The 137,648-nt window shown below is 59.9% G+C and overlaps 1 protein-coding gene across 3 annotated transcripts; it reads right to left on the minus strand.

Moving 5' to 3' along the window:
• Window positions 1-9,254: 9,254 nt before the first annotated feature.
• Window positions 9,255-100,568, minus strand: SLC25A22 (solute carrier family 25 member 22). 3 transcript variants are annotated; one of them, XM_068166688.1, is made up of 10 exons: window positions 100,404-100,568; window positions 64,517-64,629; window positions 56,170-56,295; window positions 49,314-49,369; window positions 41,323-41,413; window positions 22,294-22,412; window positions 16,174-16,357; window positions 15,396-15,550; window positions 13,157-13,232; window positions 9,255-9,842 (listed from the first exon to the last, which is right to left on the minus strand). In XM_068166688.1, exons 2-10 carry the CDS (start codon window positions 64,534-64,536, stop codon window positions 9,689-9,691), a joined length of 981 nt encoding a protein of 326 aa, XP_068022789.1. In that variant the 5' UTR covers window positions 64,537-64,629; window positions 100,404-100,568; the 3' UTR covers window positions 9,255-9,688. The 3 variants fall into 3 exon arrangements, with proteins under 3 accessions (XP_068022789.1, XP_068022790.1, XP_068022791.1); XM_068166689.1 differs by lacking the exon at window positions 100,404-100,568 and adding an exon at window positions 74,327-74,428; XM_068166690.1 differs by lacking the exon at window positions 100,404-100,568 and adding an exon at window positions 68,306-68,431.
• Between the last annotated feature and the right edge of the window lie 37,080 nt (window positions 100,569-137,648).

A 137,648-nucleotide genomic window follows, 5' to 3' on the forward strand; every position in this document is an offset into this window, starting at 1 on the left:
GGGCACAGCTGAGCTGGGACAGGGCACCTAGGGCAGAGCTGAGCTGGGACAGGGCACCTAGGGCAGAGCTGAGCTGGGACAGGGAACCTAGGGCAGAGCTGAGCTGGGGCAGGGCACCTAGGGCACAACTGAGCTGGGACAGGGCACCTAGGGCAGAGCTGAGCTGGGACAGGGCACCTAGGGCACAGCTGAGCTGGGGCAGGGCACCTAGGGCACAACTGAGCTGGGACAGGGCACCTAGGGCAGAGCTGAGCTGGGACAGGGCACCTAGGGCAGCACTGAGCTGGGACAGGGCACCTAGGGCACAGCTGAGCTGGGACAGGGCACCTAGGGCAGCACTGAGCTGGGACAGGGCACCTAGGGCAGAGCTGAGCTGGGACAGGGCACCTAGGGCAGCACTGAGCTGGGGCAGGGCACCTAGGGCAGCACTGAGCTGGGACAGGGCACCTAGGGCAGCACTGAGCTGGGACAGGGCACCTAGGGCAGCACTGAGCAGGGACAGGGCACCTAGGGCAGCACTGAGCTGGGACAGGGCACCTAGGGCAGCACTGAGCTGGGGCAGGGCACCTAGGGCAGCACTGAGCTGGGGCAGGGCACCTAGGGCACAGCTGAGCTGGGGCAGGGCACCTAGGGCACAGCTGAGCTGGGACAGGGCACCTAGGGCAGCACTGAGCTGGGACAGGGCACCTAGGGCACAGCTGAGCTGGGACAGGGCACCCTTGGCATTCACTGCTCTGCTGAGAGCCCAGCTGAGCTCTGTGGGGAGCAGGAAACCATCCCCAAGCCCCCTGGGAGCAGCAGGAGGTTCTCAGATGTGTTACCCAAGGACTCTGGTGCTGGCCATCGTGGCTGGCACACAGGACTGTGCCCTCCTTCCCCCTCCACTTCCTCCTTCCCAGGAAACTTCCCCTTTGAGTGGAAATGGCCTCAAGTTGCCCCAGTGGGGGTTCAGGTTGGACATGGGTAGAAACTTCCTCCCTGGAAGGTTCTCCAAGCCTGGCCCAGGCTGCCCCCGGAGCTGGCTGAGTGCCCACCCCTGGAGGTGTGTCAGGGAGGCAGAGCTGTGGTGCTGAGGGCCAGGGTTTGGCCCCAGCCCTGGCAGAGCTGGAGACTGGCTGTGCTGGGTGAGCTGAGAGGGCTTTGCCAGCTGTGAGTCTTGCAGGAGCTTCTCCCTCCTGCTGATCAGCAACACCTCTGCTGCCCAGGAGCTTGGCTTCCCAGGACATTGGCCTTGCTTTTCCAGGAAGCTTCCTCCTCCTTTCCTAAGGACTCCCCTCCAGCACTGCAGGCTGCTTCATAGTATCATAGCACCATAGAATCAGTCAGGGTTGGAAGGGAGCACAAGGATCAGCCAGTTCCAACCCCCCTGCCATGGGCAGGGACACCCCACACTAGATCAGCCTGGCCACAGCCTCAGCCAGCCTGGCCTTAAACACCTCCAGGGACAGGGCCCCAACCACCTCCCTGCACAACCCATGCCAGGGCTTCACCACTCTCCTGGGCAAGAACTTCCTCCTCCCCTCCAGCCTCAATCTCTACACCTCCAGCTTCATTCCATTCCCCCTAGTCCTAGCACTGCCTGAGATCCTGAGCAGTCCCTCCCCAGCCTTCCTGGAGCCCCCTTCAGATCCTGGAAGGCCACAATGAGGTCACCTGGGAGCCTTCTCTTCTCCAGACTGAACAGCCCCAACTCCTTCAGTCTGTCCTCACAGGAGAGGTGCTCCAGCCCTCTGCTCATCCTCCTGGCCCTGCTCTGGACACCTTCCAGCCCCTCCACATCCCTCTTGCCATAGGGGCTCCAGAACTGGAGGCAGTACTGCAGGTGGGGTCTCCCCAGAGCTGAGCAGAGGGGGAGAATCACCTCCCTTGCCCTGCTGGCCACACTTCTCCTGCTGCAGCCCAGGCTCTGCTTGGCTTTCTGGGCTGCAAGTGCACACTGAGAGCTCCTGCTGAGCTTCTCCTCCCCCAGCACCCCCAAGGCTCTCTCCTCAGGGCTGCTTTCCAGCCAGTCCCTGCCCAGCCTGCATTTGTGCCTGGGATTGCCTCCACCCAGCTGCAGGACCCTGCCCTTGGTCTGGTTGAACCTCCTGAGGTTGGCTTGTGCCCACCTCTCCAGCCTGTCCAGCTCCCTCTGGATGGATCCCTTCCCTCCAGCTGTCTGCTGCACCACACAGCTTGGTGTCATCAGCAAACCTGCTGAGGGTGCACTCAGTGCCACTGTCCCTGGCACCCACAGAGATGTTGAACAAGCCTGGGCCCAGGACTGATCCCTGAGGGACTCTGCTTGTCCCTGGCCTCCCCTGGGCCATGGAGCCATGGACAGCCACTCTCTGGGTGCAGCCATCAAGCCAGTTCCTTATCCATCCAGTGGTCACCCATCACACCCAGGTGTCACCAGCCTGGAGACCAGGATGTGGTGTGGGACAGTGTGGAAGGCTGTGCTCAGGGCCAGGCAAACGACATCAGCTGCTCTCCCCTCAGCTATTGATGTTGTCACCTGCTCAGGGAAGGCCACCAGGTTGGTCAGGCAGGATTTGCCCTTGGGGAAGCCATGCTGACTGTTCCCAATCACCTCTTCACTATTCTTCTGAGCCAGCAGTGCCTCCAGGAGGATCTGCTCCATGATCTTTCCAGGCACAGAGGTGAGACTGCCTGGCCTGGAGTTCCCTGGTTCCTCCTTCTTACCCTGTTTGCAAATGGGGCAATGTTTCCCCTGTTCCTCCTCTGCCAGTTCTCTCAGCACCCGTGGGTGTATCCTGTAGGGTCCCATGGACTTGAACACTTTCAGGTTCCTCAGGTGATCACCAACCTGATCTTCACTTACCATGGGCAGTTCTTCCTCCCCGTCCCTGGCATTGTCTTCCTCTCACTGCCTCCCAGGAAGCTCCTCCCGTGCTTCCTGGGAAATGCCTTTGTTGCTTTCTAGAGGCCTCTGCTGCTCTCTAGCAATCTCCTCTCTGCTTGGAGAACCTCAGCTGAGAGATACTTTTATTAGAGGATCTCAGCTGAGAGGATCTGGTTTTGGAGAACCTCACCTTAGAGCACCTCAGAGCACCTCATCTTTGTGGGCCTCATCTTAGAGGACCTCAAGAGAGCCTCAACTTAGAGGGTCTTAGAGAGCCTCACCTTAGAGAGCCTCAATTTAGAGAGGCTCATCTTAGAGAGCCTCACCTTAAAGAGTCTCAACTTAGCCTCAGCTTAGAGAACCTCAATTTAGAGACCCTCAACTTAGAGACCCTCAACTTAGAGAGCCTCAACTTAGAGTCTTAACTTAGAGAGCCTCACCTTAGAGAGCCTGAACTTAGAGAGCCTCAATTTAGAGAGCCTCAGCTTAGAGAGCCTCAACTTAGAGAGCCTCATCTTAGAGAGCCTCAGCTTAGAGAGCCTGAACTTAGAGAGCCTCAATTTAGAGAGCCTCAACTTAGAGAGCCTCAACTTAGAGAGCCTCATCTTAGAGAGCCTCACCTTAGAGTGCCTCAACTTAGAGAGCCTCAACTTAGAGAGCCTCACCTTAGAGAGCCTGAACTTAGAGAGCCTCAATTTAGAGAGCCTCAACTTAGAGAGCCTGAACTTAGAGAGCCTCAATTTAGAGAGCCTCAACTTAGAGAGCCTCAACTTAGAGAGCCTCACCTTAGAGTGCCTCAACTTAGAGAGCCTCACCTTAGAGAGCCTCAACTTAGAGAGCCTGACCCTAGAGAGCCTGACCTTAGAGAGCCTCACCTTAGAGAGCCTCATCTTAGAGAGCCTCACCTTAGAGTGCCTCAACTTAGAGAGCCTCACCTTAGAGAGCCTCACCTTAGAGTGCCTCAACTTAGAGAGCCTCACCTTAGAGAGCCTCACCTTAGAGAGCCTGAACTTAGAGAGCCTCAATTTAGAGAGCCTCAACTTAGAGAGCCTCAACTTAGAGAGCCTCATCTTAGAGAGCCTCACCTTAGAGTGCCTCAACTTAGAGAGCCTCACCTTAGAGAGCCTCAACTTAGAGAGCCTGACCCTAGAGAGCCTGAACTTAGAGAGCCTCACCTTAGAGAGCCTGAACTTAAAGAGCCTGAACTTAGAGAGCCTCACCTTAGAGAGCCTCAATTTAGAGAGCCTTAACTGAGAGAGCCTCAACTTAGAGTCTCAACTTAGAGTCTTAACTTAGAGAGTCTCAACTTAGAGAGCCTTAACTTAGACAGCCTCAACTTAGAGAGCCTCAACTTAGAGAGTCTCAACTTAGAGAGCCTTAACTTAGAGAGCCTGAACTTAGAGAGCCTCAGCTTAGAGAGCCTCATCTTAGAGAGCCTCAGCTTAGAGAGCCTCAACTTAGAGAGCCTGACCTTAGAGAGCCTGAAGTTAGAGAGCCTGAACTTAGAGAGCCTCACCTCAGAGAGCCTGAACTTAGAGAGCCTCACTTTAGAGAGTCTCAACTTAGAGAGCCTCACCTTAGAGAGCCTGAACTTAGAGAGCTTCAACTTAGAGAGCCTCACCTTAGAGAGCCTCACTTTAGAGAGTCTCAACTTAGAGAGCCTGACCTTAGAGAGCCTCACCATAGAGAGCCTCAACTTGGAGAGCCTGACCTTAGAGAGCCTCACCTTAGAGAGCCTGAACTTAGAGAGCCTCACCTTAGAGAGCCTGAACTTAGAGAGCTTCAGCTTAGAGAGCCTCAATTTAGAGAGCCTTAACTTAGAGAGCCTCAGAGAGCCTTAACTTAGAGAGCATCAACTTAGAGAGCCTCACCTTAGAGAGCCTCAACTTAGAGAGCCTCAGCTTAGAGAGCCTCATCTTAGAGAGCCTCAGCTTAGAAAGCCTGAACTTAGAGAGTCTCAGCTTAGAGAGCCTCACCTTAGAGAGCCTCACCTTAGAGAGCCTCAACTTAGAGAGCCTCAGCTTAGAGAGCCTCATCTTAGAGAGCCTCAGCTTAGAGAGCCTGAACTTAGAGAGCCTCAGCTTAGAGAGCCTGACCTTAGAGAGCCTCACCTTAGAGAGCCTGAACTTAGAGAGCCTCAGCTTAGAGAGCCTCAATTTAGAGAGCCTTAACTTAGAGAGTCTCAACTTAGAGAGCCTCAACTTAGAGAGCCTGAACTTAGAGAGCCTGACCTTAGAGAGACTGAACTTAGAGAGCCTGAACTTAGAGAGCCTCACCTTAGAGAGCCTCAACTTAGAGAGCCTCACCTTAGAGAGCCTGAACTTAGAGAGCCTGAACTTAGAGAGCCTCACCTTAGAGAGCCTCACCTTAGAGAGCCTGAACTTAGAGAGCCTGAACTTAGAGAGCCTCACCTTAGAGAGCCTCAATTTAGAGAGCCTGAACTTAAAGAGCCTGAACTTAGAGAGCCTCACCTTAGAGAGCCTCAATTTAGAGAGCCTTAACTGAGAGAGCCTCAACTTAGAGAGTCTCAACTTAGAGTCTTAACTTAGAGAGTCTCAACTTAGAGAGCCTTAACTTAGACAGCCTCAACTTAGAGAGCCTCAACTTAGAGAGTCTCAACTTAGAGAGCCTCACCTTAGAGAGCCTGAACTTAGAGAGCCTGAACTTAGAGAGCCTCACCTTAGAGAGCCTGAACTTAGAGAGCCTCACCTTAGAGAGCCTCAATTTAGAGAGCCTTAACTTAGAGAGCCTCAACTTAGAGAGTCTCAACTTAGAGTCTTAACTTAGAGAGTCTCAACTTAGAGAGCCTTAACTTAGAGAGCCTCAACTTAGAGAGTCTCAACTTAGAGAGCCTCACCTTAGAGAGCCTCACCTTAGAGAGCCTCAACTTAGAGAGCCTCACCTTAGAGAGCCTGAACTTAAAGAGCCTGAACTTAGAGAGCCTCACCTTAGAGAGCCTCAATTTAGAGAGCCTTAACTGAGAGAGCCTCAACTTAGAGAGTCTCAACTTAGAGTCTTAACTTAGAGAGTCTCAACTTAGAGAGCCTTAACTTAGACAGCCTCAACTTAGAGAGCCTCAACTTAGAGAGTCTCAACTTAGAGAGCCTCACCTTAGAGAGCCTGAACTTAGAGAGCCTGAACTTAGAGAGCCTCACCTTAGAGAGCCTGAACTTAGAGAGCCTCACCTTAGAGAGCCTCAATTTAGAGAGCCTTAACTTAGAGAGCCTCAACTTAGAGAGTCTCAACTTAGAGTCTTAACTTAGAGAGTCTCAACTTAGAGAGCCTTAACTTAGAGAGCCTCAACTTAGAGAGTCTCAACTTAGAGAGCCTCACCTTAGAGAGCCTCACCTTAGAGAGCCTCAACTTAGAGAGCCTCACCTTAGAGAGCCTGAACTTAGAGAGCCTCACCTTAGATAGCCTCACCTTAGAGAGCCTGAACTTAGAGAGCCTGAACTTAGAGAGCCTCACCTTAGAGAGCCTCAGCTTAGAGAGCCTCATCTTAGAGAGCCTCAGCTTAGAGAGCCTGAACTTAGAGAGCCTCAGCTTAGAGAGCCTCATCTTAGAGAGCCTCAGCTTAGAGAGCCTGAACTTAGAGAGCCTCAGCTTAGAGTCTTAACTTAGAGAGTCTCAACTTAGAGAGCCTTAACTTAGAGAGCCTCAACTTAGAGAGCCTCACCTTAGAGAGCCTCAACTTAGAGAGCCTCAGCTTAGAGAGCCTCATCTTAGAGAGCCTCAGCTTAGAGAGCCTGAACTTAGAGAGCCTCAGCTTAGAGAGCCTGACCTTAGAGAGCCTCACCTTAGAGAGCCTGAACTTAGAGAGCCTCAGCTTAGAGAGCCTCATCTTAGCCTCACCTTAGAGGCCCTCACCTTATAGGACCTTATTTTCGAGCCCCTCCCCTTGGAGAGGCAGAGCTTAGATGGCCTCTTTCCCAGCCAAGGCTTCTTCTGGCTGCCCTGTGTGCAGATGAGAGAGCAGGAAGGCAAGGAGCACCCCGGAGGAAGCAGAGGACCCCAGAGAATCTCTCTCCTTTAATCGGGGGGGGGGCGTGGGGAGCGGGAGCACAGCACTACACACGGCACAGACAGCAGCCCCCAGCCCCTCCCCTCCCTCCTGGAGAAGTCCTTGGGGACAGACACCACAGAAAGAGGCAAACCAAGGGGGTTACTGACAAGGAACAAACCATCCACACACAAACAGCTCTGATCCAGAGAGGACACCGCGAGGGAGGAGGCCTTCAGCAGAGAGCCCTCAGCCCCGGGGGGGCTGCCCCAGAAGCACCTTTGCTGCAGCCCAAGGAAGGTTCTGCTTGAGCTTGACTGAAAGCCACACTGGGGACACAAACACCGAGCCAGGGCCTGGGGGACGAAGTGAGGAGGAGGAGGAATGAAAGATCTGAGCTCAACCAGTTTAATGTCAACACCAGAGTGGGGGTGGGTCTGCACCCAACGGAATAAATAGTGGGGGGTGGAGGGGGGGAAGGTCAGGCCGGGCTGGTGGATCTCACACTGCAGATCTTGGCAGCTGGGATGAATCACAGAGCCCAGGAGGGCACTGAAGGAGGAAGTCCTCCGAGACCTCCTGCTGCTGCTGCTGCTGGTGGTGGGGGCTGGGGCAGCCTCCCTTAGCAGGCTGTGGGGGGTGGGTTTGTCTCCTGCCACCCAACGACCCCCAGCAGGAGGAGGGTTTGTGAGGCAGAGGGCTCGACCCCACACCCACGTTCTCCTGGCTGGGGGTGTGGGCAGCCCTCCTCCTCCTCCTCCTCTTTCCCTGCCCCCAGCTGGCTCCCAACCCGTCCAAGTCAAACACCCCAGGGCAGGCAGACCTTGTGTGCCCCCAGGTGCACCACAGGGAGGGAGCCAGAGCCTCCTTCGTGCACCTGAGGCAAGGCTGGGCTGGGGAAGCACACAGAAGGTCAATCAAAGCTCCTCCTCAGCTGGGGTGACCCTGCAGCCACCTCCTCCCCACCCGGGGCTGTGCAGCCTGAAGGAATGTTCAGCGGTTTCTTCTCGTTTGCTTTTCCCCCTCCTCAAAACCTCTGCATTAAAAAACAACAAACAACCTCAACCCCCCCCCAAAAAAAAAACACCCAACGACACCAAAGCAAATCCAACCCCCCCACAACAACCCCCCTTTTGATCCCAAGGTTCTCTCCCTCCCCTGCCTGCAGCCCAGCGGAGCGGCAGCCTCGGCCCCGCCGTGCCCCCGGCGCTGCTGCAGCGGCAGCGCAGCGCTCAGCCCGGCAGCTCCGCTGGCTCTGCCCGGGACCCCGGCCGGGAGGGGACAGCCCTGCGCTGCCAAGCCGGCAGCAGCCAGCAGCCGGCCCCAGGCCCTTCCCCTGGCCGCCAAACAGTTCACCTCAGCCCAGCTCGTTTGCAAGGCAGAGGGAAAGGAGGAGCGGGGTGGGAAGGTTTCCAGGCCAAGGACCGTGCTGGATCCAGCATCCTGCCTTGCTGTGCCTCCATGACCTCTGCTGAGGAGATGACTCCCCCTGAGATGCCTCCCTTTGAGAAGATGCCCCCTTGAGATGATGCCCTTGAGGAGATGTCCCCTTGAGGAGATGACTCCCTTGAGGAGATGACTCCCTTGAGGAGATGTCCCCCTTGAGGAGATGTCCCCTTGAGGAGATGACTCCTTGAGGAGATGACTCCCTTGAGGAGATGTCCCCCTTGAGGAGATGTCCCCTTGGGGAGATGTCCCCCTTGAGGAGATGTCCCCCTGAGGAGATGTCCCCTTGAGGAGATGTCCCCTGGAGGAGATGACTCCCTTGAGGAGATGTCCCCTTGAGGAGATGACTCCTTGAGGAGATGACTCCCTTGAGGAGATGTCCCCCTGAGGAGATGTCCCCCTGAGGAGATGTCCCCTTGAGGAGATGACTCCCTTGAGGAGATGTCCCCCTTGAGGAGATGTCCCCCTGAGGAGATGTCCCCTTGAGGAGATGACTCCCTTGAGGAGATGTCCCCCTTGAGGAGATGTCCCCCTGGAGGAGATGTCCCCCTTGAGATGTCCCCTGGAGGAGATGTCCCCCCTTGGGGAGATGCCCCCCTTGAGGATATGTCCCCTTGAGGAGATGTTCCCCGGAGGAGATGTCCCCCTTGGGGAGATGACTCCTTGAGGAGATGTCCCCCTTGAGGAGATGTCCCCCTTGAGGAGATGTCCCCCTTTGAGGAGATGACTCCCTTGAGGAGATGTCCCCCTTGAGGAGATGTCCCCCCCTTGAGGAGATGACTTCTTGAGGAGATGTCCCCTTGAGGAGATGACTCCCTTTGAGATGACCTCCTCTGAGCTCTTGGCCCAGAGGCAGCAGCAGGGAGGAGGAGCAGGGAGGAGGAGCAGGGAGGCCCTGGCTGCTCCCTCCAGCTCCCCCTTGGGCACCTGCAACTCCAGGAAGGAAGAGGAGGAGGAGTGGGGTGGAGGAGGCTTCAGGTTCTTTCTTTCCCATCCCCTCTCCCTGCCCAAGGCTGGGAGGAGTGCTGGCCCTGCAGGCCCAGGATGTGCTCAGCAGAGTCCTCAAGAAGGACAACTCAAACACAGCCAGAAAGGGAAGGAAAGGGAAAAAAACCCCACAACCCAGCCCAAGAGAAGCCCCAACCCAGAGCTATGCAGGATTAGAATTGTCCATGGGAGGAGGGGAGAGGGCAGGCTCCAGGGGCAGGCAGGGAAGGGCCTCTCCCCCTCCCCTCCTTTGCTGCTCCGGAGGTGGCATCCCCTCGGCCCCCCGGCCGGACCCTTCGGTGCTGCCGCTCTGAGGGGCGGGGAGGAGGCAGCCGGGGCGGGGGCAGGGCGAGAGCAGCGCTGCAGGGGCAGGAGGGCAGGGGCAGGAGGGCAGGGGCAGGCTGCCAGGGCTAGCCCCGCCGCTGGGGCAGCAGGTCCAGCAGGAACTCGGCGATGCCCAGGAAGTAGACGACCTGCGCGATGCCGAAGAGCGGAGCGATCACCAGCGCCCGGCAGTAGGCTCCCTTCAGGAAGGCCATGGGGCCCTCCCGCTGCCAGATCTTCCTGGGGACAAAGGCACAGCTGCACCAGGGCCCACCACGGCCCTGCCCTGCCTGGCGGCCTCCCTACACTGATGGAACCCCAGGAAGTCATGATGGAACCCCAGCTGCTGATGGACCCACAGCAAGTGGTGATGGTACCCAGTAGGTGTTGATGGAACCCCAGGAAGTGCTGATGGAACCCCAGCTGCCGATGGACCTACAGCAAGTGTTGATAGAACCCCCTAAGTCTTGATGGAACCCCAGTAGCTGCTGATGGAACCCCAGTAGGTGTTGATGGAACCCCACTAAGTCATGATGGAACCCCAGGAAGTGCTGATGGAACCCCAGTAGGTGTTGATGGAACCCCAGCTGCTGATGGACCTACAGCAACTGTTGATGGAATCCCCTAAGTCTTGATGGAACCCTACTAAGTCTTGATGGAACCCCACTAAGTCATGATGGAACCCCAGGAAGTGCTGATGGAACCCCAGTAGGTGCTGATGGAACCCCACTAAGTCACGATGGAACCCCAGGAAGTGATGATGGAGCCCCAGCTGCTGATGGACCTACAGCAAGTGGTGATGGAACCCAGTAGGTGTTGATGGACCCCAGTAGGTGTTGATGGAACCCCAGCTGCTGATGGACCTACAGTAACTGTTGATGGAACCCCACTAAGTCTTGATGGAACCCCAGTAGGTGCTGATGGAACCCCAGTAGGTGTTGATGGAACCCCAGGAAGTCATGATGGAACCCCAGCTGCTGATGGACCTACAGCAAGTGTTGATAGAACCCCCTAAGTCTTGATGGAACCCCAGGAAGTGCTGATGGAACCCCAGTAGGTGCTGATGGAACCCTGGTGGGTGTTGATGGAACCCCAGCAGATGTAGATGGAACCCCAGTAAGTGTTGGTGGAAGCCCAGGGAGTGTTGCTGGAACCCTAGGAAGTGCAGAGGGACCCCCAGGAAGTGGTGATGGCCCCCCAGGAAGTGCTGTTCAACAGGGTGTGCTCCACAGCAGCTCACAGAATGACAGAATGGGAGGGCTTGGAAGGGACCTCCAGAGAACATCCAGTCCCAGCCCCCTGCCAGAGCAGGGCACCCAGGGCAGGGCACCCAGGAACACAGCCAGGGGGGGTTGGAAGCTCTCCACACCAGGAGACTCCACAACCTCTCTGGGCAGCCTGCTCCAGGCCTCCAGCAGCCTCACACCAAACAACTTTCTCCTCCTGCTCAGCTCCAACCTCCTGGCTGCCACTCTGTGCCCATGTCCCATCCCTGAGTCTGGCCAGGAGCAGAGGCCTGGGGCTGAAGCTACAGTTAGGACAAGCCTGTGATGGCATCAAGAGGTCTCCCTCTTCACAAGCTGGGACCAACTCCACCCTTGGCATGGGACAGAGCCAGCTGGGGAGCAAGTGGCTACAGGAGTGATGCAGAAAGCAGGTGCTGGGGTTCTGAGGCTCCCTTCATGCTCTAAGGCAGGCAGAGCACAGCCTGGGGTCAGAGGGGAGCGTGGCTGGGGACAGCTCAGACAGAGCCCCTGCAGGTGCTGCTCAGAGTGGGCCCAGGAGGCTCATACCACCTAATGCTGTAGCAACAGGGCCTGGGGAGAGACAACCAAAGCATCCTCTAGAAGCTGCTGGTTGCCTCTAGAAGCTGCTGGGTGGCTCTAGAAGCTGTTGAGTTGATCTAGAACCTGTTGAGTGGTTCTAGAAGCCACTGGTTTGGTCTAGAAGCTGCTGGGTGGCTCTAGAAGCTGTTGAGTGGTTCTAGAAGCCACTGGTTTAGTCTAGAAGCTGCTGGATGGCTCTAGAAGCTGTTGAGTGGTTCTAGAAGCCACTGGTTTGGTCTACAAAGCTGCTGGATGGCTCTAGAAGCTGTTGAGTGGTTCTAGAAGACACTGGTTTGGTCTAGAAGCTGCTGGATGGCTCTAGAAGCTGTTGAGTGGTTCTAGAAGACACTGGTTTGGTCTAGAAGCTGCTGGGTGGCTCTAGAAGCTGTTGAGTGGTTCTACAATGTGCTGGTTTGGTCTAGAAGCTGCTGAATGTCTCTAGAAGCTGTTGAGTTGATCTAGAACCTGTTGAGTGGTTCTAGAAGCCACTGGTTTGGTCTACAAAGCTGCTGGATGGCTCTAGAAGCTGTTGAGTGGTTCTAGAAGCCACTGGTTTGGTCTAGAAGCTGCTGGGTGGCTCTAGAAGCTGTTGAGTGGTTCTAGAAGCCACTGGTTTAGTCTAGAAGCTGCTGGATGGCTCTAGAAGCTGTTGAGTGGTTCTAGAAGCCACTGGTTTAGTCTAGAAGCTGCTGGATGGCTCTAGAAGCTGTTGAGTGGTTCTACAAGGTGCTGGTTTGGTCTAGAAGCTGCTGGATGGCTCTAGAAGCTGTTGAGTGGTTCTACAAGGTGCTGGTTTGGTCTAGAAGCTGCTGGATAGCTCTAGAAGCTGTTGAGGTACTCTAGAAAGTGCTGGTTGGCTCTAGAGGCTGAGCTGCTCTAGAAATGCTGGAGTGGTTCTAGAAGCTGATGCTTGGCTCTGGAGGCTGATAATTGGGTCTAGAAGATGCTGGTTGGGTCTAGAAGCTGTTGAGTTGCTCTAGAAACTGTTGAGTGGTTCTACAAACTGCTGGTTGGCTCTAGAAGCTACCCTGAACACCAGCAGGGGCCAGCAGCAAGGGACCTGCAGGCAGGCTGGGGAGGGACTGTTCAGAAGGGGCTGTAGGGATAGGCTGAGTGGCAAGGGTTTGGCCAGAGATGGAGAGGGGATTGTGCCCCTCTGCTCTGCTCTGCTCTGCTGAGAGCCCACCTGCAGCACTGCCTCCAGACCTGCTGCACAAGAAGGAGCTGCAGCTGCTGGAGAGGCTCCAGAGGAGGCCATAAAGATCATCAGAGGCTGCAGAACCTCTGCTGTGGGCACAGGCTGGGAGGGTTGGGGCTGTGCAGCCTGGAGAGGAGAAGGCTGCAGGGAGACCTCAGCTGCAGTTCAGTATCTGCAGGGGAGCTGCAGGCAGGCTGGGGAGGGACTGTTCAGGAGGGGCTGTGGGGATAGGCCAAGGGGCAAGGGTTTGGAACTGGAGCAGGGCAGAGTCAGGTTGGAGCTCAGGAGGGAGTTGTGCCCAGGGAGGCTGGGGAGACTCTGTCCCAGGCTGCCCAGGGAGGTGGTTGAGGCTCCATCCCTGGAGCCATTCAGGCTCAGCCTGGCTGTGTCCCTGGGCAGCCTGCTCTGGCTGGAGCTGTCCCTGCTGCCTGCAGGGGGTTGGATGAAATTCCCTTGGAGGCCCTCTCCCAGCCCAGTGCAGTCTGTGGAGCTGTGGACCTGAAGTGGTTGCTGCTTCACAAGGAACTTACTTGGTGCAGTCCAGGATCCCCGAGTAGGTGTCCTCGTTCACTCCTCTCTGCAGGGACTGCAGCCGTGTTTTGATCACTGCAGAGAGAGCAGAGAGCTGGTGCTGAGCACTGCCAGGGCTGCAGGCTCCTCAGCAGGCAAGAGCCACCCTGAGAGCAGCATCTTTGAAACACCAGAGTCATACAATCACAGAAGGGGTTGGGTTGGGTTGGGAGAGACCCTCAAAGCTCAGCCAGCTCCAACCCCCTGCCATGGGCAGGGACACCTCACAATGACTGCACCCCTGAAGGATGGCCAAGGGCTCAGGCCCAGCCAGCATGGATTTAGAAGGGGCAGGTCCTGCCTGACCAACCTGAGCTCCTTCCATGCCCAGGTGACTGCCTGGGGGCTGTGGGGCAGGCTGTGGATGTGGTCTGCCTGGACTGCAGCAAGACCTTTGACACCATCCCCCACAGCAAACTCCTGGCCAAGCTGTCAGCCCCTGGCTGGGACAGCAGCTCTCTGAGCTGGGTTAGGAACTGGCTGGAGGCTGAGCCCAGAGAGTGGTGGTGAATGGTGCCACAGCCAGCTGGCAGCCAGGCACCAGTGGTGTGCCCCAGGAAGAAGTGCTGGGCCCTGTGCTCTTTAACATCTTCACTGATGATCTGGATGAGGGGATTGAGTCAGTCATCAGCAAATGTGCAGATGACAGCAAGCTGGGGGCAGGAGTTGGTCAGTGAGAGGGCTGAAGAGCTCTGCATAGGGACCTTGCCAGGCTGGACAGATGGGCAGAGGCCAACAGGATGGCATTCAACAAGTCCAAGTGCCAGGGGCTGCACTTTGGCCACAACAACCCCAGGCAGAGCTACAGGCTGGGGGCAGAGTGGCTGAGAGCAGCCAGGCAGAGAGGGACCTGGGGGTGCTGATTGACAGCTGCCTGAACATGAGCCAGCAGTGTGCCCAGGTGGCCAAGAAGGCCAATGGCATCCTGGCCTGCATCAGGAGCAGTGTGGCCAGCAGGAGCAGGGAGCTCATCCTGCCCTGTGCTCAGCACTGGTCAGGCCACACCTTGAGTCCTGTGTTCAGTTCTGGGCCCCTCAGTTTAAGAAGGACATTGAGAGACTTGAAGGTGTCCAGAGAAGGGCAAGAAAGCTGGGGAGGGGTCTGGAGCACAGCCCTGTGAGGAGAGGCTGAGGGAGCTGGGGTTGCTTAGCCTGGAGAAGAGGAGGCTCAGGGGAGACCTCATTGCCCTCTCCAACTCCCTGCAGGGAGGTTGGAGCCAGGTGGGGGTTGGGCTCTTCTCCCAGGCACCCAGCAGCAGAACAAGAGGACACAGTCTCAGGCTGTGCCAGGGGAGGTTCAGGCTGGAGGTGAGGAGAAAGTTCTTCCCAGAGAGAGTTGTTAGCCATGGGAATGTGCTGCCCAGGGAGGTGGTGGAGTGTGAGGCTGCTGGAGGCCTGGAGCAGGCTGCCCAGAGAGGTTGTGGAGTCTCCTGGTGTGGAGAGCTTCCAACCCCCCCTGGATGTGTTCTGTGTGCCCTACCCTGGGTGACCCTCCTCTGGCAGGGGCTTGGACTCAATGACCTTCAGAGGTCCCTTCCAAGCCCTCCCACTCTGTGAGTCTATGAGCCAAGCCTTGTGAGATGTCCAGCTGCAGAGGCCTGCACCCTGAAGCAGCAGGTTCTAAGCCCAGCAGGGGCTGCAGGGCTGAGCTGACCTCTGGAGCAGAGCTGCTCTCCAGCTATCTGCCCTCAGCTCTCCACCACAGGCAGGGAGCTGCCTGCAGGCTGCAGCTGGTGGGCTCAGACACTTCCTCTCTCACATCCTGCCCTGCTCCAGGGGCACTGCAGTGCCCCATGGAGATGCTCCTGGCCCTGAGGCCTGGGGACAGCAGAGTCCCTGCAGGATGAGGAGCATGAGGAGGGACTCTGTGATGGCCAAGAGCATCCCCAGCAGGAGGGTGCTGAGGGCAGAGAGGTTTGCCTGTGAGAAGAGCATGAGGGGGCTGCTGGCTGGGGATGCCACCACACTGGGACACAAGGTGGTCAGCTGTGCTTTCCTCTGCCATGTTTCCTGGGTGCCCTGCCCTGGCTGCCCTGCTCTGGCAGGGGGGTCGGACTGGATGTTCCCTGGAGGTCCCTTCCAACCCCAACCATTCTGTGCTTCTGTGCCACTGGCACAGTCACCTTCCTGCCCACCTAGCCCACTGCTGGGCCTCCAAGTGCTGTCCCCTGGCCAGCAGCAGAGGCTGCTGCGGACTCACCGTCGCAGGGGTTGACGGCCACGGCCGCGGTGCTGCCCGCCACGCAGCCCGACAGGAAGGAGACGTAGAAGGGAGCCTTGACGTTGGGGTCCTTCTGGCCCAGCTTGTTCAGGTTTGCAAAGAGGGGGAAGTAAACAATGGAGAATGGAACATCCCTGTGGTGGGAAGGCAAGGGAGGAGGGAGGAGAAGAAGGAGGAAGGAAGTCAGAGCGGGATGACAAGAGAGCGTCGAAGGAGGGCTGCAGGCATCACAGCCCAGCCTGCGGTGTGGGGCAGACAGGAGCTGAAAGCTCAGCAGGGGCAACACTGATGGCACCAAGGACATCCAGGGGCACCCACAGGGGAGCAGGGAGCCCTGCACTCAACAGTCTCCCCCTGATCTTTCAGCCCAGCCCGTTCAGAGGTGGTGACTGACAAGAGGCTCAGCCCCTGCCCTCACCCCGCTGTCACAGAGAGAGGAGAGCTGCTCTGGAAGCCAGGCTGAGTGCCAGAGCAGCCACCAGCCCTTGCATCCACCACGGGCCAAGCCTTGCTTCACAGCCTGCAGGCTCAGGCTGGCAGCTTGGCTTTGCTAGCCCAGGAGGATTCCCCTGCAGCATGGGGGAAGCAAACCTCTTCCACAGAGAGCAGCAGGAGCAGAGCCCCCGGGCCGATGGCAGCAGCCTCCCTGCTTGCCTGACCTTCCCTGCTGGCAGGTGCAGAGCCTGCCCCTGGGAACCACCCAAGCCCACAGGCTGCCCTCCCAGCTGCAGCCAGCAGTGCCCTGTGCCCAGCCTACCTCAGCAGCGTGGCCCCCAGGCCCTTGTAGAGGCCGGCGATGCCCTTGCTGCGCAGCAGCTCCCTGGTGATCTGCGTGGCCGTGGGGCGGCGCTCTGCCACCGGCTCCGCTGCGGCTGCGGCCCCCGGCGAGGAGGGGGAGGGGGAGAGCTGGGCCTGAGCTGCCATCAGCTTCTTCTGGGCCGCTGGGGAGGAGCAGAGAACTCTGGTCTGATGATGTCCAACAGCAGCCCTCTTGCTCCCCATTGCCAGGGGAGAAGGAGGAGGCAGATGTCCAGGGGCACCAAAACGAGCAGATGGACCCCTGCAAGCTTTTGATGCCAGCCTGATCATCACCCCCAGCCTGAGACAACCCAGCCCTGCTCATCACCCCCAGCCTGAGACAACCCAGCTCTGCTCATCATCCCCAGCCTGAGACAACCCAGCCCTGCTCATCACCCCCAGCCTGAGACAACCCAGCTCTGCTCACCAACCCCAGCCTGAGACATCCCAGCCCTGCTCATCACCCCCAGCCTGAGACAACCCAGCCCTGCTCATCACCCCCAGCCTGAGACAACCCAGCTCTGCTCATCATCCCCAGCCTGAGACAACCCAGCCCTGCTCATCACCCCCAGCCTGAGACAACCCAGCTCTGCTCACCAACCCCAGCCTGAGACAACCCAGCTCTGCTCACCAACCCCAGCCTGAGACAACCCAGCCCTGCTCATCACCCCCAGCCTGAGACAACCCAGCCCTGCTCATCAACCCCAGCCTGAGACAACCCAGCCCTGCTCATCAACCCCAGTATGAGACAACCCAGCCCTGCTCACCAACCCCAACCTGAGACAACCCAGCCCTGCTCACCAACCCCAGCCTGAGACAACCCAGCCCTGCTCATCACCCCCAGCCTGAGACAACCCAGCCCTGCTCATCACCCCCAGCCTGAGACAACCCAGCCCTGCTCACCAACCCCAGCCTGAGACAACCCAGCCCTGCTCATCACCCCCAGCCTGAGACATCCCAGCCCTGCTCACCAACCCCAACCTGAGACATCCCAGCCCTGCTCACCAACCCCAACCTGAGACATCCCAGCCCTGCTCATCACCCCCAGCCTGAGACAACCCAGCCCTGCTCATCACCCCCAGCCTGAGACAACCCAGGCCTGCTCATCAACCCCAGTATGAGACAACCCAGCCCGAGACAACCCAGCCCTGCTCACCAACCCAGCCTGAGACAACCCAGCCCTGCTCATCAACCCAGCCTGAGACAACCCAGCCCTGCTCATCACCCCCAGCCTGAGACAACCCAGCTCTGCTCATCACCCCCAGCCTGAGACAACCCAGCCCTGCTCACCAACCCCAGCCTGAGACAACCCAGCCCTGCTCACCAACCCCAGCCTGAGACAACCCAGCCCTGCTCATCACCCCCAGCCTGAGACAACCCAGCTCTGCTCATCACCCCCAGCCTGAGACATCCCAGCCCTGCTCATCAACCCAGCCTGAGACAACCCAGCCCTGCTCATCACCCCCAGCCTGAGACAACCCAGCCCTGCTCACCAACCCCAGCCTGAGACATCCCAGCCCTGCTCATCACCCCCAGCCTGAGACAACCCAGCCCTGCTCACCAACCCAGCCTGAGACAACCCAGCTCTGCTCACCAACCCCAGCCTGAGACAACCCAGCCCTGCTCATCACCCCCAGCCTGAGACAACCCAGCCCTGCTCACCAACCCCAACCTGAGACAACCCAGCTCTGCTCATCAACCCCAGCCTGAGACAACCCAGCCCTGCTCATCACCCCCAGCCTGAGACAACCCAGCCCTGCTCACCAACCCCAACCTGAGACAACCCAGCTCTGCTCATCAACCCCAGCCTGAGACAACCCAGCCCTGCTCATCACCCCCAGCCTGAGACAACCCAGCCCTGCTCACCAACCGCAGCCTGAGACAACCCAGCCCTGCTCATCACCCCCAGCCTGAGACATCCCAGCCCTGCTCACCAACCCCAACCTGAGACATCCCAGCCCTGCTCACCAACCCCAACCTGAGACAACCCAGCCCTGCTCACCAACCCCAGCCTGAGACAACCCAGCCCTGCTCACCAACCCCAACCTGAGACAACCCAGCCCTGCTCACCAACCCCAGTATGAGACAACCCAGCCCTGCTCATCAACCCCAGCCTGAGACAACCCAGCCCTGCTCATCACCCCCAGCCTGAGACAACCCAGCCCTGCTCATCAACCCCAACCTGAGACAACCCAGCCCTGCTCATCATCCCCAGCCTGAGACAACCCAGCCCTGCTCACCAACCCAGCCTGAGACAACCCAGCCCTGCTCACCAACCCCAGCCTGAGACATCCCAGCCCTGCTCACCAACCCCAGCCTGAGACAACCCAGCTCTGCTCATCAACCCAGCCTGAGACAACCCAGCCCTGCTCATCACCCCCAGCCTGAGACAACCCAGCCCTGCTCATCACCCCCAGCCTGAGACAACCCAGCTCTGCTCACCAACCCAGCCTGAGACATCCCAGCTCTGCTCATCACCCCCAGCCTGAGACAACCCAGCCCTGCTCACCAACCCAGCCTGAGACATCCCAGCTCTGCTCATCAACCCAGCCTGAGACAACCCAGCCCTGCTCATCACCCCCAGCCTGAGACAACCCAGCTCTGCTCACCAACCCCAGCCTGAGACAACCCAGCTCTGCTCACCAACCCAGCCTGAGACAACCCAGCCCTGCTCATCAACCCAGCCTGAGACAACCCAGCCCTGCTCATCACCCCCAGCCTGAGATAACCCAGCTCTGCTCATCACCCCCAGCCTGAGACAACCCAGCCCTGCTCATCAACCCAGCCTGAGACAACCCAGCCCTGCTCATCAACCCAGCCTGAGACAACCCAGCTCTGCTCACCAACCCAGCCTGAGACATCCCAGCCCTGCTCATCACCCCCAGCCGGAGACAACCCAGCTCTGCTCATCACCCCCAGCCTGAGACAACCCAGCCCTGCTCATCAACCCCAGCCTGAGACAACCCAGCCCTGCTCATCACCCCCAGCCTGAGACAACCCAGCCCTGCTCACCAACCCAGCCTGAGACAACCCAGCTCTGCTCATCATCCCCAGCCTGAGACAACCCAGCCCTGCTCACCAACCCAGCCTGAGACAACCCAGGCCTGCTCATCACCCCCAGCATGAGACAACCCAGCCCGAGACAACCCAGCCCTGCTCATCAACCCAGCCTGAGACAACCCAGCCCTGCTCACCAACCCAGCCTGAGACAACCCAGCCCTGCTCACCAACCCAGCCTGAGACAACCCAGCCCTGCTCACCAACCCAGCCTGAGACAACCCAGCCCTGCTCACCAACCCCAGCCTGAGACAACCCACCTCTGCTCACCAACCCCAGCCTGAGACAACCCAGCCCTGCTCACCAACCCCAGCCTGAGACAACCCAGCTCTGCTCATCATCCCCAGCCTGAGACATCCCAGCCCTGCTCATCACCCCCAGCCTGAGACATCCCAGCCCTGCTCATCAACCCAGCCTGAGACAACCCAGCCCTGCTCATAACCCCCAGCCTGAGACAACCCAGCCCTGCTCATCACCCCCAGCCTGAGACATCCCAGCCCTGCTCATCACCCCCAGCCTGAGACAACCCAGCTCTGCTCATCAACCCAGCCTGAGACAACCCCATGAAGGGTCCAAGCTTGGGGCAGAGTGGCTGGAAACTGCCCAGTGGAAAAAGGACCTGGGGGTACTGGTTGGCAGACAGCAGAAGATGAGCCAGGGGGTGCCCAGGTGGGCAAGAAGGCCACCAGCAGCCTGGCCTGGAGCTGCAATAGTGTGGCCATCAGGGTCAGGGCAGTGGTGGTGCCCCTGGACTGGGCATTGGGGAGGTCACATCTGAAGTGTTAGGTTCAGTTTTAAGGTCCTCAGTTCAAAAAGATATTGAGAGGCTGGAAAGTGTCCAGAGAAGGGTCTGGAGAGCAGGGCTGGGGAGGAGCAGCTGAGGGAGCTGGGGGTGTTCAGCCTGGAGCAGAGGAGGCTGAGGGAGACCTCGTTGCTCTCTGCAGCTCCCTGAGAGGAGGCTGGAGGCAGCTGGGGCTTGGGCTCTGCTCCCATGTAGCAGTGGAAACAGCCCCAAGCTGCACCAGAGAAGGTTTAGGTTGGACACTAGGAGCCATTTCTTGCCCAGAAGGGTTGTCCAGGCCCAGGCTGCCCAGGGCAGTGGTGGAGTCCCCACCTCTGGAGGACTTCCAGAGCTGTGGTGTTGAGGGACATGGTTCAGAGGAGGCCTGGCCTGGCTGGGTTAACCACAGCTGGACTTGACCTTAAAGCTCTCTCCCAAGCAGAATGATGCTGTGAGCTCCTCAGGCACATGTCTGAGAGCAGCCTGGTTTCTCCCAACCCTGCCAGCCTGCTGCTGCATTTCTCCTCTTTGCCCAGAAGATGGAGAGCACATCAGCCTGTCCCTGAGAACAGGCTGCTGGCAGCAGTCAGAACCTCTTCTGAACCCTCACAGCAGGGCTTAATTCCTTCCAACACCTCCAAATAATACACACAAAGAGGATAAGGCCTGAGCTAAAAACAGCAGAGAGGGGGGAAAGCAGAGCCCTGCCGTGAGCCCATATCAAAGCAGAGCCCAGGCTGGCCCTTTCCCAGGGAGGGCACACACCTGGCACCTAAAGGTGTCAGCCAAGGCTCCTGGGGAAGCAGGCCATACCCCAGGCTCACCTCTGGAAGGCATTAAGGTGACAGCAAAGAGGTCAGGGATTTGCTTGGGTTGGAAAACAGCTCCCAGCTCATCCAGTCCAACCCCCAGCCCAGCCCCACTGTGGCCACCAGACCCTGGCCCCAGCTGCCATGGCACCTCCAGCCATGGGGACTCCACCACCTCCCTGGGCAGCCTCTGCCAGGCCCTGACCACTCTGACACCAAAGACATTTTCCCTCCTCTCCAACCCAAGCCTCCCCTGGCACAATTCCAGGCCAGTTCCTCTCCTTCTATCCCCTGAGACTGGGGAGCAGAGCCCAGCCCCCAGCTCCCTGCAGCCTCCTCTCAGGGAGCTGCAGAGAGCAATGAGGTCTCCCTCAGCCTCCTCTGCTCCAGACTAATCAATCCCAGATCTTTCCTCCAGTCTCCATGCCAGACTCTGTTCCCACCTGGAACACCCCCCAGGCTCACAGCCCCCCCTGCCCACAGCCCCCAGAGCCCAGCCCCAGCTTCTCCCATTCCCAGCGGTCTGGGAACATTTCCTATCCCAGCCAACACCACTGCTGCTTTTTTTGGGGAGGAAAAAGGGAGTGAGGGCAGAGAACTCCCTTGGGAAGGACAGATCCCTTTGGGAAGGTGTGAGGAAGTTGCTGCTGTGGTTAGAAGAGAGATGGAGGAAGCACCACAGGAAGAGCACTGGAGGATGCTAATCCCTCCCTGGGTGCACAGGAAGCAACAAGCTTTCAGCTCTTGCCAGCTGACCATGCAGTCACCTCTCCTGTCTCTATCCAGCCACCAGCAGCATTTCTGTTCCACCTGCCCAGCCTGTGGCTCTGAGCAAAAAACCAAATCATCTTCTGGAAGCAGAAGGAGCTCTGCAAAGCTGGGCAAGCAAAGCAGTGCCCTGGGGCCAAGAAGGTCACTGGGGTCCTAGGGTGCAGGAAGAAGTGTGTGGCCAGCAGGATGGAGGAGGTCCTCCTGCCCCTCTACTAGGCCACATCTGGAGGCCAGGGTCCAGTTCTGTGCTCCCCAGTTCAAGAGAGACAGAGAACTGCAGGAGAGAGCCCAGGGGAGGCTGCAAAGCTGCTGAGGGGCCTGGAGCAGCTCTGGGAGCAGCAAAGGCTGAGAGCCCTGGGGCTGAGAGCCTGCAGCAGAGCAGCCCCAGAGGGCAGCTGAGCAATGCTCAGCAAGAGCTAAAGGAGCTGTGGGGGGCAAGAGGCTGAGGCCAGACTCTGCTGAGTGGTGCCCAGGGCCAGCACAAGGGCCAGCAAGGGGCACAGAGTGGCAGCCAGGAGGTTGGAGCTGAGCAGGAGCAGAGACCTCTTTCCTGCCAGGTGTGCCTTGGGGCAGGCAAGGGGATGGAGACCATTTTTCTCCACTCATTCCCTCCCTCTGTGCCTTGGCAGGCCAGCCCCAGCCCCTCCCCCTGCCCACCTACCAATCCTGCCTGCGTCCTGGAGCTGGATTTTGAGCATCTCCATGGGGGTGGTGACGATGACCTGGCAGGTGCCTGCCCCGCAGCCCGCCAGCATCTCCCGCAGCAGCGTCAGCTTCTTCCTGCCCGGGGGAGGACACAGACTCAGGCAGGGCAGGGGGCCTGCAGGGACAGCCCCCAGGCACAGCCCTGACCCTGGGGCTCAGGGAACCTGCCACAGCTCAGCTTGGCCCAGGCTTGGTGCCTGTCATCTGCCGTGGAGGAAGAGAGCCATCCTGGCCCCACAAACAGAAGGCCCAGAGAAAGCCTCAAGCCCAGCCAGGAGAGCCCCAAGGAGAGCACCCAGGGGCAGCTCTCCTCCAGCTCAGCCTCACCCCTGCTCAGGGCAGAGCTTTCAGACCTGTTCTCACTTCAGAGGGCAGCAGAGGGCCTGGGCATTAAGGGGGGTAAGCAGCTTCCCTTCTGCCAGCCTGGTCCTGAGAACACTGCCCAGCATCCCCACAACCAACCAACCATGGACCACAGGGTGGGGAGCAAGGCAGGGGAGAGGCTTGAGGTGCTGCTGGGGAGCTCTCTGACAAAACAGGTTGGACTTGATGATCTTTGAGGTCTCTTCCAACCTTATTGATTCTGTGATTGGAATGTGCTGGCCAGGGAGGTGGTGGAGTCCCCATCCCTGGAGGTGTTCCAGAGGGGACTGGATGTGGCACTTGGAGCCATGGTTTAGTAGTCAGGAGGTGTTGGGTGACAGCTTGGACTTGATGATCTCTGAGGTCTTTTCCAACCTTATTGATTCTATGATGATTCTATGATGAAAAGCAACATATAGGAACAGGGGAGATGAGAGTCAGGGAAGCAGCTCCCCTGTGCTGAGAAGCTGCTTCTCCTCAGCAGCATTCCCAAACCTGAACACAGAATCAGCACAGACTCACAGCAGGGCTTGGGCTGGAAGGGAGCTCAAAGCTCAGCCAGCTCCAGCCCCCTGCCATGGGCAGGGACACCTCCCACCAGCACAGGCTGCTCAAGGCAGCCTGTTGCTGTTGAGAGTGAGGCTGGGGAGACTCTGGCACAGGCTGCCCAGGGAGGCTGTGGCTGCTTCCTGCCTGGAGGTGCTCAGGACCAGGCTGGATGAGGCCCCTGCTCATGGCTTGGAGCTGGCTGAGCTTTGAGCTCCCTTCCAAGCCAACCCCTGCTGTGTCTCTGTGATCTCCCAGGCCAAGCCAGACTCCCTTCCCAAAGGTTTCATGTGGAGCTTTGCTGTGTGCATACAGCAAGGAAGGGGAGGGCTGATGCTCTGTAACCCTGCTGGCCCACCACAGCAGCTGGACTGCTTTCTCCTCCTCTCCTCTGGGCAGCACATGGGAGCAGGGGATTAGAGGGACAGAGCTGCAGCAGAGATTACCAGGGACTAAATATAGAGCTGTGCTGGAGGCTGAGGGGAGGGACACTCCATGGGCTCCCCTGGCCAAACTCCTCCATGCCCATGGCAGGGGGATTGGAACTGGATGATCCTTGAGGTCCCTTCCAACCCTGAGAATTCCATGATTCTCTGATCAGAAGCTGCAGAGAGCTGCCATGGCTCCCAGGGACACACACAGATGGGCACAGCAAGCTGCCCTGCAGGCAGGCAGGGATGGGGGTGTGCAGACCCAGAGGCAGCCCTGGCACTGCCACCTGGAGGTGGCCAACTGGAGCCTCTCAGGTGGCCTGAAGCACAGTGCCAGCCTCTGCATGGCTCAGTACAAGGCAGCAGCAAAGCTGCACACAGCTCCTCACCCAGCTGAGAGAGGAAGCAGAGCATCTCCCACTGCAGCCAGAGCCCTGCTGCACACATCTCCTGCCCTCCACCCAGGGGCAGATCTGCTCCAGAGCTTCCAGAACTCCGTGGAGCTGTGCCAGTGTGAGCAGAGAAGGGTGGCCCTGGTTTAGAGATGTCAGACAGGTACATGAGAAGCATCCAGAACAAGGGCTGCCAGCTCTTGTGCTTTGCATATCCTGGCAACGGGGGGAGGGAGGCCAAGGGGGGAGGAAATCAGCCTAAAATAAGCCAAGCTTTTGTCAGGAGCTTCAAAGCTTGTTGGAGAGAGGGCAAACTGCCCTGGCAGAACCTCAGCAGGCTGCACAGGCAAGGAGCTGGAGAAATGGATCTCTACCTGAGGGGCTCTAAATAGGGTAAGGCCCAGCAGGGCTTGTCCTCAGAGCTGCACCAAACAACACAGCTCAGCTAACAGCTACAGCTGCAGCACCACCCAGGAGCTGCCCTACAGAGGCAGAAAATGCTCTTAAAGATGCAGAAACTGCTCCTAGAGGTGCAGAGATTGCTCCTAGAGATGCAGAGTCTGCTCCCAGAGATGCAGAGACTGCTCCCAGAGATACAGAAACTGCTCCTAGAGATGCAGAAACTGCTCCCAGAGATGCAGAGACTGCTCCCAGAGATGCAGAAACTGCTCCCAGAGATGCAGAAACTGCTCCCAGAGATGCAGAGACTGATCCCAGAGATGCAGAAACTGCTCCCAGAGATACAGAAACTGCTCCTAGAGATGCAGAGACTGCTCCCAGAGATGCAGAGACTGCTCCCAGAGATGCAGAAACTGCTCCTAGAGATGCAGAGACTGCTCCCAGAGATACAGAAACTGCTCCCAGAGATGCAGAAACTGCTCCCAGAGATGCAGAAACTGCTCCTAGAGATGCAGAGACTGCTCCCAGAGATACAGAAACTGCTCCTAGAGATGCAGAGACTGCTCCCAGAGATGCAGAGACTGCTCCTAGAGATGCAGAAACTGCTCCCAGAGATGCAGAGACTGCTCCCAGAGATGCAGAAACTGCTCCCAGAGATGCAGAAACTGCTCCTAGAGATGCAGAGACTGCTCCCAGAGATACAGAAACTGCTCCCAGAGATGCAGAAACTGCTCCCAGAGATGCAGAAACTGCTCCTAGAGATGCAGAGACTGCTCCCAGAGATACAGAAACTGCTCCTAGAGATGCAGAGACTGCTCCCAGAGATGCAGAGACTGCTCCTAGAGATGCAGAGACTGCTCCCAGAGATGCAGAAACTGCTCCCAGAGATGCAGAGACTGCTCCCAGAGATACAGAAACTGCTCCCAGAGATGCAGAGACTGCTCCCAGAGATGCAGAGACTGCTCCCAGAGATGCAGAGACTGCTCCCAGAGATGCAGAGACTGCTCCTAGAGATGCAGAAACTGCTCCCAGAGATGCAGAGACTGCTCCTAGAGATGCAGAGACTGCTCCCAGAGATGCAGAGTCTGCTCCCAGAGATGCAGAGACTGCTCCCAGAGATGCAGAGTCTGCTCCCAGAGATGCAGAGACTGATCCCAGAGATGCAGAGTCTGCTCCCAGAGATGCAGAGACTGATCCCAGAGATGCAGAGACTGCTCCTACAGATGCAGAAACTGCTCCCAGAGATGCAGAGACTGCTCCTAGAGATGCAGAGACTGCTCCCAGAGATGCAGAGACTGCTCCCAGAGATGCAGAGACTGATCCCAGAGATGCAGAGACTGCTCCTAGAGATGCAGAGACTGCTCCCAGAGATACAGAAACTGCTCCCAGAGATGCAGAGACTGCTCCCAGAGATGCAGAGACTGCTCCCAGAGATACAGAAACTGCTCCCAGAGATGCAGAGACTGCTCCCAGAGATGCAGAGACTGCTCCTAGAGATGCAGAGACTGCTCCCAGAGATGCAGAGTCTGCTCCCAGAGATGCAGAGACTGATCCCAGAGATGCAGAGACTGCTCCTACAGATGCAGAGACTGCTCCCAGAGATGCAGAGACTGATCCCAGAGATGCAGAGACTGCTCCTACAGATGCAGAAACTACTCCCAGAGATGCAGAGTCTGCTCCCAGAGATGCAGAGACTGATCCCAGAGATGCAGAGACTGCTCCTAGAGATGCAGAGACTGCTCCCAGAGATGCAGTCTGCTCCCAGAGATGCAGAGACTTTTCCCAGAGATGCAGAGACTGATCCCAGAGATGCAGAGACTGCTCCTAGAGATGCAGAGACTGCTCCCAGAGATGCAGTCTGCTCCCAGAGATGCAGAGACTGCTCCCAGAGATGCAGAGACTGCTCCTAGAGATGCAGAGACTGCTCCCAGAGATGCAGAGTCTGCTCCCAGAGATGCAGAGACTGATCCCAGAGATGCAGAGACTGCTCCTACAGATGCAGAAACTGCTCCCAGAGATGCAGAGACTTTTCCCAGAGATGCAGAGACTGCTCCCAGAGATGCAGAGACTGCTCCCAGAGATGCAGAGACTGATCCCAGAGATGCAGAGACTGCTCCTAGAGATGCAGAGACTGCTCCCAGAGATACAGAAACTGCTCCCAGAGATGCAGAGACTGCTCCCAGAGATACAGAAACTGCTCCCAGAGATGCAGAGACTGCTCCCAGAGATGCAGAGACTGCTCCTAGAGATGCAGAGACTGCTCCCAGAGATGCAGAGACTGCTCCCAGAGATGCAGAAACTGCTCCCAGAGATGCAGAGACTGCTCCTAGAGATGCAGAGATTGCTCCCAGAGATGCAGAGTCTGCTCCCAGAGATGCAGAGACTGCTCCCAGAGATGCAGAGTCTGCTCCCAGAGATGCAGAGACTGCTCCCAGAGATGCAGAGACTGATCCCAGAGATGCAGAGACTGCTCCTACAGATGCAGAAACTGCTCCCAGAGATGCAGAGTCTGCTCCCAGAGATGCAGAGACTGATCCCAGAGATGCAGAGACTGCTCCCAGAGATGCAGAGACTGCTCCTAGAGATGCAGAGACTGCTCCCAGAGATGCAGAGACTGCTCCCAGAGATATAGAAACTGCTCCCAGAGATGCAGAGACTGATCCCAGAGATGCAGAGACTGCTCCTAGAGATGCAGAGACTGCTCCCAGAGATGCAGTCTGCTCCCAGAGATGCAGAGACTGCTCCCAGAGATGCAGAGACTGATCCCAGAGATGCAGAGACTGCTCCTACAGATGCAGAAACTGCTCCCAGAGATGCAGAGACTGCTCCCAGAGATACAGAAACTGATCCTAGAGATGCAGAGACTGCTCCCAGAGATGCAGAGACTGCTCCCAGAGATGCAGAGACTGCTCCCAGAGATGCAGAGACTGATCCCAGAGATGCAGAGACTGATCCCAGAGATGCAGAGACTGCTCCTACAGATGCAGAAACTGCTCCCAGAGATGCAGAGTCTGCTCCCAGAGATGCAGAGACTGATCCCAGAGATGCAGAGACTGCTCCCAGAGATGCAGAGACTGCTCCTACAGATGCAGAGACTGCTCCCAGAGATGCAGAGACTGCTCCCAGAGATATAGAAACTGCTCCCAGAGATGCAGAGACTGATCCCAGAGATGCAGAGACTGCTCCTAGAGATGCAGAGACTGCTCCCAGAGATGCAGTCTGCTCCCAGAGATGCAGAAACTGCTCCCAGAGATGCAGAGTCTGCTCCCAGAGATGCAGAGACTGCTCCCAGAGATACAGAAACTGATCCTAGAGATGCAGAGACTGCTCCCAGAGATGCAGAGACTGCTCCCAGAGATGCAGAGACTGCTCCCAGAGATGCAGAGACTGATCCCAGAGATGCAGAGACTGCTCCTACAGATGCAGAAACTGCTCCCAGAGATGCAGAGTCTGCTCCCAGAGATGCAGAGACTGATCCCAGAGATGCAGAGACTGCTCCTACAGATGCAGAAACTGCTCCCAGAGATGCAGAGACTTTTCCCAGAGATGCAGAGACTGATCCCAGAGATGCAGAGACTGCTCCTAGAGATGCAGAGACTGCTCCCAGAGATGCAGTCTGCTCCCAGAGATGCAGAGACTGCTCCCAGAGATGCAGAGACTGCTCCTAGAGATGCAGAGACTGCTCCCAGAGATGCAGTCTGCTCCCAGAGATGCAGAGACTGCTCCCAGAGATGCAGAGACTGATCCCAGAGATGCAGAGACTGCTCCTACAGATGCAGAAACTGCTCCCAGAGATGCAGAGACTGCTCCCAGAGATACAGAAACTGATCCTAGAGATGCAGAGACTGCTCCCAGAGATGCAGAGACTGCTCCCAGAGATGCAGAGACTGCTCCCAGAGATACAGAAACTGCTCCCAGAGATGCAGAGACTGCTCCCAGAGATGCAGAAACTGCTCCCAGAGATGCAGAGACTGCTCCCAGAGATATAGAAACTGCTCCCAGAGATGCAGAGACTGCTCCCAGAGATGCAGAGACTGCTCCCAGAGATACAGAAACTGCTCCCAGAGATGCAGAGACTGCTCCCAGAGATACAGAAACTGATCCTAGAGATGCAGAAACTGCTCCCAGAGATGCAGAGACTGCTCCCAGAGATGCAGAGACTGCTCCCAGAGATGCAGAGACTGCTCCTAGAGATGCAGAGACTGCTCCTAGAGATGCAGAGACTGCTCCCAGAGATACAGAAACTGATCCTAGAGATGCAGAGACTGCTCCTACAGATGCAGAAACTGCTCCCAGAGATGCAGAGACTGCTCCCAGAGATACAGAAACTGCTCCCAGAGATGCAGAGACTGCTCCCAGAGATACAGAAACTGATCCTAGAGATGCAGAAACTGCTCCCAGAGATGCAGAGACTGCTCCTAGAGATGCAGAGACTGCTCCCAGAGATACAGAAACTGCTCCCAGAGATGCAGAGACTGCTCCCAGAGATACAGAAACTGCTCCCAGAGATGCAGAGACTGCTCCCAGAGATGCAGAGACTGCTCCTAGAGATGCAGAGACTGCTCCCAGAGATGCAGAGACTGCTCCCAGAGATGCAGAAACTGCTCCCAGAGATGCAGAGACTGCTCCTAGAGATGCAGAGATTGCTCCCAGAGATGCAGAGTCTGCTCCCAGAGATGCAGAGACTGCTCCCAGAGATGCAGAGTCTGCTCCCAGAGATGCAGAGACTGCTCCCAGAGATGCAGAGACTGATCCCAGAGATGCAGAGACTGCTCCTACAGATGCAGAAACTGCTCCCAGAGATGCAGAGTCTGCTCCCAGAGATGCAGAGACTGATCCCAGAGATGCAGAGACTGCTCCCAGAGATGCAGAGACTGCTCCTACAGATGCAGAGACTGCTCCCAGAGATGCAGAGACTGCTCCCAGAGATATAGAAACTGCTCCCAGAGATGCAGAGACTGATCCCAGAGATGCAGAGACTGCTCCTAGAGATGCAGAGACTGCTCCCAGAGATGCAGTCTGCTCCCAGAGATGCAGAGACTGCTCCCAGAGATGCAGAGACTGATCCCAGAGATGCAGAGACTGCTCCTACAGATGCAGAAACTGCTCCCAGAGATGCAGAGACTGCTCCCAGAGATACAGAAACTGATCCTAGAGATGCAGAGACTGCTCCCAGAGATGCAGAGACTGCTCCCAGAGATGCAGAGACTGATCCCAGAGATGCAGAGACTGCTCCTACAGATGCAGAAACTGCTCCCAGAGATGCAGAGTCTGCTCCCAGAGATGCAGAGACTGATCCCAGAGATGCAGAGACTGCTCCCAGAGATGCAGAGACTGCTCCTACAGATGCAGAGACTGCTCCCAGAGATGCAGAGACTGCTCCCAGAGATATAGAAACTGCTCCCAGAGATGCAGAGACTGATCCCAGAGATGCAGAGACTGCTCCTAGAGATGCAGAGACTGCTCCCAGAGATGCAGTCTGCTCCCAGAGATGCAGAAACTGCTCCCAGAGATGCAGAGTCTGCTCCCAGAGATGCAGAGACTGCTCCCAGAGATACAGAAACTGATCCTAGAGATGCAGAGACTGCTCCCAGAGATGCAGAGACTGCTCCCAGAGATGCAGAGACTGCTCCCAGAGATGCAGAGACTGATCCCAGAGATGCAGAGACTGCTCCTACAGATGCAGAAACTGCTCCCAGAGATGCAGAGTCTGCTCCCAGAGATGCAGAGACTGATCCCAGAGATGCAGAGACTGCTCCTACAGATGCAGAAACTGCTCCCAGAGATGCAGAGACTTTTCCCAGAGATGCAGAGACTGATCCCAGAGATGCAGAGACTGCTCCTAGAGATGCAGAGACTGCTCCCAGAGATGCAGTCTGCTCCCAGAGATGCAGAGACTGCTCCCAGAGATGCAGAGACTGCTCCTAGAGATGCAGAGACTGCTCCCAGAGATGCAGTCTGCTCCCAGAGATGCAGAGACTGCTCCCAGAGATGCAGAGACTGATCCCAGAGATGCAGAGACTGCTCCTACAGATGCAGAAACTGCTCCCAGAGATGCAGAGACTGCTCCCAGAGATACAGAAACTGATCCTAGAGATGCAGAGACTGCTCCCAGAGATGCAGAGACTGCTCCCAGAGATGCAGAGACTGCTCCCAGAGATACAGAAACTGCTCCCAGAGATGCAGAGACTGCTCCCAGAGATGCAGAAACTGCTCCCAGAGATGCAGAGACTGCTCCCAGAGATATAGAAACTGCTCCCAGAGATGCAGAGACTGCTCCCAGAGATGCAGAGACTGCTCCCAGAGATACAGAAACTGCTCCCAGAGATGCAGAGACTGCTCCCAGAGATACAGAAACTGATCCTAGAGATGCAGAAACTGCTCCCAGAGATGCAGAGACTGCTCCCAGAGATGCAGAGACTGCTCCCAGAGATGCAGAGACTGCTCCTAGAGATGCAGAGACTGCTCCTAGAGATGCAGAGACTGCTCCCAGAGATACAGAAACTGATCCTAGAGATGCAGAGACTGCTCCTACAGATGCAGAAACTGCTCCCAGAGATGCAGAGACTGCTCCCAGAGATACAGAAACTGCTCCCAGAGATGCAGAGACTGCTCCCAGAGATACAGAAACTGATCCTAGAGATGCAGAAACTGCTCCCAGAGATGCAGAGACTGCTCCCAGAGATGCAGAGACTGCTCCCAGAGATGCAGAGACTGCTCCCAGAGATACAGAAACTGCTCCCAGAGATGCAGAGACTGCTCCCAGAGATACAGAAACTGATCCTAGAGATGCAGAAACTGCTCCCAGAGATGCAGAGACTGCTCCCAGAGATACAGAAACTGATCCTAGAGATGCAGAAACTTGGGATATTGACAAGCATAGAGAACATCCTCAAGCCCTGACAAGATCCTCACACACTGAGAAGATCCTCAAGCACTGAGATCCTCAAGCCCTGACAAGATCCTCAAGCACTGAGAAGCTCCTCAAGCACTGAGAAGATCCCCAAGCCCTGACAAGATCCTCAAGCCCTGACAAGATCCTCCGGCCCTGAGAAGCTCCTCAAGCACCTAGAAGATCCTCAAGGCCTGAGAGGATGCCACAGAAGAGATGATCTGAGGATATCAGGAAAGCCTGAAAGAGGAGCAGATGAAGGAAGGGACCCTGGGAAGATCTACCATCCTGACAGGCAAAGGAGAACAAGCTCCAGAGTCCCCATCTGCATGGCAGAGAAGGAAAGCAGCCTTCCTTGTCTCAAGATGAGTTGACTGTTCCTCTTCTCTGAGCAAAACAGGGGGAAGCAGAAAGGAAGAAGAGATGCTGGCCTCAGCAAAGACCCAAGCAAGGCAATCATCTTCCCAGAATCTCAGCTGCTAGGTCAGCAGACGCCAGCCTGGGCTGCAGAACAGCAAACAAAGTGAAGGTCAGGACTGAAGGGGACAGGAGGCCCAAGGGAGTAACACACCTTGGAGAGAAGCAGCAGAGACACTGAATAGTCTTGAGAAGTGAGAAACCACAGAATCACAGAGTGGTAGGGCTGGGAAGGGGCCTCCAGAGACCATCCAACGCAACCCCCTGCCAGAGCAGGGCACCCAGAGCAGGGCACACAGCAACACAGCCAGAGGGGGCTGGAAAGTCTCCAGGGAAGGAGACTCCACAGCCTCTCTGGGCAGCCTGCTGAAGGCCTCCAGCAGCCTCACACCAAAGTTTCTCCTCATGTTGAGGTGGAACCTCCTGGGTGCCAGTTTGTGTCCATTGCCTCCTGTCCTGTCCCTGGGTATCACTGACAGGAGCCTGGCTCCATCCTCCAGACCCTCACCCCTCAGATGTTTACAGACATTGCTCAGATCCCTCTCAGCCTTCTTCTCTCCAGGCTCTCAGCCCCAGGTCTCAGCCTTCCCTCCTCATACAGCTGCTCCAGGCCCTTTAGCATCCTCACAGCCTGCCCTGGCCTCTCTCCAGCAGTTCCCTGTCCCTTTTGAACTGGGGAGCCCAGAACTGGTCACCGTACTCCAGGTGTGGTCCAGCTATGGCTGAGTAGAGGGAGAGGAGAACCTCCCTAGCCCTGCTGGCCACTCTCTTCTTGATCCTCCTGAGTATACCATTGGCTTTCTTGGCCACAGGGGGACATTGTTGTCCCATTGATAACTTACACCAGGACCCCAAGGTCATTCTCTTTGGAGCTACTCCCCAGGAGGACAAGGAGGACCTGGAGCTGCTGGAGAGGCTCCAGAGGAGGCCACCAAGGTGAGCAGAGGGCTGCAGAACCTCCCCTGTGGGGCCAGGCTGGGAGAGCTGGGGCTGTGCAGCCTGGAGAAGAGAAGGCTACAGGGAGACCTCAGAGCAGCCTTGCAGTGCCTGAAGGGCTCCAGGAGAGCTGGGGAGGGACTCTGGCCAAGAGCTGGGAGTGCCAGGCTGAGGGACAATGGCTTTGAGCTGGGAGAGAGGAGACTGAGAGTGGAGAGGAGGAAGAAATTGTTGAGAGTGAGGCTGGGGAGACTCTGGCAGAGGATGTCCCTGCCCATGGCAGGGGGTTGGGGCTGGCTGAGCTTTGAGCTCCCTTCCGAGCCAAGCCCTGCTGTGAATCTGGGAGTCTTGCAGGCTGCTGTGAAGCAGATCCCAAGGATTTCACTTTTCCTGCTCTGCTGCTGTGCTGTTGCAGCCAACTGTGTGTCCCTTGGAGCTGCCTGGTGTGCTGCTGGGGAGGGAAAAGGGGAGGAGAGGGGAAAATGAAGTGCCAGCACTTAGCCAGCTGCTTGGCTGTCTTTTGTCCCATCAGGTAGGAGGAAGAAAGGAGGGAAGAGAAGAACTCAGCCCAAGCCTGCTGGGAAGAAGAGTTCAGGGCCACAGCTGAAGAGAAGAAAGTGTCTGGTGAAGAAGAGAAGGGGGAAGATGAGAGTGAGATCATCTGTGAGTTCTGCCAGGGGCCCTGCCTGCCAACCTACAGCAGCTCTGAAAGCTCCAGAACCTGCTCTCTACCAACCCAAGGGACCTCCAGCAAAACCCTTCCTGGGATTGTATGAACAAGAGTGGAACACCCAGAGCAGGCAGCACTTAAGACTCTGGGAATCTGGGAATTTAAGATTATGGGACTCTGTGACTCTGTGGCTCTGTGACTTTGATTCTATGACTCTGAGGCTCTGTGACTCTGATTCTGACTGTGACTCTGTGACATGGTGATTCTATGATTCTGATTGTGTGACTCTGTGACTGTGCCTGTGTGACTCTGTGATTCTGTGACTCTGTGACACTGTGATTCTATGATTCTGTGACTCTGTGACTGTGCCTGTGTGACTCTGATTGTGACTGTCACTCTGTGACACTGTGATTGTGATTCTGTGACAGTGTGACTCTGAGACTCTGACTCTGTGCCTCTGTGACTGTGCCTCTATGACTCTGTGAGTCCATGATTCTGTGACTGTTACTGTGACTCGATGACTCTGTGTTTCTGTGACTCTGACTCCATGATTCTGTGACTCTGTGAGTCCATGATTCTGTGATGGTGACCCTGTGATTCTGTGACCCTGACCCTGTGATCCTGTGACTCTGATTCTTTGACTCTGTGATTCTGTGACAGTGACTCTGTGACTGTGATTCTATGAGTCTCTGACTCTGATTCTGTGATTCTGTGACTGACTCTGTGATTCTGTGACTCTAATTCTGTGACTGTGACTCTGTGACTCTGTGAGTCTCTGACTGAGACTCTGTGACTCTATGAATCTGTGATTCTATGATTCTGTGACTCTAAGACTGACTCTGTGACTCTCTGATTCTATGATTCTGTGACTGTGTGACTCTGAGACTCTGACTCTGTGCCTCTGTGACTGTGACTCTATGACTCTGTGAGTCCATGATTCTGTGACTCCAGGATTCTGTGACTCTGTTACGGTGACTCTATGACTATGTGACTCTGTGAGTCCATGATTCTGTGACTGTGACTCTGTGACTCAGATTCTGATACTCTGTGACTCTGTGACTCTGTGACTCTGTGACTGTGATTCTGTGACTATGTGACTGTGACTCTGTGAGTCTGAGACTGTGACTCTGTGAGTCTGAGACTGTGACTCTGTGGCTGTGACTCTGTGACTCTGTGACTCTGTGGCTCTGTGGCTCTGTGATTCGGTGACTCTGTGACTCTGTGACTCTGTGACTGTGATTCTGTGACTCTGTGACTGTGATTCTGTGACTGTGATTCTGTGACTCTGTGACTCTGTGACTCTGTGACTCTGTGACTGTGATTCTGTGACTCTGTGACTGTGATTCTGTGACTGTGATTCTGTGACTCTGTGACTGTGACTCTGTGACTCTGTGTGATTCTGTGACTGTGATTCTGTGACTCTGTGACTCTGTGACTGTGATTCTTTGACTCTGAGACTGTGACTCTGTGGCTCTGTGATTCTGTGACTCTGTGATTCTGTGACTGTGATTCTGTGACTCTGACTGTGACTCTGTGACTGTGACTCTGTGACTGTGACTCTGTGACTGTGATTCTGTGACTGTGACTCTGTGGCTCTGTGACTCTGTGGCTCTGTGACTCTGTGATTCTGTGACTCTGTGACTCTGTGGCTGTGATTCTGTGACTCTGAGACTGTGACTCTGTGACTGTGATTCTGTGACTCCGAGACTGTGACTCTGTGACTGTGACTCTGTGACTGTGACTCTGTGACTCTGTGACTGTGACTCTGTGGCTGTGACTGTGACTCTGTGACTGTGACTCTGTGACTGTGACTCTGTGACTCTGTGACTGTGACTCTGTGGCTGTGACTGTGACTCTGTGACTGTGACTCTGTGACTGTGACTCTGTGACTCTGTGATTCTGTGACTCTGTGACTGTGACTCTGTGATTCTGTGACTCTGTGACTCTGTGACTGTGATTCTGTGACTCTGAGACTGTGACTCTGTGACTGTGATTCTGTGACTGTGACTCTGTGACTCTGTGACTGTGACTCTGTGGCTGTGACTGTGACTCTGTGACTGTGACTCTGTGACTCTGTGACTGTGACTCTGTGACTCTGTGATTCTGTGACTCTGTGACTCTGTGACTCTGTGATTCTGTGACTCTGTGACTGTGACTCCATGATGCTGTGATTCTGTGACTCTGTGATTCTGTGACTGTGATTCTGTGACTCTCTGATTGTATTCTACCAGCAGCTCTGAGGGTCTCTCTGCCCCAGAGGCAGCAAAAACCTAAATCCCATCTGTTGGCAGCAGGCTGAAGGTCAGAAGTTTCCCCTGTCTCACATCCTGCCTTCCCTAGCCAAGTGTGCCAGCCAGCCAGCCGAGCACCACAGGCCCAAGGCCCTGCCTGAAGTCAGCCCTGAGTCAGCCCTTCTATTTCTTCCCCTGGGAACTGCAGAGGCCCTCAGGTCCAAGTCATCACAAGACAATGTTGGACCCTGACTGCCTTTATTCCAAGCAGGGTCATGGAGTGCCCTGCAGAGCTGGCAGTGTCTTGCTGTTCCTTCCTTCCTTCCTTCCTTCCTGGGGCTTTCCAGCACTCACACAGCTGACCCAGGCCACTTGTCTCCCTAAATGGACATCTAGGAAGGACCTGCACAGTTTTGTTTCCTCATGAAACAGGAAGGTGGAGCAGCAGGCTCTCATCATCCTGGTCTTGAAATCAAAACAGGCACAGGCAAAGAAGCAGAAACGATGTGCCCTGGGCTGGGAGAACACAGCCTTGCTGCCCCAGAGAACCACAGACTGCCTTGGGCTGGCAGGGACCTCTCAGGCTCCCCCAGCCCAGCCCCCTGCAGCCCCCAGGGACATCCCCAGTCAGAGCAGGCTGCTCCCAGCCCCACACAACCTGCCCTGCACTGCTGCCAGCCATGGGGCAGCTCCACCTCTCTGGGCAGCCTGGGCCAGGCTCTCCCCACCCTCAGCACCAAACATTTCTCCTTCTCTCCACTCTCCAGCTCCCTCTTGCAGTTCCAACCATCCCCCCTTGGCCTGGCCCAACAGGCCCTGCTCCAACCTCTGTCCCCAGCTCTCTGCTCAGCCCTTGCAGCACTGCAAGGCCACCAGGAGGTCTCCTGCAGCCTTCTCCTCTGCAGGCTGCCCAAGGCCAACTCTCTCAGCCTGGCCTCCCAGCAGAGGGCTTCCAGCCCTGCCAGCACTGCTGTGGCCTCCTCTGGCCCTGTCCAGCAGCTCCCTGCCTGTGCTGAGGGCTCCAGAGCTGCCCCAGCACTGCAGGGGGGGTCTGAGCAGAGCACAGCAGAGGGGCAGAATCCCCTCCCTGCCCCTGCTGCCCACACTGCTGGGGCTCAGCCCAGCACAGGCAGGGGCTGGGCTGGCAGCGTTCAGCTTTGCACCCCCTGGAGGGGAAAAGGAGAGGAAAGCTCTGCCCATGCAGGAGTGTCCCTTGAGCTAGTCCCAGAGTGGAGAGAGCTGCAGGAACAGAGATCTTGCCAGTGAGGCTGGGAAGACTCTGGCACAGGCTGCCCAGGGAGGCTGTGGCTGCCTCCTGCCTGGAGGTGTTCAGGACCAGGCTGGATGAGGCCTTGAGCAGCCTGTGCTGGTGGGAGGTGTCCCTGCCCATGGCAGGGGCTGGAGCTGGCTGAGCTTTGAGCTCCCTTCCAGCCTGTGCCATTCTGTGCCCCTGTGAATCCCCAGTCCCAGGCAGCAGGGTACACCAAAAGGGCAGAAGGTGCCACGTGAGGCCTGGCTGCAGCACCACTCTGCCTCCAGAAGCATCCCTGAGCACAGGCAGGGCAAAGGGAAGTCTGGCAGCAGCCTGCAGTGAGGCAGCCCCAAAATACTCTTCCAGCAATTAGCAGCCAGCAGCTTCCCACGCCCCAGGTGGTGTCTGCAGGCTGCCCCCCCTTTCCAAAGCAGCCTGGGTGCAACATTCTCTTCTGACTTTGTTCTTTCCCCAGCAGCTCAAACTCAGCTGCATCTGAGCATGAGGATGTCCAAGGGCTTAGAAACCAAACCAGTGCACTCTGGAAGCTGCTGCTCTTACTTGGAGCTATTTTCATGGGATCAAGAAATCATTTTTGGTGGCAAACCCCTTTCAGATCAGCCCTTCAGACCATTCTCTGGTTCTGGCCCTCAGCACCACAGCTCTGCCTCTCTGAAACACCTCCAGGGATGGGCACTCAGCCACCTCCCTGGGCAGCCTGGGCCAGGCTTGGAGAACCCTTTCAGGAAAGAAGTTTCTTCTCATGTCCAACCTAAACCTCCCCTGGGGCAACCTGAGGCCATTTCCTCTCCTCTTATCACTACAGGAAGGCTGCAGAGAGACTTTTCCTGAGGGTGTGAGAGACAGGGCAAGGGGGAATGGTTTGAAGCTGAGGCAGAGCAGGGTCAGGATAAGGCTCTCTAAGATGAGGCTCTCTACACTGAGGTCCTCAGTTTGGGAAGGGACTTTTGACAAGGGAGTGCCAGGCTGAGAGACCTTGAAGTACCTGAAGGGCTCCAGGAGAGCTGGGGAGGGACTTTGGACAAGGGCTGAGGGACAATGGCTTTGAGCTGGGAGAGAGGAGACTGAGAGTGGAGAGGAGGAAGAAATTGTTGAGAGTGAGGCTGGGGAGACTCTGGCACAGGCTGCCCAGGGAGGCTGTGGCTGCCTCCTGCCTGGAGGTGTTCAGGGCCAGGCTGGATGAGGCCTTGAGCAGCCTGTGCTGGTGGGAGGTGTCCCTGCCCATGGCAGGGGCTTGGAGTGGATGACCTCTGAGCTCCCTTCCAGCCTGAGCCCTTCTGTGACTCTCTGCACACAGCCTCCCAAGCCCTCATTTCACAGGGGGTGGCACAGAGCTGGCTGTGCCCCTGGGTCCCAGCCCAGGGCTTGCTGTGCTGCCTGCCTCAGGGCTCAGAGCCAGCTCCTGGCAGCAGGGAGGAGCAAGGAGGACTTGGTGGCTCCTTCCCACTGCCTGAGCAAGCACAGGAGACACTGTTTGAAGAGGCAGCAAAGCAGAGTGCTGTGGGCTGGTGACTCACAGACAGATGGCAGCTGGGGAGGGGAAACGAGTCCAGCAGGGAGAGAACAGGCACAGGAGAAAAGCCCAAATCAGCTGCCTGGGGCAGGCCAGGAGCCCCACTGAAATCTGTCTGTCTGGCCAGGAGCCCCACTGAAATCTGTCTGTCTGGCCAGCAGCTCCACTGAAATCTGTCTGTCTGTCCATGAGCTCCTCTGAACCTCTGTCTGTCTGCCCAGGAGCTCCACTCAACCTCTGTCTGTCTGGCCAGCAGCTCCACTGAGCCTCTGTCTGTCTGGCCAGGAGCTCCACTGAGCCTCTGTCTGTCTGTCCAGCAGCTCCACTGAGCCTCTGTCTGTCTGTCCATGCTCTGCACTGGAGCTGTGTCTGTCTGTCTGCCCATGCTCTGCACTGGAGCCGTGTCTGTCTGCCCATGCTCTGCACTGGAGCTGTGTCTGTCTGTCCATGAGCTGCACTGGAGCTCTGTCTGTCTGTCTGTCTATGCTCTGCACTGGAGCTGTGTCTGTCTGTCCATGCTCTGCACTGCAGCTGTGTCTGTCTGTCCATGAGCTGCACTGGAGCTCTGTCTGTCTGTCCATGCTCTGCACTGGAGCTCTGTCTGTCTGTCTGTCTATGCTCTGCCCTGCAGCTGTGTCTGTCTGTCCATGCTCTGCACTGGAGCTCTGTCTGTCTGTCTATGCTCTGCACTGGAGCTGTGTCTGTCTGTCTATGCTCTGCACTGGAGCTCTGTCTGTCCATGCTCTGCACTGGAGCTCTGTCTGTCCATGCTCTGCACTGGAGCTCTGTCTGTCTGTCTGTCTATGCTCTGCACTGGAGCTGTGTCTGTCTGTCCCTGCTCTGCCCTGCAGCTCTGTCTGTCTGTCTGTCCCTGCTCTGCCCTGCAGCTGTGTCTGTCTGTCCCTGCTCTGCCCTGCAGCTCTGTCTGTCTGTCTGTCCCTGCTCTGCCCTGCAGCTCTGTCTGTCTGTCTGTCCCTGCTCTGCCCTGCAGCTGTGTCTGTCTGTCTGTCCCTGCTCTGCCCTGCAGCTCTGTCTGTCTGTCTGTCCCTGCTCTGCCCTGCAGCTGTGTCTGTCTGTCTGTCCCTGCTCTGCCCTGCAGCTGCTGACCTGTGCCGCGCCGCAGCCAGGCGCAAGGCTGCTGGCAGCTGCTAGGCCAAGCCGCTCTGGCCGAGCCCTGGCCCAGGCTGCCCCGGGCAGGGGCGGAGGGGCTCAGGAGCTGTGTGGCTGTGGTGCTGAGGGCCATGGCTCAGCAGAGCAGTGCAGTGCAGGCTGGTGGTTGGACTGGATGGTCCTGGAGGTCTTTTCCAGCCTCACTGCTTCCCTGACCTGCAGCAAGGCTCCTGCCCACCCCCGGGCTCCTGAGCCAGGATCACATCCCAGGCTTTGCTTCCTGCCGTCCCTGGGGGCTGGAGGCAGTGCCCCCCACTGCCTGTCTCTGTCTCAGGGCTGGCTGTGAAGGTTCTCCAAACTGCAAGGGAAGTATCTTGGTGACAACAACATCCTCAGGGGCCAGCCCCTCTCAGCTGCCCCTGTTTGACTCACATGAGCCAGCCCCACTTGCAAGGCAGCCAGGACTGTGCTGCTTCAGGATGGGTGCAGCGAGAGCAGTGTGGCCAGCAGGGCTGGGGAGGCTCTGCTGCCCCTCTGCTCTGCCCTGCTGAGACCACAGCTGGAGCATGGTGACCAGCTCTGGGCTGCCCAGCTCCAGAGGGGCAGGGAACTGCTGGAGAGAGGCCAGGGCAGGCTGTGAGGATGCTGAAGGGCCTGGAGCAGCTGTGTGAGGAGGGAAGGCTGAGCCCTGGGGCTGAGAGCCTGCAGAGGAGAAGGCTGAGAGGGATCTGAGCAATGTCTGTAAATACCTGAGGGGTGGGGGGCAGGAAGGGGCCAGGCTCTGCTCAGTGGTGCCCAGGGACAGGACAGGAGGCAATGGACACAAAGTGGAACCCAGGAGGTTCCACCTCAGCATCAGGAGAAACTTCTCTGGTGTGAGGCTGCTGGAGCCTGGAGCAGGCTGCCCAGAGAGGTTGTGGAGTCTCCTGGTGTGGAGAGCTTCCAACCCTCTCTGGCTGTGTTCCTGTGTGCCCTGCCCTGGCATCTGAGCAATGTCTACAAACACCTGAGGGGTGAGGGCAAGGTGAAGGTGCCAGGCTCTGTTTGGTGGTGCCCAGTAATAGGACATGGAACAAAGGGTATGAGCTGGAACCCAGGAGCTTCCACCTCAGCATGAGGAATACCTCACCCTGGGAGGTTGCTGGAGGCCTGGAGCAGGCTGCCCAGAGAGGTTGTGGAGTCTCCTGGTGTGGAGAGCTTCCAGCCCCCCATGGCTGTGTTCTGGGTGCCCTGCCCTGGGTGCCCTGCTTGGGCAGGGGTCTGGGACTGGATGGTCTCTGGAGGTCCCTTCCAACCCCTCCCATGCTGTGCTTCTGTGATTTACTTGCAGGTCAGCTGCTGGGCAAGGCTGCCACTGCCCTTTGTCAGTTCAGCTTGCCCAGGAGGCTTCCCCAGCTCCCACAGGGCAGGGGGGTGCCCGGTTTGGGCTCTGCAGAAGAGGGTTTGCCAGCTGCTGAGGAGCAGGACAGCATCCGACGGGATGCCGGGGCGCAGGCTCCTCCTGGCAGCTGGCTGAGCAGCGCCACTGGGCTCCTCTCAAAGGCTGTGCCTACAAATCCTGGCCCTGCTCCCCTTGGCTTCACAGATGGGACTATTTTTAGGAGCCTGGGTAAGGAGCAGCCAGCCAGGGGAGGACTTTCCACTGCCCATTTTAGCCGTGACACCCTCGGCCCGGCCGCAGAGTCAAGGTCAGCTCCTGTTTCCCTCAGCTCCTTGCCCCAGTCCACCTCTGCCCTGAGGCCTCTCCAGGCTCCTTCCAGCAGCTTGGTGCCTTGTCAGCAGCGTGGAGAAGGTCTGCAGCCCTTAACTCACCCATCCTTGGAGAGGTGATGCCGGAAGAAGTCGTTGGCTGCCAGCTTGATGGCCTTCTCTGGCGTCACCAGGGTCAGGTTCACCGCAGCCCCTGGGCAAGGGAAGGCAGAAAAGGCCTTTGGAGAATGGCAGTGAAGGAACCTTTAACTGCACCACAGAACCACAGAGTGGGCTGGGTTAGGAGAGACCTCAAAGCTCAGCCAGTTCCAACCCCCCTGCCATGGGCAGGGACAGCTCCCACCAGCCCAGGCTGCTCAAGGCCTCATCCAGCCTGGCTCTGAACGCTGCCAGGCTTGGAGCCTCCACAGCTGTTCCAGTACCTCACCACCCTCACAGAGTGCACTGGGTCAGAAGGGACCTCCAGAGGTCACCTAGGGTCCCTCAGGAACCTACTGTAACTGCTGCTCAGAGCCAGGGGCTGGTGAAGGAGGGCTCCCAACACCCCAGAGTGCTTCAGAAACATGAACCACCCCTGGAAAGGATCAGGATTTCTGCCTCCTGCCAGCTCAGGCTTCTGGCAAACATCCCCTGATGTGCTCCTGCTGCCCTGCCAATCTGGGGCTTACCAGCTCCTTGGCCACCTCCCCTCACACAGCCCAGGAGGCACTCCTGGGAAGCCAGCAGGGTGCAGGTCACTCCTCCCAAGAGAGGGGTGCAGGCTGGAATGAATAACCAGCCCCAGCTCCTTTGGTGATGCTGAGAAGGGAAAGCCTCCTGCTCCAACTTCACCTAGTCCAGAGCCTGCTCCACCACCACCAAAGGCAGAGCAGCCCAGGAAAGGCAGAGCCCCTGGGAGACCTGGTTGGAGGCCACTGGTTCATCTCCTCAGAGGCCAGCCAGCCCTAGGCTTGCCCTGGGGCTAAGTGGCATCCCTCGGATGTCTCCACTGGGTGTCACCCTCAGAACAGTCACTGCTGCCCTGGCCTCTTGCCCACCACCAGCCCCAGGTGCAGAAATGCCCCTCTGAGCACCATGGATGGAGGTCCTGGGGGGTAAACAAGCCTTGGGTCCCCCCCTCCCCACTGCCTGGAGAGCCCTTTGGGCAGGAGCAACAAGCAGCAGCTGGCTGCATTGTGCCTGCCCCAGGGGAAGGGCCTGGCTGCTGCTCTGGGCCATGCACAGCAGCATTTAGGGCTGGGGGAGGCCTTTTGGAGCACACTGGGCTCTGCACCATCAGACTGCTGCTCCAGAATATTCTCTCCTCTTTAAACCTTCAGGCTCAGTAAGTCCTCAGGTGGAGCACCACAAGCTTTCCTTGCCTGCACTGAAGCCAAGTGAGCTTCAAGCCCTTTGGAGGAGCTTCCCTTCACTCTGGCTGCTGGCCCATGGCCACCTCTGCAAGCACTCAGCCCTACCTTGTGCATTTAATGCTTGCTGTGGACACTTAAACAGCTTGTCCCAAGCTCTGCTTCCCAAAGGAAGCCTGCACTCCCCACAGGCTCTGAAGGCTTGGCAGGGTTCCCTTCCAGGAGGTCTGAACACCATTTGAGAGGAGCTGCAGAGGGCTCAACACAGCTAAAGAAAGGCATCTGAGTCCTCTCTCCCTCAGGATGGACTCCCCTCCCTCCAAACATCAAGGAAGGACTCCCAGGTTAGACATGGAAATGCAGAGCTCGAGGGGAACTGTCCTCAGAGCAGGAAGCAAAGTCACAGCTGGCACTGCTGGGATGGGTACAGCTTGGACCAGGATGCAGGAGGCCTTGGCTCCACATCCCCTGCTCAGAGGACACAGCATCATCAGGGAGAGCACAGTAAGAATCAAAGAGGCTCTGTGGGCAGGCTTGGGCAGCCCAAGGCATTTCCCCCTTCCCTCTGCCATCAGCAGCCTGGGCAGAAAGTACAGAGGAATGCTGCCCTGGGGCAAGCTGAGCCCAAGCCATGGCACCCAGCAAAGGCCTTCAGCTTCTACACTCACAGCAGGGTTGGGTTGGGAGAGAGTCTCAAAGCTCAGCCAGCTCCAGCCCCTGCCATGGGCAGGGACACCTCCCACCAGCACAGGCTGCTCAGGGCCTCATCCAGCCTGGTCCTGAACCCCTCCAGGCAGGAGGCAGCCACAGCCTCCCTGGGCAGCCTGTGCCAGAGTCTCCCCAGCCTCACTCTCAACAATTTCTTCCTCCTCTCCACTCTCAATCTCCTCTCTCCCAGCTCAAAGCCATTGTCCCTCAGTCCTTGGCCAGAGTCCCTCCCCAGCTCTCCTGGAGCCCTTCAGGCACTGCAAGGCTGCTCTGAGGTCTCCCTGCAGCCTTCTCTTCTCCAGGCTGCACAGCCCCAGCTCTCCCAGCCTGGCCCCACAGGGGAGGTTCTGCAGCCTCTGCTCACCTTGGTGGCCTCCTCTGGAGCCTCTCCAGCAGCTCCAGGTCCTTCTTGTGCTGGGGGCCCCAGAGCTGGAGGCAGTGCTGCAGGTGGGGGCTGAGCAGAGCAGAGCAGAGGGGCAGAATCCCCTCCCTGTGCTGCTGCTCTCCCTGCTCTGGCTGCAGCTCAGCACTCAGCTGGCTCTGGGCTGCCAGGGACCACTGCTGGCTCCTGGGGAGTTTGTCACCAGCTGACACCCCCAAGGCCTTCTCCTGCAGGCTGCTCTCAGCCACTCCTCCCCCAGCCTGGATCTGGGCTGGGGATTGCCCTGCCCCAGCTGCAGGACCTTGCATTTGATCTTGTTGAACTTCAGGAGGGTGGCTTGGTCCCAGCTCTGGAGCCTGCCCAGCTCCCTCTGGATGGATCCCTTCCCCTCCCAGTGTGTCAGCCAGGGAGCTTGGTGTCAGCCTAACCTCTAAAACCAGTCCAAAGGGCTCAATGAGTGAAAGAAAACAAACTCCAAGCCCCCAAGGAAGCAAGGGAGAGGCTTCCAGGTGCTGACCTCCTCCAGGTCAGCAGGAGGCTTCCCCAGCAACCTCTCCCTCCCCTGCAAGCCAAGCAGAGGGGAAAAAGCACAGGGGATCTGGAGACAAGTTAATGAACCTGGGGCTTCCTCCTGCATCTTTGATATTTTCAGTAAAGCTGCTTAGCAGGGAATGGATAATCCCTGACCTCAATAATCCATAACAGCCTCAATTCTCTGGAGCAGGAGGAGAAATGAGATCTTTCAGCTGCTGGCTGGATGCTCTTCCCCACACTCCCTACTTGTTCTGTGGCTCTTCCCTGCCAGCCATGCCAGCCACTCTGCTTTCCCCCCACTGAAGCTGACCTTGGCCTGCAGGCCAGAAGCACCAGGAGCAGGAACAGGCCAACAGCAAGCACAGAGACATGGCAGCCACTGCAGATGGGATGTTGGACAGCAGGCTGGAAGGAAGAATGAACCCAAGGAGAAGCAAAAGCAGTTTGCTGCCCTCTTCTCCCCCACAGGAATCCTTCTGAAGAGAAGCCTTTGCTCTGCTCTGCTCTGCTGGGACCCCTGCCTCCAGCAGCAGAAGGACTCAGAGCTGCTGGAGAGAGGCCAGAGGAGGCCACAAAGATGCTGCCAGGGCTGGAGCAGCTCTGCTGGGAGCACAGGCTGAGGGAGCTGGGGCTGTGCAGCCTGCAGAGGAGAAGGCTCCAGGGGCACCTCAGAGCTGCTGCCAGGAGCTGAAGGGATCCTGCAGGAAGGCTGCAGAGAGACTTCTGCTGAGGGGGTCTGGAGCCAGGCCAAGGGGGAATGGTTTGGAGCTGAGGCAGAGCAGGGTTAGAGTGGAGCTGAGGAAGAAGCTCTGCAGTGTGAGGCTGGGGAGACTCTGGCACAGGCTGCCCAGGGAGGCTGTGGCTGCCTCCTGCCTGGAGGGGTTCAGGACCAGGCTGGATGAGGCCTTGAGCAGCCTGTGCTGGTGGGAGGTGTCCCTGCCCATGGCAGGGGCTTGGAGCAGATGACCTCTGAGCTCCCTTCCAAGCTGAGGCAGCAGCAACCCACAAAGAGAGGACTGAGTCATCCCCAGCATGGCACTGGTGCCATGGGGGAGGTGCTGCTGGCAGGGGCCAGGGCAGGCTGACACACTGCTGCACCTCCACAGGAGTTACCCACCCAATGTCATCAGCAAAGGGCAGCTTCCCAGCGTGATCCAGGCCTCCTGCTGCTCTGCAGGCAGCACTGGGGCTTGCCAGGATGTGTGCTGGGATCTGTAGGTGGCTTTTGGATGGACTGCAGAAGGCAGCACAGAGAACATCTCCCCTGTGGGGCCAGGCTGGGAGAGTTGGGGCTGTTTAGGCTGGAGGAGAGAAGGCTCCAGGGAGACCTCAGAGCAGCCTTGCAGTACCTGAAGAGGCTCCAGGAGAGCTGGGGAGGGGAGACTGAGGCTGGAGATGAGGAAGAAATTCACATAAGGAAGGTCTCAGAGCCAAGGAGCTCAACGAAAGAGCCTAATATGGACCCAGGAGGAGGAGTAGGGGCTCCAGGAGAGCTGGGGAGGGACTCTGGACAAGGGCTGGGAGTGCCAGGCTGAGGAACAATGGCTTTGAGCTGGGAGAAGCTGGGCTTAGGTTAGACCTCAGGAGGACCTCCTTCCCCATGAGGGTGGTGCCTCATTGGCACAGGCTGCCCAGAGAAGTTGTGGAGGCTCCAAGCCTGGCAGTGTTCAGATCCAGGTCAGATGAGGCCTTGAGCAAGTTGGTCTAGCAGGAGGTGTCCCTGTCTGTGGCAGGGGGTTGGAAGTGGATGACCTTTAAGGTCCTTTCCAACCCAGCCCAACGCCTGATTCAGTGCCATTCCCTTGGCATCATGTCTGGAGGCAGCACAACATCAGCTGCTGAGCACAGACAGGGCTAGACAGCACCCCCAGCTCTGCTGGCAGAAACCTGAGGGAAACAGACCTCCTCCTCCTCTTCCTCCCCCTCCAGAACCCCTCTGAATTCTGGGGAAGAGCCAAGAGAAGAGTTGGGATTGCCCTGAACCCTCCCAGAGCTCTGCTGAGACAGAGCAGTGCCTGCCCACACACCTCTCCTGAGGAGCTGGCTCGCAGCAGTGCAGCCTGCAAGCTCCAGCCCCACTGCTCTCCACGCTGAGGAGCTTTGACTCACAGCTGAAGGAGAGCTGAAGTCACAGAGTGGGGATGGCTGTGCCCAAGGGGACCCTTTCTGTCCTCCAGCAGAGGCCAAGTGATGCCTGACAGGCCTGTGACTCCTGCAGGGGGCACAGCAGCTGCCACTCCAGCACATTAACTTCCAATCCTCCCCATTTCAGCTTAAAGGCTGAAAAGAAGAGCTTGTGAGTCAGCCAGCAGCTTCTGCTGGGGAACTGGGACAGATGGAGGGAGCAGGAGCCAAGCCCACCACCTGATTTCAATCTTCCCCTGGCTGCAAGGCTGAGCTGGCTCTTTACCTTCTGCCCAGAAAAGACTGTTCCCAAATCCTGCCTGGATTTTACCTACTCATCCTCTGCCCAAGAGGGGGGGAAGGGCTGCTGACCTCAGCTCACACAGCTGAGGTGCTGGGAGCAGGATGCTGTGCTGGGAGGACTCACTTCTGCACCATGGCCAGGCTGAAAGCTCTGGAGGGAGTTGGAGCTATTCACAAAGGGCTTCTCCAAACTCAGCTCCCCACTGGCCATGAGGAAGAGCAGAGGGCTGGAGCTGCTCTGCTCTGCAGACAGCCTGAGAGAGTTGGGGTTGTGCAGGCTGGAGAGGAGAAGGCTCCCAGGAGACCTTCTGGTGGCCTTCCAGGAGCTGCAGGGGGCTGCAAGCAAGCTGGGGAGGGACTTTGGAGGGGGTCAGGGAGGGATAGGACTGGGGGGGATGGAGCAGAACTAGAAGTGGGGAGCTTGAGATTGGCTGTGAGGAAGAAGTTGTTGCCCAGGTGGGTGGTGAGAGCCTGGCCCAGGTTGCCCAGGGAGGTGGTGGAAGCCTCCTGCCTGGAGGTGTTTGCAGCCAGGCTGGAGGTGGCTGTGAGCAAGCTGCTGTGGTGTGAGGTGTCCCTGCCCATGGCAGGGGGTTGGAGCTGGCTGAGCCTTGAGCTCCCTTCCAGCCCTGCCAGTTCTATGATTTACCAGGCAGAGGTGAGAAGGGAGTCCTTGCCTGCCAGCTGCCTAGGTGGAGGGGGTACACAGTTGGTGGCACAGGGACCAAGCTGAGCAGACTGAGCCTGGCTGGGAAGAGCAAGAGCTGTGCACAACCCTCCGCCCCCTTGGAACGAGGAGTGGCCTGCAGATGCACATCCCCTCTGCCTTCCAGGGCTCAGCTGTCTCTCCCCAAAGCTCTGCTGTGTCCCCCAGTCTCCCTTAGAAGCTTCCAGGAAGATCTTCTCCCTCCTGCTCCCCAGCCAGCTGCCTGCCACTGCCTACTTCCAGCCCAAGCTCCCTTCCCGGCCGGCAGCAGCGAAGCAGCCGGTCTCTGGGAAAGCTGAAGAGGGAACATGTCCCAGCTGGCACTGAAGATGGAGCCTGCCAAGCTTCCTCAGGGTTATTTGTCTTGCTGCCCCGGAAAAAAGCTGGAACCAGGCAGCCAATCCACCCCCAGCATCCAGCCCACTCCCCCAGCACGCCCACAGGCGAGCTGGGCAAGGAGAGGCTGCTCCCAGGGGCACTGCCCTCCAGCCAGGAGCTCTGAAAGGGGTGGCAAGAGAGGTTACTGCTGCCAACAGCCTCTCCAGAGTCCTGCTGGCAGAAACAGAAGAGCAAGGACTGGCTCCCTCCTGGCAGTGAGTGGCATGAAGAATGCTCTCTGAGGCCTGGGAGGTAAAGCCTGCAGGTCCGGGCAGCCGAGCAGCAGCAGGGCAGAGGAGGCAGAGCTCAGTGCCAGCTGAGCCACTGCACAGGCCAGGAAGGTATCCCACATCTTCCTCTGCCTGCAGCAAAGTCAGGAGTGGTTCACACTGCCCTCATGACCTTGCAAGGAAAGAATGGCAAGGGTTCTGTGTTTGCAGCAGGAAAGGCTTCAGGGCAGCTGAGGGACTCACAGCTGCAAGAGCCACAGCCAAGGAGCCAGGACAGGGCTGCAGAGGTGCTGAGGCCATCTCCCTGGGGAGGAGAGGCTGAGAGCCCTGGGGCTGTCTGGGCTGGGGAGGAGCAGCCTGAGGGGGATCTCACCAGTGCTGAGCAATGCTTCAGGGGTGGGGGTCAGATGTTGGTCAGTGAGAGGGCAGGAAGGGCTCTGCAGAGGGACCTTGCCAGGCTGGACAGATGGGCAGAGGCCAAGAGGATGGCATTCAACAAGTCCAAGTGCCAGGGGCTGCACTTTGGCCACAGCAACCCCAGGCAGTGCTACAGGCTGGGGGCAGAGTGGCTGAGAGCAGCCAGGCAGAGAGGGACCTGGGGGTGCTGGTTGATGGTAGGCTGAACATGAGCCAGCAGTGTGCCCACGGGGCCAAGAAGGCCAAGGGCATCCTGGCCTGCATCAGGAACAGTGTGGCCAGCAGGAGCACAGAAGTCCTTGTGCCCCTGTACTCTGCACTGGTTAGGCCACACCTTGAGTCCTGTGTCCAGCTCTGGGCTCCTCAGGTTAGGAAGGAGGTTGAGCTGCTGGAAGGTGTCCAGAGAAGGGCAAGAAAGCTGGGGAGGGGTCTGGGGCACAGCCCTGTGAGGAGAGGCTGAGGGAGCTGGGGTTGCTTAGCCTGGAGAAGAGGAGGCTCAGGGGAGACCTTCTTGCTCTCTCCAACTCCCTGAAGGGAGGTTGGAGCCAGGTGGGGGTTGGGCTCTTCTCCCAGGCAATCAGCACCAGAACAAGAGGACACAGTCTCAGGCTGTGCCAGGGGAGGTTTAGGCTGGAGGTGAGGAGAAAGTTCTTCCCAGAGAGAGTTGTTAGCCATTGGGATGTGCTGCCCAGGGAGGTGGTGGAGTCCCCATCCCTGGAGGTGTTCAAGAGAGGATTGGATGTGGCACTTGGTGCCATGGTTTAGTCATGAGGTCTGTGATGACAGGGTGGACTCGGTGATCTTTGAGGTCTCTTCCAACCTTGGTGATACTGTGAGACTGTGAGACTGTCAGGAGGATGGGACCAGGCTTTGTGCAGTGGTGCCCAGAGACAGGGCAGAGCTGAAGGCTTTGCCTGCCTCCTCCCCACTCCCCCAGCAGCGCTGCCAGCAGGACCATCACTTACCCCGGTACATGCCGAAGTAGCCCTCGGAGCGGATGGTTTTGAGGAGGCAGTCAGACCTGCAGGCAGAGAAAGACATCAGCCACCAGGGGAGACACAGGCACATCAAGCACCCAGGGGAGACACAGGCACATCAGCACCCAGGGGACACAGAGGCACATCAGCCACCCGGGAAGACAGAGACACATCAAGCACCCAGGGGAGGCAGAGACACATCAGCACCCAGGGGAGACAGAGACACATCAAGCACCCAGGGGAGACAGAGACACATCAGCACCCAGGGGAGACAGAGGCACATCAGCCCCAGGGCACAGTTCAGGCTGTTCAGTCTGGAGAGGAGAAGGCTCCCAGGAGACCTTCTGGTGGCCTTCCAGGAGCTGCAGGGGGCTCCAAGCAAGCTGGGGAGGGACTTTGGAGGGGGTCAGGGAGGGATAGGACTGGGGGGGATGGAGCAGAACTAGAAGTGGGGAGCTTGAGATTGGCTGTGAGGAAGAAGTTGTTGGCCAGGAGGGTGGTGAGAGCCTGGCACAGGCTGCCCAGGGAGGTGGTGGAAGCCTCCTGCCTGGAGGTGTTTGCAGCCAGGCTGGAGGTGGCTGTGAGCAAGCTGCTGTGGTGTGAGGTGTCCCTGCCCATGGCAGGGGGTTGGAGCTGGCTGAGCCTTGAGCTCCCTCCCAGCCCTGCCAGCTCTGTGATTCTATGAGCACAAACCCAGTTCCTTAGGGGGTGGCTGTTTGTGGTTTGTCAGCAAAGCCCTGAGCTGGATGAGGGTTGGCTCAGGCCTGAGCCCAGCTCCAGCCCCTCAGTCACAGGGGCTCTGGAATCCCCAGCTGGTGGCAACAGCTACTTGGACATGAGGAGGAACTTCCTTGCTGTGAGGGTGCTGGAGGCCTGGAGCAGGCTGCCCAGAGAGGCTGTGGAGTCTCCTGGTGTGGAGACTTCCAAGCCCTCCCAGGCTGTGTTGCTGTGTGCCCTGCCCTGGGTGCCCAGCTCTGGCAGGCGGTTGGGCTGGGTGATCTCTGGAGGCCCCTTCCACCCCCCAGCACTCTGTGATTCCATGAAACACAGAGGGAAAGGAGTGACTGTGAGGCTGTTTACCCAGGGTCCCCTGTGGCACACACACTTGAGCAGCTTGAGCAGATCTCCAGGCACATGTTCAGCCTGGAGAGGAGGAGGCTGAGGGAGACCTCATTGCTCTCTGCAGCTCCCTGAGAGGAGGCTGCAGGGAGCTGGGGGTTGGGCTCTGCCCCCCAGTCTCAGGGGAGAGAAGGAGAGGAACTGGCCTGGAATTGTGCCAGGGGAGGCTTGGGTTGGAGAGGAGGAGAAATGTCTTTGGTGTCAGAGTGGTCAGGGCCTGGCAGAGGCTGCCCAGGGAGGTGGTGGAGTCCCCATGGCTGGAGGGGTTCCTGTGGCCATGGCAGCTGGGGGCAGGGCTTGGTGGCCATGGTGGGGCTGGGCTGGGGGTTGGACTGGGTGAGCTCAGAGACCTTTTCCAGCCCCAAACCATTCTATGATTCTGTTTGTAACTCCAGCTGTGGAAGGGGAAATAAGGGAGGTAACCCTGGCCCAAAGCTGACTTGCTTGGCTCACTGGTGTGCAGCTCAACAGGAGGCACATAGAGGAGATGGCCTCAGCTGCTCAGCCCTCTGCCCCCTCCCACACAGACTACAGCAGGCCCTTGGAACACTCCAGCTGCCACAGCAGGCAGCCAGCACTCAGAGCTCTGGCCCTGGGGCAGAGCACAGGCAGGACTCTGCTCCCAGGGGAAATCTGCCACCTCCTCTCTTTCACCCACAGGGGTGGGAATGGAGAGCTGTGCAGAGCTGGGAAGGGCTCCAAGCCTGGGCAAGGCCCAGGCACACACCTGACAAATCCAGAGGGGCACCTGGGGAAGGCAGCTCAGAGCCCAGGGCAGAGCTTCCCTCTCTGGAGCACAGCTCCACGAAGCCCAGGTGCTGGCTGGAGGCTGCTGTGGGCTCCTTGGGAAGGAGCTGTGGTGGCCAGAGGGGAAGGCAGAGGTGCCCATGCATGCATGTGTGGGTGACTGAGGGAGCAAGGGCTCTCTGGAGCAGCAGGAGGGGAAGTGTGGCTGAGGGACACAGAACACACCTCCAAAAGCTGTGGCAACACAGGGAGGTAACTTCATCTCCACTCGCAGCCTGGGGAGGTGGGGCAGAAGGAAACACTGAGTCCCCTCAAGGGCTTTGTGGCCCCACTTAGGTCAAGGCTGCTCAGGGCAGCCCTGTTTGGGGTGGTTTGTGAGGAGCCCATCCTGCACTGCAATCAGTTGCCCCTCTCTGCTGTGTCTCCCTCTATCTTCCAGGACCCAGTTTTTCACTCCCCTCCCCAGCTCCTGCAGCTGCCAGGCACTCACCTCACTGGGGAGCAGCCCCATAGATCCCAGGGCACCTTCTACTGTCATGGAATCATAGAACCATAGAACCAGTCAGGGTTGGAAGGGAGCACAAGGATCATCCAGTTCCAACCCCCCTGCCATGGGCAGGGACACCCCACACTAGATCAGCCTGGCCACAGCCTCAGCCAGCCTGGCCTTAAACACCTCCAGGGACAGGGCCCCAACCACCTCCCTGCACAACCCAGTCCAGGGCTTCACCACTCTCATGGGGAAGAACTTCCTCCTCCCCTCCAGCCTCAATCTCCCCACCTCCAGCTTCATTCCATTCCCCCTAGTCCTAGCACTCCCTGAGATCCTGAGCAGTCCCTCCCCAGCCTTCCTGGAGCCCCCTTCAGATCCTGGAAGGCCACAATGAGGTCAACTGGGAGCCTTCTCTTCTCCAGACTGAACAGCCCCAACCCCTTCAGTCTGTCCTCACAGGAGAGGTGCTCCAGCCCTCTGATCATCCTCCTGGCCCTGCTCTGGACACCTTCCAGCACCTCCAGATCCCTCTTGTCATAGGGGCTCCAGAACTGGAGGCAGTACTGCAGGTGGGGTCTCCCCAGAGCTGAGCAGAGGGGGAGAATCACCTCCCTTGCCCTGCTGGCCACACTTCTCCTGCTGCAGCCCAGGCTCTGCTTGGCTTTCTGGGCTGCAAGTGCACACTGAGAGCTCCTGCTGAGCTTCTCCTCCCCCAGCACCCCCAAGGCTCTCTCCTCAGGGCTGCTTTCCAGCCAGTCCCTGCCCAGCCTGCATTTGTGCCTGGGATTGCCTCCCCCCAGCTGCAGGACCCTGCCCTTGGTCTGGTTGAACCTCCTGAGGTTGGCTTGTGCCCACCTCTGCAGCCTGCCCAGCTCCCTCTGGATGGATCCCTTCCCTCCAGCTGTCTGCTGCCCCACACAGCTTGGTGTCATCAGCAACCCTGCTGAGGGTGCACTCAGTGCCACTGTCCCTGGCACCCACAGAGATGTTGAACAAGCCTGGGCCCAGGACTGATCCCTGAGGGACTCTGCTTGTCCCTGGCCTCCCCTGGGCCATGGACCCATGGACAGCCACTCTCTGGGTGCAGCCCTCAAGCCAGTTCTGTATCCATCCAGTGGTCACCCATCACACCCATGTGTCACCAGCCTGGAGACCAGGCTGTGGTGTGGGACAGTGTGGAAGGCTGTGCTCAGCTCCAGGCAAACGACATCAGCTGCTCTCCCCTCAGCTATTGATGTTGTCACCTGCTCAGGGAAGGCCACCAGGTTGGTCAGGCAGGATTTGCCCTTGCTGAAGCCATGCTGAATCCCAGCAAGGGGAGGGTTGGAAAGGGAGCTCTGGAGCTCACCCAGTCCAAAGCAGGGCACCTGCCCCAGCAGGGCACCCCCAGCAGCTTGCCCAGCAGCACAATGCCCAGGGCGGGTTGGAAGCTCTCCACACCAGGAGACTCCACAGCCTCTCTGGGCAGCCTGCTCCAGGCTGGTGCCCCCCACCAAGCCCTTCCACCACCCTGCTGGAGCTTGCCCTGAGCCAGCAGTGCTGCTTGGCACACCCTGTGGCAGAGCAGGGAGCAGGACCAGGATCTCACAGCCCTGCAGCCTCACCAGAAGGCTTCCACCTCACTCCCAGCCCCTCAGGTTGCAGCAGGGCCAGGTGGAGCCAAGGCCATGCCCAGTTCTTTCCTCTTCATGGAGAAAAGGAGACCCAAAGGCAGGTACCCAAGGCCTGGCTCCCTCCAGCCCTCAGGCCTGTCCCAGTGTCTGCCTCTTTCAAGGTAAGAATCACAGGATCCCAGACTGGGTTGGGCTGGAAGGGATCTTTAAAGGTCACCTGGTCCAACCCCTGCACAAACAACCTGCCCTGAAATGCTTCCTGGATTGGGTCTCCCTGGGCAGCCTGGGCCAGGCTCTCCCCACCCTCAGCACCAAGCATTTCTCCTTCTCTCCACTCTCCATCTCCCTCTTGCAGTTCCAACCATCCCCCCTGGGCCTGGCCCAACAGGCCCTGCTCCAACCTCTGTCCCCAGCTCTCTGCTCAGCCCTTGGAGCACTGCAAGGCCACCAGAAGGTCTCCTGCAGCCTTCTCCTCTGCAGGCTGCCCAAGGCCAACTCTCTCAGCCTGGCCTCCCAGCAGAGGGCTTCCAGCCCTGCCAGCACTACTGTGGCCTCCTCTGGCCCTGCTCCAGCAGCTCCCTGGCTGTGCTGAGGGCTCCAGAGCTTCCCCAGCACTGCAGGGGGGGTCTGAGCAGAGCAGAGGGGCAGAATCCCCTCCCTGCCCCTGCTGCCCACACTGCTGGGGATCAGCCCAGGACATGCTGGGGCTGGGCTGGCAGCGTTCAGCTTTGCACCCCCTGGAGGGGAAAAGGAGAGGAAAGCTCTGCCCATGCAGGAGTGTCCCTTGAGCTAGTCCCAGAGTGAAGAGAGCTGCAGGAACTGAGATCTTGCCAGTGAGGCTGGCCCTTTGGACAAGGGCTGAGGAACAATGGCTTTGAGCTGGGAGAGAGGAGATTGAGAGTGGAAAGGAGGAAGAAATTGTTGAGAGTGAGGCTGGGGAGGCTCTGGCACAGGCAGCCCAGGGAGGCTGTGGCTGCCTCCTGCCTGGAGGGGTTCAGGACCAGGCAGAGCAGAGCAGAGGGGCAGTCCCTGCTGGCTCCTTGGCCCCCAAAGGACCTTTCCAGCACTTGGAGCCATGGTTGAGCTGTCAGGAGGTGCTGGGTGAGAGGTTGAACTTGATGCTCTCTGAGGTCTTTTCCAACCTTATTGATTCTATGATCTGTCCCCACCAGCCCAAGCTTGCTCTGCCAGCACCAGAGGAGCTCTCCAGCATTACTCACTCCCAGGCTCTGCCTCAGGCTGAGGAGGAGCCAGCCCAGGTGGCCAGGACACATCCTGGGTGTTCCTCAGTCATCTCTCATCCCACAGCTCCTGGCTATGGATCAGATCTGCACTCCACTTAAAAGCCTCCCTGCTGCTGAGTGGCCCTCCAGAGAGGAGCCCTCCTGGCATGCACTGCCCAGGGCAGCCACAAACCCTCCCTCCTCCTGCTGCCATCTACCAGGCCAGGGGCAGAAGTGATCCTCAGTCCACAGCAATCCACAGGAGCAGGACACAACCCAAAGGAGGGAGCAGGGAGCACTGGCAGGGGAGGCTGCTGTGGCACCTCAGGGTCTCCAAGCCAAGCTCATGCAGAATCAAACATCCTCAGCTACAGCAAGGAGGCCCAGAAACTCCACCCATGAGGAAGGGGAGGCTGGAGAGGGCTCTGGGCAACCTGCTCCAGGGGAGGATGTCCCTGCTGAGTGCAGAGGGTTGGGCTGGAGGAGCTCTGCAGCTCCCTTCCAGCCCAGAGCACCCTGTGACTCTGTGGCATTTAGCATCTCCTTCCCAGCCCCACTCTGCCTCCCATTCCCCTGGGCAGGCAAAGGGCAAACAGAGCTGTGGAGGAGCAAGGGGGGGGCAGGAGACTCAACTGCACAACCCCCCAGCAAATGCTGAGTATGGGGCACAGCCCCCCAGCGAAACCCAGCATGGCTCAGGCTGGAAGGGAGCTCAAAGCTCAGCCAGCTCCAGCCCCCTGCCATGGGCAGGGACACCTCCCACCAGCACAGGCTGCTCAGGGCCTCATCCAGCCTGGTCCTCAACACCTCCAGGCAGGAGGCAGCCACAGCCTCCCTGGGCAGCCTGTGCCAGAGTCTCCCCAGCCTCACTCTCAACCATTTCTTCCTCCTCTCCACTCTCAGTCTTCTCTCTTCCAGCTCACAGTCTCACAGTATCACCAAGGTTGGAAGAGACCTCAAAGACCATCAAGTCCAAGCTCTCACCACAGACCTCATGACTAAACCATGGCACCAAGTGCCACATCCAATCCCCTCTTGAACACCTCCAGGGATGGGGACTCCACCACCTCCCTGGGCAGCACATTCCCATGGCCAATCTTTCTTGCTGGGAAGAATTTCTTCCTCACCTCCAGTCTAAACCTCCCCTGGCACAGCTGGAGACTGTGTCCTCTTGTTCTGGTGCTGGGTGCCTGGGAGAAGAGCCCAACCCCCACCTGGCTCCAACCTCCCTTCAGGAAGTTGGAGAGAGCAATGAGGTCTCCCCTGAGCCTCCTCTTCTCCAGGCTAAGCAACCCCAGCTCCCTCAGCCTCTCCTCACAGGGCTGTGCTCCAGACCCCTCCCCAGCTTTCTTGCCCTTCTCTGGACACCTTCAAGTCTCTCAGTGTCCTTCTTGAACTGAGTGGCCCAGAGCTGGACACAGGACTCAAGCTGTGGCCTGAGCAGTGCAGAGCACAGGGCAGGATGAGCTCCCTGCTCCCTGCCCCTGGCACAGCTCCGCAGAGCCCCTGGGGCTGGCTCTCCCAAGCTGCCTTCTGGACTCTCCCTGCTCCAGCCCAGCTTGGTGCAGGCTTTCCCCTGGCTTTGGCAGGGCTGCAGGGGTGGCTGGCAGGGGGTGAGGGGGTGGGAGGCCTCCCCCGGGGGTACTCACAGGCTGGTGTACATCCGCTGCCCATTCTGCTGGTTCTGCAGGCGAGTCTTGGCCAGGTCGATGGGGAAGACACAGGTGACCCCGATGAGGCCGGCTATCCCTCCATTGATCAGCTTGGCAGGCAGACTGCGGGCACAAGACACACACAGGGAGCTGCCTGAGTGCTGGCAGGACAGCAGGGGGGGGAAGGAGGGCAGAGCAGAGCTCGGGCAGCACCGAAGCCAACCCAGCCAGAGGCTGTCCCACCCCGACCCCCAGCAGCCAGCCAGGGAGGGCTGCCTCGGGGCCAGGCTGCACAAAGGCTCACAGCTTCCCTGGGGGGGTCTCAAAGCCAGGCTGGTTGTGGCTTTGGGCAACCCTGGGAGGTGTCCCTGCCCACGGCAGGGGGGTTGGAAACGGCTGAGCCTTGAGGCCCCTTCCAGCCCTGACAGCTCTGTGAGTGAACCTGGCACTGTCAGCTGAGAGGAGCAAGGGGAACAGAGAGAAAGCATCAACTGCTCCATGAAACAGGAGTTTGAGGCTCACAAAGCATCACAGGCTCACAGGATCACAGGCTCATAAAGGATCACAGGCTCACAGGATCACAGGCTCATAAAGGATCACAGGCTCACAAAGCATCACAGGATCACAGGCTCACAGGTCTGAGGGGCTGGAAGGGACCCAAAGAGATCATCCAGTCCAACCCCCCTGCCAGAGCAGAACCACAGAATCCAGCTCAGGTCACCCAGAACACATCCAGACAGGGCTGGGAAGGCTCCAGAGGAGACTCCACAACCTCTCTGGGCAGCCTGCTCCAGCAGCCTCACACCCAAGAATCATAGAATCAATAAGGTTGGAAAAGACCTCAGAGATCACCAAGTCCAAGCTGTCACCCAGCACCTCCTGACAACTCAACCATGGCACCAAGTGCCACATCCAATCCCCTCTTGAACACCTCCAGGGATGGGGACTCCACCACCTCCCTGGGCAGCACATTCCCATGGCTAACAACTCTCTCTGGGAAGAACTTCCTCTTCACCTCCAGCCTAAACCTCCCCTGGCACAGCCTGAGACTGTGTCCTCTTGTTCTGGTGCTGGGTGCCTGGGAGAAGAGCCCAACCCCCTCAGCCCTGCTGGTGGCACTCCCTCAGGGACAGCATGGAGTGCACAGGATGGATGTGACACAGTTCAAGGCTTCCAGGCCCCTGATGATGGCCACAAGCCCTGGAACCATAGAATGTCTCCAGAACCAGAGTGCTCCAGGCCAGGAGAGAGCTCCAGAGCTCCTCCAGCCCAAGCCCTGCACCCAGCAGGGACATCCTCCCCTGGAGCAGGCTGCCCAGAGCCCTCTCCAGCCTCCCCTGGAACAGCTCCAGGGATGGGAGTTCCTCCTCACACTGGGGTGGAACCTCCTGGGTTGCAGTTTGTGTCCACTGCCCCTTGTCCTGTGCCAGGACAGCACTGAGCAGAGCCTGGCCCCTTCCTGCCATCCACCCCTCAGGGATTTACAGACATTCATCAGATGTCCTCTCAGGCTGCTCCTCTCCAGGCTCCACAGCCCCAGGGCAGGAGGGGAAGCAGCACCTGGCACCAGGACAAACCCCTGCTGGAGCCAAACCCCTAAGCCAGACAGGGCCCAAGGACCTGAGGGTCTCCCTGAAGGACAAGGGGCAGGGTGCTGGCCTGACCCCAGGCAGCCAGGCTGCAGGGAGGCCTGAGGGCATCCCAGGCAGCAGCTTTGCTGGCAGATGCTGCTCAGCACTGCAGTCAGATCCTCAGCCAAGCAGGGGCTGTGGGAAGGAGCCCAGCACAGAGCCCAGCTGGCAGCCCAGGAGCAGCTCCAGGAAACCACTTCCAGCCCCAGCCCGGGGCCAGGGGAACACACAGGAAGCAGGAGGCCAGAGAAAGCCCAGCCCAGGCACAGAGAGCTCAGAGCTCCTGCTCAAACCCCAGCCTGGCTGCCTGCCTCTGCCTCCAAGCCAGGGCCCTTTCCTGCTCCCACTGGGAAGTGCTGAGTGACACCCAGAGCAGCCAGGGGCAGGCTCCCAGCACCTCTGGGCTCCAGGCACCACCACACACAGAGGGAAGTTTACATCTAGGGGAGGCTCAGGTTGGAGAGGAGGCAAAATGTCTTTGGTGTCAGAGTGGTCAGGGCCTGGCAGAGGCTGCCCAGGGAGGTGGTGGAGTCCCCATGGCTGGAGGGGTTCCTGTGGCCATGGCCCCTGGGGGCAGGGCTTGGTGCCCATGGTGGGGCTGGGCTGAAGGTTGGACTGCATGAGCTTGGAGGTCTCTTCCAACCCAAACAATTCTACAGTTCTATGATTCAAGAGCAAGTCAGAGAGCAGTGCCAAGGTGGAGGCAGCCCTGGAAGGAAGGTGTTTCAAGACAGGCTCACATCAGCCTCCCCTGCTTCAGCTCTGAAGGGCCTGCTGGCAGGTCACAGAGTGCAAGGCACAACAAGTGCCCCCCTTCCAGCCTCAGCACTGTCATCCCCTCTCTAAGTGTCCCTGAGACACTCAGGGCAGGCAGACACTTGCCTGCCTCAACCCCTGCCACCAGTGAAGTCAGCAGAGGGCTTGTTAGCCCGGGTGGGAGTGAGCCACAGCCACGTGGCACACGGCTTGCCTGCTGGCACTGCCAGGGCCAGAGACTCCCCAGCCTCAGCACAGACCCCCAGCAGCCAAGGGAACAGCCTGATGTGCCTGGGCAAGCCAAGAATGCAGACAGCCTCTCACACTCCTTGTGGGTGAGCAACCCTTGCTCAACACCCTCAGCCCTGGACCCACCCAGCTTGCCCTCTGTGCGCTGGGGAGGGACAGCAGGAGAGCTGCAGCCCCTGGCCCTGTGTGAGGAGCCAGGAGGTGAAAGCCCTGCTGCAGGAAGGCAAAGCCCTCCATCTGCCCTGGCCCTGTGTGAGGAGCCAGGAGGTGAAAGCCCTGCTGCAGGAAGGCAAAGCCCTCCATCTGCCCTGGCCCTGTGTGAGGAGCCAGGAGATGCAAGCACTGCTGCAGAAAGGCAAAGCCCTCCATCTGCCCTGGCCCTGTGTGAGGAGCCAGGAGATGCAAGCACTGCTGCAGAAAGGCAAAGCCCTCCATCTGCCCTGGCCCTGTGTGAGGAGCCAGGAGGTGAAAGCCCTGCTGCAGGAAGGCAAAGCCCTCCATCTGCCCTGGCAGCAAACCACTGACTGCTGGGGGCTGGAGTCCTGTGGTGTCAGTCCTGGTTTGCTAAGGGATGGCAGGAGCATGAAGAGGAGTTTGATCCAACCACAGAATCACTGAGGCTGGAAGAGACCTCCAAGATCCTTGGGTCCAACCTTCAACCCAACCCCCATGGCCACCAAGCCATGCCCTGAAGGGCCACATCTGCAGCTTCCTGAACCCCTCCAGCCATGGGGACTCCACCACCTCCCTGGGCAGCCTCTGCCAGGCCCTGACCACTCTGACACCAAAGACATTTTTCCTTCTCTCCAACCTGACCCTCCCCTGGCACAATTCCAGGCCAGTTCCTCTCCTTCTGTCCCCTGGGACTGGGGAGCAGAGCCCAACCCCCAGCTCCCTGCAGCCTCCTCTCAGGGAGCTGCAGAGAGCAATGAGGTCTCCCTCAGCCTCTTCTCCACACTCAGGTTTGGGAGATCCTCCAAGCTTCAGCACACCTCCTTGGCTCAGCTGCCTGTAACTGCTGCAGTTAGAACCCCAGACTGGTTTTAGCTGGGGGACCTTTAAAGGAAGGGACACTTCAACCTCATCCAGCCCAGCCCCCTGCAGCCCCCAAGGACAGCCCCAGCCAGAGCAGGCTGCTCCCAGCCCCACACAACCTGCCCTGCACTGCTGCCAGCCATGGGGCAGCTCCACCTCTCTGGGCAGCCTGGGCCAGGGCCTTGCTACTTGTGGCCACCCAGGTGGGAGAGATGACCTAAAGTGAGAGAGGTGAGGGATGGATGTGGGGCACAGAGCAGAGCCTGAGGCAGATGGCACTGCCCCAGCACCAAAAGCTTTATCCTTGTGACTGAAGCCATCCTCCCAGTGCTCCCCACTCTCTGGGGGGGGTGTGAGAATCCATGGTGCTTGGTCCCCTCTGCACAGCTGCTGCCTGTCACTGCTGAGGTGCACAGGGCTTGGGGAAACAGGGGCAACCCAGGCAGCACAGAACACAGCATGGCTTGGGCTGCAAAGGACCTCAGAGAACAGCCAGATCCAACCTCCCCCCCACGGGCACAGGCTCCTTCCACCACACCAGGTTGCTCAAGACCATGCTCAGTTTAACAGGAAAAGGGCTACAAAGACATCCCAGTTCTGCCAGGCCTTTTAACTAGTCCCTGTGGACAGCAGGCTGCTGCTCACACTGCCAAGAGCACACCAGACAAGCTGGGGGAGATCCTGGAGGGCACACCTCCTCCTAGAGCCTGGATGAGGCACTTGGTGCCAAGGTTTGGTTGATCAGGTGGTGCTGGGGGATAGGTTGGACTTGAGGATCTCAGAGGTCTTTTCCAGCCTGGTTAATTCCCTCCCCCCTCCCCTCCCCTCCCCCTCCCCTCCCCCTCCCCTCTCCTCTCCTCTCCTCTCCTCTCCTCTCCTCTCCTCTCCTCTCCTCTCCTCTCCTCTCCTCTCCTCTCTCTCTCCTCTCCTCTCCTCTCCTCTCCCTCTCCTCTCCCTCTCCTCTCCCCTCTCCTCTCCCTCTCCTCTCCCTCTCCTCTCCCTCTCCTCTCCCTCTCCTCTCCCCTCTCCCTCTCCCTCTCCTCTGTTTGAGAGCAGCCCTGAAGGGAAGGCCTTGGGGGTGCTGGGGGAGGAGAAGCTCAGCAGGAGCCAGCAGGGAGCACTTGCAGCCCAGAGAGCCAAGCAGAGCCTGGGCTGCAGCAGCAGAAGTGTGGCCAGCAGGGCCAGGGAGGGGATTCTGCCCCTCTGCTCCACTCTGCTGAGACCACAGCTGCAGCTCTGGGGCCAGCTCTGGAGCCTCTGTGCCAGGAAGGCTCTGGAGGGGCTGGAAGGTGTCCAGAGCAGGGCCAGGAGGAGGAGCAGAGGGCTGGAGCTGCTCTGCTCTGCAGACAGCCTGAGAGAGTTGGGGTTGTGCAGGCTGGAGAGGAGAAGGCTCCCAGGAGACCTTCTGGTGGCCTTCCAGGAGCTGCAGGGGGCTCCAAGCAAGCTGGGGAGGGACTTTGGAGGGTGTCAGGGAGGGATAGGACTGGGGGGGATGGAGCAGAACTAGAAGTGGGGAGCTTGAGATTGGCTGTGAGGAAGAAGTTGTTGCCCAGGAGGGTGGTGAGAGCCTGGCCCAGGCTGCCCAGGGAGGTGGTGGAAGCCTCCTGCCTGGAGGTGTTTGCAGCCAGGCTGGAGGTGGCTGTGAGCAACCTGCTGTGGTGTGAGGTGTCCCTGCCCATGGCAGGGGGTTGGAGCTGGCTGAGCCTTGAGCTCCCTCCCAGCCCTGACAGCTCTGTGTTTCATCCCAAGTGTCAGGCTGCAGATGGCCACAGCCTCCCTGCTGGGGCTGTCCCAGAATCAGACTGTTAGGGGGTGGAAGGGACCTGGGCTGAGCAGTGAGCCCAACCCCTCCACTAGGACTCCAAAGTCTTTCTCCATGGAGCTGCTTTCCAGCTGATGACTCCTACCCAGAAGTGGGGGTACCAGGGCCACACACCCCTCAGGCTGTGTGGAGGTAAACCTCAGGGTGCAAGAGAAGAGTGCCAAGGGCTCTGCAGAGTGGGGTAACTGATGGCAAATCAAAGCCAGGCCCCTCAGCCACCACACTCTCTGCTTATCAGCCCAGCCCAGGCCTCCTTTCACTAGCAGGAGGCAGGGGGAGATAGCCTCAGCAGATGCTCAGGGGGGGCAGACCCTGCCTGCAGCAGCCAGGCACTGCCAAGGGTTGGCTCTCTCTCACCAGGTTGCACTCACCCACTGAGCTCTCCTGTCCTGACCTGGTCACCTGGACAGGTAGATGTGAGGAGAGGACCACACAAAGCCCCCACAGCAATCTCCCAGCATGGAGGATGCAAGGTCCTACTCCTGGGTCAGGCCAGTCCCAGGCACAAACATAAACTGGGTGCAGAGTGGGTTGGGAGGAGGCCTGAAGGAAAGGCCTTGGGTGCTGAGCAGCTCCCCAGGAGCCAGCAGTGCCTCCTGCAGCCCTCAGGCAGCTGTGTGCTGGGCTGCAGCCAGAGCAGGGTGGGCAGCAGGGCAGCAGAGGGGATTCTGCCCCTGGGCTCTGCTCTGCTCAGACCTCACCTCCAGTCCTGCCTCCAGCTCTGCTGTCCCCAGCAGCAGAAGGACTCAGAGCTGCTGGAGGGAGGCCACAGGAGGCCACAGAGATGCTGCCAGGGCTGGAGCAGCTCTGCTGGGAGCACAGGCTGAGGGAGCTGGGGCTGTGCAGCCTGCAGAGGAGAAGGCTCCAAGGGCACCTCAGAGCTGCTGCCAGGAGCTGAAGGGATCCTGCAGGAAGGCTGCAGAGAGACTTCTGCTGAGGGGGTCTGGAGCCAGGCCCAGGGGGAATGGTTTGGAGCTGAGGCAGAGCAGGGTTAGAGTGGAGCTGAGGAAGAAGTTCTGCAGTGTGAGGCTGAGGAGACTCTGGCACAGGCTGCCCAGGGAGGCTGTGGCTGCCTCCTGCCTGGAGGGGTTCAGGACCAGGCTGGATGAGGCCTTGAGCAGCCTGTGCTGGTGGGAGGTGTCCCTGCCCAGGGCAGGGGCTTGGATTAGATGACCTCCAAGGCCTCTTGCAGCCTAAGATGCTCTTTGGTTTCCTCAGCAGCAGACAGTCAAACCCAACCTGCAGCACTGTGCAGATCCATCTGCCACAGGTGCTAGGCAGCTGAGGGTACAACTGCCTCTGTCCAGGGGACACATCCTGGGTTAGGGCTGGAGGCTGAGCCCAGAGAGTGGTGGTGAATGGTGCCACAGCCAGCTGGCAGCCAGGCACCAGTGGTGTGCCCCAGGGATCAGTGCTGGGCCCTGTGCTCTTTAACATCTTCATTGATGACCTGGATGAGGGCATTGAGTCCATCAGCAAAATTGCAGGTGACACCAAGCTGGGGGCTGGAGTTGATCTGCTGGAGGGTAGAGAGGCTCTGCAGAGGGACCTTGCCAGGCTGGGCAGATGGGCAGAGGCCAACAGGATGGCATTCAACAAGTCCAAGTGCCAGGGGCTGCACATTGGCCACAACAACCCCAGGCAGAGCTACAGGCTGGGGGCAGAGTGGCTGAGAGCTGCCAAACAGAGAGGGACCTGGGGGTGCTGGTTGACAGCAGCTGAACATGAGCCTGCAGTGTGCCCAGGGGCCAAGAAGGCCAAGGGCATCCTGGCCTGCATCAGGAAGAGTGTGGCCAGCAGGAGCAGGGAGGTCATTGTGCCCTGTGCTCAGCACTGCTGAGGCCACACCTTGAGTCCTGTGTCCAGTTCTGGGCTCCTCAGTTTCAGAAGGACATTGAGAGACTTGAAGGTGTCCAGAGAAGGGCAACAAAGCTGGGGAGGGGTCTGGAGCACAGCCCTGTGAGGAGAGGCTGAGGGAGCTGGGGTTGCTTAGCCTGGAGAAGAGGAGGCTCAGGGGAGACCTTCTTGCTCTCTCCAACTCCCTGAAGGGAGGTTGGAGCCAGGTGGGGGTTGGGCTCTTCTCCCAGGCAGCCAGCACCAGAACAAGAGGACACAGTCTCAGGCTGTGCCAGGGGAGGTTTAGGCTGGAGGGGAGGAGAAAGTTCTTCCCAGAGAGAGTTGTTAGCCATTGGGATGTGCTGCCCAGGGAGGTGGTGGAGTCCCCATCCCTGGAGGTGTTCCAGAGGGGATTGGATGTGGCACTTGGTGCCATGGTCTAGTCATGAGGTCTGTGGTGACAGCTTGGACTCGATGCTCTCTGAGGTCTCTTCCAAAGTTGGTGATACTGTGAGACTGTGACTCAAATCCATGCCAGGGCCAACACCCTCTGGAGTCCCTGCTGTGCTCTTAAGTGCCACCAATGGCTGCTGCTGCTTCCTGCTCCTGCAGAGCCTGGAGCACCGACTGGCTCTGGCAGCAGGGCAGAAGGCTGCATCTGTGTGGACTTTGCAAGCACAGTGCCTGCATTCCCAGCTGGTCAGGGAGCTGCCTTTGCTCCTGCAGCCTCAGCCAGCTGAAGGCAGCAGGTCAGGCTGACCTTTGAAAGAGGAAGCACAAAGGAACAGAGCTGTGCTGGGCAGAGTGCAAAAGGCAGTGAGCAAAGGGAAGCAAAGGCAGCAGTGCTGTGCCAGCACAGCAGAGACAAAGCCAGGTGCAAAGAGAAGCAGGTAAGAAAGGAGCAGAGAAGGAGTGAGAACTGCTGAGGGCCCTCAGGTCACCTCCCCCCACCTCCTCCTGTCCCAAAGGGGCCTGAGTTTGAAAGGGGAAATGCAAGGCACAGGCCACAGCTCACCTGATCTGTTTATCAGCCATTTAATTCCAACTGCCTCTGGTTAGGAAGTGAAGCTGCTCCTGCAAATCCTTCCTGCAGTGCCTCTTCAGTCACCTCCTCACTTCACTTCCTTCCTGCAGAAGGACAGAAAGACACCAAGGAGACACAGCTGAGACACTTGGACTCTTCCTGAAGCTCAGGTCCTGCTGGGCAGGCCACAGGGTGAGGCCACCTGAGGACCAATGGAAGTGAAGGGAGCTCCTGGTTGGAGAGAGGAGGGAGCGCTGCAGAGGGAGCTGCAGCAGTGTGGATACACACAGCAGAGAGCAGCCAGGGCTGGCAGCCCCCAGCACCATGTGAGGAACAGCAGCAGCCAGGCAGGGCAGAGCTCTGCCCAGCACCAGGGAGGAGGACTCCACACAGCAGAAGTCCCACAGGGCACTCTGGACTTCCAAACCCTCTGCAGGTCCACCTCAAGACAGCCAAGCACCCCCCCTTGGGCACAGGCTGGGAGAGCTGGGGCTGCTCAGCCTGGAGAAGAGAAGGCTGCAGGGAGACCTCAGAGCAGCCTTGCAGTGCCTGAAGGGCTCCAGGAGAGCTGGGGAGGGACTCTGGACAAGGGCTGGGAGTGCCAGGATGAGGAACAATGGCTTTGAGCTGGGAGAGAGGAGACTGAGAGTGGAGAGGAGGAAGAAATTGTTGAGAGTGAGGCTGGGGAGACTCTGGCACAGGCTGCCCAGGGAGGCTGTGGCTGCCTCCTGCCTGGAGGGGTTCAGGACCAGGCTGGATGAGGCCTTGAGCAGCCTGTGCTGGTGGGAGGTGTCCCTGCCCATGGCAGGGGCTGGAGCTGGCTGAGCTTTGAGCTCCCTTCCAGCCTAACCCACTCTGTGCATCTCTGTCATCACAGGACCTGCTCAGCACCTCCCTCCACAGCCTCACAGACTACAGCTGGTGGGAAGGGAGCCCCCAAGGGCATCCTGTGCCACCCCCTGCCATGGGCAGCAGGGACAGCTCCAGCCAGAGCCCAGAGCAGGCTGCCCAGGGACACAGCCAGGCTGAGCTTGAATGGCTCCAGGGATGGAGCCTCAGCCACCTCCCTGGGCAGCCTGTGCCAGAGTCTCCCCAGCCTCCCTGGGCACAACTTCCTCCTGAGCTCCAACCTAACTCTGCCCTGCTCCAGTTCCAAACCCTTGCCCCTTGGCCTATCCCCACAGCCCCTCCTGAGCAGTCCCTCCCCAGCTGCCTGCAGCTCCCCTGCAGGTATTGAGCTGCAGCTCTGAGCTCTCCCTGCAGCCTTCTCCTCTCCAGGCTGCACAGCCCCAACCCTCCCAGCCTGTGCCCATAGCAGAGGCTCTGCAGCCTCTGATGATCTTTATGGCCTCCTCTGGACCCTCTCCAGCAGCTCCAGCTCCTTCTTGTGCAGCAGGTCTGGAGGCAGTGCTGCAGGTGGGCTCTCAGCAGAGCAGAGCAGAGCAGAGCAGAGCAGAGGGGCACCATCCCCTCTCTCTCCATCTCTGGCCACACTGCAAGAGGTCACCAAGTCCAAGCTGTCACCCAGCACCTCCTGACAGCTCAACCATGGAGCTCCCTGGGGAAAGAGACTCCAAACCACTGCACAAGAACCTCCCCCCCACACCACACCATCACACCTTCACCCCTTCCCTGACCCCTCCTCAGTTTACCTGATCACAACTAATGCATGGAAGCAGACCTTAAAGAGCTCAGGATCAGCTAAATCTCCACTTTCTGAGTGCAAATCACAGACCCACAGAGTGGCTCAGCTTGGAAGGGAGCTCAGAGGTCATCTCCTCCACCCCTCTGCCCTGGGCAGGGACACCTCCCACCAGCACAGGCTGCTCAAGGCCTCATCCAGCCTGGTCCTGAACACCTCCAGGCAGGAGGCAGCCACAGCCTCCCTGGGCAGCCTGTGCCAGAGTCTCCCCAGCCTCACACTGCAGAACTTCTTCCTCAGCTCCACTCTAACCCTGCTCTGCCTCAGCTCCAAACCCTTCCCCCTTGGCCTGGCTCCAGACCCCCTCAGCAGAAGTCTCTCTGCAGCCTTCCTGCAGGATCCCTTCAGCTCCTGGCAGCAGCTCTGAGGTGCCCCTGGAGCCTTCTCCTCTGCAGGCTGCACAGCCCCAGCTCCCTCAGCCTGTGCTCCCAGCAGAGCTGCTCCAGCCCTGGCAGCATCTTTGTGGCCTCCTCTGGCCTCTCTCCAGCAGCTCTGAGTCCTTCTGCTGCTGGGGACAGCAGAGCTGGAGGCAGGACTGGAGGTGAGGTCTGAGCAGAGCCCAGGGGCAGAATCCCCTCCCTTGATGTGCAGATCCATGACAGCAGCTGGGTTCTTGGTTCAGCTGAATCTGTCCTCTACCAGTTCCACCACAGTGAATCCCAGACACAAACCTGCAGGGAGCCCAACTGCTGCCAGCCTGTGAAGCTGGCACAACCTAGCCCTGAGCCTTGGAAGCTGCATGGATAACCTCTGCACCCTCAGGAGGGTGTCTGGGCTGTGTGAAGCAGCAGCTCTGCCAGGGCACAAGCACCAGGTGGGGCTGGCACCATGCTCCAAGCTCTGGCAAACCCCTCCCCTGCTGCCCCCGCTGCAGCCTTCCCCAGGGCAGGCCATCCTGGCTGCCAGGCACCCCCACAAAGGGCAAGGCAGCAGGGGACACCAAGGCTGCTGCTGCTCACCATGGCTGGTGAGACACAGAGAAGGACACACAAATGTATGCTGGAGTCTGAGGTGTGTTGGGGCCGGAGCAGGCAGGCTCCCAGCTGGCACTGGGTTGGAAGGGACCCTCAGAAGTGACCATGTCCAACCCCCCTGCAGGCAGCAGGGACACCTCCAGCCAGAGCAGACCTCCAAGCTCACCCAGTCCAACCTTCAACCCAGCCCCACCATAGCCACCAAGCCCTGGACCCAGCTGCCATGGCCACAGGAACCCCTCCAGCCATGGGGACTCCACCACCTCCCTGGGCAGCCTCTGCCAGGCCCTGACCACTCTGACACCAAAGACATTTCTCCTCCTCTCCAACCTAACCCTCCCCTGGCACAATTCCAGGCCAGTTCCTCTCCTTCTCTCCCCTGGGACTGGGGAGCAGAGCCCAACCCCCAGCTCCCTGCAGCCTCCTCTCAGGGAGCTGCAGAGAGCAATGAGGTCTCCCTCAGCCTCCTCTGCTCCAGGCTGAACACCCCCAGCTCCCTCAGCTGCTCCTCCCCAGCCCTGCTCTCCAGACCCTTCCCCAGCTTCCTTGACCTTCTCTGGCCCTGCTCTGGCCCTCAATGTCCTCCTTGGAGTGAGGAGCCCAAACTGAACCCAGCACTCAAGGTGTGGCCTCAGCAGTGCCCAGCAGAGAGGCACAATCCCTGCCCTGCTCCTGCTGCCCACATTGCTCCTGAGGCAGGCCAGGAGTGACCTCTGATTGCTCTCTGTGCTTGTAGCATGAACCAGCACAGCCTCAGGGCCAAGCTGCAAGCCCAGGAACTGGTTCTCACCTCTTCTCTTCTTCTCTCCTCACAGCTGGAGCTGTCCCTGCTGCCTGCAGGGGGTTGGGTGAGATGCCCTTGGAGGCTCCCTTCCAACCCACTCCGATCTGTGAAGCTGTGAGGAGACACCAGCCCCCAGCTCCCTGCAGCCTCCTCTCAGGGAGCTGCAGAGAGCAATGAGGTCTCCCTCAGCCTCCTCTGCTCCAGGCTGAACACCCCCAGCTCCCTCAGCTGCTCCTCCCCAGCCCTGCTCTCCAGACCCTTCCCCAGCTTGGTTGCCCTTCTCTGGCCCCTCCATGCCTTAAAGCAGGGCTGCTCCTTACCTGCTGTCACAGGCAGAGTGATGGGGCAGAAGATGCCACTGCACAAGAGGGCTTTGGATCAGCTGAGTTCAGCTCAGTCCTCCCTGGTTTAGACTTGACTGCTGGCCTCAGCCCTCCACCTGCCCAGGAAGTGCAGAGCCTTCCCCAACTGGAAAACCTCTGCTGCTCCCCACCAGGGAAGTGATGCTCCTGCTGCAGCTGCACAGCAGGGAGGGCTCAGAACAACCCTGCTGGGTTCCAAAGCAGGCAAGGTCACAGGTTCCAGGGGTGCTGGCCAGCAAATGCCAGGCTGAGGATCATCTCCCCTGACAAAAGCTGCTCAGCTCCTGGGTGAGCAAGGGGCAGAGGACAAAGGGATGGGTTTAGAGCAGACAGCAGCACTCCAGAACTGTTGATACAGCACCTGGCATGGCAGGGGCCTGGGGATTGGAGTGCATTAAGGGATTTGAATGCACTGAGCTGGAAGGGTTCTCTCAGCTCTGTTTGTTTAAGCAGAGCTCCAGGAAGGGCCATTTGCAAAACAAACCCAAAGGCTCTGCCAGCTCCAGCTGAGCACTTTGCTGTCACCTGCTGAGCTCTGCCCCAGTGCACAGAGAGACAGAGAGCCAGCCTGGAGGGGACCCCAAGCATCCACCTGTGTGGGTGGTGGAGCAGCTGCAAGGAGCTGGCCCAGCCCCCTGCCAGGCTGAGCCTCCACCCTGCCCAGTGCAGGGCATCCACTGCTGCCCCTGGGAGATGATTCCAGTGCCCAGCTGTGCCCATGGGGAACATTTCCTCTGCAGCCCAAGGGGAATGTGCCCAGCAGGGACTTGTCCCCAGCAGCCCTTGGCTGCCCCAGGGGACTCTGTCCCAAGGCAGTCTCCATCCTCCTGCAGCCACCCTTGGTGTCCTGCTCCATGCTGCTGAGGTCTGCCCAGAGCCTTCTCTGCTCCAGGCTAATCAAAGCCAGCTCTCAGCCTCTCCTCACCTGCCAGAGAGCTTCCAGGCCTCTGATAACTCCCTGGCTCTCCTCTGGACATTTTCCAGCCTGCCCACACCTTTAAAGAGCAGGGACCAAAGGTGCAGGCAGTGCTCCAGCTGAGGCCTGACTCTGCTGAGCAGAGTGGGACAAAGACTTCTTTATCTGTGCTGGTGAAGCCCTTGGTGCTGCAACCCAGCACTATGGAAACTTCCTTGCAGCTGCAACCCAGCACCCTGGTGGCTTCCTTGCTGCTGCAACCCAGCACCCTGGTGGCTTCCCTGACTGCTGCAACCCAGCACCCTGGTGGCTTCCTTGCTGCTGCAACCCAGCACCCTGGTGGCTTCCTTGCTGCTGCAACCCAGCACCCTGGTGGCTTCCCTGGCTTCTGCATCCCAGCATCCTGGTGGCTTCCTTGCTGCTGCAACCCAGCACCCTGGTGGCTTCCTTGCTGCTGCAACCCAGCACCCTGGTGGCTTCCTTGCTGCTGCAACCCAGCACCCTGGTGGCTTCCTTGCTGCTGCAACCCAGCACCCTGGTGGCTTCCTTGCAGCTGCAACCCAGCACCCTGGTGGCTTCCTTGCTGCTGCAACCCAGCACCCTGATGGCTTCCTTGCAGCTGCAACCCAGCACCCTGATGGCTTCCTTGCTGCTGCAACCCAGCACCCTGGTGTCTATCTTAGGTGCTGCAGCCCAGCATTCTCGTGGCTTCCTTGGCTTCTGCAGCCCAACATCCTTGGCTGCTGCAGCACACCCAATAAGGTTGGACCTGATGATCCTTGGGGTCCTTTCCACCTGGCACTCTGTCATCCTATGATTCTGTGCCACTGTTCACCCCTGAGCTTGTTGTCCACCATGACCCCCAGGTCCCTTTAAAGGCACAGGGCTCCTCTCCAGCCAGGTGGATCCCAGGCTCAGCTGCACTCCTGGGTTATGCACTCCCAGGTGCAGGACCCTGCACTTGTCCCCCTTGAACTTCATGAGGCTGTTGCTAGCTCACTCCTGTGGCCTGTTCAGCTCTCTGAAGGGTTGCTCTCCCTTCTGGAGTGTCAACCTCTCTACTCATTTCAAGATGCTGAAATGCCCTGGGCAGGGAACTCCTGGGCAGGGCCAGGCTCCCCAGGTAGGAAAATAGCTGCTGCAGTCCTGCAGTCTGAGAGGAGGCAACACAGAGGCTGGGAAGAGAGTGCCAGGAGTGCTACAGGATAGGTACCACACAAATCCAGATCATGACACACCTCACATAGAGAGGAGAGAGAGAAAGGAAGGGCCTAATGCACTGCTCTTGGGACCCAGCACCTGAAAGTGGCCTGCAAGAAAGCCAGGAAGGGACTCTGGAGAAGATTTGGGAGTGCCAGGCTGAGGAACAATGGCTTTGAGCTGGGAGAGAGGAGACTGAGAGTGGAGAGGAGGAAGAAGTTGTTGAGAGTGAGGCTGGGGAGACTCTGGCACAGGCTGCCCAGGGAGGCTGTGGCTGCCTCCTGCCTGGAGGTGTTGAAGGCCAGGATGCATCCAAGGTGTCCCTGCCCATGGCAGGGGTTTGGAGCTGGAGGATCTTTCAGGTCCCTTGCAGCCTGAGGCACTGAGTGGAGAGAGTGAGAGCTGTGTGAGCGCCGAGCCGGGCGCCGCTCATCCCTTCCTCGAGTGCTGTAGCACAGCCAGCCAGGGATTGCTGCCCCATTACCCACACCCCAGGGCATCCCCTCCATGCTCATTAAAGTGATCAAGCAAATTAGTTTCAGAGCAGCACACAGGCTGCAGCCTGGGCACCAGAACAGTGGCAGGCAGAGCAGCAGCACAAACAGCCCCCAGCTCCCCCTGCCAGAGGCAGCCAGCTCCGCAGCCCAGCCGCTCCCTTCCCCCAGCCCCCCGAGAGGGAGCAAGCAGCCAGGCCTGGGGCTGCCACGATGCAAACCTGCCCAGCTCTGGCTGTACCTGCTCCTCACAGCCTCAGCCCCTGGCACAGTGCAGCCCTTCCTGTGCCCTGCCTGGCCACACACCACGAGCACCACACAGCTGTGCCAGCCAGCCAGCGAAGTCTTCTTTGGGCTGGCCAAAGTTTGCAGCTCCAGGTCTGATCCAAGGGCACAGGGCTGGACTCCTAACCTTTGGCTCTTGCCTTATCACTTGAAGAAGTGGTTATCAGAGAACATCAGCCCAGCCTGGGCATGGGGTCCTGGGCACAGGGTCTCAGACCTGCTGTGTGTGCCACCAGCTGGGTGGCTGGGGTGGAGAGGCAGGCACCCAACACCTTCACAAGCCAGGAGAGGCCAGCAGAAGGAGCAGGTGAAGCTCACCCACCCTTCCCTGACCACACTTAACCATGTTTAGTGCCACTACACTGCCCTGGGGCTGTAGGGTGCCCTCCTTTACCCCCAGATCTTGGAATCATTGAACTGTTTCAGTTGGAAGAGACCTCCAAGCTCATCCAACCCAACACCAACCCAGCACCACCATGGCCATCAAACCACATCCCCAGGGGCCATGGCCACAGGAACCCCTCCAGCCGTGGGGACTCCACCACCTCCCTGGGCAGCCTCTACCAGGCCCTGACCACTCTGGCAGCAAAGATATTGTTCCTTCTCTCCAACCTCAGCCTCCCCTGGCACAATTCCAGGCCAGTTCCTCTCCTTCTCTCACCTGAGACTGGGGAGCAGAGCCCAACCCCCAGCTCCCTGCAGCCTCCTCCAGGAGCTGTAGAGAGATGCCACTGCTCTGCCCACAACCATCCCTGGGGGACCCACAGCTCAGCTCCTCCTCGCCCTGCTCTCCCTCTGCCAGGCTGCCAGAGGCACTGCTGGCATCTGCTGCAGGTTCCCAGCCCACCAGCACCCCAGTCCTGCCAGCAGCCCCCCGGCACAGGCCAGCCCTTGGCTTCTGCCCCCCGCCAGCCCTCACACTTGCAGGCTCTGCCCTCCCCAGCGGGCACAGCCTGTCAGACATGGCAAGTACAGGCAGGCTGCCATCCTGACCAAGATCCTCAGGCACCCTCAGCTGGCAGCAGGGCTGCAGGAAGTCATCCAGGCCCCCCCAGCCCCAGGCTGCTGCCAGCACAAACCTTTGTGCGGCGCGGTCAGGCAGGGAGGAGGCAGAGCTGGAGGCCAGCACATGCTGGAGCTGCCAAACCCTCCAGCCACAACCCCCCTGTGAGGATAAACAGCAGAAGGGAAGAGAGGACTCCCTGCCACAGATGTCACAGCATCACAGCATGGCAGGGGGTGGAAGGGACCTCCAGAGATCATCCAGTCCCAGCCCCCTGCCAGAGCAGGGCACCCAGGGCAGGGCATCCAGGAACACAGCCAGGTGGGGCTGGGAAGTCTCCAGGGAAGGAGACTCCACAGCCTCTCTGGGCAGCCTGCTCCAGGCTCCAGCACCCTCACACCAAGGAAGTTTCTCTTCACATTGAGGTGGAACCTCCTGGGCTCCACTTTGTGTCCATTGCCTCCTGTCCTGTCCCTGGGCACCACTGAGCAGAGCCTGGCCCCTTCCTGCCCCCCACCCCTCAGGGATTTACAGACATTGCTCAGATCCCTCTCAGCCTTCTCCTCTGCAGGCTCTCAGCCCCAGGGCTCTCAGCCTTCCCTCCTCACACAGCTGCTCCAGGCCCTTCAGCATCCTCACAGCCTGCCCTGGCCTCTCTCCAGCAGTTCCCTGTCCCTCTTGACCCCTGGGGAGCCCAGAACTGGACACAGTACTCCAGGTGTGGTCTAACTAGGGCTGAGTAGAGGGGGAGGAGAACCTCCCTAGCCCTGCTGGCCACACTCCTCTTTAGGCACCCCAGGAGACCAATGGCCTTGGCTGTCCCACAGGTAACTTATTGTCCACCAGGACTCCAAGGTCCTTCTCTCTGGAGCTCTTTCCACTTGTCTTGGGAGGACCCAAACTCTGTGGCCACAGCCAGAGAAGCCAACATCAAGAAGCAGGGCTCAGAGGGTGGGAGGAGGGAGCAAAATCATGCAGCATCCACTGGGTGGAGAGGACACAGCCAGGAGAACCTTCACAGTCAGAGAGGGTGGAGGGAACAATCAGCACCTAGCACCTGCTGGCAAAGAGAAAGCCTCTGGGCTCAGCACACCACCTCCTCCCCCAGCACAGCCAACCAGCTGCTGCTAAGGCCTGCAGCAAACCTTCATGGCAGCAGCAGCAGCAAGGTCTGAGGGGTGAAAATGAATCACAGGATCATAGACTCAGAGCATCCATAAGGTTGGGAAAGATCTCAGCAAATAGCTCCTGGGAGAAGCTCTCTGGATGTGTGCTGGGCACAGAGCGCAGGAGGGACTCAGCACCAGGACATCACAGGAGGGACTCAGCACAAGGACATCACAGGAGGGACTCAGCACCAGGACATCTCACATGGGAAGAAGCTGCTGACTTGGCTCCTGCCTGCTCAGGAGGTTTTGGGATGCAGGGGTCAGAGTCAAAGAAGGAAAGGCTGACAAAGCCCTCTCAGCTCACCCAGCCCAACCACTCTCTATCTCTGCCAAGGCTGAGGCTAAACCCTGGCCCTCAGCACCACAGCTCTGCCTCTTGGAAACACTTCCAGGGATGGGCACTCAACCACCTCCCTGGGCAGCCTGGGCCAGGCTTGGAGAACCTTTCAGTCAAGACCTTTCTTCCAATGTCCAACCTAAACCTCCCCTGGGGCAACCTGAGGCCATTTCCTCTTGTCCTGTCCCTTGTAACTTGAACCCCACCTGGCTCCAGCCTCCTCTCAGGGAGCTGCAGAGAGCAATGAGGTCTCCCTCAGCCTCCTCTGCTCCAGGCTGAACACCCCCAGCTCCCTCAGCTGCTCCTCCCCAGCCCTGCTCTCCAGACCCTTCCCCACCTTTGCTGGTGCTGCTCCATGGAGGGAGCCAGAGGCGGTTTCACCTCTGCCTCTCTGAGGCTCTCAAGAGCAGTAATTCCCCTGCAGCCCCAGGCAGGGCCAGAGCAGCTCTCCAGGCCGGTGGGCACTGCCCTGCTGCCACAGATGGTCCCCTCCCAGGCCCTGCAGCAGGGCAGGGTGGTGCCCTGGTGCCGTCCTGCCCCAGGCAGAGGCCGTGGGGCTGCAGATGCAAACTCACCGCGGCCGGGGGCAGAGCTGGCTCTGCTGCAGGAGGCTCTGCTGCAGGAGGCTCTGCTGCAGGAGGCTGCACCGGGAGAGCACTCAGCCCAGGGCAGGTCCCCACTTGCCTCCAGGGGAAAAAGGCCAAAGTCCCAGGGGGGAGGCGCCAGGGCACTTGCCTGCACCATTGGCTGCTCACAGCCCCATGGGGGCAGGCTGGGCAGCACTGTGCCCACTGGGCTTGCGAGATGGTGGAGACAGCACAGCCTGTGAGCAGAGGCTGAGGGAGCTGGGGTTGCTTAGCCTGCAGAAGAGGAGGCTCAGGGGAGACCTTCTTGCTCTCTGCAACTCCCTGAAGGGAGGTTGGAGCCAGGTGGGGGTTGGGCTCTTCTCCCAGGCACCCAGCACCAGAACAGGAGGACACAGTCTCAAGCTGTGCCAGGGGAGTTTTAGGCTGGAGGTGAGGAGAAAGTTCTTCCCAGAGAGAGTTGTTAGCCATTGGGATGTGCTGCCCAGGGAGGTGGTGGAGTCCCCATCCCTGGAGGTGTTCAAGAAGGGACTGGATGTGGCACTTGGAGCCATGGTTGAGCTGTCAGGAGGTGTTGGGTGACAGCTTGGACCTGATGACCTCTGAGGCCTTTCCCACCCTCCTTGGCTCTGTGATCCTGTGTGGCTCTCTCAGGACTTTGGCTGTGGGACTCCAGCAGCAGCAGCTTTAGCCTTGTGCAGCTGTGGGGCTGTGCAGAGGCCTTCTTGCTGCCCTCTCCTCAGCATTTGATGTGCCAGGGAGGGGAGCAGCTCAGTGCTGGACCCTGCAGCCTCTCCTCATGGAGTGATGGAGCCTTAGGGGCTGGAAGGGATCTCCAGAGATCATTGAGTCCAGCACCCCTGCCAGAGCAGGGGAACCAAGGCAGGGCACAGAGGAACACATCCAGGTGGGGCTTGAATGGCTCCAGAGCAGGAGATCCACAACCTCTCTGGGCAGCCTGCTCCAGGCCTCCAGCAGCCTCACACCTAAGAAGTTTCTCTTCACATTGAGGTGGAACCTCCTGGCACAGCTTGAGACTGTGTCCTCTTGTTCTGGTGCTGGGTGCCTGGGAGAAGAGCCCAACCCCCACCTGGCTCCAGCCTCCCTTCAGGTAGTTGTAGAGAGCAAGAAGGTCTCCCCTGAGCCTCCTCTTCTCCCGAGGCACCTGGAGCTGCCAGGGGAAAGAGGCTCCAAGGCAGTGCTCAGGAGCCCCCAGGCCACACCACTACACCTTCAGCCCTCCCCCATGGAGTGAGACTCAGTGGTCTCTAGAGGTCCCTTCCAGCCCTTCACATTCTGTGATTCCTTGCTGGGAGGCCCTGTGATGATAGAGGAGCAGCTCAAAACACCTCCCTCAGGCCACCACCAAGAGGCAAGCTCCTGTCTTGTCCTCTCACTGGGAGCCACAGGGAAGAGTGAAGACCACAAGCACCTTCTGCCACCTCTCTGAGAGCTAAGGCTTGGAGAGAAGGCTCCCAAAGAGCTTCTCCAGGCTAAACAACCAGCACCTGCTGAGATCAGTGCCAGGACTGTTTGCCCTGCTGCTGAGCAGGGGGAGTCCCATGGAGGCCTCTCCTTGCACCACCATCATCTCTCTTCCAGTTGAGTCTCCAGGCCCTCAACTCAGGAGTCCAGCCCACAGGTCCTTAACAGCAGCCCAAGCTGCAGCTACCAGAGAACATCAGCCAGGCAACCACCAACTGCTCCAGGTCAAGGCATCTGCACTCAGGGCAGCCAGAAGGAGCTGAGGGGCAGGGCTGTGCTGCTGGAACAAGCCCCAGGTACACCCTGCAGCTCTGCATGGCTTGGGATCAAGACCTGCAAAGCAGATCCTCATCCTGAGGCTACCTGAAGGAGGCTCCAGGAGAGCTGGGGAGGGACTCTGGACAAGGGCTGGGAGTGCCAGGCTGAGGAACAATGGCTTTGAGCTGGGAGAGAGGAGACTGAGAGTGGAGAGGAGGAAGAAATTGCTGAGAGTGAGGCTGGGGAGACTCTGGCACAGGCTGCCCAGGGAGGTCTTTAGAATCATAGAATCAATAAGGTTGGAAGAGACCTCAGAGATCACTAAGTCCAACCTACAATCCAACACCTCCTGACTACTAAACCATGGCTCCAAGTGCCACATCCAATCCCCTCTGGAACACCTCCAGGGATGGGGACTCCACCACCTCCCTGGGCAGCACATCCCAATGGCTAACAACTCTCTCTGGGAAGAACTTTCTCCTCACCTCCAGCCTAAACCTCCCCTGGCACAGCTTGAGACTGTGTCCTCTTGTTCTGGTGCTGATTGCGTGGGAGGAGAGCCCAACCCCCTCCTGGAGTTCCAGCCAGGCTGGATGAGGCCTTGAGCAGCCTGTGCTGGTGGGAGGTGTCCCTGCCCATGGCAGGGGGCTGGAGCTGGCTGGGCTTTGAGCTCCTTTCCAGCCCAAGCCACTCTGTGAATCAAGGAGTCTGTAAGCTGGGCCTGGGTATCAGCACTGCAGCACAGCAAGAGGCCCCAGACCTTGGGCTTGTTATTCCAGAGGTTGCACAGCCCTTCAGGCAAGGACAGTGCCTTGTGCTGGAGGGTTTGCAGCTGAGCTGCGAGGCAGGGTAAGCAAGGACAGCCGCTAGGAGTGACTCACCCACAGCTCACACGGCAGGGCTCTGGGGCTGCCAGGCTGCAGCAGCCAGGGGCAGGCTGTCAGCAGGACAGAGGAGCTTCCACTCATCCCACTGCAGACATGCAGCAGGGTCCTGCTCCACGGGAGGACAGCACAGGAGAGCATTCTCCTAAGGCAGCAGCTCAAAGGTGGGAAGGGCAAGAGGGCTGAAAGTGACCACAGCACTCCGAGGGGGAGCAAAGGAAACAGTGTGGCCAGCAGGAGCAGGGAGCTCATCCTGCCCTGTGCTCAGCACTGCTCAGGCCACACCTTGAGTCCTGTGTCCAGTTCTGGGCTCCTCAGGTTAGGAAGGAGGTTGAGCTGCTGGAAGGGCAAGAAAGCTGGGGAGGGGTCTGGAGCACAGCCCTGTGAGGAGAGGCTGAGGGAGCTGGGGTTGCTTAGCCTGCAGAAGAGGAGGCTCAGGGGAGACCTTCTTGCTCTCTCCAACTCCCTGAAGGGAGGTTGGAGCCAGGTGGGGGTTGGGCTCTTCTCCCAGGCAGCCAGCACCAGAACAAGAGGACACAGTCTCAAGCTGTGCCAGGGGAGGTTTAGGCTGGAGGTGAGGAGGAAGTTCTACACAGAGAGAGTGTCCCTTGGGAATGTGCTGCCCAGGGAGGTGGTGGAGTCCCCATCCCTGGAGGTGTCCAGGAGGGGATTGGATGTGGCACTTGGAGCCATGGTTTAGTTGTCAGGAGGTGTTGGGTGACAGCTTGGACTTGATGATCTTGAAGGTCTCTTCCAACCTGGTTTATCCTATTCTAAACTGGAAGGGAGCTGCTGGTGCTCTTCCCAACTCAACCTGCTTCCTCAACAAGGTCTCAGAGGCAAGTGGGGCTAGTGGGTGAGTCTCAAGAGACCTGGCCCCTCTGCTGTGCCAGAGGCACATCAAGCACACTGCAGCCTTGCTTCCCTGGAAGCAAAGTGGCTTCCCTCAGGGGTCAGCACTGGGACCAGCTCTATTCAATCCATTCATCAGTGACCTGGATGAGGGCAGAGAGAGCACTGCCAGCAGGCTTGCTGGTGGCACCAAACTGGATGGAGGGGCTGAGACACTGGAAGGTTCTGCTGCCCTTCATCAAGGCTTAATCAGGCTGAGAGCTGGGCAGGGAGAAATGGAATGAAGTTCCACAAGGGCAAAGGCAGAGTCTTGCACCTGGGAAGGAACAGCCCCATGGAGCAGGGCAGGCTGGGGAGTGAGCTGCTGCAGAGCAGGGAAGGGGAAAAGGCCCTGGGGGTCCTGGTGGATGGGAGGTTGCCCATGAGCCAGCAATGTGCTCTGGGGGACAAGAAAGCCAAGGGCAGCCTGGGGTGGTGCTGAGTAGGTTGAGAGAGCTTCTCCTCCCCCTCTGCTCTGCCTTGCTGAGGCCACATCAGGAATCTTGTGGCCAGTTCTGGGCCCCTCGGCTCCAGAAGGACCTCAGGGAGCTGCTGGAAAGAGTCCAGCACAGAGGCACAGAGATGCTGCAGGCAGTGGAAGATCTTCCTCATGAGGAGAGGCTGAGGGGGCTGAGGGCTCTGGAGCTTGGAGAGGAGCAGCCTGAGAGGTGAGCTCCTTGCTGTTGCTAAAGCTGTGCAGGGGGATGCCCAGAGGCTGGAGCCAGGCTCTGCTGGGGGATGCCCAAGGACAGCACAAGGGGCAGGGGTGGAAGCTGAGGCAGAGGAAGCTCCATGGAAACAGGAGGAAGAATTTTGTCCCTGTGAGGCTGACAGAACCTGGAGCAGGCTGCCCAGGGGGGTTGTGGAGTCTCCCTCTCTGGAGACATTCAAAACCCACCTGGCTGTGTTCCTGTGTGAGCTGGTACAGGTGAGGGGTTGGATTGGATGAGCTTTGGAGGTCCCTTCCAGCCCCTGGCACTCTGTGAGTCTCTCTCCTTTCCCCACAAGTACCAAACCTCTAAGTCATGGACAAATACATCTGCTCAAGGCTAATTCAGTCTTGGCTTTCCATGGCTTGTGTGGAGACATGGAGCAAAAAGTGCAGGAGCCAGAGGGCAAAAAAAAAGCCTTTCCTTGCATATCAAGTTGCCCAGGCAGGCTGTGGCTGCCTCCTGCCTGGAGGTGGTCAGGGCCAGGCTGGATGAGGCCTTGAGCAGCCTGTGCTGGTGGGAAGTGTCCCTGCCCATGGCAGGGGGCTGGAGCTGGCTGAGTTTTGAGCTCCCTTCCAGCCCAACCCAACCCATTCTGTGATTCTGTGATGCTATGACCATAAACCCTTCAGTGACTCAATGATATGAGGTCAGAGCACAGCCACAGCAGAAAGCCAAGCTCAGTATATTGCCTGAAAAGAGTGGTGGGTTCCAACCCTTGGTCTGCAGAGATCTGCAAGTCCTTGCACCACATCACAGGGCCCTGTGAAAAGCAGCTGCAGAACAGCCAGGCCCAGGGCAGACACAATCCCCCACAGAGATGTGGCAGCCTCTGGAGAAAGGCAGATTTTGAAGTCCCTCATCTCAGAACCACAGAGTGGCTCAGCTTGGAAGGGAGCTCTGAGATCATCTGCTCCACCCCCCTGCCCTGGGCAGGGACACCTCCCACCAGCACAGGCTGCTCAAGGCCTCATCCAGCCTGGCCCTGAACCCCTCCAGGCAGGAGGCAGCCACAGCCTCCCTGGGCAGCCTGTGCCAGAGTCTCCCCAGCCTCACACTGCAGAACTTCTTCCTCAGCTCCACTCTAACCCTGCTCTGCCTCAGCTCCAAACCATTCCCCCTTGGCCTGGCTCCAGACCCCCTCAGCAGAAGTCTCTCTGCAGCCTTCCTGCAGGATCCCTTCAGCTCCTGGCAGCAGCTCTGAGGTGCCCCTGGAGCCTTCTCCTCTGCAGGCTGCACAGCCCCAGCTCCCTCAGCCTGTGCTCCCAGCAGAGCTGCTCCAGCCCTGGCAGCATCTTTGTGGCCTCCTCTGGCCTCTCTCCAGCAGCTCTGAGTCCTTCTGCTACTGGGGACAGCAGAGCTGGAGGCAGGACTGGAGGTGAGGTCTGAGCAGAGCAGAGCCCAGGGGCAGAATCCCCTCTGCTGCCCTGCTGCCCACCCTGCTCTGGCTGCAGCCCAGCACACAGCTGCCTGAGGGCTGCAGGGGGGCAGTGGGGAGCTGCCCATGGCCTGGGCAGGTTGTTTGGCAGCTGAGCAAGCAGCAGATAGCAGAACTGCCACACATCATCGTGCTGGGGGTGGAAGCAGGCCTGCAGCTTGGCCATCTGTGGGTGACACAAGTGGGTGCTTATGGGCAGAGATGCCCCTTTCCAAGTGCCACTTGAGAGATCATGTAGGCACACACTGCTCTGCTCTGATTATGACTATTTTTAACCCCACCTTCCTCTGGACCTGCTCTGCACACCAGTTTGGATGAAGTTACAGCTGCAGAGGCCTGCAGCATCAGCTGGAGGAAGAGGACTGAGGAGCTGGAGGCTGGCAGATGGCAGACAAGGAATCACAGCACCACAAAACATTAGGGGCTGGAAGGGACCTCTGGGGAGCATCCAGCCCAACCCCCTGCCAGAGCAGGGCACTCAGGGCAGGGCCACAGGAACACAGCCTGGTGGTGTGGGAAGAGTCTCCAGGGAAGGAGACTCCACAACCTCTCTGGGCAGCCTGCTCCAGGCAGGAGGCAGCCTCACACCAAACAACTTTCTCCTCAGGTTGAGGTGGAACCTCCTGGGTTGCAGTCTGTGTCCACTGCCTCTTCACAGTCTCACAGAATCACCAAGGTTGGAGGAGACCTCAAAGATCATCAAGTCCAAGCTGTCACCACAGACCTCATGGCACCAAGTGCCACATCCAATCCCCTCTGGAACACCTCCAGGGATGGGGACTCCACCACCTCCCTGGGCAGCACATCCCAATGGCTAACAACTCTCTCTGGGAAGAACTTTCTCCTCACCTCCAGCCTAAACCTCCCCTGGCACAGCTTGAGACTGTGTCCTCTTGTTCTGGTGCTGGGTGCCTGGGAGAAGAGCCCAACCCCCTCAGCCCTGCTGGTGGCACTCCCTCAGGGACAGGATGGAGTGCACAGGATGGATGTGACACAGTTCAAGGCTTCCAGGACCCTGATGATGGCCACAAGCCCTGGAACCATAGAATGTCTCCAGAATCAGAGTGCTCCAGGCCAGGAGAGAGCTCCAGAGCTCCTCCAGCCCAACCCCCCTGCCCCCAGCAGGGACATCCTCCCCTGGAGCAGGCTGCCCAGAGCCCTCTCCAGCCTCCCCTGGAACAGCTCCAGGGATGGAGCCTCAGCCACCTCCCTGGGCAGCCTGCTGCAGTGTTCCAGCAGCCTCCTGGGGCAGAACTTGTTCCTCACATCCAATCTCCATCTGCTCTGCTCTGCTCTGAAGCCATTGCCCCTGGGCCTGTCCCTGCAGGCCTTTGGGCACAGTCTCTCTGCAGCCTTCTTGTAGCCCCTCCAGGTCCTGGCAGGCTGCTCTGAGGTCTGCCTGCAGCCTTCTCCTCTCCAGGCTGAACACCCCCAGCTCCCTCAGCCTGGCCCCACAGCAGAGCTGCTCCAACCCCCTGAGCATTCTCATGGCCTCCTCTGGAGCCTCTCCATCAGCTCCAGGTCCTTCCTGTGCTGAGGGCTCCAGAGCTGGCCCCAGCCCTGCAGGTGAGGTCTCCCCAGAGCAGAGCAGAGGGGCAGGATCCTCTCTCCAGCTCTGGCCACACTGCTTTGGCTGCAGCCCAGGCTGCCCTTGGCCTCCTGTGCTGCAAGCTGAGGCTATTTTGTCCTTTTGGGAGCACTTTGCCCTTTGCCAGCCTGTGCCAGGAGCCAGCTGCAGCATCCTGTGCTGTGGGAGGCACAGTTCCTGCCAGCCCCTCATCCATACCCCGCTGGAGCCGAGTTCAGCCGCGGGCTGCACTTCACCTCTGCACATTTCCACCTCTCAGCCTCTGCACAGAGCCTTCCCCAGCAGGGGGACAGAGGCAGGGCCGGCTGTGCAGCCCTGCTCAGCACCCAGCAGAGCCACACGGCCCCCGGGGCCACCCTGAGTCACCCCCAAGCATTAACTGTTGCCAGGAGCTGAGCAGGACACGGTGGTTAAACTAACAACCTGGCAGGGAGCACAGGCCAGGGCTTTGTGCCTTGGTGAGCTAACAAGCCATGTGCTAATTGCATCAATTCAAACCAGCCCAGCCTGCCCCAGGGCAAGGGCAAAGCCTGGCTCCTTCCTAGCAGCTGGGAGACAGCACAGAGGCTTTGCCCTGGGAGCAGGACAGGAGAGCTGTGCCTGGAGCCTGCAGCTTTGGGAGCTCAGGAGAGCTGTGCCTGGAGCCTGCAGCTTTGGGAGGAGCTCAGGAGAGCTGTGCCTGGAGCCTGCAGCTTTGGGAGGAGCTCAGGAGAGCTGTGCCTGGAGCCTGCAGCTTTGGGAGGAGGTCAGGAGAGCTGTGCCTGGAGCCTGCAGCTTTGGGAGGTCAGGAGAGCTGTGCCTGGAGCCTGCAGCTTTGGGAGGAGCTCAGGAGAGCTGTGCCTGGAGCCTGCAGCTTTGGGAGGAGCTCAGGAGAGCTGTGCCTGGAGCCTGCAGCTTTGGGAGCTCAGGAGAGCTGTGCCTGGAGCCTGCAGCTTTGGGAGCTCAGGAGAGCTGTGCCTGGAGCCTGCAGCCTTGGGAGGAGCTCAGGAGAGCTGTGCCTGGAGCCTGCAGCTTTGGGAGGAGCTCAGGAGAGCTGTGCCTGGAGCCTGCAGCTTTGGGAGCTCAGGAGAGCTGTGCCTGGAGCCTGCAGCTTTGGGAGCTCAGGAGAGCTGTGCCTGGAGCCTGCAGCTTTGGGAGGAGCTCAGGAGAGCTGTGCCTGGAGCCTGCAGCCTTGGGAGGAGCTCAGGAGAGCTGTGCCTGGAGCCTGCAGCTTTGGGAGGAGCTCAGGAGAGCTGTGCCTGGAGCCTGCAGCTTTGGGAGCTCAGGAGAGCTGTGCCTGGAGCCTGCAGCCTTGGGAGCTCAAGAGAGCTGTGCCTGGAGCCTGCAGCCTTGGGAGCTCAAGAGAGCTGTGCCTGGAGCCTGCAGCTTTGGGAGCTCAGGAGAGCTGTGCCTGGAGCCTGCAGCTTTGGGAGGAGCTCAGGAGAGCTGTGCCTGGAGCCTGCAGCTTTGGGAGCTCAGGAGAGCTGTGCCTGGAGCCTGCAGCCTTGGGAGCTCAGGAGAGCTGTGCCTGGAGCCTGCAGCTTTGGGAGGAGCTCAGGAGAGCTGTGCCTGGAGCCTGCAGCTTTGGGAGCTCAGGAGAGCTGTGCCTGGAGCCTGCAGCTTTGGGAGGAGCTCAGGAGAGCTGTGCCTGGAGCCTGCAGCTTTGGGAGCTCAGGAGAGCTGTGCCTGGAGCCTGCAGCTTTGGGAGGAGCTCAGGAGAGCTGTGCCTGGAGCCTGCAGCCTTGGGAGGAGCTCAGGAGAGCTGTGCCTGGAGCCTGCAGCTTTGGGAGGAGCTCAGGAGAGCTGTGCCTGGAGCCTGCAGCTTTGGGAGCTCAGGAGAGCTGTGCCTGGAGCCTGCAGCTTTGGGAGGAGCTCAGGAGAGCTGTGCCTGGAGCCTGCAGCTTTGGGAGGAGCTCAGGAGAGCTGTGCCTGGAGACTGCAGCTTTGGGAGGTCAGGAGAGCTGTGCCTGGAGCCTGCAGCTTTGGGAGGAGCTCAGGAGAGCTGTGCCTGGAGCCTGCAGCTTTGGGAGCTCAGGAGAGCTGTGCCTGGAGCCTGCAGCCTTGGGAGGAGCTCAGGAGAGCTGTGCCTGGAGCCTGCAGCTTTGGGAGGAGCTCAGGAGAGCTGTGCCTGGAGCCTGCAGCTTTGGGAGCTCAGGAGAGCTGTGCCTGGAGCCTGCAGCCTTGGGAGCTCAAGAGAGCTGTGCCTGGAGCCTGCAGCTTTGGGAGGAGCTCAGGAGAGCTGTGCCTGGAGCCTGCAGCCTTGGGAGGAGCTCAGGAGAGCTGTGCCTGGAGCCTGCAGCTTTGGGAGGAGCTCAGGAGAGCTGTGCCTGGAGCCTGCAGCCTTGGGAGCTCAGGAGAGCTGTGCCTGGAGCCTGCAGCCTTGGGAGCTCAGGAGAGCTGTGCCTGGAGCCTGCAGCTTTGGGAGGAGCTCAGGAGAGCTGTGCCTGGAGCCTGCAGCTTTGGGAGGAGCTCAGGAGAGCTGTGCCTGGAGCTTGCAGCTTTGGGAGCTCAGGAGAGCTGTGCCTGGAGCCTGCAGCCTTGGGAGGAGCTCAGGAGAGCTGTGCCTGGAGCCTGCAGCTTTGGGAGCTCAGGAGAGCTGTGCCTGGAGCCTGCAGCTTTGGGAGCTCAGGAGAGCTGTGCCTGGAGCCTGCAGCCTTGGGAGGAGCTCAGGAGAGCTGTGCCTGGAGCCTGCAGCCTTGGGAGGAGCTCAGGAGAGCTGTGCCTGGAGCCTGCAGCTTTGGGAGCTCAGGAGAGCTGTGCCTGGAGCCTGCAGCTTTGGGAGGAGCTCAGGAGAGCTGTGCCTGGAGCCTGCAGCCTTGGGAGGAGCTCAGGAGAGCTGTGCCTGGAGCCTGCAGCCTTGGGAGGAGCTCAGGAGAGCTGTGCCTGGAGCCTGCAGCTTTGGGAGCTCAGGAGAGCTGTGCCTGGAGCCTGCAGCTTTGGGAGCTCAGGAGAGCTGTGCCTGGAGCCTGCAGCTTTGGGAGCTCAGGAGAGCTGTGCCTGGAGCCTGCAGCTTTGGGAGGAGCTCAGGAGAGCTGTGCCTGGAGCCTGCAGCTTTGGGAGGAGCTCAGGAGAGCTGTGCCTGGAGCCTGCAGCTTTGGGAGGAGCTCAGGAGAGCTGTGCCTGGAGCCTGCAGCTTTGGGAGCTCAGGAGAGCTGTGCCTGGAGCCTGCAGCTTTGGGAGCTCAGGAGAGCTGTGCCTGGAGCCTGCAGCCTTGGGAGGAGCTCAGGAGAGCTGTGCCTGGAGCCTGCAGCTTTGGGAGGAGCTCAGGAGAGCTGTGCCTGGAGCCTGCAGCTTTGGGAGCTCAGGAGAGCTGTGCCTGGAGCCTGCAGCTTTGGGAGCTCAGGAGAGCTGTGCCTGGAGCCTGCAGCTTTGGGAGGAGCTCAGGAGAGCTGTGCCTGGAGCCTGCAGCTTTGGGAGGAGCTCAGGAGAGCTGTGCCTGGAGCCTGCAGCTTTGGGAGCTCAGGAGAGCTGTGCCTGGAGCCTGCAGCTTTGGGAGCTCAGGAGAGCTGTGCCTGGAGCCTGCAGCTTTGGGAGCTCAGGAGAGCTGTGCCTGGAGCCTGCAGCCTTGGGAGGAGCTCAGGAGAGCTGTGCCTGGAGCCTGCAGCTTTGGGAGCTCAGGAGAGCTGTGCCTGGAGCCTGCAGCTTTGGGAGGAGCTCAGGAGAGCTGTGCCTGGAGCCTGCAGCTTTGGGAGGAGCTCAGGAGAGCTGTGCCTGGAGCCTGCAGCTTTGGGAGCTCAGGAGAGCTGTGCCTGGAGCCTGCAGCTTTGGGAGCTCAGGAGAGCTGTGCCTGGAGCCTGCAGCTTTGGGAGGAGCTCAGGAGAGCTGTGCCTGGAGCCTGCAGCTTTGGGAGCTCAGGAGAGCTGTGCCTGGAGCCTGCAGCCTTGGGAGGAGCTCAGGAGAGCTGTGCCTGGAGCCTGCAGCCTTGGGAGGAGCTCAGGAGAGCTGTGCCTGGAGCCTGCAGCCTTGGGAGGAGCTCAGGAGAGCTGTGCCTGGAGCCTGCAGCCTTGGGAGGAGCTCAGGAGAGCTGTGCCTGGAGCCTGCAGCTTTGGGAGCTCAGGAGAGCTGTGCCTGGAGCCTGCAGCCTTGGGAGGAGCTCAGGAGAGCTGTGCCTGGAGCCTGCAGCTTTGGGAGGAGCTCAGGAGAGCTGTGCCTGGAGCCTGCAGCTTTGGGAGGAGCTCAGGAGGGCTGTGCCTGGAGCCTGCAGCCTTGGGAGGAGCTCAGGAGAGCTGTGCCTGGAGCCTGCAGCTTTGGGAGGTCAGGAGAGCTGTGCCTGGAGCCTGCAGCCTTGGGAGGAGCTCAGGAGAGCTGTGCCTGGAGCCTGCAGCCTTGGGAGCTCAGGAGAGCTGTGCCTGGAGCCTGCAGCTTTGGGAGCTCAGGAGAGCTGTGCCTGGAGCCTGCAGCTTTGGGAGGAGCTCAGGAGAGCTGTGCCTGGAGCCTGCAGCTTTGGGAGCTCAGGAGAGCTGTGCCTGGAGCCTGCAGCCTTGGGAGGAGCTCAGGAGAGCTGTGCCTGGAGCCTGCAGCTTTGGGAGCTCAGGAGAGCTGTGCCTGGAGCCTGCAGCTTTGGGAGCTCAGGAGAGCTGTGCCTGGAGCCTGCAGCTTTGGGAGGAGCTCAGGAGAGCTGTGCCTGGAGCCTGCAGCTTTGGGAGCTCAGGAGAGCTGTGCCTGGAGCCTGCAGCTTTGGGAGAAGCTCAGGAGAGCTGTGCCTGGAGCCTGCAGCTTTGGGAGGTCAGGAGAGCTGTGCCTGGAGCCTGCAGCCTTGGGAGGAGCTCAGGAGAGCTGTGCCTGGAGCCTGCAGCCTTGGGAGGAGCTCAGGAGAGCTGTGCCTGGAGCCTGCAGCTTTGGGAGCTCAGGAGAGCTGTGCCTGGAGCCTGCAGCTTTGGGAGTTCAGGAGAGCTGTGCCTGGAGCCTGCAGCTTTGGGAGGAGCTCAGGAGAGCTGTGCCTGGAGCCTGCAGCTTTGGGAGGAGCTCAGGAGAGCTGTGCCTGGAGCCTGCAGCTTTGGGAGGAGCTCAGGAGAGCTGTGCCTGGAGCCTGCAGCTTTGGGAGGAGCTCAGGAGAGCTGTGCCTGGAGCCTGCAGCTTTGGGAGGAGCTCAGGAGAGCTGTGCCTGGAGCCTGCAGCTTTGGGAGGAGCTCAGGAGAGCTGTGCCTGGAGCCTGCAGCTTTGGGAGCTCAGGAGAGCTGTGCCTGGAGCCTGCAGCTTTGGGAGGAGCTCAGGAGAGCTGTGCCTGGAGCCTGCAGCTTTGGGAGGAGCTCAGGAGAGCTGTGCCTGGAGCCTGCAGCTTTGGGAGAAGCTCAGGAGAGCTGTGCCTGGAGCCTGCAGCTTTGGGAGGAGCTCAGGAGAGCTGTGCCTGGAGCCTGCAGCTTTGGGAGGAGCTCAGGAGAGCTGTGCCTGGAGCCTGCAGCTTTGGGAGCTCAGGAGAGCTGTGCCTGGAGCCTGCAGCTTTGGGAGGAGCTCAGGAGAGCTGTGCCTGGAGCCTGCAGCTTTGGGAGCTCAGGAGAGCTGTGGCTGGAGCCTGCAGCCTTGGGAGCTCAGGAGAGCTGTGCCTGGAGCCTGCAGCTTTGGGAGCTCAGGAGAGCTGTGCCTGGAGCCTGCAGCTTTGGGAGGAGCTCAGGAGAGCTGTGCCTGGAGCCTGCAGCTTTGGGAGCTCAGGAGAGCTGTGGCTGGAGCCTGCAGCCTTGGGAGGAGCTCAGGAGAGCTGTGCCTGGAGCCTGCAGCTTTGGGAGCTCAGGAGAGCTGTGCCTGGAGCCTGCAGCTTTGGGAGCTCAGGAGAGCTGTGCCTGGAGCCTGCAGCTTTGGGAGGAGCTCAGGAGAGCTGTGCCTGGAGCCTGCAGCTTTGGGAGCTCAGGAGAGCTGTGGCTGGAGCCTGCAGCCTTGTCAAGAGCACAGCATCACCCAGGGCAGGGCACACAGGAACACATCCAGGTGAGCCTTGAAAGCCTCCAGAGCAGGAGACTCCTCAGCCTCTCTGGGCAGCGTGCTGAAGGGCTCTGCCATCCTGGAGCTAAAGGAGTTACTTCTCCTGTTCAGGTGGAACTTCCCCTGCTCAAGTTCATGCTCAGTGCCTCTTGACCTGTCCCTGGGGACCACTGAGGATCTGGCCCCAGCCCTCAGGTATTTGTAAGCATTAGGATGCCTCTCAGCCTCCTCTTCTTGAAGGTCTCTTCCAACCTGGTCTGGTCTGGTCTGGTCTGGTCTGGTCTATTCTATTCTATTCTATTCTATTCTATTCTATTCTATTCTATTCTATTCTATTCTATTCTCCAAGCCCAGCAGCCCCAGCTCCTCAGCCTCTTTGCATCTCCAAGGCCCTGTGCTCACCCCAGGCTTTCTGGAGCAGGTTCTTGCTCCTGGAGCACCAGGGCCCTGTGTCAGAGCCAATCCAGTCTCACAGTATCACCAAGGTTGGAAAGGACCTTGAGGATCACCAAGTCCAAGCTGTCACCACAGACCTCATGACTAGACCATGGCTCCAAGTGCCACATCCAATCCCCTCTTGAACACCTCCAGGGATGGGGACTCCACCACCTCCCTGGGCAGCACATTCCCATGACAAATGACTTGCTTGGTGAAGAACCTTCTCCTCACCTCGAGTCTAAACCTCCCCTGGCACAGCTTGAGACTGTGTCCTCTTGTTCTGGTGCTGGCTGCCTGGGAGAAGAGCCCAACCCCCACCTGGCTACAGCCACCCTTCAGGGAGTTGCAGAGAGCAAGAAGGTCTCCCCTGAGCCTCCTCTTCTCCAGGCTAAGCAACCCCAGCTCCCTCAGCCTCTCCTCACAGGGCTGTGCTCCAGACCCCTCCCCAGCTTTCTTGCCCTCCTCTGGACACCTTCAAGTCTCTCAATATCCTTCTTGAACTGAGGAGCCCAGAACTGGACACAGGACTCAAGGTGTGGCCTCAGCAGTGCTGAGCACAGGGCACAATGACCTCCCTGCTCCTGCTGGCCACACTCTTCCTGATGCAGGCCAGGATGCCCTTGGCTTTCTTGGCCCCCGGGCACACTGCTGGCTCATGTTCAGCTGCTGTCAATCAGCACCCCCAGGTCCCTCTCTGCCTGGCTGCTCTCAGCCACTCTGACCCCAGCCTGTAGCTCTGCCTGGGGTTGCTGTGGCCAAAGTGCAGCCCCTGGCACTTGGACTCTTGGAGCATTCCAGCAGCTGTAGGAGGGTGGCATGGCCCTGTGAAATGTTGAGGGGTGAGGAGTTCAGTGGTGTTGAAGGTAGCTGTGGAGGGGCTGGTGTTCCATGGTGCCATCTCATCACCATGGGCAGCTCCCCAGTGCCCTCCTGCAGCCCTCAGGCAGCTGTGTGCTGGCTGCAGCCAGAGCAGGGTGGGCAGCAGGGCAGCAGAGGGGATTCTGCCCCTGGGCTCTGCTCTGCTCAGACCTCACCTCCAATCCTGCTTCCAGTTCTGCTGTCCCCAGCAGCAGAAGGACTCAGAGCTGCTGGAGAGAGGCCAGAGGAGGCCACAGAGATGCTGCCAGGGCTGGAGCAGCTCTGCTGGGAGCACAGGCTGAGGGAGCTGGGGCTGTGCAGCCTGCAGAGGAGAAGGCTCCAGGGGCACCTCAGAGCTGCTGCCAGGAGCTGAAGGGATCCTGCAGGAAGGCTGCAGAGAGACTTCTGCTGAGGGGGTCTGGAGCCAGGCCAAGGGGGAATGGTTTGGAGCTGAGGCAGAGCAGGGTTAGAGTGGAGCTGAGGAAGAAGTTCTGCAGTGTGAGGCTGGGGAGACTCTGGCACAGGCTGCCCAGGGAGGCTGTGGCTGCCTCCTGCCTGGAGGTGTTCAGGACCAGGCTGGATGAGGCCTTGAGCAGCCTGTGCTGGTGGGAAGTGGCAGGGAGGTTGGAGTGGATGATCTCTGTGGTGTCTGAGTCATTTTGTGATCTGCCTGGTTCCACCTTTCTGTTGTCACTTGATCCCTGAGCTCACTTAGGGGCAGGGAGCTGCAGATGTTTCGTGCTGCCAGCTTGCCAGTGCCAGCAAGGTGCTGTGCCCAGGGCACATCTCTCAACAGCCTGCTTCCATCTGCCTGAAATCACACTCTGCTGCCAGAGGGACACAAAAGAGCTTTGAACAAGGGCCCAGGGGGGAGGAAAAGGGGTGGGGAAATGCCAAATATTTGTGTTGGGTTGTTAGGAGATCCTGCACTGGGGATGTGATGTGTGGCCAGTCCAGGGCTGGAATGGTTGGGACAAGGGAGCTTCCTTGTGAGCCTGAGTGAGGATGTGGTGCTGTAGGATATCACAGTCTCACAGAATCACCAAGGTTGGAAGAGACCTCAAAGATCACCAAGTCCAACCTGGCACCACAGACCTCATGACTAAACCATGGCACCAAGTGCCACATCCAATCCCCTCTGGAACACCTCCAGGGATGAGGACTCCACCACCTCCCTGGGCTGCACATTCCAATGGCCAACAACTCTCTCTGGGAAGAACTTTCTCCTCACCTCCAGCCTAAACCTCCCCTGGCACAGCTGGAGACTGTGTCCTCTTGTTCTGGTGCTGGGTGCCTGGGAGAAGAGCCCAACCCCCACCTGGCTCCAACCTCCCTGCAGGGAGTTGTAGAGGGCAATGAGGTCTCCCCTGAGCCTCCTCTTCTCCAGGCTAAGCAACCCCAGCTCCCTCAGCCTCTCCTCACAGGGCTGTGCTCCAGACCCCTCCCCAGCTTCGTTGCCCTTCTCTGGACATCTTCCAGCATCTCAACATCTTCCTGACCTGAGGAGCCCAGAACTGGACACAGTATAGAGTCCAGGGGAGGCTGTGAGGATGCTGAAGGGCCTGGAGCAGCTGGGTGAGGAGGGAAGGCTGAGAGCCCTGGGGCTGAGAGCCTGGAGAAGGCTGAGAAGGAGATGTTATCAATGGCCATGAATATCTGAGGGGCAGGAAGGGGCCAGGCTCTGCTCAGTGCTGCCTTGGGACAGGACAGGAGGCAATGGACACAATCTGGAGCCCAGGAGGTTCCACCTCAATGTGAAGAGAAACTTCTTAGGTGTGAGGGTGCTGGAGGCCTGGAGCAGGCTGCCCAGAGAGGTTGTGGAGTCTCCTGATGTGGAGAGCTTCCAACCCCCCCTGGATGTGTTCTGTGTGCCCTGCCCTGGGTGCCCTGCTCTGGCAGGGGCTTGGCCTGGATGATCTCTGCAGGTCCCTTCCAAGCCCTGCCATGCTGTGGTGCTGTGATTCTGCTGCTGCCCAGCCTCTGGGGAGCTGGGAGATGGCCTGTTGCTGCTCTGTCTGCTCCCCATGCCTGCTCTCCTGGACACTGGGATACAGGCTTGGCTCCAGAGAGCAGCTGAGCTGCAGCCTCTGCACCGCTGCCTGTGTGGTGGCTGCTGCTCAACACCTCTCTGCCCCCCTGCCTCAGGTGGAGCCCAGCTCCCTCCTCCAGGAGGTGACACTGGAGGGGTCATGGCTTTGTGGGCCTGCTCATGAGCCTGTGATACTGCAGTGCTGTCAGCTGCCTCTCCTGGGGTGCTGTGGCTTTGCTGCAGGAGCAGGGGTGTGAGGGATTTGCTGTCCCAGCTAGCACCCTCCACTCCTTCTTAGGAAGGTCTCAGAGTGCCACCTACTCTCCCCAGGGCTCTGGAGTCCCTTAAATCAGGGCCCAGACAGAGAGCCAGCTTGGAAGGGACCCCAAGATCAGCTGCTCCAACCTGTCTGGGGGATGGAGCAGCTGCAAGGAGCTGGCCCAGCCCCCTGCCAGGCTGAGCCTCCACCCTGCCCAGTGCAGGGCATCCACTGCTGCCCCTGGGAGAGGATTCCAACATCTGCCTGTTCTCCTTAGCTTCCAGGCCTCCCTGGGGGGACTCCTGTCCTGTTTTATTGCTGTTTATTGGTTTTTCACCAGTGCCCACAGCAGTCAGGCTGCTGCTTGAGAGGGGCAGCTCTGCTTCTCACCCTTTGTGTGCTGCCACAAGGACTTGTGTGTGCCCACAGCTGTGCACTGACCTGGGAAGAGATGAACCACAGAAGGCTTTGGGTTGGAAGGGACCTGAAAGGTCATCTAGTTCCAACCCCCCCTGCCATGGGCAGGGAGACCTCCCACTAGCCCCCACTGCTCCTTTTTGGAGTGAGGAGCCCACAGCTGAGCCCAGTGCTGAAGGTGAGGCCTCAGCAGTGCCCAGCACAGGGGACAGTCACTCCTGTGAGGAAGGTAAAGACGAGGAGAGGAGCAGGTGCCTGCAGTCCCATCCTGCTGTCCCACAGCAGAGAGGCAATGCAACTGGCTCCAGCAAGGCTGGAGGAATCCAGGAGGCCACTGATGAGAAGCACAGCATGAAAGACCAGCAGTGTGGATGCTGTGGCCAAGGGGGGAAAAGACCACCACAGCCTCCTGGCTCGCACAGGCAGCATCCCCAGGTCACTTGCCATGAAACCTGTGGCCATGGCACTTGGGAACAGGGTTTAATGGCCATGGTGGCAATGGGTTGAAGGTTGGACTTGATGGTCTCAAAGGTCTTTCCCAAGCCAAACAGTCCTGGGGTTCTGTAATCCCAGCTCTCCTGACTCACTGGGGGTGCAGGTGTGTGGCTCCCCCTGAGGAGGTCTGACTGTGCAGACAGGGCCAGCAGGCAGCTCCTCAACACACAGCCCAGGACTGAGGTGACTGGATGTGACATAACAACCTGCTGGGGCTGCAGCAGCAGCAGCAGGCAGGGTGTGCTGAGGCTGGACAGGTCCTTCCCCAGCCTGCCCTGCTGCTGCTGAAGGAACAGCACTGCAGAAGGGAAGAGAGGAGCAGGAGCAGAAGCAGCTGGGAGGTTCAGCCTGTCCAGCTGGAAGCCCAACAAGGCATTAACAAACTTGTGACAGGCCAGGCTCTTCCTGCAGCCCCAGGGCTCCCACACAGCTGCACCAAAGGAGACTTGCTGTGCTGCCTCTGACAGAGCTGCATCAACTTACTGCAGCTAAGGAACAAGGGGATCAGGGCTGGGACAGCAGCAGCTGGGTGTGGAGCTCAGCCTGGGGGAAACCAAACCAAGCAAGCAACAGAGGGAAAAATAAACAACTGGGAAAGGCCAGGCAAGGGGCAGGCTAAGGAGAAATGTCTGCTCTGAAGTGGCCCAGGAAAGGGGGAAACAGCAGCTGAACAGGAGCCAGCAGTGTACTCAGGTGGCAAAGGCAGCCCCCAGCAGCCTGGCCTGCAGCAGCAATGCTGTGGGCAGCAGGAGCAGGGCAGGGATGGTGCCCCTGGGCTGGGCACAGCTCAGTTCAGTTTTGGGCTCCTCACTCCAAGAAGGACATTGAGGGCTGGAGCAGGGCCAGAGAAGGGCAACAGAGCTGGGGAAGGGTCTGGAGAGCAGGGCTGGGGAGGAGCAGCTGAGGGAGCTGGGGGTGTTCAGCCTGGAGCAGAGGAGGCTGAGGGAGACCTCATTGCTCTCTGCAGCTCCCTGAGAGGAGGCTGCAGGGAGCTGGGGTTGGGCTCTGCTCCCTAGTCTCAGGTGACAGAAGGAGAGGAACTGGCCTGGAATTGTGCCAGGGGAGGCTTGGGTTGGAGAAGAGGAGAAATGTCTTTGGTGTCAGAGTGGTCAGGGCCTGGCAGAGGCTGCCCAGGGAGGTGGTGGAGTCCCCATGCCTGGAGGGGTCGAGAACCCTGTGGCCATGGCAGCTGGGGCCAGGGTTTGGTGCCCATGGTGGGGATGGGTTGAAAGTCGGAGTCAGTGACCTTAGAGGTCACTTCCAAGCCAAATAATTCTGTGGCTCTGTGCAGCAGCAGAAGATCCTCTCACAGGCTGTTGCTATCTGCTAACAGAGAGGGACCTGGGGGTGCTGATTGACAGCTGCCTAAACATGAGCCAGCAGTGTGCCCAGGGGGACAAGAAGGCCAATGGCATCCTGGCCTGCATCAGGAAGAGTGTGGCCAGCAGGAGCAGGGAGGTCATTGTGCCCTGTGCTCAGCACTGCTCAGGCCACACCTTGAGTCCTGTGTCCAGTTCTGGGCTCCTCAGTTTAAGAAGGACATTGAGAGACTTGAAGGTGTCCAGAGAAGGGCAACAAAGCTGGGGAGGGGTCTGGAGCACAGCCCTGTGAGGAGAGGCTGAGGGAGCTGGGGTTGCTTAGCCTGGAGAAGAGGAGGCTCAGGGGAGACCTTCTTGCTCTCTCCAACTCCCTGAAGGGAGGTTGGAGCCAGGTGATTGTAGCCAGAGAGATTGGCCATGGGAATGTGCTGCCCAGGGAGGTGGTGGAGTCCCCATCCCTGGAGGTGTTCCAGAGGGGATTGGATGTGGCACTTGGTGCCATGGTTTAGTCATGAGATCTGTGGTGCCAGGTTGGATTTGGTGATCCTCAAGGTCCTTTCCAACCTTGGTGATTCTGTGAGACTGTGATATCCTACAGCACCACATCCTCACTCAGGATCACAAGGAAGCTCCCTTGTCCCAACCATTCCAGCCCTGGACTGGCCACACATCACATCCCCAGTGCAGGATCTCCTAACAACCCAACACAAATATTTGGCATTTCCCCACCCCTTTTCCTCCCCCCTGGGCCCTTGTTCAAAGCTCTTTTGTGTCCCTCTGGCAGCAGAGTGTGATTTCAGGCAGATGGAAGCAGGCTGTTGAGAGATGTGCCCTGGGCACAGCACCTTGCTGGCACTGGCAAGCTGGCAGCACAAAACATCTGCAGCTCCCTGCCCCTAAGTGAGCTCAGGGATCAAGTGACAACAGAAAGGTGGAACCAGGCAGATCACAAAATGACTCAGACACCACAGAGATCATCCACTCCAACCTCTCTGCCACTTCCCACCAGCCCAGGCTGCTCAAGGCCTCATCCAGCCTGGCCCTGAACACCCCCAGGCAGGAGGCAGCCACAGCCTCCCTGGGCAGCCTGTGCCAGAGCCTCCCCAGCCTCACACTGCAGAACTTCTTCCTCAGCTCCACTCTAACCCTGCTCTGCCTCAGCTCCAAACCATTCCCCCTTGGCCTGGCTCCAGACCCCCTCAGCAGAAGTCTCTCTGCAGCCTTCCTGCAGGATCCCTTCAGCTCCTGGCAGCAGCTCTGAGGTGCCCCTGGAGCCTTCTCCTCTGCAGGCTGCACAGCCCCAGCTCCCTCAGCCTGTGCTCCCAGCAGAGCTGCTCCAGCCCTGGCAGCATCTTTGTGGCCTCCTCTGGCCTCTCTCCAGTAGCTCTGAGTCCTTCTGCTGCTGGGGACAGCAGAGCTGGAGGCAGGACTGGAGGTGAGGCCTGAGCAGAGCAGAGCCCAGGGGCAGAATCCCCTCTGCTGCCCTGCTGCCCACCCTGCTCTGGCTGCAGCCAGCACACAGCTGCCTGAGGGCTGCAGGAGGCACTGGGGAGCTGCCCTTGGTGATGAGATGGCACCATGGAACACCAGCCCCTCCACAGCTACCTTCAACACCACTGAACTCCTCACCCCTCAACATTTCACAGGGACATGCCACCCTCCTACAGCTGCTGGAATGCTCCAAGAGTCCAAGTGCCAGGGGCTGCACTTTGGCCACAGCAACCCCAGGCAGAGCTACAGGCTGGGGGCAGAGTGGCTGAGAGCAGCCAGGCAGAGAGGGACCTGGGGGTAGTGGTTGACAGCAGCTGAACATGAGCCAGCAGTGTGCCCAGGGGGCCAAGAAGGCCAAGGGCATCCTGGCCTGCATCAGGAACAGTGTGGCCAACAGGAGCAGGGAGGTCATTGTGCCCTGTGCTCAGCAGTGCTCAGGCCACACCTTGAGTCCTGTGTCCAGTTCTGGGCTCCTCAGTTTAAGAAGGACATTGAGAGACTTGAGTGTGTCCAGAGAAGGGCAAGAAAGCTGGGGAGGGGTCTGGAGCACAGCCCTGTGAGGAGAGGCTGAGGGAGCTGGGGTTGCTTAGCCTGGAGAGGAGGAGGCTCAGGGGAGACCTTCTTGCTCTCTCCAACTCCCTGCAGGGAGGTTGGAGCCAGGTGGGGGTTGGGGTCTTCTCCCAGGCACCCAGCAGCAGAACAAGAGGACACAGTCTCAAGCTGTGCCAGGGGAGGTTTAGGCTGGAGGTGAGGAGAAAGTTCTTCCTGGAGAGAGTCATTGGTCATTGGAATGTGCTGCCCAGGGAGGTGGTGGAGTCCCCATCCCTGGAGGTGTTCAAGAGGGGATTGGATGTGGCACTTGGTGCCATGGTCTAGTCATGAGGTCTGTGGTGACAGCTTGGACTTGATGATCCTTGAGGTCTCTTCCAACCTTTGTGACACTGTGAGGCTGTGAAGAGAACTGTACCTGCACAGTGGAGTGCAAGAGGGTACAGAGGTATGTGAAGAGCTCTAAAACAAGCAGCCCCCAGCCCAAGAGCCCTTGGGAGGACTGGAGATGGGGGGCAGGCAGCCCTACAGCACACCCAGGGGCTCCTTGCCGAGGGAGAAGGAGCAGCTTGTCAGTCACCACTGCCAGAGCAGATGATTCAGGGGCACTGCAGAGTGCACTTCACAGCCCTGCATGGGCACCACATGCTGCAGCCAGCACAGGCCCTAGATGGCCGTCATGGCTCTGAGGGGATCTGCACAACTGGGGCCACCAGGCAGAGATGCTGGACCCAGAGTTGATGCAGCTGGGGATCTGAGCAATGCTCAGCAAGAGCTAAAGGCTGGGGGGCAGGAGGATGGGGGCAGACTCTTGTCAGTGATGCCCAGGGACAGGACAAGGGGCAGTGAGCATAAAGTGGAACCCAGGAGGGTCCCTCTGAAGAGGAGGAGAAACCCCTTTGGTGTGAGGGTGCTGGAGGCCTGGAGCAGGCTGCCCAGAGGGGCTGTGGAGTCTCCTGCTCTGGAGACATTCAAGACCCACCTGGATGTGTTCCTCTGTGGAGTTTCCTTCCCTGGAGAGCTTCCAGCCCCCCCTGGCCACGGTGACCCTGGGCAAGCTGCTGTGGGTGCCCTGCTACAGATGCTCCCCAGAGGTCTCTTCCAGCTGTCACCATGCTGGGTTCTGTGGCATGAGCTAAACACAGCACGACGTTTCCCCCCCACCCAACCCCCTGCTGCCCTACCCCAGAACACGACTCCCTCCTACTGTTTCACAACTCCCAGCACGACAGCAGTTACACAAGAGCAGGCACAAAGCTCACAGCTCCCCGGAGAGCCCTGCCCCGCTCCACCGCCCCCAAACCCCACCGGCTCCCAGGCTCGGGGCGCACCAAACCCCAGCCGCCACGCCGCAGCCCCTTCTCTCCACAGCACCTGGGCCTCCCCAGGGACCTGCAACACCAGCAAGCCAGGGAACAAGGCAGCAAGCCAGAGCTACAGGCTGGGGGCAGAGTGGCTGAGAGCTGCCAGACAGAGAGGGATCTGGGGGTGCTGATTGACAGCTGCCTAAACATGAGCCAGCAGTGTGCCCAGGGGGGCAAGAAGGCCAAGGGCATCCTGGCCTGCATCAGGAGCAGTGTGGCCAGCAGGAGCAGGGAGGTCATTGTGCCCTGTGCTCAGCACTGGTTAGGCCACACCTTGAGTCCTGTGTCCAGTTCTGGGCTCCTCAGGTTAGGAAGGAGGTTGAGCTGCTGGAAGGTGTCCAGAGAAGGGCAAGAAAGCTGGGGAGGGGTCTGGAGCACAGCCCTGTGAGGAGAGGCTGAGGGAGCTGGGGTTGCTTAGCCTGGAGAAGAGGAGGCTCAGGGGAGACCTCATTGCCCTCTACAACTCCCTGAAAGGTGTTTGGAGCCAGGTGGCGGTTGGTCTCTTCTCCCAGGCACCCAGCACCAGAACAGTCTCAAGCTGCACCAGGGGAGGTTTAGGCTGGAGGTGAGGAGAAAGTTCTTCCTGGAGAGAGTCATTGGTCATTGGAATGTGCTGCCCAGGGAGGTGGTGGAGTCCCCATCCCTGGAGGTGTTCAAGAGGGGATTGGATGTGGCACTTGGTGCCAGGGTCTAGTCATGAGGTTTGTGGTGACAGCTTGGACTCGATGATCCTCGAGGTCTCTTCCACCCTTGGTGATTCTATGAGACTGTGAGACTGTGACAGACTGCCCAAGGAGGTGGCTGAATCATCATCCCTGCGGGGCTCCCACAGCTGTGGAGTGTGGTGCTGAGGGGCCGTGGTTCAGCGGTGACCTGGTGGTGCTGGGTTAAGGGCTGGACTGCATGACCTGCAAAGTCTCTTCTGACCAAACCCTCTGCATGATGCCACCAAGGGCTGCATCCATGCCCCATGCTGCTGCCACCCTGGCCAAGAAGGTATATATTTCTCCCTGACCTGCCCACTAATTTAAGTGTTGGCACAGGAGAAGGGGAGCAAAGGAGCCCTGACAGGCTGCCAGCCCTTTCTGCCTCCTAGTAACTCGATACAGCACACCACCTCTGCTGGAGACAGCGGCAGGAGGATCTCTGAGGGCCCTGGCATCTTAGTAAGACATTAACAAGATTGCTGGGCATCAAACAAGGCTGCAGACTCTCCTCAGAGCAGTGCTGGGCTCCAGCTTACGACACAGATCTGCTCCCTGTTCCAAGTGGGCCAGCAGTCACCACCACCCTCCCGGCAGAACACTCCTTACTACGACAGGCACCCGGTGAGCACATGAGCCAAGGGCACAGCCCCAGGGCAGAAGCTGTCCCTGTCTGAATGACAGGCAGCAGGAGCAGTAAACAAGGGCAAAATCCCACAGTTAAAGAATCACAGAATGCTCTGGGCTGGAAGGGACCTCCAAAGCTCATCCAGTCCAACCCACTCTGCACTCAGCAGGGACACCCACCACTAAATCAGGTTGCCCAGAGCCCTCTCCAGCCTCACCTGGAATAGCTCCAGGGATGGGACCCCAACCACCTCCCTGGGCAACCTGCTGCAGTGTTCCACCCCCCTGAACTCCATAAAATCCTCTTCCTTCTGAAAAGGAGGCAAAACTTTGTTGGTGTGAGGCTGCTGGAGGCCTGGAGCAGGCTGCCCAGAGAGGTTGCGGAGTCTCCTGGTGTGGAGAGCTTCCAACCCCCCCTGGGCATTGTGCTGCTGGGCAAGCTGCTGGGGGTGCCCTGCTGGGGCAGGGGGGCTGGGCTGGGTGAGCTCCAGAGGTCCCTTCCAACCCCCCCTGGGCATTGTGCTGCTGGGCAAGCTGCTGGGGGTGCCCTGCTGGGGCAGGGGGTTGGACTGGGTGAGCTCCAGAGGTCCCTTCCAAGCCTCCCTGGGCATTGTGCTGCTGGGCAAGCTGCTGGGGGTGCACTGCTGGGGCAGGGGCTGGGCTGGGTGAGCTCCAGAGGTCCCTTCCAAAGCCCAGCACGCTGGGAGTCTGTGAGACACTGGTGTTTATTGTCTGGTGCTGAGGCTGGAGTAACTCCTCCTACCAGCCCTCACCTATACCTTTATTTATAGCAGCCTGGAAAGCAGAACACAGAGCAGCCACCACCCAGGCCCCAGTGATCCACCGTTACCAGCCGAGTGCCTCTCCAGCTCCATTGCCTTCCACTTGCCACTGCCAAGAAGCCAGCTCCTGGGAGGCAAAGCCACAGTGACTTGCACTGATCACAATCCCTGCAGGCACAGCCCCAAAGGAGGCATCCACCCCACGCCAGGACAGCTCCTACAGGCAGGGAGGCTCTGGGGGGCGAGGGTGCCGCGGTGAAACACCCTCTGGGGGGGCTGCAAACATCTCACCTGCAGAAGATATTCAGGGCCAAACAAACACAGCTGGGATGCTGCGCTGACAGTGTGCCACCCTGACAGCCTGGCAAGGTGTGGAAAGGAAAAGCCAAGGAGCCCTGCAGGAGAGAGGCCTGGGGCACTGGAAAATCCACTTTCCACAACCCTGCCCTCGCCCAGCGGGAGCCTGGCAGCTCCAGAGGATGCAGCCAGCGGGGACAGGGCGGGGGGGGGTCCAACTCCCAGGGTGACCTTGAGGAAATCCCACAGCCTATCCACGCTTCCACCTTCTCCATCCACGGGAGGAAGAGCACAATAACCTTGACGCACCTCAACGCGGCGCAGATCTGGCTTAGCAGAGCCCGGGAGGCGCTCCGGGGGAGCTTACACGCAGGACCTTCGACCAGGGCGGCCAGAGGCTACGACCCTAACAAGCCACCCCGCAGAGGAGAAGCCCCAGAGAAACGTGCCCATCGCTCTCGACACGGGAAGCAGCGGCTCCGGGTCAGCAAAGGGCACGGCTGAAGGCACACACGTGTCACCCGCGATTTCCCCTGCCACGACCGGGACAGGAAGCCCCCAGCGCCGGCAGCCCCCAGCGCCGGCAGCCCCGGGACACCTCCCCCCCCGGCTCGGCTCCAACCCTTACAGCCCCCGCCCCAAAGCCGGACGGGAAGATCCCCGGATCCCCGGCCCCGGGACGGGAGCAGGGACCGAGGCGCCCGGCGCTGCCCAGGGTGAGAGGAGCAGCCGGCGGGCGGCCAGGGGAGCGGCTGGGGGCGCGGCCGGGCTTACGAACCCCGGCGGGAGGCAGGGCACACGGGGGTGGCCCGCGGCGTGAGGGGGGGTCAAGGGGGGCAGGGAGCTCCGGGGTGAGGGGGTTCAAGGGGGGCAGAGCAGCTCCGGTTCAGGGAGTTTACGGGGTGCAGAGCAGCTCCGGGGTGAGGGGATGCCAGGGGTACAGGGCAGCTCCGGGGTGAGGGTGCACAAGGGGTACACGGGGCGCAGGGCAGCTCCGGGGTGAGTGGGTTCAAGGGGTGCAGGGCAGCCCCTGGGGTCAGGGGGTGCAGGGCAGCTCGGGGGTGCAGGGGCGCAGGGCAGCCCCCGAGGCGAGCCGCCGGCTGCCGGCGGGAGCAGCGGGCAGGGCGCCGGGCAGGGCCCGCACACCCCCGGGGCGAGGGGCCGGTGCCGCAGGGGCCAGGCCGGGGCAGGGGCGCCGGGGGCCGGCGGAGCGGCGGCGGGGGAGGGGGGGGGGGGGGGCGGGTCCGGCGCGGCGCCCCGCGGGCCCGCGCGCGCGGCGGCCGCACTTACCGGAGCGGGGCGGCGGCGGCGGGGGCGGGGGCGGCGGCGGGTCCCGCCGGGGCCGGTGCGGCGTGTGGCGCGGAGCTCCGGCTGCCTCCCGTCTCTGCCCGGCGCGGCGCGGCGCGGCTCAGCTCTGCCCCCTCTGGCCGCGCCCGCCGCGGGAGAAGCGCCGCCGCCGGCCGGCCCTCCCCGCCGGGGCGGCTGCGGCGTCACCACGGCAACGCCGCGCCGGGGCGCGAGGGCCTGGGCCTGCGCCGGCAGCCGCCGCCGCTTCCCGCAGCCGCCGCCGCCTCCCGCAGCCTCGCCCGCCCCGCCGGCCGCCACCCCCCCCCGCGGCCACCCCCCCCGCGGCGGCGGCGAGCTGCGCACCCCCCCGGCCCGGCCGACAGCCATCTTGCGGCCACCCGGGGAGCAGGCAGCAGGGTGGCACCGCGGGAGGAGAGGAAGCGAGGGGGAGAGCAACGAGTCTGCCTTTGCCTTCGCAGTAGAGGCCCGGCCGGACCTGCGGGGCTGGATCGCGGGGCTGGATCGCAGCAGCACCTTCAAGCAGCAGCACCTTCAAGCAGCGCCTTCAGCAGCAGCACCCACAGCTGCAGCACCCTCAGCAGCAGCACCCTCAGCAGCAGCACCCACAGCTGCAGCACCCTCAGCAGCAGCACCCTCAGCAGCAGCACCTTCAAGCAGCATCACCCTCAGCAGCAGCTCCCTCAGCAGCATCACTCTCAGCAGCAGCACCTCCAAGCAGCAGCACCCTCAGCAGCAGCACCCTCAGCAGCATCACCCTCAGCAGCAGCACCCTCAGCAGCAGCACCCTCAGCAGCATCACCCTCAGCAGCAGCACCTCCAAGCAGCATCACCCTTAGCAGCATCACCCTCAGCAGAATCACTCTCAGCAGCATCACCCTCAGCAGCATCACTCTCAGCAGCAGCACCTCCAAGCAGCAGCACCCTCAGCAGCAGCACCCTCAGCAGCATCACCCTCAGCAGCAGCACCCTCAGCAGCAGCACCCTCAGCAGCATCACCCTCAGCAGCAGCACCTCCAAGCAGCATCACCCTTAGCAGCATCACCCTCAGCAGAATCACTCTCAGCAGCATCACCCTCAGCAGCATCACTCAGCAGCAGCACCCTCAGCAGCAGCACCCTCAGCAGCAGCACCCTCAGCAGCAGCACCTCCAAGCAGCAGCACCCTCAGCAGCAGCACCCTCAGCAGCAGCACCCTCAGCAGCAGCTCCCTCAGCAGCATCACCCTCAGCAGCATCACCCTCAGCAGCAGCACCCTCAGCAGCATCACCCTCAGCAGCAGCACCCTCAGCAGCAGCTCCCTCAGCAACATCACCCTCAGCAGCATCACCCTCAGCAGCATCACCCTCAGCAGCATCACCCTCAGCAGCAGCACCCTCAGCAGCAGCACCCTCAGCAACATCACCCTCAGCAGCATCACTCTCAGCAGCAGCACCCTCAGCAACATCACCCTCAGCAGCATCACTCAGCAGCAGCACCCACAGCAGCAGCACCCTCAGCAGCATCACCCTCAGCAGCAGCACCCACAGCAGCAGCACCCTCAGCAGCAGCTCCCTCAGCAGCATCACTCTCAGCAGCAGCACCCTCAGCAGCATCACTCTCAGCAGCAGCACCCTCAGCAGCAGCACCCTCAGCAGCATCACTCTCAGCAGCATCACCCTCAGCAGCATCACTCAGCAGCAGCACCCTCAGCAACAGCACCCTCAGCAGCATCACCCTCAGCAGCAGCACCCTCAGCAGCAGCACCCTCAGCAGCATCACCCTCAGCAGCATCACTCAGCAGCAGCACCCTCAGCAACAGCACCCTCAGCAGCAGCACCCTCAGCAGCAGCACCCACAGCAGCATCACTCTCAGCAGCAGCACCCTCAGCAACAGCACCCACAGCAGCATCACTCTCAGCAGCAGCACCCTCAGCAGCAGCACCCTCAGCAGCATCACCCTCAGCAACAGCACCCTCAGCAGCATCACCCTCAGCAGCATCACCCTCAGCAGCATCACCCTCAGCAGCAGCACCCTCAGCAGCAGCACCTGGCAGATGAGCTGCCAAGCTGCTCTCCATCATTTTCCTCCAGTCCTGGCTCACTGGAGAGGTCCCAGCTGACTGAAACTGGCCAGTGTGGTCCCCATGCACAAGAAGGGATGGAGGAACCTGGAAACTCCAGGCCTGGCAGCCTGAGCTCAGTGCCAGGGAAAGTGATGGAGCAGATTATCCTGGGGGCAATAACTGCACCTGAAGGATGGCCAAGGGCTCAGGTCCAGCCAGCATGGATTTAGGAAGGGCAGGTCCTGCCTCTCCAACCTGATCTCCCTCACTGCGCAGGTGACTGCCTGGGGGCTGTGGGGCAGGCTGTGGATGTGGTCTGCCTGGACCTCAGCAAGGCCTTTGACACCATCCCCCACAGCACACTCTGGCCAAGCTGTCAGCCCCTGGCTGGGACAGCAGCTCTCTGAGCTGGGTTAGGAACTGGCTGGAGGCTGAGCCCAGAGAGTGGTGGTGAATGGTGCCACATCCAGCTGGCAGCCAGGCACCAGTGGTGTGCCCCAGGGATCAGTGCTGGGCCCTGTGCTCTTTAACATCTTCATTGATGATCTGGAGGAGGGCATTGAGTCAGTCATCAGCAAAATTGCAGGTGACACAAAGCTGGGGGCAGGAGTTGATCTGCTGGAGGGTAGAGAGGCTCTGCAGAGGGACCTTGCCAGGCTGGACAGATGGGCAGAGGCCAAGAGGATGGCATTCAACAAGTCCAAGTGCCAGGGGCTGCACTTTGGCCACAGCAACCCCAGGCAGTGCTACAGGCTGGTGGCAGAGTGGCTGAGAGCTGCCAAACAGAGAGGGACCTGGGGGTGCTGGTTGACAGCAGCTGAACATGAGCCTGCAGTGTGCCCAGGGGGCCAAGAAGGCCAAGGGCATCCTGGCCTGCATCAGGAACAGTGTGGCCAGCAGGAGCAGGGAGGTCATTCTGCCCCTGGACACTGCACTGATTAGGCCACACCTTGAGTCCTGTGTCCAGTTCTGGGCTCCTCAGGTTAGGAAGGACATTGAGAGACTTGAAGGTGTCCAGAGAAGGGCAAGAAAGCTGGGGAGGGGTCTGGAGCACAGCCCTGTGAGGAGAGGCTGAGGGAGCTGGGGTTGCTTAGCCTGGAGAAGAGGAGGCTCAGGGGAGACCTTCTTGCTCTCTCCAACTCCCTGAAGGGAGGTTGGAGCCAGGTGGGGGTTGGGCTCTTCTCCCAGGCAGCCAGCACCAGAACAAGAGGACACAGTCTCAAGCTGTGCCAGGGGAGGTTTAGGCTGGAGGTGAGGAGAAAGTTCTTCCCAGCAAGAGAGATTGGCCTTGGGAATGTGCTGCCCAGGGAGGTGGTGGAGTCCCCATCCCTGGAGGTGTTCAAGAGGGGATTGGATGTGGCACTTGGTGCCATGGTCTAGTCATGAGGTCTGTGGTGACAGCTTGGACTTGGTGATCCTTGAGGTCTCTTCCAACCTTGGTGATTCTGTGAGACTGTGAGGCTGTGATACCTCCAAGCAGCAGCACCCTCAGCAGCATCACTCTCAGCAGCAGCTCCCTCAGCAGCAGCTCCCTCAGCAGCATCACTCTCAGCAGCAGCACGTTCAGCTGCATCACCCTCAGCAGCAGCTCCCTCAGCAGCATCACCCTCAGCAGCAGCTCCCTCAGCAGCAGCATGTTCCGTCTTGCTGCCAGGAGCATCCCAGGGTGCCTCTCCTCACACAGAAGCATCCATGGAGACTGTTTCAGCAGACCATGGCTAGGACTCGATGGTCCCCAGGGCCTTTCCCAGCTGAGACAAGGCACAGGCTGATTCTGATCCAGGAGGCCCCTAGGAGCTAAACAAGGCACAATGGGGACAGCAGTGGCCAGCCAGGGCTCAGTGCCTCTTGGGAGGGTAGAATCTCAGAGCACTTTCAGTTGGAAGAGACCTCTAAGGGCATCCAGTCCTAACCCCACCTGGGACACCCTGCCAGGCCCTGACCACTCTGACACCAAAGACATTTTGCCTCCTCTCCAACCTCAGCCTCCCCTGGCACAATTCCAGGCCAGTTCCTCTCCTTCTATCCCCTGAGACTGGGGAGCGGAGCCCAGCCCCCAGCTGCCTGCAGCCTCCTCTCAAGGAGCAGTAATGAGCAATGAGGTCTCCCTAAGCCTCCTCTGCTCCACACTGAACAACCCCAGCTCCCTCAGCTGCTCCTCAGCAAGGAGCTCCAGAGGAATCCATGAACAAGAGCATCCCCACCAGGCATGCAGCAAGGTGTGGAGAGCATGGAGCTACCAGCTCTGCCCCAAGGGCTCACAGGAGAGCAGAGCACAGAGCCTGTGCCATGGATCAGAGGGGCTCAGAGCACAGAGCCTGTGCCATGGATCAGAGGGGCTCAGAGCACAGAGCCTGTGCCATGGATCAGAGGGGCTCAGAGCAGAGCACAGAGCCTGTGCCATGGATCAGAGGGGCTCAGAGCAGAGCACAGAGCCTGTGCCATGGATCAGAGGGGCTCAGAGCACAGAGCCTGTGCCATGGATCAGAGGGGCTCAGAGCACAGAGCCTGTGCCATGGATCAGAGGGGCTCAGAGCACAGAGCCTGTGCCATGGATCAGAGGGGCTCAGAGCAGAGCACAGAGCCTGTGCCATGGCTCAGAGGGGCTCAGAGCAGAGCACAGAGCCTGTGCCATGGATCAGAGGGGCTCAGAGCAGAGCACAGAGCCTGTGCCATGGATCAGAGGGGCTCAGAGCAGAGCACAGAGCCTGTGCCATGGATCAGAGGGGCTCAGAGCACAGAGCCTGTGCCATGGATCAGAGGGGCTCAGAGCACAGAGCCTGTGCCATGGATCAGAGGGGCTCAGAGCAGAGCACAGAGCCTGTGCCATGGATCAGAGGGGTTCAGAGCACAGAGCCTGTGCCATGGATCAGAGGGGCTCAGAGCACAGAGCCTGTGCCATGGATCAGAGGGGCTCAGAGCAGAGCACAGAGCCTGTGCCATGGATCAGAGGGGCTCAGAGCAGAGCACAGAGCCTGTGCCATGGATCAGAGGGGCTCAGAGCACAGAGCCTGTGCCATGGATCAGAGGGGCTCAGAGCACAGAGCCTGTGCCATGGATCAGAGGGGCTCAGAGCAGAGCACAGAGCCTGTGCCATGGATCAGAGGGGCTCAGAGCAGAGCACAGAGCCTGTGCCATGGATCAGAGGGACTCAGAGCACAGAGCCTGTGCCATGGATCAGAGGGGCTCAGAGCACAGAGCCTGTGCCATGGATCAGAGGGGCTCAGAGCACAGAGCCTGTGCCATGGATCAGAGGGGCTCAGAGCAGAGCACAGAGCCTGTGCCATGGATCAGAGGGGCTCAGAGCAGAGCACAGAGCCTGTGCCATGGATCAGAGGGGTTCAGAGCAGAGCACAGAGCCTGTGCCATGGATCAGAGGGGCTCAGAGCACAGAGCCTGTGCCATGGATCAGAGGGGCTCAGAGCAGAGCACAGAGCCTGTGCCATGGATCAGAGGGGCTCAGAGCACAGAGCCTGTGCCATGGATCAGAGGGGCTCAGAGCACAGAGCCTGTGCCATGGATCAGAGGGGCTCAGAGCACAGAGCCTGTGCCATGGATCAGAGGGGCTCAGAGCAGAGCACAGAGCCTGTGCCATGGATCAGAGGGGCTCAGAGCACAGAGCCTGTGCCATGGATCAGAGGGGCTCAGAGCAGAGCACAGAGCCTGTGCCATGGATCAGAGGGGCTCAGAGCACAGAGCCTGTGCCATGGATCAGAGGGGCTCAGAGCACAGAGCCTGTGCCATGGATCAGAGGGGCTCAGAGCAGAGCACAGAGCCTGTGCCATGGATCAGAGGGGCTCAGAGCACAGAGCCTGTGCCATGGATCAGAGGGGCTCAGAGCACAGAGCCTGTGCCATGGATCAGAGGGGCTCAGAGCAGAGCACAGAGCCTGTGCCATGGATCAGAGGGGCTCAGAGCAGAGCACAGAGCCTGTGCCATGGATCAGAGGGGCTCAGAGCAGAGCACAGAGCCTGTGCCATGGATCAGAGGGGCTCAGAGCAGAGCACAGAGCCTGTGCCATGGATCAGAGGGGTTCAGAGCACAGAGCCTGTGCCATGGATCAGAGGGGCTCAGAGCACAGAGCCTGTGCCATGGATCAGAGGGGCTCAGAGCAGAGCACAGAGCCTGTGCCATGGCTCAGAGGGGCTCAGAGCAGAGCACAGAGCCTGTGCCATGGATCAGAGGGGCTCAGAGCAGAGCACAGAGCCTGTGCCATGGATCAGAGGGGCTCAGAGCACAGAGCCTGTGCCATGGATCAGAGGGGCTCAGAGCACAGAGCCTGTGCCATGGATCAGAGGGGCTCAGAGCAGAGCACAGAGCCTGTGCCATGGATCAGAGGGGCTCAGAGCAGAGCACAGAGCCTGTGCCATGGATCAGAGGGGCTCAGAGCACAGAGCCTGTGCCATGGATCAGAGGGGCTCAGAGCAGAGCACAGAGCCTGTGCCATGGATCAGAGGGGCTCAGAGCACAGAGCCTGTGCCATGGATCAGAGGGGCTCAGAGCAGAGCACAGAGCCTGTGCCATGGATCAGAGGGGCTCAGAGCACAGAGCCTGTGCCATGGATCAGAGGGGTTCAGAGCACAGAGCCTGTGCCATGGATCAGAGGGGCTCAGAGCACAGAGCCTGTGCCATGGATCAGAGGGGCTCAGAGCAGAGCACAGAGCCTGTGCCATGGCTCAGAGGGGCTCAGAGCAGAGCACAGAGCCTGTGCCATGGATCAGAGGGGCTCAGAGCAGAGCACAGAGCCTGTGCCATGGATCAGAGGGGCTCAGAGCAGAGCACAGAGCCTGTGCCATGGATCAGAGGGGCTCAGAGCACAGAGCCTGTGCCATGGCTCAGAGGGGCTCAGAGCAGAGCACAGAGCCTGTGCCATGGATCAGAGGGGCTCAGAGCAGAGCACAGAGCCTGTGCCATGGATCAGAGGGGCTCAGAGCAGAGCACAGAGCCTGTGCCATGGATCAGAGGGGCTCAGAGCAGAGCACAGAGCCTGTGCCATGGATCAGAGGGGCTCAGAGCACAGAGCCTGTGCCATGGATCAGAGGGGCTCAGAGCAGAGCACAGAGCCTGTGCCATGGATCAGAGGGGCTCAGAGCACAGAGCCTGTGCCATGGATCAGAGGGGCTCAGAGCACAGAGCCTGTGCCATAGATCAGAGGGGCTCAGAGCAGAGCACAGAGCCTGTGCCATGGATCAGAGGGGCTCAGAGCACAGAGCCTGTGCCATGGATCAGAGGGGCTCAGAGCACAGAGCCTGTGCCATGGATCAGAGGGGCTCAGAGCACAGAGCCTGTGCCATGGATCAGAGGGGCTCAGAGCAGAGCACAGAGCCTGTGCCATGGATCAGAGGGGCTCAGAGCAGAGCACAGAGCCTGTGCCATGGATCAGAGGGGCTCAGAGCACAGAGCCTGTGCCATGGATCAGAGGGGCTCAGAGCAGAGCACAGAGCCTGTGCCATGGATCAGAGGGGCTCAGAGCAGAGCACAGAGCCTGTGCCATGGATCAGAGGGGCTCAGAGCACAGAGCCTGTGCCATGGATCAGAGGGGCTCAGAGCACAGAGCCTGTGCCATGGATCAGAGGGGCTCAGAGCACAGAGCCTGTGCCATGGATCAGAGGGGCTCAGAGCAGAGCACAGAGCCTGTGCCATGGCTCAGAGGGGCTCAGAGCAGAGCACAGAGCCTGTGCCATGGATCAGAGGGGCTCAGAGCAGAGCACAGAGCCTGTGCCATGGATCAGAGGGGCTCAGAGCAGAGCACAGAGCCTGTGCCATGGATCAGAGGGGCTCAGAGCACAGAGCCTGTGCCATGGATCAGAGGGGCTCAGAGCACAGAGCCTGTGCCATGGATCAGAGGGGCTCAGAGCAGAGCACAGAGCCTGTGCCATGGATCAGAGGGGTTCAGAGCACAGAGCCTGTGCCATGGATCAGAGGGGCTCAGAGCACAGAGCCTGTGCCATGGATCAGAGGGGCTCAGAGCAGAGCACAGAGCCTGTGCCATGGATCAGAGGGGCTCAGAGCAGAGCACAGAGCCTGTGCCATGGATCAGAGGGGCTCAGAGCACAGAGCCTGTGCCATGGATCAGAGGGGCTCAGAGCACAGAGCCTGTGCCATGGATCAGAGGGGCTCAGAGCAGAGCACAGAGCCTGTGCCATGGATCAGAGGGGCTCAGAGCAGAGCACAGAGCCTGTGCCATGGATCAGAGGGGCTCAGAGCAGAGCACAGAGCCTGTGCCATGGATCAGAGGGGCTCAGAGCACAGAGCCTGTGCCATGGATCAGAGGGGCTCAGAGCAGAGCACAGAGCCTGTGCCATGGATCAGAGGGGCTCAGAGCACAGAGCCTGTGCCATGGATCAGAGGGGCTCAGAGCACAGAGCCTGTGCCATGGATCAGAGGGGCTCAGAGCACAGAGCCTGTGCCATGGATCAGAGGGGCTCAGAGCAGAGCACAGAGCCTGTGCCATGGATCAGAGGGGCTCAGAGCACAGAGCCTGTGCCATGGATCAGAGGGGCTCAGAGCAGAGCACAGAGCCTGTGCCATGGATCAGAGGGGCTCAGAGCACAGAGCCTGTGCCATGGATCAGAGGGGCTCAGAGCACAGAGCCTGTGCCATGGGTCAGAGGGGCTCAGAGCAGAGCACAGAGCCTGTGCCATGGATCAGAGGGGCTCAGAGCAGAGCACAGAGCCTGTGCCATGGATCAGAGGGGCTCAGAGCAGAGCACAGAGCCTGTGCCATGGATCAGAGGGGCTCAGAGCAGAGCACAGAGCCTGTGCCATGGATCAGAGGGGCTCAGAGCAGAGCACAGAGCCTGTGCCATGGATCAGAGGGGTTCAGAGCACAGAGCCTGTGCCATGGATCAGAGGGGCTCAGAGCACAGAGCCTGTGCCATGGATCAGAGGGGCTCAGAGCAGAGCACAGAGCCTGTGCCATGGCTCAGAGGGGCTCAGAGCAGAGCACAGAGCCTGTGCCATGGCTCAGAGGGGCTCAGAGCAGAGCACAGAGCCTGTGCCATGGATCAGAGGGGCTCAGAGCACAGAGCCTGTGCCATGGATCAGAGGGGCTCAGAGCACAGAGCCTGTGCCATGGATCAGAGGGGCTCAGAGCACAGAGCCTGTGCCATGGATCAGAGGGGCTGAGAGCAGAGCACAGAGCCTGTGCCATGGATCAGAGGGGCTCAGAGCAGAGCACAGAGCCTGTGCCATGGATCAGAGGGGCTCAGAGCAGAGCACAGAGCCTGTGCCATGGATCAGAGGGGCTCAGAGCAGAGCACAGAGCCTGTGCCATGGATCAGAGGGGCTCAGAGCACAGAGCCTGTGCCATGGATCAGAGGGGCTCAGAGCAGAGCACAGAGCCTGTGCCATGGATCAGAGGGGCTCAGAGCACAGAGCCTGTGCCATGGATCAGAGGGGCTCAGAGCACAGAGCCTGTGCCATGGATCAGAGGGGCTCAGAGCAGAGCACAGAGCCTGTGCCATGGATCAGAGGGGCTCAGAGCACAGAGCCTGTGCCATGGATCAGAGGGGCTCAGAGCAGAGCACAGAGCCTGTGCCATGGATCAGAGGGGCTCAGAGCAGAGCACAGAGCCTGTGCCATGGATCAGAGGGGCTCAGAGCACAGAGCCTGTGCCATGGATCAGAGGGGCTCAGAGCACAGAGCCTGTGCCATGGATCAGAGGGGCTCAGAGCAGAGCACAGAGCCTGTGCCATGGATCAGAGGGGCTCAGAGCACAGAGCCTGTGCCATGGATCAGAGGGGCTCAGAGCAGAGCACAGAGCCTGTGCCATGGATCAGAGGGGCTCAGAGCACAGAGCCTGTGCCATGGATCAGAGGGGTTCAGAGCACAGAGCCTGTGCCATGGATCAGAGGGGCTCAGAGCACAGAGCCTGTGCCATGGATCAGAGGGGCTCAGAGCAGAGCACAGAGCCTGTGCCATGGCTCAGAGGGGCTCAGAGCAGAGCACAGAGCCTGTGCCATGGATCAGAGGGGCTCAGAGCAGAGCACAGAGCCTGTGCCATGGATCAGAGGGGCTCAGAGCACAGAGCCTGTGCCATGGATCAGAGGGGCTCAGAGCAGAGCACAGAGCCTGTGCCATGGATCAGAGGGGCTCAGAGCAGAGCACAGAGCCTGTGCCATGGATCAGAGGGGCTCAGAGCACAGAGCCTGTGCCATGGATCAGAGGGGCTCAGAGCAGAGCACAGAGCCTGTGCCATGGATCAGAGGGGCTCAGAGCAGAGCACAGAGCCTGTGCCATGGATCAGAGGGGCTCAGAGCACAGAGCCTGTGCCATGGATCAGAGGGGCTCAGAGCAGAGCACAGAGCCTGTGCCATGGATCAGAGGGGCTCAGAGCACAGAGCCTGTGCCATGGATCAGAGGGGCTCAGAGCACAGAGCCTGTGCCATGGATCAGAGGGGCTCAGAGCAGAGCACAGAGCCTGTGCCATGGATCAGAGGGGCTCAGAGCAGAGCACAGAGCCTGTGCCATGGATCAGAGGGGTTCAGAGCACAGAGCCTGTGCCATGGATCAGAGGGGCTCAGAGCACAGAGCCTGTGCCATGGATCAGAGGGGCTCAGAGCAGAGCACAGAGCCTGTGCCATGGCTCAGAGGGGCTCAGAGCAGAGCACAGAGCCTGTGCCATGGATCAGAGGGGCTCAGAGCAGAGCACAGAGCCTGTGCCATGGATCAGAGGGGCTCAGAGCAGAGCACAGAGCCTGTGCAATGGATCAGAGGGGCTCAGAGCAGAGCACAGAGCCTGTGCCATGGATCAGAGGGGTTCAGAGCACAGAGCCTGTGCCATGGATCAGAGGGGCTCAGAGCACAGAGCCTGTGCCATGGATCAGAGGGGCTCAGAGCAGAGCACAGAGCCTGTGCCATGGATCAGAGGGGCTCAGAGCAGAGCACAGAGCCTGTGCCATGGATCAGAGGGGCTCAGAGCAGAGCACAGAGCCTGTGCCATGGATCAGAGGGGCTCAGAGCACAGAGCCTGTGCCATGGATCAGAGGGGCTCAGAGCACAGAGCCTGTGCCATGGATCAGAGGGGCTCAGAGCACAGAGCCTGTGCCATGGATCAGAGGGGCTCAGAGCACAGAGCCTGTGCCATGGATCAGAGGAGCTCAGAACAGAGCACAGAGCCTGTGCCATGGATCAGAGGGGCTCAGAGCACAGAGCCTGTGCCATGGATCAGAGGGGCTCAGAGCAGAGCACAGAGCCTGTGCCATGGATCAGAGGGGCTCAGAGCAGAGCACAGAGCCTGTGCCATGGATCAGAGGGGCTCAGAGCACAGAGCCTGTGCCATGGATCAGAGGGGCTCAGAGCAGAGCACAGAGCCTGTGCCATGGATCAGAGTGGCTCAGAGCACAGAGCCTGTGCCATGGATCAGAGGGGCTCAGAGCACAGAGCCTGTGCCATGGATCAGAGGGGCTCAGAGCACAGAGCCTGTGCCATGGATCAGAGGGGCTCAGAGCAGAGCACAGAGCCTGTGCCATGGATCAGAGGGGCTCAGAGCAGAGCACAGAGCCTGTGCCATGGATCAGAGGGGCTCAGAGCAGAGCACAGAGCCTGTGCCATGGATCAGAGGGGCTCAGAGCACAGAGCCTGTGCCATGGATCAGAGGGGCTCAGAGCACAGAGCCTGTGCCATGGATCAGAGGGGCTCAGAGCACAGAGCCTGTGCCATGGATCAGAGGGGCTCAGAGCAGAGCACAGAGCCTGTGCCATGGATCAGAGGGGCTCAGAGCAGAGCACAGAGCCTGTGCCATGGATCAGAGGGGCTCAGAGCAGAGCACAGAGCCTGTGCCATGGATCAGAGGGGCTCAGAGCACAGAGCCTGTGCCATGGATCAGAGGGGCTCAGAGCACAGAGCCTGTGCCATGGATCAGAGGGGCTCAGAGCACAGAGCCTGTGCCATGGATCAGAGGGGTTCAGAGCAGAGCACAGAGCCTGTGCCATGGATCAGAGGGGCTCAGAGCACAGAGCCTGTGCCATGGATCAGAGGGGCTCAGAGCAGAGCACAGAGCCTGTGCCATGGATCAGAGGGGCTCAGAGCAGAGCACAGAGCCTGTGCCATGGATCAGAGGGGCTCAGAGCACAGAGCCTGTGCCATGGATCAGAGGGGCTCAGAGCACAGAGCCTGTGCCATGGATCAGAGGGGCTCAGAGCACAGAGCCTGTGCCATGGATCAGAGGGGCTCAGAGCACAGAGCCTGTGCCATGGATCAGAGGGGCTCAGAGCACAGAGCCTGTGCCATGGATCAGAGGGGCTCAGAGCAGAGCACAGAGCCTGTGCCATGGATCAGAGGGGCTCAGAGCACAGAGCCTGTGCCATGGATCAGAGGGGCTCAGAGCACAGAGCCTGTGCCATGGATCAGAGGGGCTCAGAGCACAGAGCCTGTGCCATGGATCAGAGGGGCTCAGAGCAGAGCACAGAGCCTGTGCCATGGATCAGAGGGGCTCAGAGCACAGAGCCTGTGCCATGGATCAGAGGGGCTCAGAGCAGAGCACAGAGCCTGTGCCATGGATCAGAGGGGCTCAGAGCAGAGCACAGAGCCTGTGCCATGGATCAGAGGGGCTCAGAGCAGAGCACAGAGCCTGTGCCATGGATCAGAGGGGCTCAGAGCAGAGCACAGAGCCTGTGCCATGGATCAGAGGGGCTCAGAGCAGAGCACAGAGCCTGTGCCATGGATCAGAGGGGCTCAGAGCACAGAGCCTGTGCCATGGATCAGAGGGGCTCAGAGCAGAGCACAGAGCCTGTGCCATGGATCAGAGGGGCTCAGAGCACAGAGCCTGTGCCATGGATCAGAGGGGCTCAGAGCACAGAGCCTGTGCCATGGATCAGAGGGGCTCAGAGCACAGAGCCTGTGCCATGGATCAGAGGGGCTCAGAGCACAGAGCCTGTGCCATGGATCAGAGGGGCTCAGAGCACAGAGCCTGTGCCATGGATCAGAGGGGCTCAGAGCACAGAGCCTGTGCCATAGATCAGAGGGGCTCAGAGCAGAGCACAGAGCCTGTGCCATGGATCAGAGGGGCTCAGAGCAGAGCACAGAGCCTGTGCCATGGATCAGAGGGGCTCAGAGCACAGAGCCTGTGCCATGGATCAGAGGGGTTCAGAGCACAGAGCCTGTGCCATGGATCAGAGGGGCTCAGAGCACAGAGCCTGTGCCATGGATCAGAGGGGCTCAGAGCACAGAGCCTGTGCCATGGATCAGAGGGGCTCAGAGCACAGAGCACAGAGCCTGTGCCATGGATCAGAGGGGCTCAGAGCAGAGCACAGAGCCTGTGCCATGGATCAGAGGGGCTCAGAGCACAGAGCCTGTGCCATGGATCAGAGGGGCTCAGAGCAGAGCACAGAGCCTGTGCCATGGATCAGAGGGGCTCAGAGCAGAGCACAGAGCCTGTGCCATGGATCAGAGGGGCTCAGAGCACAGAGCCTGTGCCATGGATCAGAGGGGCTCAGAGCACAGAGCCTGTGCCATGGATCAGAGGGGCTCAGAGCAGAGCACAGAGCCTGTGCCATGTATCAGAGTGGCTCAGAGCACAGAGCCTGTGCCATGGGTCAGAGGGGCTCAGAGCAGAGCACAGAGCCTGTGCCATGGATCAGAGGGGCTCAGAGCAGAGCACAGAGCCTGTGCCATGGATCAGAGGGGCTCAGAGCACAGAGCCTGTGCCATGGATCAGAGGGGCTCAGAGCACAGAGCCTGTGCCATGGATCAGAGGGGCTCAGAGCAGAGCACAGAGCCTGTGCCATGTATCAGAGTGGCTCAGAGCACAGAGCCTGTGCCATGGATCAGAGGGGCTCAGAGCAGAGCACAGAGCCTGTGCCATGGATCAGAGGGGCTCAGAGCACAGAGCCTGTGCCATGGATCAGAGGGGCTCAGAGCACAGAGCCTGTGCCATGGATCAGAGGGGCTCAGAGCACAGAGCCTGTGCCATAGATCAGAGGGGCTCAGAGCAGAGCACAGAGCCTGTGCCATGGATCAGAGGGGCTCAGAGCAGAGCACAGAGCCTGTGCCATGGATCAGAGGGGCTCAGAGCACAGAGCCTGTGCCATGGATCAGAGGGGTTCAGAGCACAGAGCCTGTGCCATGGATCAGAGGGGCTCAGAGCAGAGCACAGAGCCTGTGCCATGGATCAGAGGGGCTCAGAGCACAGAGCCTGTGCCATGGATCAGAGGGGTTCAGAGCACAGAGCCTGTGCCATGGATCAGAGGGGCTCAGAGCACAGAGCCTGTGCCATGGATCAGAGGGGCTCAGAGCACAGAGCCTGTGCCATGGATCAGAGGGGCTCAGAGCACAGAGCCTGTGCCATGGATCAGAGGGGCTCAGAGCACAGAGCCTGTGCCATGGATCAGAGGGGCTCAGAGCACAGAGCCTGTGCCATGGATCAGAGGGGCTCAGAGCACAGAGCCTGTGCCATGGATCAGAGGGGCTCAGAGCAGAGCACAGAGCCTGTGCCATGGATCAGAGGGGCTCAGAGCAGAGCACAGAGCCTGTGCCATGGATCAGAGGGGCTCAGAGCACAGAGCCTGTGCCATGGATCAGAGGGGCTCAGAGCACAGAGCCTGTGCCATGGATCAGAGGGGCTCAGAGCAGAGCACAGAGCCTGTGCCATGGATCAGAGGGGCTCAGAGCACAGAGCCTGTGCCATGGATCAGAGGGGCTCAGAGCAGAGCACAGAGCCTGTGCCATGGATCAGAGGGGCTCAGAGCAGAGCACAGAGCCTGTGCCATGGATCAGAGGGGCTCAGAGCAGAGCACAGAGCCTGTGCCATGGATCAGAGGGGCTCAGAGCACAGAGCCTGTGCCATGGATCAGAGGGGCTCAGAGCACAGAGCCTGTGCCATGGATCAGAGGGGCTCAGAGCAGAGCACAGAGCCTGTGCCATGTATCAGAGTGGCTCAGAGCACAGAGCCTGTGCCATGGGTCAGAGGGGCTCAGAGCAGAGCACAGAGCCTGTGCCATGGATCAGAGGGGCTCAGAGCACAGAGCCTGTGCCATGGATCAGAGGGGCTCAGAGCAGAGCACAGAGCCTGTGCCATGGATCAGAGGGGCTCAGAGCAGAGCACAGAGCCTGTGCCATGGATCAGAGGGGCTCAGAGCAGAGCACAGAGCCTGTGCCATGGATCAGAGGGGCTCAGAGCACAGAGCCTGTGCCATGGATCAGAGGGGTTCAGAGCACAGAGCCTGTGCCATGGATCAGAGGGGCTCAGAGCACAGAGCCTGTGGCATGGATCAGAGGGGCTCAGAGCAGAGCACAGAGCCTGTGCCATGGATCAGAGGGGCTCAGAGCAGAGCACAGAGCCTGTGCCATGGATCAGAGGGGCTCAGAGCACAGAGCCTGTGCCATGGATCAGAGGGGCTCAGAGCACAGAGCCTGTGCCATGGATCAGAGGGGCTCAGAGCAGAGCACAGAGCCTGTGCCATGGATCAGAGGGGCTCAGAGCAGAGCACAGAGCCTGTGCCATGGATCAGAGGGGCTCAGAGCACAGAGCCTGTGCCGTGGATCAGAGGGGCTCAGAGCAGAGCACAGAGCCTGTGCCATGGATCAGAGTGGCTCAGAGCACAGAGCCTGTGCCATGGGTCAGAGGGGCTCAGAGCAGAGCACAGAGCCTGTGCCATGGATCAGAGGGGCTCAGAGCAGAGCACAGAGCCTGTGCCATGGATCAGAGGGGCTCAGAGCACAGAGCCTGTGCCATGGATCAGAGGGGCTCAGAGCACAGAGCCTGTGCCATGGATCAGAGGGGCTCAGAGCAGAGCACAGAGCCTGTGCCATGGATCAGAGGGGCTCAGAGCAGAGCACAGAGCCTGTGCCATGGATCAGAGGGGCTCAGAGCACAGAGCCTGTGCCATGGATCAGAGGGGCTCAGAGCACAGAGCCTGTGCCATGGATCAGAGGGGCTCAGAGCAGAGCACAGAGCCTGTGCCATGGATCAGAGGGGCTCAGAGCACAGAGCCTGTGCCATGGATCAGAGGGGCTCAGAGCACAGAGCCTGTGCCATGGATCAGAGGGGCTCAGAGCAGAGCACAGAGCCTGTGCCATGGATCAGAGGGGCTCAGAGCACAGAGCCTGTGCCATGGATCAGAGGGGCTCAGAGCACAGAGCCTGTGCCATGGGTCAGAGGGGCTCAGAGCAGAGCACAGAGCCTGTGCCATGGATCAGAGGGGCTCAGAGCACAGAGCCTGTGCCATGGGTCAGAGTGGCTCAGAGCAGAGCACAGAGCCTGTGCCATGGATCAGAGGGGCTCAGAGCAGAGCACAGAGCCTGTGCCATGGATCAGAGGGGCTCAGAGCACAGAGCCTGTGCCATGGATCAGAGGGGCTCAGAGCAGAGCACAGAGCCTGTGCCATGGATCAGAGGGGCTCAGAGCAGAGCACAGAGCCTGTGCCATGGATCAGAGGGGCTCAGAGCAGAGCACAGAGCCTGTGCCATGGATCAGAGGGGCTCAGAGCAGAGCACAGAGCCTGTGCCATGGATCAGAGGGGCTCAGAGCACAGAGCCTGTGCCATGGATCAGAGTGGCTCAGAGCACAGAGCCTGTGCCATGGATCAGAGGGGCTCAGAGCACAGAGCCTGTGCCATGGATCAGAGGGGCTCAGATCAGAGCACAGAGCCTGTGCCATGGATCAGAGGGGCTCAGAGCACAGAGCCTGTGCCATGGATCAGAGGGGCTCAGAGCACAGAGCCTGTGCCATGGATCAGAGGGGCTCAGAGCACAGAGCCTGTGCCATGGATCAGAGGGGCTCAGAGCAGAGCACAGAGCCTGTGCCATGGATCAGAGGGGCTCAGAGCAGAGCACAGAGCCTGTGCCATGGATCAGAGGGGCTCAGAGCACAGAGCCTGTGCCATGGATCAGAGGGGCTCAGAGCAGAGCACAGAGCCTGTGCCATGGCTCAGAGGGGCTCAGAGCAGAGCACAGAGCCTGTGCCATGGATCAGAGGGGCTCAGAGCAGAGCACAGAGCCTGTGCCATGGATCAGAGGGGCTCAGAGCAGAGCACAGAGCCTGTGCAATGGATCAGAGGGGCTCAGAGCAGAGCACAGAGCCTGTGCCATGGATCAGAGGGGTTCAGAGCACAGAGCCTGTGCCATGGATCAGAGGGGCTCAGAGCACAGAGCCTGTGCCATGGATCAGAGGGGCTCAGAGCAGAGCACAGAGCCTGTGCCATGGATCAGAGGGGCTCAGAGCAGAGCACAGAGCCTGTGCCATGGATCAGAGGGGCTCAGAGCAGAGCACAGAGCCTGTGCCATGGATCAGAGGGGCTCAGAGCACAGAGCCTGTGCCATGGATCAGAGGGGCTCAGAGCACAGAGCCTGTGCCATGGGTCAGAGGGGCTCAGAGCAGAGCACAGAGCCTGTGCCATGGGTCAGAGTGGCTCAGAGCAGAGCACAGAGCCTGTGCCATGGATCAGAGGGGCTCAGAGCAGAGCACAGAGCCTGTGCCATGGATCAGAGGGGCTCAGAGCACAGAGCCTGTGCCATGGATCAGAGGGGCTCAGAGCAGAGCACAGAGCCTGTGCCATGGATCAGAGGGGCTCAGAGCAGAGCACAGAGCCTGTGCCATGGATCAGAGGGGCTCAGAGCAGAGCACAGAGCCTGTGCCATGGATCAGAGGGGCTCAGAGCACAGAGCCTGTGCCATGGATCAGAGGGGCTCAGAGCAGAGCACAGAGCCTGTGCCATGGATCAGAGGGGCTCAGAGCAGGGCACAGAGCCTGTGTCATGGATCAGAGGGGCTCAGAGCAGAGCACAGAGCCTGTGCCATGGATCAGAGGGGCTCAGAGCAGAGCACAGAGCCTGTGCCATGGATCAGAGGGGCTCAGAGCAGAGCACAGAGCCTGTGCCATGGATCAGAGGGGCTCAGAGCAGAGCACAGAGCCTGTGCCATGGATCAGAGGGGCTCAGAGCACAGAGCCTGTGCCATGGATCAGAGTGGCTCAGAGCACAGAGCCTGTGCCATGGATCAGAGGGGCTCAGAGCACAGAGCCTGTGCCATGGATCAGAGGGGCTCAGATCAGAGCACAGAGCCTGTGCCATGGATCAGAGGGGCTCAGAGCACAGAGCCTGTGCCATGGATCAGAGGGGCTCAGAGCACAGAGCCTGTGCCATGGATCAGAGGGGCTCAGAGCACAGAGCCTGTGCCATGGATCAGAGGGGCTCAGAGCACAGAGCCTGTGCCATGGATCAGAGGGGCTCAGAGCACAGAGCCTGTGCCATGGATCAGAGGGGCTCAGAGCACAGAGCCTGTGCCATGGATCAGAGGAGCTCAGAACAGAGCACAGAGCCTGTGCCATGGATCAGAGGGGCTCAGAGCACAGAGCCTGTGCCATGGATCAGAGGGGCTCAGAGCAGAGCACAGAGCCTGTGCCATGGATCAGAGGGGCTCAGAGCAGAGCACAGAGCCTGTGCCATGGATCAGAGGGGCTCAGAGCACAGAGCCTGTGCCATGGATCAGAGGGGCTCAGAGCAGAGCACAGAGCCTGTGCCATGGATCAGAGGGGCTCAGAGCAGAGCACAGAGCCTGTGCCATGGATCAGAGGGGCTCAGAGCAGAGCACAGAGCCTGTGCCATGGATCAGAGGGGCTCAGAGCAGAGCACAGAGCCTGTGACATGGATCAGAGGGGCTCAGAGCACAGAGCCTGTGCCATGGATCAGAGGGGCTCAGAGCACAGAGCCTGTGCCATGGATCAGAGGGGCTCAGAGCACAGAGCCTGTGCCATGGATCAGAGGGGCTCAGAGCAGAGCACAGAGCCTGTGCCATGGATCAGAGGGGCTCAGAGCAGAGCACAGAGCCTGTGCCATGGATCAGAGGGGCTCAGAGCAGAGCACAGAGCCTGTGCCATGGATCAGAGGGGCTCAGAGCAGAGCACAGAGCCTGTGCCATGGATCAGAGGGGCTCAGAGCACAGAGCCTGTGCCATGGATCAGAGGGGCTCAGAGCACAGAGCCTGTGCCATGGATCAGAGGGGCTCAGAGCAGAGCACAGAGCCTGTGCCATGGATCAGAGGGGCTCAGAGCACAGAGCCTGTGCCATGGATCAGAGGGGCTCAGAGCACAGAGCCTGTGCCATGGATCAGAGGGGCTCAGAGCACAGAGCCTGTGCCATGGATCAGAGGGGTTCAGAGCAGAGCACAGAGCCTGTGCCATGGATCAGAGGGGCTCAGAGCAGAGCACAGAGCCTGTGCCATGGATCAGAGGGGCTCAGAGCACAGAGCCTGTGCCATGGATCAGAGGGGCTCAGAGCAGAGCACAGAGCCTGTGCCATGGATCAGAGGGGCTCAGAGCAGAGCACAGAGCCTGTGCCATGGATCAGAGGGGCTCAGAGCACAGAGCCTGTGCCATGGATCAGAGGGGCTCAGAGCACAGAGCCTGTGCCATGGATCAGAGGGGCTCAGAGCAGAGCACAGAGCCTGTGCCATGGATCAGAGGGGCTCAGAGCAGAGCACAGAGCCTGTGCCATGGATCAGAGGGGCTCAGAGCACAGAGCCTGTGCCATGGATCAGAGGGGCTCAGAGCACAGAGCCTGTGCCATGGATCAGAGGGGCTCAGAGCACAGAGCCTGTGCCATGGATCAGAGGGGCTCAGAGCACAGAGCCTGTGCCATGGATCAGAGGGGCTCAGAGCAGAGCACAGAGCCTGTGCCATGGATCAGAGGGGCTCAGAGCACAGAGCCTGTGCCATGGATCAGAGGGGCTCAGAGCACAGAGCCTGTGCCATGGATCAGAGGGGCTCAGAGCACAGAGCCTGTGCCATGGATCAGAGGGGCTCAGAGCAGAGCACAGAGCCTGTGCCATGGATCAGAGGGGCTCAGAGCAGAGCACAGAGCCTGTGCCATGGATCAGAGGGGCTCAGAGCAGAGCACAGAGCCTGTGCCATGGATCAGAGGGGCTCAGAGCAGAGCACAGAGCCTGTGCCATGGATCAGAGGGGCTCAGAGCAGAGCACAGAGCCTGTGCCATGGATCAGAGGGGCTCAGAGCAGAGCACAGAGCCTGTGCCATGGATCAGAGGGGCTCAGAGCACAGAGCCTGTGCCATGGATCAGAGGGGCTCAGAGCAGAGCACAGAGCCTGTGCCATGGATCAGAGGGGCTCAGAGCACAGAGCCTGTGCCATGGATCAGAGGGGCTCAGAGCAGAGCACAGAGCCTGTGCCATGGATCAGAGGGGCTCAGAACACAGAGCCTGTGCCGTGGATCAGAGGGGCTCAGAGCAGAGCACAGAGCCTGTGCCATGGATCAGAGGGGCTCAGAGCAGAGCACAGAGCCTGTGCCATGGATCAGAGGGGCTCAGAGCACAGAGCCTGTGCCATGGATCAGAGGGGCTCAGAGCAGAGCACAGAGCCTGTGCCATGGATCAGAGGGGCTCAGAGCACAGAGCCTGTGCCATGGATCAGAGGGGCTCAGAGCACAGAGCCTGTGCCATGGATCAGAGGGGCTCAGAGCACAGAGCCTGTGCCATGGATCAGAGGGGCTCAGAGCACAGAGCCTGTGCCATGGATCAGAGGGGCTCAGAGCACAGAGCCTGTGCCATGGATCAGAGGGGCTCAGAGCACAGAGCCTGTGCCATAGATCAGAGGGGCTCAGAGCAGAGCACAGAGCCTGTGCCATGGATCAGAGGGGCTCAGAGCAGAGCACAGAGCCTGTGCCATGGATCAGAGGGGCTCAGAGCACAGAGCCTGTGCCATGGATCAGAGGGGTTCAGAGCACAGAGCCTGTGCCATGGATCAGAGGGGCTCAGAGCACAGAGCCTGTGCCATGGATCAGAGGGGCTCAGAGCACAGAGCCTGTGCCATGGATCAGAGGGGCTCAGAGCACAGAGCACAGAGCCTGTGCCATGGATCAGAGGGGCTCAGAGCAGAGCACAGAGCCTGTGCCATGGATCAGAGGGGCTCAGAGCACAGAGCCTGTGCCATGGATCAGAGGGGCTCAGAGCAGAGCACAGAGCCTGTGCCATGGATCAGAGGGGCTCAGAGCAGAGCACAGAGCCTGTGCCATGGATCAGAGGGGCTCAGAGCAGAGCACAGAGCCTGTGCCATGGATCAGAGGGGCTCAGAGCAGAGCACAGAGCCTGTGCCATGGATCAGAGGGGCTCAGAGCACAGAGCCTGTGCCATGGATCAGAGGGGCTCAGAGCAGAGCACAGAGCCTGTGCCATGGATCAGAGGGGCTCAGAGCACAGAGCCTGTGCCATGGATCAGAGGGGCTCAGAGCAGAGCACAGAGCCTGTGCCATGGATCAGAGGGGCTCAGAGCACAGAGCCTGTGCCATGGATCAGAGGGGCTCAGAGCACAGAGCCTGTGCCATGGATCAGAGGGGCTCAGAGCAGAGCACAGAGCCTGTGCCATGGATCAGAGGGGCTCAGAGCAGAGCACAGAGCCTGTGCCATGGATCAGAGGGGCTCAGAGCAGAGCACAGAGCCTGTGCCATGGATCAGAGGGGCTCAGAGCAGAGCACAGAGCCTGTGCCATGGATCAGAGGGGCTCAGAGCACAGAGCCTGTGCCATGGATCAGAGGGGCTCAGAGCAGAGCACAGAGCCTGTGCCATGTATCAGAGTGGCTCAGAGCACAGAGCCTGTGCCATGGGTCAGAGGGGCTCAGAGCAGAGCACAGAGCCTGTGCCATGGATCAGAGGGGCTCAGAGCAGAGCACAGAGCCTGTGCCATGGATCAGAGGGGCTCAGAGCACAGAGCCTGTGCCATGGATCAGAGGGGCTCAGAGCACAGAGCCTGTGCCATGGATCAGAGGGGCTCAGAGCAGAGCACAGAGCCTGTGCCATGTATCAGAGTGGCTCAGAGCACAGAGCCTGTGCCATGGATCAGAGGGGCTCAGAGCAGAGCACAGAGCCTGTGCCATGGATCAGAGGGGCTCAGAGCAGAGCACAGAGCCTGTGCCATGGATCAGAGGGGCTCAGAGCACAGAGCCTGTGCCATGGATCAGAGGGGCTCAGAGCACAGAGCCTGTGCCATGGATCAGAGGGGCTCAGAGCAGAGCACAGAGCCTGTGCCATGTATCAGAGTGGCTCAGAGCACAGAGCCTGTGCCATGGATCAGAGGGGCTCAGAGCAGAGCACAGAGCCTGTGCCATGGATCAGAGGGGCTCAGAGCAGAGCACAGAGCCTGTGCCATGGATCAGAGGGGCTCAGAGCACAGAGCCTGTGCCATGGATCAGAGGGGCTCAGAGCACAGAGCCTGTGCCATGGATCAGAGGGGCTCAGAGCAGAGCACAGAGCCTGTGCCATGGATCAGAGGGGCTCAGAGCACAGAGCCTGTGCCATGGATCAGAGGGGCTCAGAGCAGAGCACAGAGCCTGTGCCATGGATCAGAGGGGCTCAGAGCACAGAGCCTGTGCCATGGATCAGAGGGGCTCAGAGCAGAGCACAGAGCCTGTGCCATGGATCAGAGGGGCTCAGAGCAGAGCACAGAGCCTGTGCCATGGATCAGAGGGGCTCAGAGCAGAGCACAGAGCCTGTGCCATGGATCAGAGGGGCTCAGAGCACAGAGCCTGTGCCATGGATCAGAGGGGCTCAGAGCACAGAGCCTGTGCCATGGATCAGAGGGGCTCAGAGCAGAGCACAGAGCCTGTGCCATGTATCAGAGTGGCTCAGAGCACAGAGCCTGTGCCATGGGTCAGAGGGGCTCAGAGCAGAGCACAGAGCCTGTGCCATGGATCAGAGGGGCTCAGAGCACAGAGCTTGTGCCATGGATCAGAGGGGCTCAGAGCACAGAGCCTGTGCCATGGATCAGAGGGGTTCAGAGCAGAGCACAGAGCCTGTGCCATGGATCAGAGGGGTTCAGAGCAGAGCACAGAGCCTGTGCCATGGCTCAGAGGGGCTCAGAGCACAGAGCCTGTGCCATGGATCAGAGGGGCTCAGAGCACAGAGCCTGTGCCATGGATCAGAGGGGCTCAGAGCAGAGCACAGAGCCTGTGCCATGGATCAGAGGGGCTCAGAGCAGAGCACAGAGCCTGTGCCATGGCTCAGAGGGGCTCAGAGCACAGAGCCTGTGGCATGGATCAGAGGGGCTCAGAGCAGAGCACAGAGCCTGTGCCATGGATCAGAGGGGCTCAGAGCAGAGCACAGAGCCTGTGCCATGGATCAGAGGGGCTCAGAGCACAGAGCCTGTGCCATGGATCAGAGGGGTTCAGAGCACAGAGCCTGTGCCATGGATCAGAGGGGCTCAGAGCACAGAGCCTGTGGCATGGATCAGAGGGGCTCAGAGCAGAGCACAGAGCCTGTGCCATGGATCAGAGGGGCTCAGAGCAGAGCACAGAGCCTGTGCCATGGATCAGAGGGGCTCAGAGCACAGAGCCTGTGCCATGGATCAGAGGGGCTCAGAGCACAGAGCCTGTGCCATGGATCAGAGGGGCTCAGAGCAGAGCACAGAGCCTGTGCCATGGATCAGAGGGGCTCAGAGCAGAGCACAGAGCCTGTGCCATGGATCAGAGGGGCTCAGAGCACAGAGCCTGTGCCGTGGATCAGAGGGGCTCAGAGCAGAGCACAGAGCCTGTGCCATGGATCAGAGTGGCTCAGAGCACAGAGCCTGTGCCATGGGTCAGAGGGGCTCAGAGCAGAGCACAGAGCCTGTGCCATGGATCAGAGGGGCTCAGAGCAGAGCACAGAGCCTGTGCCATGGATCAGAGGGGCTCAGAGCACAGAGCCTGTGCCATGGATCAGAGGGGCTCAGAGCACAGAGCCTGTGCCATGGATCAGAGGGGCTCAGAGCAGAGCACAGAGCCTGTGCCATGGATCAGAGGGGCTCAGAGCAGAGCACAGAGCCTGTGCCATGGATCAGAGGGGCTCAGAGCACAGAGCCTGTGCCATGGATCAGAGGGGCTCAGAGCAGAGCACAGAGCCTGTGCCATGGATCAGAGGGGCTCAGAGCACAGAGCCTGTGCCATGGATCAGAGGGGCTCAGAGCAGAGCACAGAGCCTGTGCCATGGATCAGAGGGGTTCAGAGCACAGAGCCTGTGCCATGGATCAGAGGGGCTCAGAGCACAGAGCCTGTGCCATGGATCAGAGGGGCTCAGAGCAGAGCACAGAGCCTGTGCCATGGCTCAGAGGGGCTCAGAGCAGAGCACAGAGCCTGTGCCATGGATCAGAGGGGCTCAGAGCAGAGCACAGAGCCTGTGCCATGGATCAGAGGGGCTCAGAGCAGAGCACAGAGCCTGTGCAATGGATCAGAGGGGCTCAGAGCAGAGCACAGAGCCTGTGCCATGGATCAGAGGGGTTCAGAGCACAGAGCCTGTGCCATGGATCAGAGGGGCTCAGAGCACAGAGCCTGTGCCATGGATCAGAGGGGCTCAGAGCAGAGCACAGAGCCTGTGCCATGGATCAGAGGGGCTCAGAGCAGAGCACAGAGCCTGTGCCATGGATCAGAGGGGCTCAGAGCAGAGCACAGAGCCTGTGCCATGGATCAGAGGGGCTCAGAGCACAGAGCCTGTGCCATGGATCAGAGGGGCTCAGAGCAGAGCACAGAGCCTGTGCCATGGATCAGAGGGGCTCAGAGCAGGGCACAGAGCCTGTGTCATGGATCAGAGGGGCTCAGAGCAGAGCACAGAGCCTGTGCCATGGATCAGAGGGGCTCAGAGCAGAGCACAGAGCCTGTGCCATGGATCAGAGGGGCTCAGAGCAGAGCACAGAGCCTGTGCCATGGATCAGAGGGGCTCAGAGCAGAGCACAGAGCCTGTGCCATGGATCAGAGGGGCTCAGAGCAGAGCACAGAGCCTGTGCCATGGATCAGAGGGGCTCAGAGCACAGAGCCTGTGCCATGGATCAGAGTGGCTCAGAGCACAGAGCCTGTGCCATGGATCAGAGGGGCTCAGAGCACAGAGCCTGTGCCATGGATCAGAGGGGCTCAGATCAGAGCACAGAGCCTGTGCCATGGATCAGAGGGGCTCAGAGCACAGAGCCTGTGCCATGGATCAGAGGGGCTCAGAGCACAGAGCCTGTGCCATGGATCAGAGGGGCTCAGAGCACAGAGCCTGTGCCATGGATCAGAGTGGCTCAGAGCACAGAGCCTGTGCCATGGATCAGAGGGGCTCAGAGCAGAGCACAGAGCCTGTGCCATGGATCAGAGGGGCTCAGAGCACAGAGCCTGTGCCATGGATCAGAGGGGCTCAGAGCACAGAGCCTGTGCCATGGATCAGAGGGGCTCAGAGCAGAGCACAGAGCCTGTGCCATGGATCAGAGGGGCTCAGAGCACAGAGCCTGTGCCATGGATCAGAGGGGCTCAGAGCACAGAGCCTGTGCCATGGATCAGAGGGGCTCAGAGCAGAGCACAGAGCCTGTGCCATGGATCAGAGGGGCTCAGAGCAGAGCACAGAGCCTGTGCCATGGATCAGAGGGGCTCAGAGCAGAGCACAGAGCCTGTGCAATGGATCAGAGGGGCTCAGAGCAGAGCACAGAGCCTGTGCCATGGATCAGAGGGGTTCAGAGCACAGAGCCTGTGCCATGGATCAGAGGGGCTCAGAGCACAGAGCCTGTGCCATGGATCAGAGGGGCTCAGAGCAGAGCACAGAGCCTGTGCCATGGATCAGAGGGGCTCAGAGCAGAGCACAGAGCCTGTGCCATGGATCAGAGGGGCTCAGAGCAGAGCACAGAGCCTGTGCCATGGATCAGAGGGGCTCAGAGCACAGAGCCTGTGCCATGGATCAGAGGGGCTCAGAGCACAGAGCCTGTGCCATGGGTCAGAGGGGCTCAGAGCAGAGCACAGAGCCTGTGCCATGGATCAGAGGGGCTCAGAGCACAGAGCCTGTGCCATGGGTCAGAGTGGCTCAGAGCAGAGCACAGAGCCTGTGCCATGGATCAGAGGGGCTCAGAGCAGAGCACAGAGCCTGTGCCATGGATCAGAGGGGCTCAGAGCACAGAGCCTGTGCCATGGATCAGAGGGGCTCAGAGCAGAGCACAGAGCCTGTGCCATGGATCAGAGGGGCTCAGAGCAGAGCACAGAGCCTGTGCCATGGATCAGAGGGGCTCAGAGCAGAGCACAGAGCCTGTGCCATGGATCAGAGGGGCTCAGAGCACAGAGCCTGTGCCATGGATCAGAGGGGCTCAGAGCAGAGCACAGAGCCTGTGCCATGGATCAGAGGGGCTCAGAGCAGGGCACAGAGCCTGTGTCATGGATCAGAGGGGCTCAGAGCAGAGCACAGAGCCTGTGCCATGGATCAGAGGGGCTCAGAGCAGAGCACAGAGCCTGTGCCATGGATCAGAGGGGCTCAGAGCAGAGCACAGAGCCTGTGCCATGGATCAGAGGGGCTCAGAGCAGAGCACAGAGCCTGTGCCATGGATCAGAGGGGCTCAGAGCACAGAGCCTGTGCCATGGATCAGAGTGGCTCAGAGCACAGAGCCTGTGCCATGGATCAGAGGGGCTCAGAGCACAGAGCCTGTGCCATGGATCAGAGGGGCTCAGATCAGAGCACAGAGCCTGTGCCATGGATCAGAGGGGCTCAGAGCACAGAGCCTGTGCCATGGATCAGAGGGGCTCAGAGCACAGAGCCTGTGCCATGGATCAGAGGGGCTCAGAGCACAGAGCCTGTGCCATGGATCAGAGGGGCTCAGAGCAGAGCACAGAGCCTGTGCCATGGATCAGAGGGGCTCAGAGCAGAGCACAGAGCCTGTGCCATGGATCAGAGGGGCTCAGAGCAGAGCACAGAGCCTGTGCCATGGATCAGAGGGGCTCAGAGCACAGAGCCTGTGCCATGGATCAGAGGGGCTCAGAGCACAGAGCCTGTGCCATGGATCAGAGGGGCTCAGAGCACAGAGCCTGTGCCATGGATCAGAGGGGCTCAGAGCAGAGCACAGAGCCTGTGCCATGGATCAGAGGGGCTCAGAGCACAGAGCCTGTGCCATGGATCAGAGGGGCTCAGAGCAGAGCACAGAGCCTGTGCCATGGATCAGAGGGGCTCAGAGCAGAGCACAGAGCCTGTGCCATGGATCAGAGGGGCTCAGAGCAGAGCACAGAGCCTGTGCCATGGATCAGAGGGGCTCAGAGCACAGAGCCTGTGCCATGGATCAGAGGGGCTCAGAGCACAGAGCCTGTGCCATGGATCAGAGGGGCTCAGAGCACAGAGCCTGTGCCATGGATCAGAGGGGCTCAGATCAGAGCACAGAGCCTGTGCCATGGATCAGAGGGGCTCAGAGCAGAGCACAGAGCCTGTGCCATGGATCAGAGGGGCTCAGAGCAGAGCACAGAGCCTGTGCCATGGATCAGAGGGGCTCAGAGCACAGAGCCTGTGCCATGGATCAGAGGGGCTCAGAGCAGAGCACAGAGCCTGTGCCATGGATCAGAGGGGCTCAGAGCAGAGCACAGAGCCTGTGCCATGGATCAGAGGGGCTCAGAGCACAGAGCCTGTGCCATGGATCAGAGGGGCTCAGAGCAGGGCACAGAGCCTGTGCCATGGATCAGAGGGGCTCAGAGCAGAGCACAGAGCCTGTGCCATGGATCAGAGGGGCTCAGAGCAGAGCACAGAGCCTGTGCCATGGATCAGAGGGGCTCAGAGCACAGAGCCTGTGCCATGGATCAGAGGGGCTCAGAGCACAGAGCCTGTGCCATGGATCAGAGGGGCTCAGAGCACAGAGCCTGTGCCATGGATCAGAGGGGCTCAGAGCAGAGCACAGAGCCTGTGCCATGGATCAGAGGGGCTCAGAGCAGAGCACAGAGCCTGTGCCATGGATCAGAGGGGCTCAGAGCAGAGCACAGAGCCTGTGCCATGGATCAGAGGGGCTCAGAGCACAGAGCCTGTGCCATGGATCAGAGGGGCTCAGAGCAGAGCACAGAGCCTGTGCCATGGATCAGAGGGGCTCAGAGCAGAGCACAGAGCCTGTGCCATGGCTCAGAGGGGCTCAGAGCAGAGCACAGAGCCTGTGCCATGGATCAGAGGGGCTCAGAGCACAGAGCCTGTGCCATGGATCAGAGGGGCTCAGAGCACAGAGCCTGTGCCATGGATCAGAGGGGCTCAGAGCACAGAGCCTGTGCCATGGATCAGAGTGGCTCAGAGCACAGAGCCTGTGCCATGGATCAGAGGGGCTCAGAGCACAGAGCCTGTGCCATGGATCAGAGGGGCTCAGAGCACAGAGCCTGTGCCATGGATCAGAGGGGCTCAGAGCACAGAGCCTGTGCCATGGATCAGAGGGGCTCAGAGCAGAGCACAGAGCCTGTGCCATGGATCAGAGGGGCTCAGAGCACAGAGCCTGTGCCATGGATCAGAGGGGCTCAGAGCAGAGCACAGAGCCTGTGCCATGGATCAGAGGGGCTCAGAGCACAGAGCCTGTGCCATGGATCAGAGGGGCTCAGAGCAGAGCACAGAGCCTGTGCCATGGATCAGAGGGGCTCAGAGCACAGAGCCTGTGCCATGGATCAGAGGGGCTCAGAGCAGAGCACAGAGCCTGTGCCATGGATCAGAGGGGCTCAGAGCAGAGCACAGAGCCTGTGCCATGGATCAGAGGGGCTCAGAGCAGAGCACAGAGCCTGTGCCATGGCTCAGAGGGGCTCAGAGCACAGAGCCTGTGCCATGGATCAGAGGGGCTCAGAGCAGAGCACAGAGCCTGTGCCATGGATCAGAGGGGCACAGAGCAGAGCACAGAGCCTGTGCCATGGATCAGAGGGGCTCAGAGCAGAGCACAGAGCCTGTGCCATGGATCAGAGGGGCTCAGAGCACAGAGCCTGTGCCATGGATCAGAGGGGCTCAGAGCACAGAGCCTGTGCCATGGATCAGAGGGGCTCAGAGCAGAGCACAGAGCCTGTGCCATGGATCAGAGGGGCTGAGAGCAGAGCACAGAGCCTGTGCCATGGATCAGAGTGGCTCAGAGCACAGAGCCTGTGCCATGGATCAGAGGGGCTCAGAGCAGAGCACAGAGCCTGTGCCATGGATCAGAGGGGCTGAGAGCAGAGCACAGAGCCTGTGCCATGGATCAGAGTGGCTCAGAGCACAGAGCCTGTGCCATGGATCAGAGGGGCTCAGAGCAGAGCACAGAGCCTGTGCCATGGATCAGAGGGGCTCAGAGCAGGGCACAGAGCCTGTGCCATGGATCAGAGGGGCTCAGAGCACAGAGCCTGTGCCATGGATCAGAGGGGCTGAGAGCAGAGCACAGAGCCTGTGCCATGGATCAGAGGGGCTCAGAGCAGAGCACAGAGCCTGTGCCATGGATCAGAGGGGCTCAGAGCAGAGCACAGAGCCTGTGCCATGGATCAGAGGGGCTCAGAGCACAGAGCCTGTGCCATGGATCAGAGGGGCTCAGAGCAGAGCACAGAGCCTGTGCCATGGATCAGAGGGGCTCAGAGCACAGAGCCTGTGCCATGGATCAGAGGGGCTCAGAGCAGAGCACAGAGCCTGTGCCATGGATCAGAGGGGCTCAGAGCACAGAGCCTGTGCCATGGATCAGAGGGGCTCAGAGCACAGAGCCTGTGCCATGGATCAGAGGGGCTCAGAGCAGAGCACAGAGCCTGTGCCATGGATCAGAGGGGTTCAGAGCACAGAGCCTGTGCCATGGATCAGAGGGGCTCAGAGCACAGAGCCTGTGCCATGGATCAGAGGGGCTCAGAGCACAGAGCCTGTGCCATGGCTCAGAGGGGCTCAGAGCAGAGCACAGAGCCTGTGCCATGGATCAGAGGGGCTCAGAGCAGAGCACAGAGCCTGTGCCATGGATCAGAGGGGCTCAGAGCAGAGCACAGAGCCTGTGCCATGGATCAGAGGGGCTCAGAGCAGAGCACAGAGCCTGTGCCATGGATCAGAGGGGCTCAGAGCACAGAGCCTGTGCCATGGATCAGAGGGGCTCAGAGCAGAGCACAGAGCCTGTGCCATGGATCAGAGGGGCTCAGAGCAGAGCACAGAGCCTGTGCCATGGATCAGAGGGGCTCAGAGCACAGAGGCTGTGCCATGGATCAGAGGGGCTCAGAGCACAGAGCCTGTGCCATGGATCAGAGGGGCTCAGAGCACAGAGCCTGTGCCATGGATCAGAGGGGCTCAGAGCAGAGCACAGAGCCTGTGCCATGGATCAGAGGGGCTCAGAGCAGAGCAGCCAGGGGTGGTGAATGTGTCAGGCTAATGAGCACATTGTGTGCCCTGGAGAGGTGACAATTGGAGGCATGAGGAACAGAGCAGAAACATCAGAGCTGCACAGGCAGGTGAAAGGGAGAGGAGCTTGTTAGCACAGCCAGGCACCTTCCCACCCCAGGGGGGCAGAAGATGGAAACCAGAGGCTGGTGAAGCACCTGAAGCTGACACTGAGAGGCCTGATGTAGTTGGAAAAGGGAGCAGCTTGTGCACCTTCCAGCCTGGGCTGGGCACAGCATGAGGGAAGATACAGCACAGGAGCTGGCAAGGATCACTCCTGAAAGGTGGAGACCAAGGATGGAGACTCATGCACCACAGCCCTGCTTTTGGGGGTGTAATCTGGGCCCCTCAGGATAGGAAGGAGGTTGAGGTGCTGGAAGGTGTCCAGAGAAGGGCAAGAAAGCTGGGGAGGGGTCTGGAGCACAGCCCTGTGAGGAGAGGCTGAGGGAGCTGGGGTTGCTTAGCCTGGAGAAGAGGAGGCTCAGGGGAGACCTTCTTGCTCTCTCCAACTCCCTGCAGGGAGGTTGGAGCCAGGTGGGGGTTGGGCTCTTCTCCCAGGCAGCCAGCACCAGAACAAGAGGACACAGTCTCAGGCTGTGCCAGGGGGAGGTTTAGGCTTGAACTTAGCAAGTAATTCTTCACAGAGAGAGTGATTGGCCATGGGAATGTGCTGCCCAGGGAGGTGGTGGAGTCCCCATCCCTGGAGGTGTTTAGGAAGAGCCTGGATGAGGCACTTCACAGTCTCACAGAATCACCAAGGTTGGAAGAGGTCTCAGAGATCATCCAGTCCAAGCTGTCACCACAGACCTCATGACTAAACCATGGCACCAAGTGCCACATCCAATCCCCTCTTGAACACCTCCAGGGATGGGGACTCCACCACCTCCCTGGGCAGCACATTCCCATGGCCAATCTCTCTTGCTGGGGCTCCTGCAGCCTGGGGAACAGGGAGGTGGAGTGCAGGAGAGCTGCAGCCGCCTCTGCCCACTGCCCAGCTGCAGAACTCCTTCTCCCCTCCTTCCTTGCTGCTGGTGGGTCCCCACTCTGGCTCTTTTGTAAAGTCACCCCTGGGTCACCTCCCCACAAGCCTGGGGATGTGTGGTTGGGAAGCTGCAGCTCAGAGAGGGACCTGGGGGTGTCGATTGATAGTCAGCTGACCAGGAGCCAGCAGGGCCCAGGGGGCCAAGAAAGCCAACCAAGCATCCTGGCTTGGGTTAGGAACAGGGTGGGCAGCAGGGACAGGAGGGGATCAGCCCCCTGTGCTCAGTGCTGTGCTCAGCTCTGGGTCCTTCACTCCAGAAAGGCCATTGAGGGGCTGGAGCCTGTCCAGAGCAGGGCAGCCAGGCTGGAGAAGGGCCTGGAGCCCCTGGGCTAGAGGAGGGCTGAGGGAGCTGGGGGGGTTGAGGCTGGAGCAGAGGAGGCTGAGGGAGAGCTCCTTGCTCTCTGCAGCTCCCTGCAGGGAGGTTGGAGTGAGGAGGGGGCAGCCTCTGCTCCTTGGTGCCAAGGGACAGGAGCAGAGGAGATGGTTGCAAGCTGCCCCAGGGGAGGCTGAGGCTGGAGAGGAGGAAATCTTTCTGCCCTGGAAGGGATCTGAGCCCTTGGCAGAGGCTGCCCAGGGCAGTGCTGGAGTCCCCATGCCTGGGGGTGTTCCAGCAGCTGTGGGCCTGGTGCTCAGGGCCAGGGTCTGGTGCTGAGCCTGCAGTGCTGGGTGGAGGGCTGGGCTGGATGCTCTAGGAGGGCTGTTCCAGCTGGCTGTGCTCTGCCATGCTGGGACCCTGCCCCTGTTGAGTGCACGCAGCTGCAGGCTGAGCTGGGGGCAGACCGGCGGGGCTGGATCCTGCCCTTGGTCCTGATCGTGCCACCCTGGAGATGTGCTGGCAGGGCAGCACCGTGCCCTGGCACGGGAGAGGTTAATGCTGCCCGGCCTTGTGCTGAGCTGGGGGAGGACTGCAAGCCCCTGGGCTTCCTCTGGGCTCTGCCTGGGTACAAGCTGCTCTTTGTAGGCCGGCGCAGAGGGCTGGCTGCTTCCGGCAGCCTGGCAGGGGACAGGCAAGAAGCAGAGGAAGAAAGTTTGCTTTCAGCCAGTGCCAGGTTGTCAAGGTTTCCTCTGCCCCCAGACACAAATGTTTGGGCTATTTGTTCCTCCTGACAGACACAAGAGAGCCTTAACACTGTTTGCTACCAAGTGGAGCACCCAAAGCAGCGATGCCTGCGGCCGGTAACAAGGTGGAGAGCAGAGCTCAGCACCTCCTAGAACCACAGCACTGCTGAGGCTGCAGGAGATCATGGAGCCACAGTCACACAGTGCTCTGGGCTGGAAGGGACCTCCAAAGCTGGTGGCACTCCCTCAGGGACAGCATGGAGTGCACAGGATGGATGTGACACAGTTCAAGGCTTCCAGGACCCAGATGATGGCCACAAGCCCTGGAACCATAGAATGTCTGGGCAGGGACTGGCTGGAAAGCAGCCCTGAGGAGAGAGCCTTGGGGGTGCTGGGGGAGGAGAAGCTCAGCAGGAGCTCTCAGTGTGCACTTGCAGCCCAGAAAGCCAAGCAGAGCCTGGGCTGCAGCAGAAGTGTGGCCAGCAGGGCAAGGGAGGTGATTCTCCCCCTCTGCTCAGCTCTGGGGAGACCCCACCTGCAGTACTGCCTCCAGTTCTGGAGCCCCTAGGACAAGAGGGATGTGGAGGGGCTGGAAGGTGTCCAGAGCAGGGCCAGGAGGATGAGCAGAGGGCTGGAGCTGCTCTGCTGTGAGGACAGACTGAAGGAGTTGGGGCTGTTCAGTCTGCAGAAGAGAAGGCTCCCAGGTGACCTCATTGTGGCCTTCCAGGATCTGAAGGGGGCTCCAGGAAGGCTGGGGAGGGACTGCTCAGGATCTGAGGCAGTGCTAGGACTAGGGGGAATGGAATGAAGCTGGAGGTGGGGAGATTGAGGCTGGAGGGGAGGAGGAAGTTCTTCCCCATGAGAGTGGTGAAGCCCTGGGATGGGTTGTGCAGGGAGGTGGTTGGGGCCCTGTCCCTGGAGGTGTTTAAGGCCAGGCTGGCTGAGGCTGTGGCCAGGCTGATCTAGTGTGGGGTGTCCCTGCCCATGGCAGGGGGGTTGGAACTGGATGATCCTTGTGCTCCCTTCCAACCCTGACTATGATAATGTCTCCAGAATCAGACTGGTCCAGGCCAGGAGGGAGCTCCAGAGCTCATCCAGCCCAACCCCTCTGCACCCAGCAGCGACATCCTCCCCTGGAGCAGGCTGCCCAGAGCCCTCTCCAGCCTCCCCTGGAACAGCTCCAGGGATGGAGCCTCAGCCACCTCCCTGGGCAGCCTGCTGCAGTGTTCCAGCAGCCTCCTGGGGCAGAACTTGTTCCTCACATCCAATCTCCATCTGCTCTGCTCTGCTCTGAAGCCATTGCCCCTGGGCCTGTCCCTGCAGGCCTTTGGGCACAGTCTCTCTGCATCTTTCATGCAGGCCCCATGTAGATCCTTCATGTAGGTCTTTGAGATCATCCAACCCAGCCACTCACCCACAGCTCACAGTGGCACCACTGCTGCTCAGCCACTGCCACCCAACCACATCCCTCAGCACTGCAGCCACACAGATTTAAACACCTCCAGGGATGGGGGCTCCAGCCTGTGCCACTGCCTCAGGGCCCTTGCTGGGAAGAAGTATTTCCTAATAGCCAACCTGAACCTCCTCTGGCACAGCCTGAGGCCATTTCTTCTTGTCCTGTCCTTGTCACATGTAAGAAAAGACTGACCCCCAGCTGCCTCCAGCCTCCTCTCAGGGAGCTGCAGAGAGCAATGAGCTCTCCCTCAGCCTCCTCTGCTCCAGGCTGAACACCCCCAGCTCCCTCAGCTGCTCCTCCCCAGCCCTGCTCTCCAGACCCTTCCCCAGCTCTGTTGCCCTTCTCTGGCCCTGCCCCAGCCCCTCAATGTCTTTCTAGTAGTGAGGGCCCCCAAACTGAGCCCAGTACTCAAGGTGGAGAGGTGCAAGGCAATACCACCATCAGGATGGCACAGATGGGAGCACTACAGCAGGTTTGTGCTCAGCTCCTGCCTGCCTCCAGCCCTCTGCTGCCTCCAGCCTGGCTGCCAGCGAGGCTGTGGGCTGGCTGAGCCCTGCCAAGGACACAGGTCAAGCTCAGCCTGCTGGCACAGAGAGAGGCTTTCACAGGGTTGTGTTTCTCAGCTTCCTTCCCCCTTTGCAGTGCTTTCTGCTTTGATCAGTGCTGGAGTGCTGGTGAAAGCCCCGGGGACTGTGGCTGCTTCAGCCCCAGCCAGCAGCTCAGCCCCAGCCAGCCGCTGGCTCCCTCCCCCCTGCTGCAGGGGCAGAGAACAGGAAGGGTAAGAGTGAGAAGAGTCCTGGGGTGAGATGAGGACACCTCAGTAGCTAAAGAAACAGGGTGTTAGGGGTTGGAAAAGACCTCTGGAGAGCACCCAGGGCACCCAGAACACATCCAGGGGGGGTTGGAAAGGCTCCAGAGCAGGAGACAACCTCTCTGGGCAGCCTGCTCCAGGCTCTGGCAGCCTCACAGGGACAAAGGTTTCCCTTCTGTTCCCCTGGCAGCTCCTCTGCTCCAGCTTGCCCCCAGTGCCCCTTGTGCTGTCCTTGGCCATCCCTGAGCAGAGCCTGGCTCCAGCCCTGCACAGCTTTATCCCCAGCACTGAGGGCAGCTGGAGAGGGAGGCTGGTGCAGGAGGAGGGGATGGGGCTGGGGCTGGGGCTGGGGATGCAGCTGGAGAGGGAGAATGGTGCAGGAGGAGGGGATGGGGATGGGGATGGGGATAGGGATGGGGATGGGGATGGGGATGCAGCTGGAGAGGGAGGTTGGTGCAGGAGGAGAGGATGGGGATGGGGCTGGAGAGGGAGGTCAGTGCAGGAGGAGGGGATGGGGATGGGGATGGGGATGGGGATGCAGCTGGAGAGGGAGAATGGTGCAGGAGGAGGGGATGGGGATGGGGATGCAGCTGGAGAGGGAGGTCAGTGCAGGAGGAGGGGATGGGGATGGGGCTGGAGAGGGAGGTCAGTGCAGGAGGAGGGGATGGGGATGGGGATGGGGATGGGGATGCAGCTGGAGAGGGAGGTCAGTGCAGGAGGAGGGGATGGGGATGGGGCTGGAGAGGGAGGTCAGTGCAGGAGGAGAGGATGGGGATGGGGCTGGAGAGGGAGGTCAGTGCAGGAGGAGAGGATGGGGATGGGGCTGGAGAGGGAGGTCAGTGCAGGAGGAGGGGATGGGGATGGGGCTGGAGAGGGAGGTCAGTGCAGGAGGAGAGGATGGGGATGGGGCTGGAGAGGGAGGTCAGTGCAGGAGGAGGGGATGGGGATGGGGATGGAGAGGGAGGTCAGTGCAGGAGGAGGGGATGGGGATGGGGATGGAGAGGGAGAATGGTGCAGGAGGAGGGGATGGCGATGGGGATGGGGATGCAGCTGGAGAGGGAGGTCAGTGCAGGAAGGGGACAGCTCTACTCCAGCCCCTGTAGTCCCCAAGAGCTGAAGGCTGCAAGGCCATGCAGGTGACCCTGTGCACAAGGGGTGTGTGTCCCCTCTGGCTGTCCCTCCTCAGAAGGGGGCTGCAGACAGCTTCTCAGTAGCTCTTTGATCCCAATGCCTATCAAATGGCAGGAGGAAGGCCCCTGGTGCTCAAGGCACACTCACTCCCCACCAGCAGTACCTGCAGCCACTTCTCTCTAGCAGAAGCAGGGAGGTCATAGAACCACAGAGCTGGCAGGGCTGGGAGGGAGCTCAAGGCTCAGCCAGCTCCAACCCCCTGCCATGGGCAGGGACACCTCACACCACAGCAGCTTGCTCACAGCCACCTCCAGCCTGGCTGCAAACACCTCCAGGCAGGAGGCTTCCACCACCTCCCTGGGCAACCTGGGCCAGGCTCTCACCACCCTCCTGGCCAACAACTTCGTCCTCACAGCCAATCTCAATCTCCCCACTTCTAGTTCTGCTCCATCCCCCCCAGTCCTATCCCTCCCTGACCCCCTCCAAAGTCCCTCCCCAGCTTGCTTGGAGCCCTCTGCAGCTCCTGGAAGGCCACCAGAAGGTCACAGCTCACCAATGCTGCTCTCTAACACACAGAGAGGCAAAAAGCTCTCAGGCTGCCATCACTGATCTTCAGGAAGCCACAAAGGCATCGAAGTAGAATTTTCTTCCCTCCATAGGTGGCTTAGAGCCAGAGGCTTGGCCCTGCAGTGCTAAGGCAGAACGTGGCTTGAGGTGGCTGAGCCAAGGGCCCCACAGGGCTGGCACCCAGTCAGCAGGGGCATCAGCCTGTGCCTAGCACCAGTGGGGCTCCAGCCTGCCCCCCAGCAGCCCCCTGCCTGCCCCCCAGCAGCCCCTGCCTGCCCCCCAGCAGTCCCTGCCTGCCCCCCAGCAGCCCCCTGCCTGCCCCCCAGCATCCCCTGCCTGCCCCCCAGCCTCCCCTGCCTGCCCCCCAGCCTCCCCTGCCTGCCCCCCAGCATCCCCTGCCTGCCCCCCAGCCTCCCCTGCCTGCCCCCCAGCATCCCCTGCCTGCCCCCAGCCTCCCCTGCCTGCCCCCAGCCTCCCCTGCCTGCCCCCCAGCAGCTCTCTCTCCCTGCTCCCCAGCCTCCCCTGCCTGCCCCCAGCCTCCCCTGCCTGCCCCCCAGCCTCCCCTGCCTGCCCCCAGCATCCCCTGCCTGCCCCCCAGCATCCCCTGCCTGCCCCCAGCATCCCCTGCCTGCCCCCCAGCAGCTCTCTTCCTGCCCCCCAGCCTCCCCTGCCTGCCCCCCAGCCTCCCCTGCCTGCCCCCCAGCATCCCCTGCCTGCCCCCCAGCCTCCCCTGCCTGCCTGCCCCCAGCATCCCCTGCCTGCCCCCCAGCCTCCCCTGCCTGCCCCCAGCATCCCCTGCCTGCCCCCCAGCAGCTCTCTTCCTGCCCCCCAGCCTCCCCTGCCTGCCCCCCAGCCTCCCCTGCCTGCCCCCCAGCAGCCCCTGCCTGCCCCCCAGCATCCCCTGCCTGCCCCCCAGCAGCTCTCTTCCTGCCCCCCAGCCTCCCCTGCCTGCCCCCCAGCCTCCCCTGCCTGCCCCCAGCCTCCCCTGCCTGCCCCCAGCCTCCCCTGCCTGCCCCCCAGCCTCCCCTGCCTGCCCCCCAGCATCCCCTGCCTGCCCCCCAGCCTCCCCTGCCTGCCCCCCAGCATCCCCTGCCTGCCCCCCA

The sequence above is a fragment of the Melanerpes formicivorus genome, unplaced genomic scaffold, assembly GCF_026170545.1.
Source record: "Melanerpes formicivorus ecotype bairdi unplaced genomic scaffold, bMelFor1.0.p_v2 SCAF_103, whole genome shotgun sequence".
Classification (NCBI taxonomy): Eukaryota; Metazoa; Chordata; class Aves; order Piciformes; family Picidae; genus Melanerpes; species Melanerpes formicivorus.

Bases quoted from the DNA above. Each gene is read 5' to 3' on its own strand.
- SLC25A22 (XM_068166688.1), bottom strand. From the start codon at position 64,536: ATGGCTGATAAACAGATCAG. The intron at 56,296-64,516 runs GTGAGCTGTGGC...TTGTGCCCGCAG, and splicing joins ATGGCTGATAAACAGATCAG to TCTGCCTGCCAAGCTGATCA. The intron at 16,358-22,293 runs GTAGGTGGGCAG...GCTCCTCCCCAG, and splicing joins CCAGGACGCAGGCAGGATTG to CGGCCCAGAAGAAGCTGATG.